This window comes from Mixophyes fleayi, chromosome 12, assembly GCF_038048845.1.
Source record: "Mixophyes fleayi isolate aMixFle1 chromosome 12, aMixFle1.hap1, whole genome shotgun sequence".
Classification (NCBI taxonomy): domain Eukaryota; kingdom Metazoa; phylum Chordata; class Amphibia; order Anura; family Limnodynastidae; genus Mixophyes; species Mixophyes fleayi.
The window spans coordinates 22,111,740-22,255,918 of record NC_134413.1 but is presented as its reverse complement, the minus strand read 5'-3'; the positions used below and the strand labels follow the sequence as shown (position 1 = coordinate 22,255,918).

The following is a 144,179-nucleotide window of genomic DNA, read 5'->3' as shown; positions in this document are numbered from 1 at the left end:
CTGGAAGCTATAGGGAATATGGTGCTGTATAAATCACACATTTATCAGCACTATTATGAGTTTTTACCCTGCATCCTGAGCTTTGTTATTTTTGTTTTTGTTGCATCAGCGTACTAACTGGTTTTCCGTGTTTTTCATGCATAGTCATTAAATTGACATTGGGACTTGTGATGTGTCATTATGGTAGACTGGTGATTGAGTGCCCCCTGCAGGGCTTCTGGTCACATCATGACCTCTGCATTTGCCAATGCTAGTTAGGCAATCAATCACATCATTTACAGGCAGACACGGAGCGTCTAATGACTCTTGTCACTGCGCGTCATTTTCTGACAATTACCTGTATAGTGAACTTTTTTCCATATATATAACTAGACTTTTAAAACTGCTTACGTTTTAGTTTTGTGTTGTGATATTGCAGCAAGCCTGGCTATTCCATTCTTCTCTTTAATTTGTGAATCTTCAAATTAAATCTAAAAAAATAGAAACATTCTCCATTGATATTTTAACTGGGTGAGATCATCACCTTGTCAGGGTTAAGAGGGTTCATCACACAAATGGGGTCTAAATGTTTCAAATGGTATAAGCATTTATTTTACTAGTTATTGATAGTACGTATGTGCTGCCACTCTTTGGGGGGGATTCAATGGACCCTCGCGTGATGACTCTCCGCGGGAGGTTAGGGTACTAAAACATTGCGAGTCCTAATAATACAAGTAAAAATCAACGGCTTATTTACTTACTGCAGCTACATCACACAAGGCTCCAACGGGACTTTGCACCCGTAGTATCAAATCAAAGATTTGCTTTAAGTCAGTCACCACTTATACCAGTGTTGGCTAACCTGTGACACTCCAGGTGTTGTGAAACTACAAGTCCCAGCATACCCTTCCAGCAATAAGCTGCTATCTATTGGTAAATCATGCTGGGACTTGTAGTTTCACAACACCTGGAGTGTCACAGGTTAGCCAACACTGACTTATACCTATTGTGTGAATGGAAGCTATAGGACATAGCAGATTTGTGACATTTTTACCATTGTTAAATAATGACTTTTTTTTTTTTTTTTTAACTGTAGCAACCTTATACTAGTAGGAAAACAATACTATATAGTACAATTAGAGATCAACAACAAAATCCAGATGGATTACCTCCTTTGGATTTTTAAGAAGAGATGCAAGTGGTCTAGCTCACTCTCACTGCTTTCAGGTGCAGCATTTTCTTGCGTCCTTAGGCTGCAGCCCACAGTCACCCACGGAAACTATGCGACATACCATACATGTCCCACGTTTGTTTTAGAGGGTGAATTGGACCCGATCCCATCCCCTGCATTATGAAGCAAAGTCATTGAAAACAATAGGTGAGTCTCAAAATGCCTTACTGTCAAGAAAAGATTTGAACTAGGTGGTCCGTCATGCTGGTTAGGGCTCCTTAAACTGAATGATGGGCAGCACGGTGGCTTAGTGGGCAGCACGGTTGCTTAGTGGTTAGCACTTCTGCCTCACATCACTGGGGTCATAAGTTCAATTCCCGACCATGGCCTTATCTGTGTAGAGTTTGTATGTTCGCCGTGTTTGCGTGGGTTTCCTCCCATACTCCAAAAACATACTTGTAGGTTAATTGGCTTCTATTAAAAATTGACGTGTGTGTTAGGGAATTTAGACTGTAAGCTCCAATGGGGCAGGGAATGATGTGAGTGAGTTCTCTGTACAGCGCTGCGGAATTAGTGGCGCTATATAAATTGATGATGATGATGGGGGTACAGTTGCTGTGACTCTAATATGTTGCACCAGAAGGCCATTACTATGGTAAATACCTTCATACATTGGCACCCTGGATGTCCATCTTGTACATGATGTTCAGGAGACTCGACATGTGTACTAAAATTGATTGTTCTGTCTGCTGCTGGGTGACCCATAGCTCAGCAGTGGCTGAAACCTGGCCAATCGTTCACTATGGTCAACTTCATGACTTGTGAGAGGCTGGTTTCTATAGTAGAAGTCTTCCTTCCGTTGTGTTGAGGACACCTGAATTGCAATGTAATCAGACTATAGTGATAGAGAAGAGGTCTGTGGAATTTACTGTTTTAGTTCATGTGGCTGGGTGACCTGCTGCTCTTTGTATTTATTTGTATTATTTATTTGAGTAATTCTCTGTATTGTGAACAACACAACTGTTTTGCACTACTGGGAAATATTTTCTCGCCTTTCTCCTGTATTGTAAGTAAAACTACTACAAGTGGATGCTGTCCGAAAAAGCTTTGAAAATGAGTCCTGTGACAGCGGGCGGAACCTGTCTATTAAATACATATGTCTTAGGACACACGTAATACTAATCGTGCAAATGCAATAGACGGTCGCTGCCTCTGACAAAGCTCACCCAAAACAGCCAAAGTAATTTCTATATTTTTAGCTTAGGTGCTGTTTTAGGTGTTTTATGGAATGGTCAGTTTATATTTTGCTCGCAGTCCTGACCATATTATAAATATCATACAGCAGAGGTCATAGAGGTTCCCAGTGAGACTTATGGATATTTTAAAAGCCTGTTGCTATTACTTGTCAGAGAAGTTAATTTCCTGCAAACACATTTCAGTTGTTCTCAAACTCTTAAGCGAGTCTCAGTTATATATTCATATAAAGGAAGGGAAATAATGGATATAAAGTATGGTAAGTATATACTTTTTGGTGTGTCTATCAACATTCAGAAAAAAGGTGGTACCCCCACCTCTGAGTTACTGCAATAATATTTTTCTATACATAAGTGAGCCGCGGTTCTCGGTATAATTAGTACGAGTGCACCTACTGTTTCTCCAAGCGCACATCAAAGCGCACACCCACGCGTGTGCCCACGTGTGCGGGTTTGTGTATACTCTGCAATATGTTTATGGTGGAAATGGTAAAACGCCTCTACAAAGTGCAACGTATTTCCCCTTTAGGACCTCCAACCTTCATTAATTCAGTTTTATATTAATATATTGCTTGGTTTAACCTTATTTATGTCTTTAAAGGAATTGTGAGAGTGAGGGGATGTCAGGACTGTGTTTGTTTATTATGTGACCCTCTTAGTGTGTTTGATTGTATTAATTACCATGTTGGAAGTGGATTTCCACAGTAGTACAACTGGAAGGCGCATCCCAGTAAAAGTAAAAGGCCACGATTGTGTCTCCCGGGAGGAAACCTCTGTGTGTCCACCTGTTAAATAGGGGACACCTTCCTGCTTCGCACTTGTTCGTTCATTTAAATAGCTTGGATCTGAAAAGCTCCTCCCATTAGAGGGTGCAGACCTTGACAACTGGGCCTGCAAACCCGTGCTCTGACCCCTTTAAAACCAGTGCATTTGTGCAATAGTAGGTGCATGATATCCTGTTAGTGAGGATGCAGAAATGATTTCTGCAAATAACTATAAATACAATGATGTAATGTTATGCTTTATAGAGCAGAATTTCATAACACTAATATAGAAACTATTCTTGAAACGTTTTATTTGTTGATTTTATATATGGGTGGTTTGGTGGTGTGACTTTTACAATTCAGGGCTGATTGAAGGAAATCTGTTGCTTAAGTAAATCTATTATTAATAAATAATTGTGACCTTCATTTTGTGGTGGTTATGCCAAACTCCATCAGGCAGCTGTAGAACAGCTCTGTAACGGAAGATGCGGGATATATTTGTAGTCATAGATGACCCATGTTTGTGTGGCTGTGTGTACAATTTACACTAGTATCCTATTACTATATTATTCAAAGTTCTTTTGCATAATATGATTGTAGGGGGTAATGTCCCAACATTCCATTAATCCAGAATCACGAAGAATAGGCCAGTGATGTCTAACCTGTGACACTCCAGGTGTTGTGAAACTACAAATCCCAGCATGCTCTGCCAGCTATCAGTTAGTTATCTTCTGGCAAAGCATGCTGGGGCTTGTAGTTTCACAACACCTGGAGTGTCACAGGTTAGCCATCACTGGAATAGGCCATACCACCCCCCCCCTCTCCTCTCTAGTCATACCAGATAACAACTAGCCATTTCCCCATGGTCATACCGTAAATCTAGTAGCCGATGTTCTATTGGCCCACCTGCAATCAAGACTGTCCAGCATAGCGAATGTCTGTGGGCTGTATGGTGTAATTTGCAGCCCTGTTGATGGAACATTGATCAGTTTATCTCTTTAGAAAATACAATTTTGCCCACCTCTAGTATAGATGGCTGACTCTACCCCTCCTTGCTTATCTGCCATGCCCTGACACGCTGATAAAGGAATGTTTAGCTTTCTATATTTCTGTTGTAAAATCACCTCACGTTTTTTTCCCGTCTACAAATGTAATGACTTTACACAGTAGTGCTTTCAGGAACTCATTGATTGCAGTCATTAACAGGCAAGCTCAGAGGCTTTTTGTCTAATATTACTATTGAGAAATTAAATCCCATCCTAATTACCTCACATTTTCCAAACAGCTTTGCAAACAAATTTTATGCGAGTGGCTTATAGTCTTCCCATAGTTACGTAAAACTTAATTTCAGCAGTGTACACAAAGGACAAGTTTATACGTGGGGGGAGGGGGGTTCCTAACAAATAATTTTACGTATTATATAATATGTACTTTTCTTTTTGCAGGGTCAGCATATCTCCTCTGTGCCGATTGCAAAACTGGAAGAAGCTTTGTATCAATATCAACCTATTCACATAGAAACATTCGGTCCCACAGTTCCTCCAATAGAAACGCTGAGTAGACTGGGGTAAGTGTATTTATCTGTTTATTTGGGTTTCCACAGAATGGATTCATTCACGGACACAGGTTGACTTTAGGAAAGTGATTGTCCAATGTACACACAGCTAATTAGGGAACATCTGGTTTAGTAAACAGCGTGCAAATCTCGCAGAGAATTTTTGTGGAGACTTGCACAAATCCGTGACTGGAACTGATTTCATACACTCTTGTTGCTCCATCGATAATATTTTATACTAGTGTTAGCATTTTCCAATATTACACAAGATATTCATCCTAGTTGCCTAATCTCCCGGAATGTCCGAAAGACTCCAGGGAGAGCAGGGCAACCTCCCGCATCCTGCCCACTTCGTGGTTGGGGGCGCGAGGTTAAGCGTGTCATCTAGGCCCCACCCTCTGCTGTAATAGGCCAAAATTGGTATAGGGGCAGGGCCTAATGACTGGATGCATTAGCAAGATCTCCCCTCCCGGAGAAGAGTTCTCCAAACGCAATCCGTAACTGTCATTTTAGCGAGCGTGGCGTTATAAAAATGGGTTTGATATAATGGAGAAGTTTAGGGCTATGTACACGCCAATAGAGAGGTGGTTGTATAGCAGGCAGTGATCTGATAGGATAAGGGGTTATAATTGAAGCACTGATCACGCTTAGTCCTCAAAATAACAGAGTAAACACTATATTCTTATTTCATAATACACTGTTTTCCAGACATGTATTTTTTATTTATTTTTCCCTGTTTACCTTTATTTATTTTAGTCTTTCAGAGCAAACTACTTGGATAAATGATGATAATATTTGGAATATTGTAATTGTTTTTTCCCATTGATAGAAAAATAAAATAATAAAATGTTTTATAATATAGGAAAGCAGACCGGAATAATACACTTATGCAGTCACCAACATATGTATTTTCTTAATCCTGTTAAAATTGAGTCCAACTATAACAGTCAAGTGATTGACCTGTTGGCTAATCATAGCCAGGTGGGGGAGTCTATCTGTTTTATGGCCGTTGACCTTTTGATACCTACTCAATCCCAGGATGGATCTCTAGCTCACAGTCGCTGTGTTCCGTGTTGGAATCGCTAAGCTGCTCTGCTCCAGATGTTTATAGGTTTATGTATCCGTTTTAAATGTTTAAATGTGGATTCTGGTTAAGACATATGGACAGGGTAATTCAATTATTTGGCCTTACTAACCAGTAGAGGAAATATCTTTGGAAAAGTTGAAAATCACATGTTGGGAAGCATGCGCCAAGTTCTTGTATAGAGTCTCAGGGCTGGATAATGATAAATTCACCTGACCTGGGTCCTTACAGCCCTATTAGTCTTTCCTCAAGTTAAACCACAGAGGGACCCTGCAACTGAAACCAGAGATGCAGAATGGCAACTTCACATTTGTGTATACAAATCTTCAGTCCCAAACATGAAACAGACAATGGTATTGTGGGCTGTTTGTTGCTAAAATGACAAAAGGATTTAACTGAAACATATATAACACACGCCTTACACATTGGTGGTTATTGAATCGGGTTTACCAGCTACGATAAAGCGGACTTTAATAAAAATAAATGTGTCTCTTTATGAAAAGGTTAACACAAGCTAATGGACATCATGATCAAAGCTCAAATTAACTTGCTCCTTTCCCCTGTCTGCGATTCCTATTGTAAAATAGCTTTTGTATTTTTGTTTTTGTATTTTTCTATGTATCTCAATGTTAAAATAAATAAATATATATATATATATATATATATATATATATATATATATATATATATATATATATATATATATATATATATATATATATATATACCTCCTGACATGTTATATATGGCTTAGAGGCACTTCCCATAGATACTGGTTAATAGCACGGTCATGTGTAATGTAATAATTAAAATAAATAAAGTATTTAAAAATAAAATAAAATGTTTATAGCTGATATACTACTGCTTGGAATGGTGGAAATGGATAGTCTGGGAAATTTATCCTCCTTCTAACAACAGACACCAAAATTATATTTCACTTATGTAATATTCTAGAGCCAAGTCATATAGTTTGTGTTTTTTCCACATTTAGGAGCTCATTACAATTGACGCACTTAGTTTCCAGTTACCCAGAAACCCCCATTTGTCTAATCATGGAATCTCCCAGTTAGTAGGTGTATTAAATGTAATATAACACATTGTATGCAGCCTAGCAAACCTGTCCATGAGTATCTGCATATGTTTTCATGGACATTGACCTCAACAAAATGTCCACCATCACTTTTATCTCTAGTGTATTATTTTTACAGTTTTGTATCTAGTGCTTTAGTGATTGTCTGAAATAGAAAATACAGAAAGTAAATGACCTGTTATCCCCTGAAGTGTAATGTGCAGCGCTGGGTAAGTAACTGTAACACTAATTTTAATCGTTTTTATTTTAGTTAGGTGTGAGAGAAAACTAATATTTTATAAGGGGGAATTCAATTTGCCCACGTTAATGTAGGAATAACGTGGCGCTAATTGTATTACCGTAATTACCGTAGCTGCTCCTGCACCACTTGTTGTTAGATTACGTCTTACACTCTGTCACAGAACCAAACTTCTTATTTAAAGTCAAACTATTTTACTACGAAAAAGTGTCTATTGCTGGTTTATTGCAGCAAGTTTGTTATAGTTTTCTTTTTGATTCCAAAATCAAACATTTGGTAACCCCACCTCTAGAAATCGTGCTTTTGCCCCTGATGTTGAGTCGAACGCAGATTGCACGTTTGATGTATAATACACATTTTTACTTCTGCGCATAAAGCTCTGTTCCTGAAGCTAGTGGTTTGTGTGCATGCTCTGATATAAAAAAGCATATTAAGTTGCAAAAATGCTATTTGCGTTAAACTCAACATGAGCCACTAAATCTGCAAGACTGAGACCATTACACACTTACATTGTGGACAGTAGTTGTACATGGTTTCCGTGTGGCAGTGATCATGGATTTTAAAGGCATAGATACTGTCTGTCTGTGGTCCTCTGATGCTGAAGACAATAGATGCAACACGAATGGTACTAGAAGTAGTTTTCATTGCTCCCTATTGAGAATGGGCAGGGGCTATTAATATTAATACCCTGTATAAAACTTTTATGAATATATGCATCCAGCCATCAGATAGCCACTATTGGCCTGTGTACGCGGACCACACCAATAGACCCCCATATATGTGTGTCACCTGGATATTGATCCTGATGCTTGGTGTTCAGTCTGTGACCAGCTTCAACTTTTCTGTTTCTATGGTTGGAATATTAATATTGTAACTTTCTCCCTTCCCTTCAGTGGTTTGTCACACTAGACTGCAAACTGTACATTGCTGCATAATCACTAATCAGTGTCTATAGTCTGGATAGTACGAACCAGGGCAAATTGTGTGAATAGAGCAAGGAGTATTTTAAAGTGAGACCTGGGGGGAAATGTATTATGCAGCGCTTTCTGCAAGTCGCCAATATTCGGGGACTTTGCAGGGCAAATTTAAAACAGCAATATCTTTAAGGGCAAGTTTTGCTCTTAAAGACATTGCCATTTTAAATGTAGCTGTCGCTGAAAATCAGCGACTTGCAGAAAGCGCTGCATAATACATTTACCCCCATGATGTTTTTGCAGTGATCTTGAAGAGTCAGTGGACCTGCGCACATCAATTACAAATCAATAAAACTCTAAGAGGGAGATACAACCTGCAGTCTGGCTGCGCAAATTGCCACCTATTACGGTAAAGAATCTCTGCTCGTTTTTCTGCGCCCCTTAATGTGCGTGAGTAAAAATGAGCGAGGATTACTTGCTGAACAATATCACAATGTGTCTCCACGGACTGTTCTGGAGGCACATTGTGTTGAATTGAATCTCGCCCTGAGTGGTAGATTTACCAAACCTTCATTAGAAAGGAAAAGTGTAGGTGTTGCCCTTAGCAACCAATCAGACTCTAGCTCTCATTTTATAGAATGTGCAAGATAGCCGTGGGGCTAGAATGTGCAAGATAGCCGTGGGGCTAGAATGTGCAAGATAGCCGTGGGGCTAGAATGTGCAAGATAGCCGTGGGGCTAGAATGTGCAAGATAGCCGTGGGGCTAGAATGTGCAAGATAGCCGTGGGGCTAGAATGTGCAAGATAGCCGTGGGGCTAGAATGTGCAAGATAGCCGTGGGGCTAGAATGTGCAAGATAGCCGTGGGGCTTGAATGTGCTAGATAGCCGTGGGGCTTGAATGTGCTAGATAGCCGTGGGGCTAGAATCTAATTGGTTGCAAGGGGCAACACCTCCATTTTTTTCCTTTTTGAGCAGGACTCCTCCATGAGACCCTATTGTTACCTCCAAGGCAATCATTGGATGTGCGATTGTAGTACGGCACTGCTGAACTCCATTAATGAAGACTTGTTGTGTCCTCTTTTTAAATTGACCTATTATCCACTTATGATATTATAAACAAAGCATCACACATCAATTACAACTTGTTGTATTAAACACACTGCACTTTTGCATTTTTAAAAGCATGACACGCTGACAGGTATATTTTAAATATGTCTGGAAGAGACATGCTGTAACTGCTCATCCTGCCTCTGTTTATGGTTTTTCAAATACATATGTTAATTTGAGTACTACAATCAAATATTCTCTGTGGGAGTTTTGAATACCAAATGATCTTCAATCTGAAAAAGAATTCTTGAAATTGTCTACTGTCGGTCTGTGAAAGTATTTGACTAGAATATTTCTGGCCTTGGAATGCTAATTTGGTTTTAGGCCTTTGTTCCCAATCTCTTTGAAAGTTTTAAGTCTTTAAGAGCTGTACCTCCAATGATTTTAGCAGACGACTCAAGTCTACGCAGACGGTTATATGATACTGCGTAGGATGTATTGTTGAGATCCTGTTGCAGTTAAATTTAAAATATATATTGTAAATGAGGAACAGAATTTCTGAGATGGTCTCTTCTATTTCTTTTGTCGTCTGAACTGTTGAAAGTTAGACAATACATAGCTATATTTAAATAGTTGGCACTAGCACCCTGTTGGTGAGTTTATAGCAATGGTATTTTAGTGAGCATTGTGGGAAGGAATGGGGTAGAATGCTGGCAAGCCAGGGAAACAAACAAGGTGGTTGATGGTTTGGTAGCATGCTCTAATGACGGGTATTGGCTTGAAAATGACTATTAGTCTGGTGGTTTGTGTAGAGGCAGAGCTGCTTACCACGTCAGTGGCTTGGGGGCCCATATTTCATGAGATATGGTTTAGACCAAGCACCCAGATCGATGTCCAATTTGTCGTAATGTGCTGCTATATTGGAAAGGTTTGACCATTGGGCTCTTGGTCCAAACCTTTGGATCCTATGTGAAGACTTGGGGGTATATTTACTAAGCTGCGGGTTTGAAAAAGTGGAGATGTTGCCTATAGAAACCAATTAGATTCTAGCTGTCATTTTGTAGAATCTGCTAAATAAATGACAGCTAGAATGTGATTGGTTGCTATAGGCAACATCTCCACTTTTTCAAACCCGCAGTTTAGTAAATATACCCCATGGTCAGATAGCATTTATGATGTATTATCTACTTATCCTGATCAACATGTCGTCGTTACCAGCTTTTGATTAGGACCACTGGTTGTTTTGAGCCCAACAAAAAAATTATTTGCGGTTATATTGAATGCCGCGAGTACCAGCGGAAGGTTCACGCGGCATTGAAGGGGTATTTTTAGGGTAGTGGAAAGGGTCTTTGCATGCCCCCAGAGGACTTGACATGCCCCAGTGTAATGTGACCACACCTTCTTGTACACACGCATAGAAAACAAATATACTTGGTATTTTTATAATTGAGAGATTTGTACGGATCAAAGGCGTTTAAGAGACTTTCATCAGGTGTTCTTAACCTATTGCTTTTGTCTCAAAAATGGGTCGCCATGCCGTTTATAGTTGATCGCCAGGTTCCTCTTATTGAAAAACATTTACATAATAGTAAATAATTATTATAACAATTTATATTGTTAGTACAAGTATACAGAAACATTTGGAAGCTTTGTTTTCTGCCTAAGAAGGTGTTACTATGTACTGACTGACAGGGTGCCCAAACTACTTCACATCCCACAGCCACTGTTTTATTTTGCTAATCGATAAAATTTAGCAAGTAAGTAGTAATTGCGCATTCAAGTTTGTAGCCTTAAGTGGTTGTGTTTAACGTCTTTTCACCTAGAGAGTCGGTAAAACATGTAGTATAGAGGTGCCCAGGTATTGGCATATAGTAAACATTTTTGGTTCTCAATTATGTTTTATTGACAATGAATCCATAGGTAGAATTAAACCATGAGTTGCCAAACTGGCTCCCAGACTTAAGCCGGGTCTGTGTGTAGGTGAGGAACGGCTGCTAAATAAAGTAATGACAGGAGGCTATTGCTGTTGAATAATGGAAACTGGTCTTGTGGCTCATAATTCTAAAGCCATCAAAAAGGGTTTTAAACATGCACCTCCTCATCCCGTGGTACTGCGGGAACCATGGGATGCATGACCTCATCAGAAGGCAGTCAGAACCCAGACACACTCGGGCAGCTTAGAAGAGATTTTACACCACGTCTTAAAGGAGGGCATACAGTGTCCATGGAAGCCTGCTACATATACAGTCCTATATCGGACCTGAGCAAACATGTGTTGTGGAACTAAAAGTCCCAGCATGCCCACCAACCTATGCTTGCGGTATGTTGTCTAAAAAAAATGTATAAATGTAATGGACAACATCTTAAAGGTGATCATTCCCCTTCTGATTTTGTGATTAGGTGCGACGGTTATTTTAAATAAATTAATTGATTGAGCAGACTTTTTAACAAATTGTGTCTAGTAAACATTACTGCATGTAGAAACAAGCACATGTCTTTTACCCTGTTACTCGGATCCATCTGCCCTGTCAATACAGCCGCTTATTAACACATGCCAGCACTGTGCTGATTGCAGGACTGGGCTGCATATTTTCCTTCTGCGTTAAATTTGAAAGACAGTTTGTAAAACTCAATTATAACAGTTTTGTTCACAACTCCCCAAAAAAATCTAGGACAGTGATGAAGAACAGCCAGCAACGAATTCTCAAAGCTGTTTAAAAAAACAAAATAGAAAAAAAAAAAAATCAACCCCCCCTCCCCATATTCTTTAGTGACAAATCAAATACTGTAGTGCTTGAAGCCGCCTTCTGTAGTGCACAGGGTTTAAATAGACGTTTTCTGTCAATACCATTAGACAGTGCACAAATTAAAGGTCGAGGAAGCCGATAGATTTTCTTCCTCTCCGCCCACCTGGGGGTATAGAGTGGGCTCTGTAACGGCAAGGGGTCCCAGGAGTGCGATAAATGCACAGAATATGGAAAATGTTGAAAGAACCGTCGAGGAAGTCTGCTTGCGTGGTGTAGTTAGTTATATTAAAACTTGGCTGCTGTTGGAGCACACCACTAAATTAACCTCAAAAGCTGGCCATGACGGCAAAATATCCATAGTAATTGTTTTTGTTGGCTTTTAACTCGACTATTAACTCATCGATCTCACATGAGCCTCTGTGCTTGGAATGCTTGTCTGGCCATATCATTTTTTTTTTTTTTTGTTTTTTAAATCTTTTTTTTTTTTTTCCTCTCCCCCAAACTTTTTTTTTTTTTTTTTTTGCTTTTTTTTGTAATCATGGAAAAATATGTTTCTGCTCGAAGCAGTTGTCAAACAAGTTTCTTTCATCGACAATCAGACGCAGGGCAGCTGAATGGGGCTGTTTAGTCTGGAAAGCATACCCAGGAGATTACAGTCACTGTAGGAAATGTAATTATACAGAATACTCTTTTTGTAGGGTGGGATTTAAAATTGTAAATCCCAATGTTTATCCTTGTGCAAGAAAAAAAAAGAAAAAAAATATCGCATACAAGACTTTAAGCTAAAAAACAACCGGGCAGTAGGAGAGCTTCATTTAATCCTCTCCTTTTTTTTTTAATGTAGTTATATGGCTAACCACTTGAGCAAAGGTATGGTCCTCATTAAAGTAGTTTTCTATGACTTAAGAAAAAAAAGAAAAAAGCTAGTGAGATGTCTTTGGAAATATTTACCCTTAGTAAGTCGTGTATTGTAGATTCTTTCCCGTATTCATAAAGGTTCTTTGAATTCACTTAATTGCATCTCAAGGGATGGCTGCAGTTTTGTGCTTAGGATAAAAAAAAAAAATTTTTTGCAACTCTCAATATTTCTGACCCCGACCCCCCCCCCCCCCCCCCCTTCACCTCCTATTGGGCTAATTTTAGCCTGGAATGAATAATGTCTGTGCTCACCAGATTTTGTTTTTCGTCACTTGGAAGCAGATATTTGTTATGGAATCTTTTAATGCTTTTCGTTATCAGATCTGAGTAGTGCAATCAGTAGGACAGATGATTACAATGGTATTACCTGAAATTAAATATATACTTGCAATAGTTCCTCTCTTTATTTTAGCCCATATGAGTGAATTACCCATTGGCCATTAGCCAAGTAGAGGATAATTCTCTGTATAAACAACACCTACTGGATACCCATAGTCATGAAAGCAAAATCCCCCCTCCCATCACTATGAACCTTTTAATATTTTAATAATGCCACTTTCAGGTACATAAATTCACTTTGATCGTTATATTTTGCTTTTCTTCTGTTGCATTAAAGAGGAAGTATGTCTACAATTTGGTATCTAATCCAATGGGTTATTCATCTGTGATCCAGTGCAGCTATTTTATATTTTAATCTGCAAGGAGGAGGGGACCTTGACAAGTCAGGTATTGGTACATGACACTTTAATACATCTGTACAGACAACTATCAGTCACATTCCTTTGTAGAAATCTGCATAGGGGGTGGAGCTTCCTTATGCTCCATCATTCTGGAAAGGGGAAGAAGAGAAGGTAGGGCACAGTGTCTATAGCTTCATGTATATGAGGGAATGGCTTGCACTTTCCTAAGAAATGTAAAAGCTCTGTAAACACAAGGACACATGACCAATGCTATCGCTGTACATTTGAAGGGAAATAGAGTAGATCCTGGAGGACGTTCCCCTGATGATTGCCCAGTGACAGTGAGGAGAGATAAACAATCTGCCATTCTTGCAGCAGCTTTATCCCAGCGGAGATAGAGATCAGAGTTAAAGGGGAAGTGCTGCTTTGGTTTACTACTTCTTCATAGAGCCAGTTTATCACTTAGTATGTGCGATCTGTAAAATGCAGAGAAGCAACGAGGAGGAGTCGTACACTAGCCCCATAACTGCAGCCGCTCAATAGAGTGAGTGCAGACAGAGCTTTAAGTGCTAGTTGTGTTATCTTCATTTAATATGCAGCACAAGCATTTAATTGGACAGTGTTGAAAACACTTATCTCTGCCTGCAGCAGTAGGCGGAGGCATAACTTAGCAATAAATACTGTAGCTTCTAGAATTTTGTTTATTCAACTACCAGAACGTTATAACCGTTAAAGACACTGTTTTATTTTCTTCCCAAACAATCCACATAACGCACACCCAGTAATAAATAAGTAGAGCTTCTTAGGTAGTTTTTTTCCCCTTACTGTACACATAAGGTAGCCCCCCCACCCATATTACACTAGTAACTTATCTGTGGAGTCTTGTCAGAAAGGAGGAAGTTTCCAGTCTATAGCTTCCTATTGGCTATTGGCGTATCATTCACTAAACTACTTCTATCACTCAACAGGTTCAGATCTCTCAACAAATGCTGAGCTGAGATGGAATGTGAGACATTTATTAGGAAGGCTAACACTCCCCAACGCAATAGTGATACCAGCATTCACAGTGGAGGGGTGGTGTAAATATCCTTTAAACGTGGACTGCCGGTGGATTGTTTAAACTATTTGGTCTACGTAAAGTTAATGTTGACATACATCCTTCGCCCGTGGCGGTTTATTACATTATGTGCCTCATATTCAAACTCATAATAGATTTGTTTTAGGTCATATTTTTATAGCCACCAGTGCTGCAAACCTTTTATCGGTGATTATCGATAAAATCCAGAAAAGTTTTGATATGGAAACTATTTAGTTCCCATATTCGACATGTCTTATCACTGCCCTAATTAAATGGCACAATTGGAGAGTTTATTATTTGAAAACTCTGGCCTCTCCAGCTTCCTCCTCCACATTAGTTGGTTCCGCTAACATTGATTTATACTCTGTGTCATTGTTTTGCGCTACTCTGCAGTACCTCAATATTGGGGTGGTATCTGTTTCTCATCCCTGACTTCTTCCTCCCTCCTCTCATCCCACCCTTTATTTGTTGGACTTATGTTTTTGCATTTTTTTTGTAAAATTCGTAAAAAAAAACCAAACAATACAAATCTTTTATTGTTGAAAATCAGTTAACTCCTAGTTGCTGAGCTTTAATAAAAAGTCAAAATGAGGCTGTATAGGTCTTTAAAATTGGCAAAATTAAAGGACCAGATAGTGTCTATCTATATTCAGTTTCTAATCGTGCATTTTAAATATTTTTATTTTATTACTAAACCCCGTCCTCGCCTCTAAAGATGTTGTATTAAAAACATCACTAATAGGCAGTGAAACCCCCCCCCCACCCATTTGCCACATACATTTTTTGATTTTTGAAAATACAACGTTCATTAAAGGTCTGCTGAAATATTATTGAGAAGCTCAAAATCATAGCATAGCAAATTAGGAATGTATGACATTGTATGGAACATTTTATCTAAAATATAAGTTTATACAGTATGAAATTAAAATAATTTGTCATTCACAAGTCTGTTAATATAGGTGTTTTCATACCATGAAATATAAACCAGTGGAGTTTAAAAAAAACAACAAAAAACCCTAAAATATATCAAATCATATAGCAAGACATATAAATCGGTTTGGGTACGTTAGTGCGATGATCTAAACGCCGACAACACTTACCCTGCCTATCTGAGGGCAACGCTGTCATTTCCGACACACTTATAATCCCTACTGTTTGTCAAACTATTGCGAGCAATCAACATCCCGACACGAGTAAATGACGTCGCTGGTAGTGGAAGGAGGCGGCGGCTGTACAGTGTAGAAGCCTTTGTAAAACAAATATTGTACAACCACCACCTCCTTCCTTTACCCCCTTAATGGCAGCAATAATAGTCGCGCTTCATAGTGACGTCATTTACTCGTGTCCGGATGTTGATTGGTCGCTATAGTTGGACGTTTGTTTTACAAACAGTAAGGATTGTAAGGGGGGAATTCAATTGGCCGCATTACCGACAAAAGTAACGCGGCCTGCGCATTATTACCGTTATTACGGTAATAATGCTCTTAATTATCGGTATTACTGTAGTTTCAACGCTGGCTTAAGCTGTGAGCAAAATGCCGGTGTTTAAACGACCATAATAACGGTAATAAATTTAACGCCGCGTTAATTCGAGGGGAAATTGAATTCCTCCCTAAGTGTGTCGGAAATGACGGCGTCGTCCTCAAGTAGTCGAGGTAAGTGTTGTCGTTGTCATCGATAAATTGACTACCACCGTATAACTCAATATACAAGAATGAGCAGGAGCGAGCAAATAAACATAATGTAGAAGTATCAATAAATATGCATATAGTGCACAATTTGTATCAGGGTATTATTAGTACTATCCTGTTTACACCCATAATGAAAATATATGGTCATACCTTGACAAAATCAAAATGTTTGACATTTTTGTGCGCCTTGTATTTTGGCTATTATATTTTGTATAATTGTATTTTCAGCTTTCTTTTGATATTTATTTGGCGAAGTAAATAAATAATTATCATGGGAATGAAAGTACAAGACTTGTATTATGTGCTCTTGCAATTTGAGTAATTGCCTATGAAGTACATTTCATATGAGTGAAATTAAAAATGTACAATGTGTGGCCTGGCTTAGCATATCACCAAAACATGTTAAAGGCTTTTCTGCATCAAACAAGTAAGACATTAATGAAACTAGGTTTAGTAGATGACAAACCTGTTTAATTCACCTCATAAGAATTTGCAATATTCATTTTTATCCACATGAAATAAAGTCTGTGAAATATTGCTTGGAAAGAATTCCAATATGAAAGCATTCTTCATTTTAATCTTGCAATGAAACTGCGGTCTTTAGTCAAACTAGAATTTAAACCTTATTATTCTTCGTGTATGACTAGATTTAAATGCAACCACATATATTGCAATCTCTTTATTGGAAATTGGAAGAGAGAGAGGTATGGTTTTCATTTTCTTGTGGTTTGTGCTCCTAAACAAGCTTAATTTTTTCACCATCGAAAAAATAGGCACAAAATAAGTGTGCAATACATTTTATAGTCGCCGAGGACCTGGTCGTAACTCAAAGCATTGAAGTCGGTGTCCTACTTCATCAATTTCCATATTGAACCGTCCACAGAAATGAAGGAGACGTGTGAATAAAAATCCTGCTTCCTAAACGGAACATGCAAAGTGCTCAGAATTTGCAGGATTAAATGGTTATAAAAAGAAACTGCCATGATTCACATTTCATTACACAACTTCCATTATTAAACACATTTTATTTTTTCTCAACTGGCATGAAATGAGAATTTCAGTTAATTTTATAACTAAAAGAAAACTCTCCTCCCCAAACTTGAACTCTGCAAGTTCTGTGCTTGGGACTCCCATGGTTTCAGTAGCTGGTTTCCTCTGTTGTACCTGATGTTTTTCCCAGACTAAGCTTGGAACGGTCAGAAAGTAGTCTACTTGCGCTTTGAGGTTCTCAAGTAAGCTGGTTAGAAAAGCTATGGTAGATATCCATTCTACACAGCTAACACAAGACAATAACCCTCTGACCAACATTGCAACACATACAGCCCACTCAATACTTTTACCTTTGCATTCTAGCTGGTCCTGTGTGCAGTATGATGTAGCACGTGTCCTTGTGTTTCAAACTCCCATTGTCCCATAGATTGTAAGCTTGCGAGCAGGGCCCTCTTACCTCTCCATCTGTGTTTATTACCCAGTATTGTTTTATTAATGTTTGTTCCCAATTGTAAAGCGCTACGGAATTTGCTGGTGCTATATAAATGTTGATGATGATGATATCCATTCAGCTTCATCGACATCCTTGCAGTGGGCACAGTTTGTTAGCCTAGGAGAAGCATTATGTTCAGCTTTGGGGTATTTTTGTGAACCACAGTTGACCTGGGCATGGAAACACCATGGTTCTACTGGTTTGGGGATAATTGGAGAAAAATCTAGCTGACGTTCTCTTTACGGGGAATATCAGAGGCTGCCTGTGAAATATAAAATAAGATGGTAATCTGTGAACTGTGTGATAATTCCCACTTGACAAGATCTTATCTAGGCTTTGCTGGCCACTGTGAACCTTTGAAATACCTTAATATTGAAGAATAAAAGTGTAAAGCTTACCCAAAGAAGTAGAAATATATTTTGGAAAGTAACATACCTCCCAATTGTCCCGTGGGCCGGATAGTTGGACAGCGTTTTCCTTTGCAGCAGTGAATGCAGCAATGAATGGGGGTTCGGAGGTTGGGGGTAAGGGACAGCCTAATGCTTGCCCCCACCATGACATGGTCATGTCCCCTGTCCCGATTCATTTTTCCGCAAAGTTGGGAGGTTGGCAGCATGGCAATATACGTAATACACAACAGGAAAGGGCAAACTTCGATCATTGCAATCGGCTAAGAATTGCTTCCTGACGCTGCATACAGTTGTTCAAGGCACACAGGAATCGTATGAGAAGTACAGTTACTGTTGGGGAGAATAATCTCCTGTTACTAATTGTGTACAATGTACTTTAGTACTGTAAGTAACAGGGTAAAAGGCATGACGCTTTTATTTATTTTCACTTGTAATATATTTTAGGCACATTTATATCAATTTTCAATGTGTTGAAATGTCTGGTCAGTCAAGTTATTTATATAAAATAACCATCATACCCAATCACAGCAGAATCAGAAGGGGAGTGATCACCCTTAAAAAATATATATATATAAATGTAATAAATCACATTTTAGGCCACATAGGCTGGTGGGCATGCTGGAACTTTAAGTTCCACAACACAGGTTGCTCAGGTCCGATATTGTGATTACTCTATACGTATGAGACTTCCATTGCTTATTTACACCTTATCTGGGCAGCACGGGGGCTTAGTGGTTAGCACTTCTGCCTTACAGCGCTGGGGTCATGAGTTCAATTCCCGACCATGGCCTTATCTGTGAGGAGTTTTTGTTCTCCCCGTGTTTGCGTGGGTTTCCTCCGGGTGCTCCGGTTTCCTCCCACACTCCAAACACATACTGGTAGGTTAATTGGCTGCTAACAAATTGACCCTAGTCTGTGTGTGAGTGTATTATGGAATTTAGACTGTAAGCCCCTAACCAGTTTTGATTATTCAACTCCAAATTAACAGCAATACCCTCTTATTGCTTCATTTAGCATACGTTCCTCACCTTTTTAAACACTGCTTAAATCTGGAAGCCAAACTGGCAACTCATGGTTCAGTTGTGCCTATGGATTATGTGCCAATAAAACATAATTGGAGCCCAGAAATGTTTACAGTAATATGCAAATGTTTGGGCGCCCCTGGACACATTATGTGTTTTCTCAGTTTTGTTTGATTGTGTTATATCCCTTTACTATTGACTTAATTGGAATGTTTTGTTTAGTAGGGTTTTAAATATACAGGAAGCTAGTTTGCTTCATGAGCTCATATGGACCCAGCACTGTTATTTAATTTTCAATCTGTGGCTGTAATTTATACAACGTTTGCCTAGAATTGTTTTAGGTTTGGGATGGAAAGAAGTACAATTACTGTTTCCCTGCTTTCTTCAATAAAGCTGTATTACTTTTACTACAACAAGAGGCCAGCAGGGTAGAAATTATTCCTGAATCAATTACGTTTTTTATTCCTAATTTCCTCTTCTCAGTGGTCTGCTTGATTATCTTTATTTAAACCCCAAAACAAGCAATATCATCTTAGTCCTATTTCACTTTTTAATGTTTCACAACACAATTTCAATAACAAAATAACTAGGCAAGGCTTGGCATTAGTTTCGAACATTACTGTTTTATTAGGATAGCAATGACTTTAGTCATAAATGTCGCAAAGAAATTAGCAAAAAATATATATATATTGGGATAGACGTTTGTTTGCAGGTTTCAGTTCTCAAAAATGTTGTAACTCCTGGCAATGTGTCAAATTGTAATAGGCAGTGATTCATGTTGTAATAACCAGCACTTATGGCAGTGTTATGGGACCGGTCTCTTGTATATGATTATAAGACCGTAGATACAGGAACTTGTCACACACAACGTGGGACATAATTTTGACACAGACAAAATAATATGGAAACTAGTATTTTGGAATTACAATTTTACAGAGCATGGTCCTACCTTTTTCCATCTCAGCTTGAAAATGCCTACTAAGCTGAAATTAAAAGAAAAATCCTATTGTGTTAATAATATAACTTGCACTGTGATATTTACAGTGACTTTTTTTAAAAAATTTATTTTTTAAAGCAAAATTATTATAAAGTGGCTATGTTGCTTGGGTTTAAATACTGACATAACAGCATTCACACAAACCAACATCCGGACACTGAGATTCATGTCACTTGTAAGGGCTGAGGCTATTAAGGGGGCAATGTGAGGACCCGGCGGCTGTATAATGTTTTTTAGGAACGGCTCTACATTATACAGCCGCCGGGTCATTGCATTGCCCCTTTAATAGCCTCAGCCCTTAAAAGTGATGTCAATCTCACTGTTGGAATGTCTGTTTGTCTGCATTCTGGTAGGTCACTATTTACAGACTTCTAATTTTAGTCATTTCGGATATATCTGTCGCTTTTAAAATATTGTTAAAACGGTCGGGATTTAGGTCTTCGGTATCGCGTACCAAACCTCCTCTATTTTATATGTTAGGTAGTACCTTCTGTCTATGATGTGTTACAATACTCATCCGCCGGTGCTCCTCTATTTTATATGTTCGGTAGTACCTTCTGTCTATGATGTGTTACAATACTCATCCCCCGGTGCTCCTCTATTTTATATGTTCGGTAGTACCTTCTGTCTATGATGTGTTACAATACTCATCCCCCGGTGCTCCTCTATTTTATATGTTCGGTAGTACCTTCTGTCTATGATGTGTTACAATACTCATCCGCCGGTGCTCCTCTATTTTATATTTTAGGTAGTACCTTCTGTCTATGATGTGTTACAATACTCATCCGCCGGTGCTCCTCTATTTTATATCTTAGGTAATACCTTCTGTCTATGATGTGTTACAATACTCATCCCCTGTGTGCTCCTCTATTTTATATGTTGGGTAGTACCTTCTGTCTATGATGTGTTACAATACTCATCCGCCGGTGCTCCTCTATTTTATATGTTTGGTAGTAACTTCTGTCTATGATGTGTTACAATACTCATCCGCCGATGCTCCTCTATTTTATATGTTAGGTAGTACCTTCTGTTTATGATGTGTTACAATACTCATCCGCCGGTACTCCTCTATTTTATATGTTAGGTAGTACCTTCTGTCTATGATGTGTTACAATACTCATCCGTTGATGCACTCTTTCCCCACTGTATGCTGCTGCAGAATCTTGTGGCCTCATTTGATATAAAAAATAATAATCTGTTAATCAGTTCAGCCCACAAAATGAATATCTCCATCGTGTGTAGTTGTTGGGTCCACTTTCAGCCTTGTCATTTTACTGTTAGCGTTTTTAGTTTTTATTTATTTTTGTTGCCTTTTGGCTGCAACCTCATTTCAGTGGAAAACTACATTTTACTAACCACTTCCTCTTCCCCGGCCCGTAGCCCTCGTGACTGCTCCATGCATCCGATTTGCCCTGAATTAATACAGTATCATCAAATCAATTATATTCACCTATATATTTAGGTTATCTGAAAGTTGACATCAACTTTTAAAGTATAAAGACACTTATATTGAAACTTATTTGGGACATCTGTTCATATTGTTACTACTAAGACTTAGAAGAGTTATAGAATATAATATCCTGATACTGCCAACGCTCTCGGTAGCATTTCAAGATAAAGTGAATGGAATGATGGCAAACGGTCTGAGCACCGCCGCAGTAGGTGGTACATTAACTTTCTTAATGCCTCATACACTCGCGATATCAAGGTATAGTAGGGAGAACTTGTTTAGTCTATGACTAAACTTATTCACAGAGAGATTAATTCATAGTGATGCTTGGAGGCTAGACTTGACCAGAGAATTATCTTGATTTGTTTTTTCTAGTGAAATAAATTGTAATATTTCTTTACAATGTATAATAAAAATACATTTCTCAGATGATCCCTGCCTAATCTGATTTTTTTTTTTTTTTTTTTTACATTTAGAAATAAGTATATGATAATATGAAATATAATTTATTTTTTAGAACTAAATAAATTTATTGACGAAGGTTATCCCTGGTATGGCTGCATGCGTGTGTGAGTGCATTGACTGGTCTGTGTTTTTGTGCACTGCAGTAAACAAAGTCACAAGTGTTCACCACTCACAACAGTAAAACTGAAGCCAAACACTATAAATATCTACCCTTGCCCTGCTTGTCTCAACAGTTCTGTTTCCTTAGGAAATCATTTATTAATTCCCCCTTTGATATCTCTGAAAAGATCTGCCTTTTAATCCTGTCATTTATTTGGAAAGGGTAAACAAATGGATCTGTGTACATCTTGCAGCCCAACCCCCAAATAAAAGTATATATAATATATGCACATATGTATATAATATAAAACTAAGTTTTGGAATATTAATATAGATGGCAAATATATGGATTGGATTACAAACACAGAAGAATTTCCCATTGGATTGCAAAGGCAGAATTTCCCATTGGATTACAGAAACAGTTGACTTCCAATTGGATTTGAAATATCAATCACAAAGAAAGTAGATTTTATTTTTTTAAGTGGTTTACGAGGGGTTTTTTCACTTGAACTTTATTTTAAAATAGGTGTTTCATTTACTTATTTATACTTTTTTGGTATAATGGGCAAAGGTCTCTGGGACTCTCTATGGGTCACAATAATTTTCATTATTGTTTAAAAGTGGAGATTAGTCATCCCCTCCCTTTCTACAGTGCTAGGCCATCCCCTTCCCCTTCCCTAAAATATATCTATGAAATACCATAATTATCAGTCGGTTTTATGTCTCCCCTTATAATCTATCTATAGGTTTGTCTCAGATTTGTCTATCTCGTATAGATCTATCACTGTATTTTTAAATAACTTTATAGGTCACTTGCAGACGTTCATAAATAGAACAGTACGTGGTCAGCATGTCCTTGCCCTTTACATCTTCAGTTGCTGGCACAGGAATTATGTGTATGAGTAATGATTTATTATACTATTCAAAACTGCATTCTTGCATACCTATATTTTCATATTCGCATGCTTGCGTGTGTCCTCAAACAGCTGGAGGTGACTAGACACGTGGCTGCAAACACTTGTATGATGGAGGGGCAGATGTCTGAAAAGCAAGATGTGTTTATCATTCTGCTGATTTACCTAATATCAGTACTAAACCTCTTTTCTTACTTTCCTTTAGAGATCATCATCACCATTTATTTATATAGCGCCACTAATTCCGCAGCGCTGCACAGAGAACTCGCTCACATCAGTCCCTACCCCATTGGGGCTTACAGTCTAAATTCCCTAAGACACACACAGACACACAGACACACACTAGGGTCTATTTGATAGCAACCAATTAACCTACCAGTATGTTTTTGGAGTGTGGGTGGAAACCGGAGCACCCGGAGGAAACCCACGCAAACACGGGGAGAACATACAAACTCCACACAGATAAGGCCATGTTCACTGACTCCGTGTTCTGGTTTTGGTTTTGAATCTGGATTAACTTCGTGTTTTGGTTTTGGCAAAACCGTCCTCGCGTGTTTTGGTTTTGGATCTTTATTTTTTAGAAAAATAGCTAAAATATGCTAAAAGCACAAAATTTTGCTCTTTTTTTGTGCTTACATTATTATTAACCTCAATGACACTAATTTCAAGTCATTCGCAGTCAATTTTGACCACCTCACAGCTCACAATATTATTTTCATACACTTTCAAACAAAGGAGGCAGCAGTTCTTGTCCGTGATAAGAAGGCCATTGTCATGCCTGGGCATAAGACCAAAAATCCACCTCTTATGTGTGGAATTATTTTTACCCAAATCCTGACAACAGTTGTCTAGCCATTTGTAGCATTGTAAAGCCACAGTCAGTAGAGGTTGGGACCTAAACCATCTATGATCCTCATCCATGTTACGCCATTTGAAGCGAGTTCATGGAAAGCACTTGGGAAAATCAGAAACTTATTATAAAAAATAACAACAAGCAGTCCAGCATCAGCTACCTCCCTTCTCTCGTCTAGATCCCGGCACCTGCAATCTACACCCCCAACACCTTCATCATCATTATCCTCACAAGTGATCGGTATTAGTCCTGTATTATTATTGTAGATTTGTAAGGCTCCACAGTGCCGCACAGTAGGGAAGACAAGGACATGCATAAAACAAGACATATGTAAAACAAGAACAGACAAGGCAGACAAAATGAATGGAGACATGAAAACAAAGGGTATGGAGGACCCTGCTAAGAGGAGCAAGTGTGGCTCAGAGTGGAGATTGGGATATCTGTGAGAGTGCATTAGTGTGAATAGTGTTATCGAGGATAAGGTCACCTCTAAAAAGGAGATGGGTTTTCAAAGAGCATCTATAGATTTGAAGGCTGTGGGAAAGCCTGATTGAGCGTGGTAGGGAATTCAATAAGTGTGGAGCAGCAAGGAAGAAGTCTTGAAGGGGGGAGTGAGAGGTGGTTATCAGAGACGAGACAAGGCGCAGGTCAGAGGAAAAACTAAGGGATGTCATTGCAACATGGCTAATCCTGCTTGGACTCTCCTGAGGATATGTGATTTCTGATAATGCCACCAATATTGTTAGAGCATTACAGCAGGGGGAATTCCATTACATTTCCTGTTTTGCTCACACAATCAACTTAGTGTAATTTTTTAAAAAGTTCTGTACCACCGACATGCAGGCGACGCTGTCTGTGTCCCGAAATATTTAGTGTCATTTTCGGGATTCTGCAATAGCATGTAGGAGAATGCAGCAGCTGCAAGAAGAATAGAATTTAGGGAATGTACTTTAGTCCAGTGCAGTGGAGAATTCTTTTCGTGTTGTGCAAGGTGCTGAAACCCCTCAAAGTAGTCACCCGTGAAGAGAGTGCAGACACTGTTAGCTTGAGTCAAGTGATTTCCCTAATTAGACTTTTTGAAAAGCAGCAAGAGAAATCGAAGGAGGAAATGAAACAAAGCAATTCCGCTAATTATGTTGGACTTGTAGATTAAGTTCTTTATTCGCTTCGCCAGGGTCCAAGAGTTATCAACATCATTACATCATTACATTTTGGCAACTGTGCTTGATTCTAGGTTTAAGAGCTATGTCTTTTCTTTCTTTCCAACTGACCCACATTTCAAGAGATGCAATGAGCTCCTGGTCAGCGTGCTCAAGCTCAAGTGGTACATGACATAATGACGTCTCCTCCTTCAGTTTCTCTAGAAATTGCTGCTAGGAAAAACTTAGCTTTCCCAAGACACCCAGTGGTGATGCAGATGAGTCTGCACAACATTTTGACATTTGGTCTGGTCTAAAAGAGTTGCCCAAAAATCGTGACAGCTCCTCCGTAAAATGAACTACAAATTCCATGAGGAAGGCCATTACCGGCGATTACATCAAAGTACACAGACTTCTATGATTTTGGATTCCAGCGGGGATGAATTAGTATTGTTTGAGAATGATGTACACACTGATGATGGTGAATATGAGGACTGTGTAGATTGCAAGTGCTGAGATCTAGCTCAGAGAAGGGACCTAGCTGATGCTGGTATGCTTGGTAATATTTTGGGTAGAATGGTATGTTGACAATTTTATATTTTTCTACAGTAAACTTTCACCTTTATTAGAGAGGTGTTTTTTTTTTCTTTAAAAATGTACAAGCTTTTTATTTACATTTTTGTTTACCAGATTTAAAACCACTATGCACTTGAACATAGGCTTTAGCACATGAGGTAGAGGGATTAGTATCATCATGACTGAGACTGGAGAGTGACAAAAACAATGCCACCCCTCCTGTTTCTGTATGAGCTATGGCACAGTAGAATGTCACTGGAGACCTTTAAGCACACTGACAGCCCTATTATTAAAATATCAGTTTCAGCACTGAACCCTGCCACCTCTCCTGTTTCTGAGTGAGCTATGACACAGTAAAATGTAACTGCAGATTTAGACCAAGCCTGACAGCCCTAGTTTTTGGATTTCAGCAATGACAATGAGCAATGGAGCTCTCCTCTTTGTGTGTTACCTATATAACACTGTACATTATGGGAATGCATATTTAGAAGACCAAGCCTGCCAGACCTATTAACTCTTCCTATTTCAGCAATGACAATTCGCAATGGAGCTCTCCTGAATTTCACTGTAGACTTTGAAGAACACTGCCACCCCTCCTCTTTCTATTTTACCTATGACACTGGCCAACTGCTCTACAGACTGCCAAGAACTGTGCTACCCCTTCTGTGTCCCTCTCTGAAATGGCGCTGGATCGCCGTGGAGGGTGATACTTATAGAATCCAAAACTCTTGAGATCTTAGATCCGACGACATAACTATGACATTTTGCCTCGTTTTTAATTCCGAGGCCGCGTGAAAGTGCCGAGTCGGCTCGGTACTCGGATATGCTAAGTTCGGGTGTGTTGGGTTCTGTGGGAACCGAGCCTGAGCATCTCTACTTTACTTTCCTTGTGAGTTATAAATTAATAAATAGGCACATTTTGGTGTAGATGGTCCATTATCATAGTACAAATACAGGTGGGGGAAGAGCTGTGCAGCTATTGGGTAAGCCACACTGGTATCTGTTAACACAGAGGTGTAAAACCCTTCAAAGTTACCTGAAACATTTGTTAATATTCCAATTATAGAATAGTATAATGTGTTGGGTAGACACTACAGAAAATTTCTCACAATGAGATATCTAGAGCGATTTTACCAACAACTGAAAGTCCCGATGAGTGTGCCGATTTATGTGTACCCAGTATAAACGTTTTACAAGATTTACCTTCAGATCTGTCATAGCTATCGGCTGAAAAGATCGTGACTCTGTAAACGTTATGGCGATCTGCCGACACTGCTGGTTGTGAGTGCATGCACACTGCAGAATTTGCACAACATTGTTCCATCATTGACTGAGATTTTTAGTCTGTTTATAAAATTAATCAAACAATACTATGTGCTTTGGTACGATAATATATGATCGTAGGCGCGCACACACTAATGTGATATCGGACCAAAGGTTCATTTATTGTTTGATTGGCATGATAATTGGGTGAAAAACCTGTAGTGTGTACCTAGCTTTAGACTATATTTCTGTTCTTTCACTCAATACCTTTTGAATATCATGTAAATAAATGTTTACATTTATGAAACCGGTTGAAGAATAAAGAGTGATGTAACCCATAGCAACCGTAGTTTAGGTGGTTGCTTTCATCATCTAAACTGCAGTAAATTCCATCAACCAGAAACCATAAGAACTGGTCTCTGACGTATGAAGCTCACACACACAGCACTTTTCTAAGACTCTGCTGTTACTGTGCCCAGTGTTACACTTAAACATTCACCATAAACTCCCACAACCTCATAGCCTTAGTCTCTTTATTGGCGTGTCGTCCTGGCTACCGTAATAGTACAGGATTCTAAACCGGTGTATGTGTAAGCTCTACATGTCTGGGACCAGTTCTGATGATGTGTGGGAGATGCAATAGAGGCTCAAGCTGGTGTATATTGTGTAAAAGCGGCACAAATCGGTGTTGTGTAAGGAGTACAGTATATGATGTGGCGCACACAGCGGTTATAATATATGGGCCTTCGGATATTATATATAACCTAATTTACATATTCTAAGTATAATATAATTGCTTAGATTTAAATGCTGTTATTGTTAAGAATGATTGGTGTATTTTGCTAGTTTGCATAACTCCAGCATTAAATACTTTTTGGCTCAGAAATTTTGTGTTAAGAAATTGCTGGCTCCGAACATTCAGCCCAATCTCCTAACTTGGGGGGGAGTTTGGGTAGATCGGGGTGTGTGGTTTATTTTGCCACAATTTTGCAAGTCTAGACGTTGGGAGGTATGCAAATATGTATTTTTATATAATATGATCTTCAACTAAAGTCATGTGTACTCCAATTGTCAGTCCTATTTACAGAATAACCTCTAGTTGGTGCCTCCAATGTGTACCACGCTTGTCTACCCCACTTAAATTTCGGCAGAACAGGCCACCCTCCTGGATCCCGCGCCACTTTGTTCTGAAGTGGATGGGGCCGTCATGTCGTAATTTGAAGCGGATCACTCCATGGCCCAGCACCTGTTGTACAATGCCGGGAATCGCTTCCTCACTTGGAGGTCCATAAAAATGGGCAAGTAATTAGTACATTTATATAGTCTTTTTTTTGTACCTACAGTACCATGTTTAGCTCCTCGTTCAAGTTTAAATAAAGGTCTTAATTACCTAGCTGTGAACGTTGGGTTTGACTTGCTGACATTGTAAACAGTTTCAGCGTCGTTCTGATTTACAGCTTGTTAAAAGCTCTCTCTTTAGACAGAGCGAAAGTGGCCCCCCAGTGACCTATCCCAGGGTCAAGTGCACGTGATTCCCTGACTTAGTCATACATCTATTTGTAGATACTGCTCTGCAGTCTCTCTACAGTGTAATCCATACTAGTCCTGCAGAGAAAGAGCCTTTACAGGAATCCAGCAAGCTGTAGTGTCCTTGCTGTAACGTATAGTATACTTCTACAGATTCTGCACAGGATGATTAATGCACGGCATGTAAAGGTGCAAACCAGGCAGGGAGAGTGAATGAGGCCCACCAGAAGGTGCTCACTGTCTTGCCAGGCATGTTGTTGAGAGCAGCAACAGCTGCTTAGTGGAAGGTTGGGTGGGATATGACAAATGTGGAGCCAGATGTCCTGATTGTTGGGGAATGCATTTAAATGCTCCATTTCCATAAGACTTACCAACGGAAGCTTTTCACTGCTAAAGGAATGTTTCCTGTCAATGATATCACGGTTACCAGAAATAATCATTAACCTTTCATTACTAAAATGGAAAGATAATGAATTCCGGAATCGTTTAGGGAGAAAACCCTTGACAAGAATGTATATCAGGGAGGCTGGCTGCGTTACAGTCTAGCTCTTATCAAGGATAACTCGATTAGGACAAGATGTAATTTTTAGTGTGTTCTCTTAGGGTCAGAAGATTAACTTACTGAACCGTCCCTGATACGTAAATTTCAGCTGCTTCACACTGCGGAAACACCATATCTCCACTTTACAATGCATTTTTTTTTATTTTTTTTTTAACTTTTTATTAGAAACATCTTTTCCCATAGAAAATGCATTTACAATGCATTTTATTGAAAGCTACATTTACTAGAATAATGCTTTCCAAATTATTCACGGGAAGGGTCTTTTTATTTGTTTTAAATGTATTTGCTTGCTGGATACAATTTATAGAACAAAATCTGTGTATGCTTTAATGGAAATTGTGGGCCTCAAAAAATAAAAAGAATTGGCCACATTTGTCCTTCAAGCCCCGAGTCTGAATAATATTGGCCAGGGAATCTGTTTCCATTTTTTGCGATCACCTTAATTAGACTTGGATGGATAAATTTAATGTATATTCACAGGGCCTGAGTTATTAAGGAAAGTAAAGCATAAAAAAGGAGTAACTTTGCACCTGAGCAAAACCATGTTGCATTGGAGGGGGAGGTAAATTTAAAATGTGGGGAGAGATTTATAGTTGGAATAGGGTATGTCCTAGATCAGTGTTGGCTAACCTGTGACACTCCAGGTGTTGTGAAGCTACAAGTCCCAGCATGCTTTGCCAATATATAGCAGCTTATTGCTGGAAGGGTATGCTGGGACTTGTAGTTTCACAACACCTGGAGTGTCACAGGTTAGCCAACATTGTCCTAGATCAACTTTAAATTTCAGTGTAAAAATAAAGCTATCAAGTATTTCTGTTGTAGATGAAAAAACAGCCAGTATTTAACTTTATGTGCAAAATAATAAACTAATTTGCACCCCTGGCATTGTAACATGGTTTGTCTCAGAGAACATTTACTCCTTTGTTTGTCTTACTTTCGTTAATGACTCAGGCTGACAAAGTGTAACATTATCCTGAAACTGTGAGGGTGTTAGAGCAGGTGCTTGGTGCAGTGAGCATCTTAACTCACATTGCAATATCTAAAACTAACAGTCCTTTAAAATTTATCTGGCATACCTGGCATAAATGTGTGTGTGTGAGCTTGGGGGTTGGCATTCAGAGTCAGTGGACTTAGCCAGGTTCAGTGTCTCAGTAACAGGTTAGTGAGTGCAGAACGAAAATTATTATATTCTGAGCTCTGTGAGATAGTCTGTAAGAATTGAGAGTCCAGAAGGAAGCGTCAAGAGAGAGTAACATGTGCGTTTGAGAACAGACACAGACAGATAATTGGAGTGGCAGAGCATGTGGACTGAAATAAGGATAGCGCAGAGCACTGCTAAACTAATTGTCTGCGTCAGTTTCTGAGAGCGTGGGTGAGCGCTAGGAGATGATCCTTTTGTCCTTATTTGTCCTGTAGTTGCATTTGAGCTCTATCATGAGAGTTGGAATCCAGGCGCGTGGGTGCATTTTAAACGGAAGATTGTGTTCACCAGGAGGGAAGAAAACCAGATTTCTTTCTTCATCAAAATCAATCTAATTTTAGTTCAGAGAACTTGCAGAGATGAGTTTTGCAAGTGGAGTTCAATAACTAGTTACATATACAGTGCAGGAGGAGAGAAGTTAATTAAAAAGTGACAGTTCCACCGTGAGTGAGTGTGTTGGCTTTTGTGCCAAGTGGATTTGTTATCACCTGATAAACTTGATGAAGTGTTGGATGAAATAGAATGCTTATACTGCAAAATACAGATATGAACAAGTGATTTATGCTGCAATGGGTCATGAGAAGTGATGTAAGAGGATGCACAAATAGACTGTAAATATATGGAATTTATTCATCCAAAGAAGATGACCTGGCACCCATTATTTTTAGCAATAGTTACTGTGTGTATTGTAATTTTGAGTCAAATATTATATTGTGGTTTTATTCAAACCTCTAAAAAAAATTTTGGGGAGATTGCTAATCTTGCAGAAACATAATGGCATTGATTGTTCTGAGCTGAGATACCTCTTATATGCCTAGCTTCAAGCTGGGTACACACCTGTGCAATTATCGTGCAGATCACACAATACATCATCAGCAGCATTTATTTATATAGCGCCACTAATTCCGCAGCGCTGTACAGAGAACTCATTCACATCAGTCCCTGCCCCATTGGAGCTTAGTCTAAATTCCCTAACACACACACACACACACACACACACACTAGGGTCAATTTGTTAGCAGACAATTAACCTACTAGTATGTTTTTGGAATGTGGGAGGAAACCGGAGCACCCAGAGGAAACGCACGCGAACACGGGGAGAACATACAAACTCCTCACAGATAAGGCCATGGTCGGGAATTGAACTAATTACCCCAGCGCTGTGAGGCAGAAGTCACCGTGCTGCCAATAGCAGACCATTTGGTCTGATATTGCAAAAGTGTATATGCTCCCATGATCATGTGTTATCGTACCAAAGCACATCGCATCTGTTGATTTAGTTTTCTAAACTTCTTAAAAAAATCACAATCAACGATGGAATGATTTTGGGCAAATGTGGAAATTGTCCTGCACAGACTCCCGGACCTCAATCCTATTGAACGCATCAGTGCTCAACCTCACTAATGGTCCTGTGGCTGAATAGATCCAAATCTCTGCACCCCTGTTCCACAGTCTAGTGGAAGGCCGTCCCACAAGACTGGAAGCTGTTATAGCTGCAAATGGGGGACCAAAGCTTTATCAATGTCCATGGTTTCAGAATGAGATGTTCAACAAGCACATAAGGATGTAATGTTTGGCCATGTAGTGTACATTTATGTAGAAGGGTTTCTTCAGGGCGCTTTTTTAGTGAAGTTTAATTTGGTACTTAGGAAGGCTGCTGCAGAGTGGGTGTATTGAATGTTTGCGATCACTTATACAGATTTTGCCCTCCTCCACTTTATTTAGGACTGAACTTAGACTTTTCTCCATCCCATGTCAACAGCATATATTTTACTTAGGGGTGAATAAATGGAACTCGGATATCTTTGTAACCTGACAGAAGTTACATTAATTGTCATGTGATGTGTGTGAGAACAATGGACGTCAATCAGTTGGGTCTGACAGCTGTAATGCCAGGTGTGTAGAGTCTTCGTTGGTGGCAGAGGCATTTTGGTGGGAGGCAGTGCAGGGTATACATAAAGACACTTGTTCTTCTTGGTTAAAAACCAATAGAGAAATATTATAAGACAGTGTACAGTGCAATCCTTGTATATGCAAATGTGTATTTTGTTCTGTGTTGGTAAATTGCAAATAGTGTGAAAATATCTTAATTAAAAATAGACTTTTAGACTACAGTGATGAGCAACTTTTTGCAAAATAGTTGCAGATGTTGCAAATAGCTATACAGTTGCCATTATGTCCCATTGAAAAATAAGCACTGAAGATGTCATAGCGAAAGCACCAAGGTATAGCAGATAAAAGTGTAGTAGCTGGTAAGAGCAAAGTTGCACGTTTGCAATTTTCAATTTTAAATAAGCCTGAAAAAGTTATAATTTCCTTTTCCGTCCTTTTTCAAAAGCTATAATTTTTCAACTAACTGAATGTCTTTTGAACATGGCTCTACTGTTGCCTTTGCATAGAATGCTACTGATATTGGGTAAGAACAGCATACATGATGATTTAAGACACAAATATACACTCAGTGGCCACTTTCTTAGGTACATCTGCTTATCAGTGAAAATATCTAATCAGCTAATCATGTGGTAGAAGACCATAAAAGCATGCAGACATGAGGCTCAGACCAAACACCAGAATAGGGAAGAAATGTGATGTAAGAGACTTTGGTGCCAAACAAGGTGGTTTGAGTAACTCAGAAACTGTTGATCTCCTGATGTTCTTATGCACAGCAGTCTCCAGGGTTTACAGAGAATGCTGCGTGAAACAAAAAAACATTCATTGGCAGCAGTTCTGTAGCCGAAAATGTCTTGTTAATGAGAGAGGTCAGAGGAGAATGGCTAGACTGGTTCAAGCTGACAGGAAGGCAACATTAACTCCAATAACCATGCATTACAATAGTGATATGCGGAAGAGCATCTCTGAACACGCAGCATGTTGATCATTGAAGTGGATGGGCTACAGCAGCAGACGACCACACAGAGTTCCACTCCTGTCGGCTAAAAACAGGAGTCTGATAGGGCCTGGTTCGTTGGGGATCTTGACTTGAGAGGCTTCTTGTTTCGGTCTCCTGGACGGGGCCATGTTGCAGTGCAGGGGGTGCAGATTGGTTTTCTGGTTTGCACATGGGTTGAGTGCTGGCTGTTTTTTCATGTGTCACACAAATACTTGATAGCTTATTTGTACACTGAAATTTAAATTTGTGTGCTCCACGAGGGGGCAGTCGGTGTTTGGCTTGTGTGCGGAGCAGAGTGCTGGTTTGCACCCCTTGCGTTGTGGCATGGTTTTGTTCGGGAGACTGGGGTGGGGGGTTTCTCAGGTTGAGATCCTCGGTGAATCAGGCCCCTAGTTTGTAAACACTGTATCAAGTTGATAAGTTGCAGAGTATAGGTTGTTTTGTAGAGGGTTAAACATGTATATTATAAGATGAGATATCCTTATCACTAATCAATCAATTGCTCTGAATGCAAAATAAGTTACTCAGAGAAATCATAGCATGGACTAGATCTGTCAGATCACTGTAAATGGTTTTGTTACCCACTTATCTGTTCTTGTGAATCTCTGCTGAAACTGCCTTAAAAACTTCAATAAAGATAAATTACATAAAAAAAAACAGGAGTCTGAGGCCACAGTAGGCACAGACTCGCCAAAACTGGAGATTTGAAGATTGGAAAAACGTCACCTAGTCTGACGACTTTCTATTTCTGCTGCAACCTGCAGATGGTATGGTGAGAATTTTGTCCGTAAACAACATGACTGTTTGGAACCATCCTGACACATGATAATGGTGCAGGCTGATGCAGGGCCACCTTAACTACTTTATGGGCCCCCGGGCAATGCAGTGTACCGGGCCCCTAAAAAAAATATATATATATATATATATATATATAATAGTGTGTGTGTGTAAAAAAAATATATATATGTATGTAAAAAAAAACGTGAGTCTCTTCTGCCCTCTTCCGTGCTGTGAATGCTGGGTGTGACATCACGCCCAGCATTCCCTGCGAGCACAGCACGGAAGAGGGGACCAGGGAGGGAGCCGGATCACCGCTGATGTGACCGCAAGGTAAGTATTTAAAAAAATTCGGACTGGCCCCCCTTGCCTGCAGGGCCCCCGGGCACCTGCCCATCGTGCCCAATGGAAGAGTCTGCCCTGGGCTGATGATGATGATGTAATATTGTGGGGAATGTTTTCATGGCACAAGTTAGGTCCCTTAATACAAATTGAACATCATTTAAATGCCACAGCCTACCTGAGAACTGTTGCTGACCGTGTGCTTTCCTTTATGGCCACAGTCCACCAGTCTCATAATGACTATTCCCAGCAGGATAACGCACCATCTCAACAAAGATTCATGGTGTAAGGTGCTTTAAATTACTAGTGTCAGTAGTTTTGTTTATATTCATTCAGTTTTTCCCTCGCATTCTTGGCTGTCATCTTGTTAATTGAAAACTTTAATGAATTGAAAATATAAAGTGTCCATTCTGCTTTTTAAGTTACATTCCATTTGGAATTTGCTTCTGGTAATTGTACTAGTAATAAACAAACATAGTTACTGATTTGTTCACTAATTTCTTCTAATTGCAATTATTAACTACCTTGGTGTTTTGCACCATGTTCCCATAAGTCTTTATTTGGCTTTTCCGGGGTATTTCCGATCACTGGCCTACAGAATCTGGTGGACCCCTGGGCTGTGGCATTTTCGTGGAAGGAAAGAAATGTTTACACAATGTCAACATTTGTTGAAAACACAAACCGTTTATACTTTTCTGTTGTCTCATTTTGGAAAAACTTCTTTTGAACATGTTTCAGACACCAAAATACGGTTAACCAATAGCCTTGGGTGGTGAGTGCAAACCTTTGGTCAGTTAAATGAATTCAGTCTGTCCAAATGAGCAGCTGAGCTGCAGGGCATGATTCAGAGATATGCACCATAAGCCCACGGTGATGCATTGATTAGGAGCAGTTGTTGCCTATCTGGAAGCAGGAATCAAAGACAAACTGGCTGTTATTAATGCTCACCGTTGATATGAAAAGATTCCTGCTTGATAAAGTAATGATGAATGGATCACTATGACAAAAGCTGCTGAAGATTATAGACAGACCAAAGAGTAGTAAGTTGAGTCGTCCATCTGGTGTTTGTACTGGTGTGAATACAGTTTTTGTGTTTGGTATGCTGATCAATAGATCACGACTTTACAAGCACTGGAGCTGCCGCATAAATTGTGCCTGTAAAAAGAAAAAAAAAATACCATGTAGATACTTTGTGTAAGATTGTCGGGACGAAAAAAAAAAAAAATCAAAATAAAATGATTTTCATGTGATGGCAACTCTGATTACCAGGTTCACGGTATAATAATATTGTGTACACTTACTTTTAAGACTTTGCCACTCATTGCACCTCCAAATTTAACACCATACCCTCTTTCTGTAGCCAACCCACTGTGTTCTCTCCCCCATCATGTTTTTTCCCTTCATCATCATCACCATTTATTTATATAGCACCACTAATTCCACAGCGCTGTACAAAGAATTCACTCACATCAGTCTCTGCCCCAATGGGGCTTACTGTCTAAATTCCCTAACACACACACACACACACACACACACACACACACACACACACACACACACACGTCAATTTGTAGGGCAGCCAATTAACCTACCAGTAAGTTTTTGGAGTGTGGGAGAAAACCGGAGCACCCGGAGGAAACCCACGCAAACACGGGGAGAACATACAAACTCCACACAGATAAGGCCATGGTCGGGAATCGAACTCATGACTCAGTGCTGTGAGGCAGAAGTGCTAACCACTTAGTCACCGTGCTCCCTTCTACCTTCCTCCTTGACCCCTCTCACCTTCTTTGCTACCTCACTCCTAATTCCCACCCCCTCATTCTCTCCCACGCCACAAGCATCTTCTCCTCTTCCTCTCTTGACCCTACCCTCCCTCCTACATTTCTAATCTAATATTCCTATTGCCCTCTCCGCTCTGCCAATGACTGCCTTCTCATGTGTCCCTACTGATAACCTTGACATACTGACGCCTCCCATACAGCTCCACACATATGAAACCCTCTCCCATGTCCAGCCAAACTACCCACCAGCTTCCAATACTTCACACTTCTAAAAAAAGTCACCTGTTCATGAACGCCTACTAGTCCTCTTCCTAACTCCTCCACTGTTGCTCAACTTTTCTACACCTACATCCTTAATCCTCCTACCACTTATCTCCTTGCCTGCTTCCATCTCATCTACTTTTGCGTCCTTGTCCTGAACATTTCCTCCTGCTTGTTCTCGGTCACCTACTATCTTATGCACTGTACTCTGCTTTTATGCTCCATCTTCTACTCTGCCTTATGCTGTTTTACTTCCAGTATGTCTTTCTTTTCGGCCTGTTCCTTAATACGTAATTTGTATATGTATGCTCCACACCTCCATTGTACAGCGTTTAGGGATCTGTGTGGCGTCTTATAAGTAAACAATAATCATACTATAGTCCAAAAATGTATAGCAATTAACAACATTCAGTCATCAACCTGCAACCAGACCTAGTTTTTAGGGCCTTAAAAACGAAGGCACGGCATGTTAAGCTAGTTTAATTGGCTAATTCCGTGTTAATTAGCGGAGGCTTGTAAAATTGTATATGGATTACTCTTGAAGACTAAACCTGTAGAGATCCATAAATGACAACAGCCTTAACCCTGTTGTACACCAGTGTAATTGTATATGCCAGCTTGGGATAGCAAGTTCCACAGGATGGGTCTGGAATGTAACATACCTTCTCCAACTTAAAACTAATTATCTACTTGTTAAAATGACTTAGGTTCTGTAAGGTATTATAGTACAGGACCTTTTACCCTCCTCTCGTTTTACCGTCATGACGGCTGTTTCCACGGGCGATGTTCCTTTCCTGAACCTAGAATTTAAGGGAAATCTGTTTTTCTGTAATTCCATATTTTCTCTGTTTGGTGGGAGGAATGGAATGTAACCAGCAGTAGGACCATTGTATAGACTACTTAATGGTGCATATGATCCTAATCTGATCCTAATTTATCCCAGTATGATTGCAGGAGTAACAAGGAAGGAAGCTTCCTGACGAAGCACATGGTTCCCATCATCCATTAAAATAATACACACAAACACAGACCGGCGTTTAATATGTGCATCTAGATGTGTATGTTTGTTAGCTTCCTAAATATCTTTTTTGTAGCACATAAAGTAAAAATATGTTTTTTTTCTTTTTATTATAATTCTTTATTTTGAATGGTCAAGCAATACAAGGCATACAAGATACAAAATCAGAAGACATTTACATTGTAATGAAATCCAGGGAGGACATCCACAAAAAACTTAAGATGTAAACTGACCAGTTTTTTTTATGTTATTTCTTGCTGTACCTTTCATAGATCAGACAACATCAAAATAGAACTGGGGGTGTAAAAAGGGGGGGTAAGAGGGGGAAGGGAAGAAGGAAGACCACAGAAGATGGACAAGGATGCGGTCAGAGAGAAGGCAATGAAAGTGTGTTAGAAGGTCCAGGGTTGGTAGAGCAGGAGCAGGGTCCTACTCGCCACACATGGGCCTCCACGAGGAAATTAAGTGTCAGAGGGAAACGCGCCTTCCGTCATTTGCCATGGAGCCCAAACTTGGCTGAAAGCGTAACCTCTGTCATGTAAGTGGTGCCACATTCCAAATTTGTTTTTTAAGAGACGAAAAAGATGGAGAAGAACTGCGCTTCCAGTTGAGGGCAATGAGAGATTTGGCGGCTGTGAGGATGTGCGCTGTCAATTTTTTGGAGAATTTATCTAGGTCCGGGGGAGGGTAACAAAGGAGAGAGATCCAAGGGTCCTTCGCAACGGGAGTCTCAAATAAGTTATTAATAAAGCCATGGATCGCATCCCAGAAGGGAGCGATGATTGGACAAGTCCACCAGATATGTATCATAGAGCCCCTGTGGACACAACCCGGCCAAAAGTCAGGCGACAAGGAAGGGAACATTGCTTGAAGTCGAGTGGGGGTGTAATACCAGCGATAGTAAATTTTATAGGATGTTTCTTTTAGTCTAGTCGATATAGAGCTTTTGGCTATCCCCAGTCTCATGTCCTCCCAGGCCTCCTCATCTGGCGGAGGGCCGAGATCTCTCTCCCATTCAAGCTCATGATATATGTTGTTTTAATACGATAACTTGTGTGTTTGTGTCTGATTTATTTTCCATTGCAGCAGGAACATTTATGGTTTGATCAACCTGTAATTTTAATGGGTTGTGTGTGGTTCAACAGCAACGTTTACTAGACAGCGGCAACACTCAGGGTGTTTGAGATTGTATTCTTGTTATCCTAGTAGTGTGAAGGTTTATTGTCCAAACTGCAGCGTGCATCAATAGAATAAAGTTGTAACAGCCGCCAGAAGTTGCACTGAATTGTCTGTGTTTGTTATAGTTTGTGTCTTAGGCTAGGTTCACACTGGAGGTTTTTCAGCCAATCACCCGATAAACGACCACTCGGCCACATATCGCGTTAGTGTGTATAATCACACAATGAACGACAATCGTTCCAAAGTTGACTTGTGACGTTTCATTTGGTTGGTCGTACTGTTTAATAATCTCGTTCCAATCCGCTTCCGATCATGTAGTGTGCACGCACTCACGGTCACAATCTCCATAGAGTTTAGTCATGATCTTTTCAGCCGATGCCGGCAATGAACATGTCCCGGTGACTAAATGTAGAGCGTGTTGTAGATGGAATAGTTTGTTTGTTTGTTTGTTCTGAGACTGACATTTAATTTCAGAGTCATAGAAGCTAACAATTCGTTATGACATGTGGATAGCTATTACAAGGTGGTTTTAATCAGTGTGACAGGAATGAATGAATGAGTAATTATTGTGCTGTCATTCTCTAAATGACTATAGGACCAGATGAAGAGCACAGATCTAAGGTAAATCGTGTGTAGTGTGTATCCATTAATCACCGGAGCCATCGGACCTTCGGTCGTAGGTACAATTGTTGTAGATAACAGATTGGACGGAAAATTCTTAAGTGTGTACCTAGCATTACACTTATCTTACATTGGAAATCCCTGCTGGTTTATTATTTCAAACAAGTGTCTCTGCTTTTGATTAAATGTAGATTTAACATAATACTTAGACTAAGGGCTAGATTTACTAAGCTGCGGGTTTGAAAAAGTGGGGATGTTGCCTATAGCAACCAATCAGATTCTAACTGTCATTTTATAGAAGGTACTAAATAAATGAAAGCTAGAATCTGATTGGTTGCTATAGGCAACATCCCCAGTTTTTCAAACCCGCAGCTTAGTAAATCTAGCCCCAAGGGTGATGTGGGACCCTTTCGAAGATTAGAGGGAATTGCATGCGTCCCTTCAAGTGTATAAGGTTGTCCATCACTGCCCTAGCGACTGTGCACATGATTGTGATTTTCGGTTTAGATTGTAAGCTCCACTGGGTCAGTAATGAATGGTCCCATTCTCTTGATTGTATGTCACCACTATAGAAATAAAGATTATTAATAATGTAATTCTCAGGCAGTGAACATCATGAGCTGCATCATATCATACCTCCCAACTGACTCAGATTTTGACAGGACAACCGGATTTGCGGCCCACAGTAGGGACGGGGCTTAACAAAAAAAGAGTGAAGTTTAAACTAAAAGTTGCATATTTGTGGGTGGAGTTTGTGTGGAACTGGGATGTGGCTTATTTTTCCTCAATTCCGTGATTCTAAATGTTGGGAAGGATGTGGTAAGTTCTGAGAGAGGTTTATATTTTACCTATAATCCCAGTCCCCCTGGCAGTAACATCTCTATAAAACACTAACCAACACTTCCCTTCATTATATCTATTGCACTGGTCTGATGCCAGGATCCTCACTATACGATTGGTTGATGGAATTCCCATGTTCCAGCTTAACAGCACTGTTACCAGCTATAACGGCTTATAATGTACAGCTACAGTACATGATTATTACATATACACGTTATATAATCAAGGTAGAACTCTTTTAAACCTGGATATTAAAAGTGTTTGTACCTTGTCCTACCACCAGCGTCTTGGGCATTAGAAATGAAAGTGGGTGGCAGGACACAACTTATGTGGTCGGTCGCTAAAAGCATTTTATGTCCGTATAGAATTTACAGAAACAATCGCTATTAAGTTGAGGTTTAGAAAAAAATAACAGACATTATGTGGTCTCCTCTAGTTAGAAAAAAAAATTATTGGGTTTCGACTTTTTCACAGAGGAAATTCTTTCGCTATTGCGCTGGGGCCCTAGTAAGAGGCCGTTGGCAAGTGTTCATAAGGAATTAATGCTGGTTCTGTGATGTTTAATAGTTAAACTTATTAGCTTGTACCGTTGCAGGGTATTTTTTTACTGCCAGGTTAAACATACAGTCATGGCCAAAAGTTTTGAGAATGACACAAGTATCGGTTTTCACAAAGTTTGCTGCTTCAGTGTTTTTAGACCTTTTTGTCAGATGTTGGTATGTTATACTGAAGTAAAATTACAAGCATTTAATAAGTGTCAAAGGCTTTTATTGACAATTACATTAAGTTTATGCAAAGAGTCAATATTTGCAGTGTTGACCCTTCTTTTTGAAGACCTCTACAATTCGCCCTGACATGCTGTCAATCAACTTCTGGGCCACATACTGACTGATGGCTGCCCATTCTTGCCAAGAACAGTTTGGTGATGAACAATGCCTTTTCCAGCATGATGGAGCACCTTGCCATAAGGCAAAAGTGATAACTAAGTGGCTCAAGGATTAAAACATCGAAATTTTGGGTCCGTGTCCAGACCTTAATCCCATTGAAAACTTGTGGTCAATCCTCAAGAGGCGGGTGGACAAACAAAAACCCACAAATTCTGACAAACGCCAAGCATTGATTAGGCAAGAATGGGCGGCTATCAGTCAGTATGTATTTGCATTTAATGCAAATATCTTTACACTGCATACTACATCATCATCATCATCTTCGTAACGCTAAAGAACCCAAAATATAAACATGCTGTGGCTAGTTTATATAGTCACGTAATATAATGCCTGGCTCTGCAGTCTTATTGTTTATATTGATGAACAAAATATAAACTAAATGCACTATATTGACCTTTCCAAATCCACCGTGACCAAGGTATATCAGTGGTATTTGTATGTAACCGTGCCCGTAAACAAGCAGATCCAGCTGCTAGACTGCCAAGCAGCCAGTAAAGTCTAAGGGGTATATTTACTAAACTGCGGGTTTGAAAAAGTGGAGATGTTGCCTACAGCAACCAATCAGATTCTAGCTGTCATTTTGTAGAATGTACTAAATAAATGATGACTAGAATCTGATTGGTTGCTATAGGCAACATCTCCACTTATTCAAACCTGCAGCTTAGTAAATATTACCCCTAAATGGCCCTTGTTAGCCTTTGAAATCAATGTGCACTGGCTCCATAAAATCCACTACACACATGTAGATGTGTTGTTTACTCTGCGAATTATGATAATTGGAGATGGATTGTGTATAGATTGCTAACATTTGTGCAAGCTCCCAACTCGGGCATTTTTAGCTTGCGTAAATTTGATACAGTGCATAATTTAGGGCAGTATTCAATTGACCGCAATGAAAAAGTAATGCGGCTTGCGCACTTTTACAGTTATTACGGCAATAGTGCGCGTAAATACCATTATTACAGTAGGTTTAACGCCGGCTTTCTGCAAGCAGAAAGCCGCATTAAGCTTACCGTAATAACGGTAATAGCTTTAACAGTGCGGTAGTTCAGGGCTAATTGAATACCCCTCTTAGAGTATGATTGACAGACTTGCAGCCTCCTTGTTAACAGAAATGATCTGTACAAATTGCTGATTCCACAAGCACACACAACTGTTACTGCATGGTGGAAGAGGAATAATAAAGCAGTAGGATGCGTATTTTGCCATTTGTAATAAATAGAGATGAAATACTCAATCACACATCCTTGAACAAAGCTCTAGTGATCAGTCAGGTTTAGATTGAGTTGTTCGTTTTGCCTTCATGTGTCGTATTTGATGTAAATATTTGTGTTTTTGTAAACCTTTAAATGTCGGTACTCACAGGTTAGATCAGCAGAAATTCACTTTCCAGGATCTCTAAGGTGGCCAAATGAAACACAGGTGAAGCAATAGGAGACTTAACACATCATAATTTAAATTCCTATTTGGGATGTCCCTTTCCAAGCATGATGGCATCCACACAGTATTAAACCATCCGAGGTGTTTTACTGGTGGTCCTGTATTTTTTATTTTTTTATTCCCTGTCTCCTGCCAGAAGTGCATCTGTTTTAAGTTTCTTGGTGCTACCCCAGAAAGAATCGTACACATTGAAGGTCTGTTTGTTCTGTGAAGCAATGTTAATGACTCAACATTACCCCAAGCTCTGCTACGCCAAGATGTGAAGAATTAAAGCATAACAGTAGTCTAATAGGCTTTTAATCCGTTGTATGAATCCGTTGCTTCCCAAGAAGCTGATTGTGACTTTTTTCTTTTCTTTTGTCTCAAAGTTACAACATATTTATGTATCTATTCAATGCTAAGTAATAATGAGCGACGCTGGGGAATCCGAATCGTACACATCTGGATATCCCCAGTGAAATGAATTAGCATTTTATTTATAGATTGTGCATGTAAAACAATGTTCTCCTTTGTTCCAGGTATCTAAACCATGTACGAGCCACTTCCCCACAGGATCTAGCCGGAGGCTATACTTCCTCCCTGGCATGCCACAGGGCACTGCAGGATGCTTTCAGCGGCCTGTTCTGGCTGCCACATTAGCTCGCATACCCCAGTCTGGATGGAACGCACGCTGGCACCGGACCAGCATCTAACACAAGCGAATCTGGTAAAATTACTGCCATCTGCACCGTACCCAGGCTGCTGTGTGCTTTAATAAAGACAGCTGTGTTTGGGGGGGAATGTTTTTTGAGCAAGAGAACAGCCTTTAAAACCAATACATTTTTTTCTGCTCCTATAGCTCTGCCGAGAGCAACTGAAACAACAAGTCACGTCTGATGGAAGCAATGAATAATTCCATTTATATCACTGGGATTTCTCGAAGAAGTTGTACATTTTCTGTTTATTTTTAAATAAAGCCAAGTTTTATTAGTTTGTGGATTTCCCGTTTTTTACAAGGCTTTGTTGAATAAATATTTGTAGAGCATTACTCACAGAATGTGTAGCATTGCTTGAACATGAAGCATTTTCTGTCAACTAATCCAGAGTGTTCTATTTGATCTCCACCATTGATAATACACCACAAACACACAGGTGACTTGTCAGAGAGCATGTAATTGCTCTTATGGTCATTTATTACCAGATACTGTACGACAGAGGTAGGCAAAGTGTGGTTATCCTGCGGAGGTGGAACTACAAATCTCAGCATGACCTGACAGCATAGCTTATGTACATTCTGGTGTTGGCAATATGTTTCTTACTGCATGTTAAAACACAAATCAAACGGCATCTAAACACATTGCATTACTCATGTGTTTAACATGCATTTTACAAATGTCGTCAATCTGCATTTTTTTTTTTATTATGTCTGTGATGGAAAAGAAAATTGTCATTTGTTGAAGCTGAACACACGGAAAGGCTTCTTAATTGTAGTCCAGTGCATTTACAATGTGCTCCTAAGTTTTCAACTGCTTTGATGCGCATGTGATGCAGTGAAGTAGAACAAGTATGTAGTTTAACTTGGTGCGATGATTTTTATTTTCATATCCATTTACAAAGCCAGAGTCTGCGTAGCCTAATGTTGGAACACAAGGGCTGGAGAACATATAGAATTGAGACTAACCCACAACATTCTAACCCTTTATTTTTCAATGTTGCTCTCAAGCAACATCAATTTTTGTTTTACTTTTATGTATGAACATTTCCATTTTTATCCTTTCCTTGACAGAGGTGCTCTCAAGCAACATCTAAATGTGTATTTACAGTAGTCGGTTGTTTCAGAAGTTCCAGTATTGATCACTAGGTGGTATATGAATACAAATTTTCTTCCTTTTTAAATTTTCAAGGCTTGTAGAATAAAGGGTTAATTTCAGCTGCTTCTTCATATCATGACCTTGCAGCAGTGATTCTTATGGTCATCTTCCCTTAAAGCTCGTTCAACTTTTGGCTATGGTATGTACAATTATTATTTGTATCCTATAGCAACTAATCAGATTTTGGTTTTCACTTTGTAACTTATGATGGAAATGTTACCGCTATATTCTGTCCATATTAAACTTAATAAATACGTGTATTGGTGAGGAAAGTGTAGTCAGAACATTGGGTCATCCATATGCATGGGCCCTTTCAATGAGAACATAACAAAAATGTATTTGTAACAATTATAAGAAATATATGTGGATCAGAATGTGCATTGACATAAAGAATCACAGTACTGACCCCAGCAATTACTTTCATTCAGGGCATTCTGCAAATTTCAAGTTGTTTTTTGTTTCAAAGAAACAAAACTTGAGTTTATTTCATCTGTATAAATGTATCTCTAGTAATACATTCTATATATGTATTTGTGTTTTTCCAAATAGCTGGTATACTCACAAGTTCCTCACTTGCCAGTCGTTACTAACATTTGTGTATTAATTTGATGTCAACATAAAAAGAAGTTAAAATAAGGGGTGATTGTTTAATGTGTTCCCCCCACTATGTGCCCCCTCAACCCTTCCCCTTTTAATTTTGTGTCCTTTCCTTACCCCCCATCCCTTTTCTTCTTTCTGTACCCCATAATTTTTGAAAAATTAATAATAAAAATACTATTGAAGTTAAAATAAGGTGTGTATAGGACACACCGTTATTGAAACTAAAAAACAAATGTTCTTTGACGATTACCGGTCCTCCAAACTGTCCTCGGCCTTCACCGACCGTTTTGTGGATTAATCACTGGTTCATTAAATTTTATGTGAAATTAGTAGCTGCAGAGACTGGATGGTGGATTCAAACTTCATAAGACAGAAGGGGCTGGAGTCAGCAGAGAGCAAAGGAGAACAAAGTAAAAAAATAAATAAATAAAAAGGGGTAACTTTGCACCTTGGCATAACCATGTTGCAATGGAGAGGGAGGTAAATTTAAAATGTGAGGACAGATTTATAGTTGGGGTAGAGCATGTCCTAGATCAACTTTAAATTTCAGTGTAAAAATAAAGCTATCAAGTATTTGTGTGCTACACGGAAAAGGCAGCCAGTATTTAACTTACATGCAAAATAATAAATTAATTTGCACCCCTTCCATTGTAACATGGTTTGTCCAGGATCAAATTTACTCCCCTTTTTGCTTTGCTGTTCTTAATGACTCAGGTACAAGGTGTTTATTCTATGCTGAATGCTGATTGGACAGGTGATTTGACCATCTAATGAGGGTATTCTTTTCAATGCACATCTTCCATCTTGGCAATGTGTACACCTAGGAGAAATTGCATTCCACAAGCACACTACAGAATTCACAATATTCAAGGACTTCTTAAATAAAGTAGAACCCCCCCCCCCCAATGTATGTTGGTACTTGGGGTCAGTTCAGTCTTCCAGAAGCCTAGAGGACTGCAGTATGGTGGGCAACGGCACTAACACACGGAAAGAGAATTAAACTATATGTTTCTGGTATTAAATGACATACACCGAATGCTTCTTTACGGGTGGTAGCACATCCCCAGTATGGAAGTAAGATTACTTTGATGGACCCGTTACGCATTTAACAGGTGTGTGAAAAGGCTACATAAACACAGCAGCTTTGGATGAGACCCAGCAAGGAAGGTAAGAGGAGGTGGTGGGAATGACTTCCATAAATGTCTGTGCAAGTCTGTCACTGTGTGTTTAAGGACCAAATTTTTTTAAACAATATATCCTACTTCTGTTACTGTTATGCTGTTCAGGAAAAGTCTATAGATACGGAGCACTGGTTATGGGTAATGGAGAACAAGCGAGAAATTACTACAAAACTCACAAGTTAGATGAAATCTTGTTTCCCATTAAACATGACGAAGACCTTCCATATGCACTGCTGGAGGACTCTGCTCCTTCCATTATCTAGCATTTTATCTGTCCTCCCACCTCCATTCCCCTCCTCTCATGACACTACTTCAATCCTCACTTGCATAATTTCACTGGTTACGAGACTCTTGCGGGACGGCTTGTCCACTAGTGTAGTTATGTTGCGTTAAAACGCTAGTAAAAACACATGTAAATGGGTTATCTTCTATTTGCATTTTTGATAATGTTGAAGGGTGTTGTGTTCTATTTAATGCATTCGAGGGAACCTACAGTGACCTCAAAACACTAGTTAAAAAAACACATCAAACATGTTTGACATGTACTTTTAGTTGTGTTTAACACCATAAACATCAGTTGGTAGGAGGCCTTCTCTGCTGAAATACTGTAGCGAGGTTGGGCTACAGGTTGTTCTTTCTCTGCACAACTAAATGGAGAACAGACCAGATGAGCAGGTTTTGAAGAATGCATAGAATAAGGTGCCCAGATCCTACCAAACACATCTTAAGTTGTGAAACCAAATCTCAAGCTCCACTGCAAATGGTTTTAGAACATTATAGATTGGGACAGCTGTGAGGTTGCATTACTTTGAATAGTATATTTGGGGGTAGTGTAAGCACTAAAACAAAAAAAAAAAAAAGATGGGTTTTCAGAGAGTAGCTAAAGATTTGAAGGCTGTGGGAAAGCCTGATTGGGAGTGGTAGGGAATTCCGTAAGTGGAGAGTAGCACGGGAGAAGTCTTGTAGATGGGAATGAGAGGTGGTTACCACAGATGAAGCAGAGGTCAGAGGTAGATCTAAGAGGACGGGAGGGAGAGTATTTTGATATGAGATTTATTATTTACCCAGGGGTCATGTTATATGTCTTTGGACTGTGGGAATAAGCGACACCAGAAGTAAACCAGCACAAACATATGGAGAACATTAACACCCACAGAGCTCTAGCTCTTTGGTTGGAATCAGATTGAAGGCCACAGTGCTGTAAAGTAACAATGCTTTATTGGGGAAGATAGGAACAGGGCTACCCAGTTAGCTGGGATTGATTTGTGCTATTGTGGCTGCCAGAATATGGAGCTCCTAATTGTCAATAAATGGGCAGAGGTTATATCACGATATGTCTTGTTCAATGTACTATAAAATAAACTCACTTGTTGCAATAGATGTACTTGTTTTCTCTTACAAGGGTGTAATCGCATACTTTTGGACAAATACAAGTTTGTATATTTAGGACTGAAGGATTCTCAGGTCAGAATGGAAACAAAGTGTATAATGTGCAGCAAAAGTAAGGTTACACAAGAAGCTAGTATGGAATAACACTTATGAAATCACAAGCTTTTTCTTTATACCAGCGTTGTGGCCTAGAACTCCTATACAGATTGTCACCTGCATACTTGATCATTCACAAGACCACAATAACACATCACGTCATTCCTCCCTTTGGCAAAACAGTGTAACTTGTGTGGTGCAAAACTTCCAGATACAGAGACCTATATTAAGTAGTTTAATGGTTCTATATTCAACCCCCAAAAAATATGGAATTTACAGTAAAACTAGTGTGTGTGTGTGTGTGTGTGTGTGTGTGTGTGTGTGTGTGTGTATATGTATATATATATATATATATATATATATAATATATATATATAAACAAATACACACACACACACTATGGACCATAGTATTTGGACACTTGACCATTACACCAACAGGGACTGTAAAGACATTATATTCAAATACATATATTTTTGTCACTACACGTTTCCACTGCTCCACAGTCCAGTGTCGTCATGCTTTACACCGCTCCATCCGACGCTTGGCATTGGTCTTGGTGATGAGAGACTTGCATACAGATGCTTGGCCCGGAAACCCACTCCATTAAGCTCCCGCTGCAGTTTTTTTTGTGCTTACATTAATGCCAGTGGAATTTTGGAACTCTGCAGTTATGGAAGCAGCAGTGCATTGGTGACTTTTACGCACCATGCGCCTTAGTTGTTGACCCCCGCTCTGTGATTTTACATGGTCTTCCACTTTCTAATAATATCTATTACAATTGCCAGTCAAATATCCAGCAGGGATGAAAGTTCCTGAACTGTCTTATCGCAAAGGTGTCATCCTATCCCAGTACCACGTTAGAAGTCACTGAGCTCTTCAGAACGACCCATGAATGATACAGGGACATATAATTTGACAGCATTAAGTTAATAATTTTTTTCAACTTGTGGTTTTACATTCTAGAGAATCCCCCCCAGAGGCTGGAAAGTGTTTTTGTAGAGTGTTAAAGTTCTATCTAGGATACACTGCATACCAGTTGTTCTGCATTATCACTATAAATAAATCCAATATAGCATTAAACAGTTTGCACTGGCAGATAATAAATATGATGGGTAAATACAGCTCAAGAGACTCAGACTTGTTCATTTTTTATTAAAAGACAATATTGGAAAGTAAGCAACATTTGCTAGTAATTCAATGCAAATAAAAACAAAAAAGAAGAAATAAGTTTCTTTTGGACATGTACTATAGATTATACTTTGGTTTCATGTTCTGTGCCGTCTTCTTCATCTGGCCGAAAACGCTTTGGTTCTGGTTCACCTAGAAACATATATAGAAAGTGTTGTTAGAACATTGAGGCAAACCCATTTATGAAGGTCCGGTCCAAATAGGTCACATCAACCAAATTATAAAGTTAGAAGACTTATGAGCTAAGCTACGTCTGTGAGGCCTGCAGGTAAGCATTTTATTTTTAACAGGCAATCTTCACTGTGCGGTTACTATATCCAGAGATCCAACGTTGGTAGAAACTGGACAGCAGGAAGTCTGACATCAGAAAGCTGCTTACTGCTTGTCATCTATATCACAATCTTATTCTGCAAATCCTCTAGATGCTCCTGCTACTACCACATGGCTCCTAAAAAATGACTTTACAATTTGCAGAAAATTCTTGGTTGACGTGACATATTTGGAGCGCATCTTCTCCCCTGCACCGTTTGAGCTCGCAGCACTGAGGGGTAGAAAACACTGCTGGGCACAAAACCGACATGTGGTCTTCAATTCAAAATTAGTCTAATGTGGTCTTTTCATCAGATTATATATATTTTCTATTTCAATAGATTGTGATGATTAACCATCTTTCCACGCCTTACAAGAAGTCAATGTGGATCCATCCACCCCACACAGCAGATGCACCCATGTTTTGGGGTGAATGTATATTCGTGACACTGCATGCTATCGGTTCAGTAAGAACTGGCAAGATCATTTAATTCAGGTCCCAAAATGCTTCCAGTGTTCTCCCCAGCACCTATTTCCCAGGCCCAACAGTCTTATTATAATAGAATAAACCATTATTTCTCCTAGTACAACCAGGCACTAGAGCATGACAGCCAGTGTGTGTTAGACCACAGGTCTGACCGGTCCCGACAGGTGTGGGCAATAACCTCAAACATTTCCTATTATTATTGCAAAGTATTACAAGTTCCCCCACCTAGCTGGCAAAGTTTTCTAGGGAGAACCCTGCGCTTCCACTGTCTGTAGATGGCACTTATATTTTAGAATGCACGAATACCGCTCAACTGACTGCACTCTGCAGGTTTCATAGATATTTTAATAAAAGTACCAAGTATTCATTCGCAAAACTGTTTAATAATAGAGGACACATTTGTTATATAAAGTATATAGAAATCCTATATGCCTACAATGGTTTCTACTTCACTATTTTTCTGTAATCTGTGAACAATCATACAGGCTATTATGATGCAAGAACAGGTCATCTGCAACTGAATTTTTCACACTTTTATTTATTTTATTACCCTTTGTATTTTTGCACTTGTGTACTACTTCATAAAATAAGATACACACAAAAATTTGAATATTTAAAACACTTAAATGTAGCAATGGTCTAAACCACCCATTGTACTTACCGGTGTTATTGGAATGGTTTGCAAAAAGCACCTCCGCAGGCATCTCAAAACTTATACACATCATGTCCTTGTTAGGGGCGACCTTCCTTACTAGGTGAATGGAGCAACCTTCCAACATGGTTCCTAAAGCTGCCTCTGCCCTATCTTTCATTTCTTTCTCCGGGTTCTCGTCCTTGGAGAAGCCGTAGCAGTGTAGAGTCGGCAGGACAACCGCACCGCAAGGTTTCTCATCGAGAAGATCTTTGAAGGCATCAAGGAATTCCAGAGCCAACGCCGGCAGGTTCATTACAATGTGAAAGTGATTTTTCATGTTTGTAGATGTCATATATTGGGACAGCTCTTTCTTCACAATTGTCCTGATAAATTCTCGTCCGTCCAAGTTAAATCCCTGGACTCTCCTGTCGATTTTGTTCAGTTTGCAGTTATGTAGAAGCCATCTGTAGGATTCTGGATTTAAATCATTGGCAAAAACAATACAGTTTTTTTTAGCAGCGGGAATGACAAAGGGCCCAACTCCTGCAAATACATCGAAGACCACATCTCCGCTCCTTAGGAACCCAGCAATGCGATCATGTTCTGTGCCGAGACGTGAATTCCAGTAGACTTTGGCAAAATCAAATTCATAAGTGATGCCGTTTTCTTTCACCTGAAAGAAAAGACATTTTAGCTACCTGGACAGGAAGGTTTCTAGTGAAAGTAAAGACACTATTTGACGTTCATGTATATCAAAGGCTATGGAGTACTGAGCTCAATAATATAACTGGACTCATAACTAAATAAGTCCCACCATACTCTCTCTTCCTCATCTACAGCAGGATGTCATGTTAGGGGGGAGGTGCTTTATGAACAGAGCAGACACAAAGTGACTGACAGCTTGGCCGACTTGCTTTGCAGAAGTGGATTCAGACACCAGGTCAGTGATGTCACATTAACTTTAATGACTGCATTCTCAGCTTTTTGATCTGATCAGATCCTGCGATTGTGGGGGTAACACTTTAAAAAAGAGAAAGCTGCAGTGGAATGTCAGGCTGTTTTATTTCTCGAAAATTACCATTTAAAACAAATAAAATGATCACTTTTTCTATACAACGACCCATTGAAGGGTTACAAAAACCTTAAAATTAAAATGTTCAGATGTGACCCATGGAGACACAATACAACATTGTTCAGATCTGATCCCCTACTGAATTAGACAACTGAAGCTCACCCTACCTCTAGTGTACTGATTAGATCCAATACAGTTCAAAGAGTTTCATGAGATTTGCTGACAAATTACTGGCCCTGACCATGTGTATGAATTCACCAGCCCACGCTGCATCTATACCAGTCGGTCACTTTCCCTCGCACCTAATATGGCAACCATCGGCAAAGGAAAGAGCACAGTGGCCATATTTAGTGTAGTATAACTTCAGCTAATGCAGGTTTATCATTCAGCTCAGTAATACACAGTCTTGGAAATATGACCGTATCCCCTTTGACATCAATTTATACTAAACGATGGAAATGTTGGCAGGCTAAATGTTGACACTTCGATCCTGGTGACAGCTACAAAATATGGACATTGTGAATGTCGACAGACACACTGCCGACATTAAATGAACAATGCCGGTAGTCCGCCGGCACAAAGCATTTATACTTTTTATTTTATTTTTTTTAATATATAATTACAGCCCCCCTTCCCAAAACACATCCAAACCTGTGCTGATTGCAGGTCCAGTCGCTGTCGACAATCACACTGTCCACGTTTTGAAGCCGTCATCAGAATGAAAGTGTCAACATGATAACTGCCGACATTTCCATTGTCTACATTTCATGCCCAACCCTGTCAATGAGCGGCTTTACTGCCTCTGTAAAATACAATGACCGTATAGTCCAAGTTCAACTATTCTGAAATGTGATAAATTCCACACACCTTCGTCATCATGTTTTCTTCCCCAGCCAATACTTCCATCTGAAAGTTTCTATACGTTGAGTCAATTATGTTCGTTTTATTAACGACAGAAGTAAGGCCGGGATTTTTATCCAACAGAACTTGACCTGTCAAAACGAAAATAGTGATTTTAACAACCGGATAGAAATTCACCAATTTGCTCTCTTATTTACTATATATTTCCAGTTTGTTTTTTCGGCCTATCAGTCTTCAGGGCTTAGGCACCTAAAGATGGACATTTGAAAGTGTGCAAGTTACTATGAATAATTTTGTGATTATATATATATATATATATATATATATTTCATGAGACAAGGTTGTTGGGAAAAAGGAGTCTAGTATATTTTATCCAAATACTGAAACATTGAGCTGTCATGTGAGCTTTTATGTCCAATTATGAAATCTCCCTCATTTCTTACGTAGTACCAATATAACAGTAACTTACTTACACATTATTTGCAGACATAGATATAAAAGACTGGAGTTAGGAGTTCTGAATATATAAAATGTGTGTGTGCAGAATATTGGAGTATATATATGTTTGATATAAGGGTAAACTGCAACTTAACGTGTGGTTAAATATGTATACAGGAAGTGGTTGACTAAGACCAGGCGGGTGGGCAGAAGTAGAGGAAGAGACACAGATGGGGATGATGTAGTCACAGAAAGCCCTACACAACTAGTCCTAAATTAGCATGGTTGGATCACTAACACTGATGACCTTCCCTCCAAACAGGACACCACATGATTAGATGTGACCATCACAGGTCACCTCACATCTAACCACAATGCCCACTTCAGCCAAAAACATCTGTAGCTTCAGTCTCTCACCTCCGGTGGCGTTGGAAGAAGCGTCCGAGTGGAGGTAGGCTAACTGTTTTAATAATGACCGTAAGAAAGTAATTTAAAGAATACTGGAACGTGAGACTGTAAACACATGGACATAAGGTATAGTGTACAGGTAATCCTAAAGGTCAGAACTTCAATACATGTCAGTGGTCCTGGATTCATTACTTCTATAGCAGGATATCATTTTTTAATACGATTTAACCTACAGTATGCAAGTCTATCCTATGACTTATCTAATAACACATTGTTTTCACATCACGGGAGCGCTCATGTCAGTTTACATATATATCAGATATATAAATTCTAATAATAAACAACTGTCAAATAAACAGCTGTCAATCAGAACATATATTACAGGTTCTTCATAGAAACTATGTTTCTAATGTTTGTTATGTGTAATAATGTGGCTGTAGTGGAGAGTTTTATATCATGGTCAAAAAGACGTGTAATTGTACATTATCATGAAGCAGTACATACCAATCAGATTCTTGTAAGGAAGTTGGTGATCCCGGAGATTCATGTGAGCGATATGCCCGACACGGCTGAAACTAGAGGTGACATCTTGACCTTTAGGTAAAACCGCTTCCAAGATCTCATCAGTCTTAAAATGTTCATAAGTCAGATCCAAATCAATCTGCACAACCTGAGGGTTGATCCCAAACTGTTTGAAAACTTCATGTTCGCGTTCATCAAACGGGTCCTCCGACGTCACTAAAGAAGGGTCCAGAATAACACTTTTATCATTGTCATCCTTTGGGTCATCAATTATTCTCTTTAGGTGCGGCCTGCGGATAAGTTTGTGTTTAAGAGTTTTCATGACTTTATTAATAATTTCTTTTTTTACTTGAAGGACAGGAACTTGGATAGTTTTCGAGAAGGCTTCACGATCCAGAGTAGTCATCCCGCGCACTTTGGGATTAGGAGAGAACAGTCTTTCATCTTCATTTTCCTGCATTTCTGTTACTGCTAAAGGGCTGCGTTGCCTCTGGCATACACTGAATGGAAATTTATCAAAAAAACTATGTTTAGGGATTAATTTGTTTAAGGCGACCACACCATAAGAGTTCAGAAGAGTTGCTGAGCAGTAAAATCGTTTAACAATCCTGCATAAAAAACAAAAATTGTAAACAAAGTTATAACATGCACAAATGAAACCATTGTCCTAAAATACGGACATCAGCGAATTCACAAACAAAGTAATGCCCTGATCCATTGGTAAAGAATACACATTGTTCCCACTGACCTGGGGGTAGACTTATTATATTTTCTAAAAAGGAAAAGTAGAGATGTTGGCCATAGCATCCACTCAGATTCAAACTATCATTTATCTAGTATAATCCAGAAAATGATAGCTCGAATATGATTTGTTGCTATTGGCAACACCTCCACTTCTCCTTTTTAGAATTTTACTATTCTCGTCAATATCAATTTATTACCCATGTCATCGCAGATGTTCTTAAGCAGCATATCTAATGTTCTTAAGTGACATCTCTATACAACCTTTCATCTTATGCCACGACCAATCATAAACAGAGGAATCCCAGCTTAGGGGTTACAACCAGAATTCCATAAGCTACTTATAAGACTTCCCTTTTGACCGGCACCTCGCCCTAATATCACACATGCGTGACAATTCCGTCAAGGTAACTCACTTCCACGGGTGACAACACTTATTCCAACACCAGTCTGATCAATAACTTAACCATTTAGACAAAATACATAGTACCAAATTCTTTTACTTCACAGATGACTTTGAGATGATATAAACAGTACATATAAATCCTTGTATACAATACATAAAATGATGTAATCCAACAAATAAAAGGATCATACAATACTATTAAGTCATTATCAGAAAAAGTTTCCAGTTTATCTCCAGTAATGTGTTATCCCATTCTGTTACTAAGTTAACGTAGTATATTATTGATCTTTTCGTAAGTTCCAGGGTTTCTTTACTATATGTATGATTAGGAGAGTGTGGCCAAGTGAAATAAAATAGGAAAGAGACAACATAACAAGATGGAGGACAGGACAGAGACAACGATGGTAGGAAAGACAGGAAAGCATTGGCTAGGTTATAGGGTTTAGTTCAGAGTATATTGCAGGCATAGTATATTGTACATTATAGTGAGGTTAATGCACAATATAATATAAATTATTGCAGTCTTAAGAAGTATAGATGAGTACAGTAATTATTACAGGAGTTTAGTTATTACATGATTATAGCTTCTTTTTTTTAAATAGGGAGTTTAGTACAGTGTAACCAGTACATATAATATAGCGTAATATACCATAGGTAAAGTTAGTTCAGTACAATGTAAGAAATAGAGCAGAATGGAATAAGGAGGAAGAAGGCAAAGCATAGTATATTGCAGGAGTACAGTGATATAGATAGGCACATACTATATTGCAGGAGTGCAGTGTGAGACAGTATTATAATAGAGAATGGAAAGTTCAGTTATTACAGAAACAGAACAGTATAATGGAGAGTCCCAATACCTTTAGAAGATGCAGAGAGCACAGGGAAGCATGACCAGGAGCCAAGTAAGTTTTTCTGTAGTGCAGTGTGGGGGGTCCAGAAAGGTGTGTGATATTGCACGGGCTGAAGGCTTTTAAAGTCGGCCCCCTTGAGAGCTGCGATGAGAGCCGGTACATGCCTTGCCCATAGCCGCAGGCCATTGCAGCGCAGTCTGCATTTACAGACACTGCAGCCTTCGGGATTCCCATGACCAATTAAAAAACAACAATTACTTTCAGCAGCAGCAGATAGAAAGCAGCCTGTCAGTCACACACAGTATATACTGCTGATCAGTAGCAGCAGACGGAGAGCAGCCTGTCAGACACACACAGTATATACTACTGATCAGTAGCAGCAGCAAGAGAGCAGCCTGTCAGTCACACACAGTATATACTGCTGATCAGTAGCAGCAGATAGAGATCAATCTGTCAAGTCACACACAGTATATACTACTGATTAGTAGCAGCAGATAGAGAGCAGCCTGTCAGTCACACACAGTATATACTACTGATTAGTAGCAGCAGATAGAGAGCAGCCTGTCAGTCACACACAGTATATACTACTGATCAGTAGCAGCAGACGGAGAGCAGCTTGTCAGACACACACAGTATATACTACTGATCAGTAGCAGCAGATAGAGATCAATCTGTCAAGTCACACACAGTATATACTACTGATTAGTAGCAGCAGATAGAGAGCAGCCTGTCAGTCACACACAGTATATACTACTGATTAGTAGCAGCAGATAGAGAGCAGCCTGTCAGTCACACACAGTATATACTACTGATTAGTAGCAGCAGATAGAGAGCAGCCTGTCAGTCACACACAGTATATACTACTGATTAGTAGCAGCAGATAGAGAGCAGCCTGTCAGTCACACACAGTATATACTACTGATTAGTAGCAGCAGATAGAGAGCAACCTGTCAGTCACACACAGTATATACTACTGATCAGTAGCAGCAGACGGAGAGCAGCTTGTCAGACACACACAGTATATACTACTGATCAGTAGCAGCAGACGGAGAGCAGCTTGTCAGACACACACAGTATATACTACTGATCAGTAGCAGCAGACGGAGAGCAGCTTGTCAGACACCAGGGCCGCCATCAGGGGGGTACGCAGGGGTGGAGGAATCATTCCCCCTGCGAGCATGTGCTCTGCTTGTGACAGCCAGGTCCCATGATCACAGGGTAATGATTCCTCCACCCCTGCGATCGCATTCTGGTGCCTGGCTGTCACGGTGACAGCCAGGCTGCAGACAGAGTAGCGGAGACCAGCGGACTGCAAGACTGCGGGCCCCCAGGTAAGTATGTGTTGCGCTGTTGCTCATGGGGGGGCGGCCCAGTCAGACACACACAGTATATACTACCGATTAGTAGCAGAAGATGGAAGGAGCCAGCCGCTGTAATTTAATAGCTGATGTCCCCGTCTTTTGTGAGGGGAGCAGTAAACTGCTTCTGTCATTTAGGGGCGAAAAATTCCGGCTCTGGGGAATACCAAGTTGTGGGGGGAGCCTCTCTGCTCTCACTCCCCGCACTGTTTGCTCTCTCACTTTTCTGGCCAGTGAGATCAAAGTTCCCCCCTTCGCCTCAGCAGGGGACTTGGTGTCTCCATGTAATGGGCGCTCACCAATCAGGGCACAACGCTCTGTGCCTGAGGCAGCGCGGACCTGTCAGGAGAAATCAGTGACAGCCTCTAGCTCACTGTTTCCCAACTCCAGTCCTCAGGGACCTCTAACAGTGCAGGTTTTCCAGGTCTCAAGTGAAATAATTAGTACCAACTGTGGATCTTTCAAAATGTGTCAGTCAGTAATGAATACACCTGTGCTCCAGCAAAGAGATATGGAAAACATGCACTGTTAGGGGTCCATAAGGACTGGAATTGGGAATGACTGTCAAACTGAATAAATCTTCCAGCATAACTGAAATGAAAGGAGCTGTGCTCTGTTTAGTGCTATGGGTGTAAGTGCTGCTTACAGTACTTACCCCGTTCTAAGCAAAAATAAACAATAATAAAGAATATATAAAAGAAAATCTAATAGCAAGTACTGCAGAGCGGTACTGCAAGCCTAACTCCTTGGGCACTTAAATAACACTGAGAAGCTTCTGTCATACAATAATAGTTTAAGTAACTATATAAGTGGCAACTCCATGCACCCTAATACAACTCCATGGTAGCAGTGTCCAGCAGATTAGATGAAAGAAAGAAATACATAAAATTCACTTGTGCCTACCATTAATAAAAAAAAAACATTTGACACTGAACATCACCAATAAGTGGAAACTGCTCTGGTCATCAAGGGATAAAAAACACCCAACCAGCTACCTACACCTGACTCTAAAGTACAATTATATTTCTGCTCCCTTTGACTTTATCACATTATACATCATGTACAGTATATGAAGTAAACCAATTATTTTCCTAGAGCACTGAATAAAAGCTTGTGTTTAGATAATGCCGACATCTTTACAATTTGGAACATAAATGTATACAAAGGCAAAATGTGGCTCTCTAGCTGTTGTAGAACTACAAACCTCAGCAAACCCTGCCAGCCCACACACAGCGTGGAGTACACATGAAATACATAGTCTATACTCAGACACAGACAACATGTGTCTCCTCAGCTATCCAAGTAATCCCTGCTGCTCTAAATTAGGCAACTTGTGCTCTCCATCTGTTAATCCCCAACATGTATTGGCTGGAGGAGGCAATCCTGGGACTTGTGGTGCCCCAGCAGGTCAGCTACATCTGGCCCACCTCTGCTACAGAGCCGTGCAGTGTGCACATTTCAGCCATTCTCACCTCATGCTGCTGGGCCGCCATGCTGAGTGACGTCATCACACCGCGACTGTGGGCAAGAGAGCGAGCTCACGTGATCAGATAGTAACCAGGAAGCGGCCGGCTGGGGCTGCTCAGCTGTGGTCAGTGACTGAGGCTGGGGATGGCCAGATACGTCCGAGCCGGTTAATTGCGCTAGAGCTGCTGCTGGTATCCGGGATTAATGCAGCCATGCCTCATGCAGAAAGCAGTATTAATTCAGATTATGGACACCATGTGTCTGCCCAGGATGAAACTGTTCCTCTGCTGGGAGATGTAAGTTTTCTTTATTTATATATCTGTTGCTGGTCAGTTTGCTTTATTGTCAGTCTAGTACAGTGTTGGCTAACCTGTGACACTCCAGGTGTTGTGAAACTACAAGGCCCAGCATGCTTTGCCAATATATATCAGCTTATTGCTGGAAGGGTATGCTGGGACTTGTAGTTTCACAACACCTGGAGTACCACAGGTTAGCCAAAACTGTTCTAGTACTACCTCAAGTCTACTCACATACTTAAACATGTAAGTCTCCTGAGTACTATATTACTTTTATTAAGATTCTGGTTAATTATGTATTGTAAATCTACATATGTACTTGTTAACTTATAGTTTTCTTCTATTACGCCAATATCCATACACTGACTCACTGTTTATTATAAATGTTACAGATAAACTTATTCCAGGACAGGTGGCATTAATATAATACCGTCTTCCACCTCACCCTCCCCAACAGTCCCTCTCTTTGACCCAAAAGCCCTATGTCCTTATATACAACCAAGTTGCCTATTTGATGGGACTCCTGCATAGATCTGTCATTTATGTCAAAAGTCCCTGGCTCTTCGTTGTGCTTGTAGGCAGAAATCTAGCATGGTTTGTGTATGTATCTTAGAAGGCAAGAATTTGGTTTCATTTCTAATAAATTGTGTTCATTTACAATATTGGGAGGTAATGATTATACAACCTCATGATGGGTGCTTGGTCTGTATTCTTATCTGTGTAAACCATGACGTTTTTAGGGTATAAACAATGTGCAGACTTTGCAGTTTTTGCTGAATAGAAAATTGTCATAGGGGTTAGTTGCTGTCTGCATTCTAAAATATCTTCAGTTACTTTTTCAAATTAAAATGACAATATATCCAATATAGCTTTGTCTGTGTGCTGAATAGTAAATCTGAAATCTCAACTTCCCATTTCTGGAGGCTGTACTTCTGCGCCTGCTTCCTCAAAAATGTTTCACCTAACTTGCTTTGTTACTAACTTACAGTTGTAATATAAGTGTTGAGTAAATGTAGCTTGTCTTCTGTATAAAGTAGCTGTCCAATTTTGGTCAACCCCACCTTAATATATTGTATCCATGTAGCAAAGAGGAGGTTTCCCCCACCTCAGCCTGTTTATTTTTACTACAGAGGCAGTGCAGCTCACAACACGTTTTGATATCCTCTTAGTACATAGATCCAAAGTTACAAACTGACCCTATACATTCTTCCCTCTGTTCACTGTAGTGGAACAATTTTTAACAACTCTGTATATTTGACCCTTTGTGAGTTCCCTCTTGAAAGCTCACTGCTGCACCTCATTTATACAGCCCTGCAGTATTGGATTGCTAATTCATCCACACCTCTTGGCATGTACATGGTTAAGGCTATGGGCACTCCCCTGCAAGCATCTTGCATTTATCACTTTATGGAATGTCTCAGGAGCATTAGCTGGGAAAATGCCTACCTTCCACCTTCGACTTACTTATGTGGGAACCCCCCTTATTGACTGCAATTTTAGGAAACGCTTGTTCCGGCACAGAGAGATGATCACTTTGCCTGCCCTCCCTCCCAGTTAGCCCCTTCTCTGATATTGTTACACTGCGAGAGGGCTTCTCTATGTTGATCTTTGTTTTTGCTAATTCTTGCAATTTCTCTCTCCCCGTATTGTGCAACAAGTAAATCCTTTGGTAATTGTATGCAGCAGTGGTCATCTCTTCACACGCCTTGTGCCACAAAATAAATAGAGAAAGACAACAAGAAAGAAGGGGGGGGGGGGAGGGGACTGCTTGCACTGTATGTCTGTAAAACATTGTAAGCATTGAGTTCTGTTTTTGGTGGACTATTTTGTATTCCTCTCATAAGAATCACACAGATTATGCCCTTAAGTTCTTAAATAAAAAAAATTCCCACAAGTTGTCACCAATTTGTCAAAACCAGCATTAACTTGAGCCTTCATGACATGTATGTGACAAGGTATGAATCTCTCTAAGACTGCTTGGTCTGTATAAAAATGTATTTAAAACTGCTCAAAATCATACTTCTCACTCTCTATTGATCCAAAACTGCCACCACCAAAATTTGCTTTTGAAGATTTGAGAGGCAGTCTTAGGTTCCTACTCAACTCAAAATACCATCACAATAATACACTGACAAGCCACAACATTGACAAGTGAAGTGAATAACATTGATCTTCTCGTTGCAATGGCACCTGTTAAGTGGAGGGATATATTAGGCAACAATTGAACAGTCAGTTCTTGAAGTTGATGTGTTGGAAGCAGGAAAAATGGGCAAACATAAGGATCGGAGCTACTTTGACACAGGCCAAATTGTGATAGCTAGAAGACTGGGTCAGAGCACACTACACCAGACCTGCCAAAAAGTTGGACTAGTCTGATGAATTACATTTAATTCATTAACATCACGTGGACGGCCGGTGCGTGTGCATTGTTTACCTGAGAAAGGGAAGCCCCAGGATGCACTATGGGAAGAAGACAAGCCGGCAGAGGCAGTGTGATGCTCTGGGCAATCTTCTGCCGTGAAACCTTGGATCCTGGCGTTCATGTTAGTTTGACACATACCACCTACCTAAACATAGCTGCAGACCAAGTACACTTCTTCATGGCAACAATATTTCCTAATGGTAGTAGCCTCTTTCAGCAGGATAATGTACCCTACCACACTGCAAAAATTGTTCAGGAATGGTTTGAGTAACATATGGAAGAGTTCAAGGTATTGACTTGGCCTCCAAATTCTCCATGTCTCAATCCGATCAAGCATCTGTGGGATGGGCTGGAAAAACAAGTCCGAGCCATGAAGGCCCCACCTCACAACTTGCAGTATTTAAAGAATCTGCTACTAACGTCTTGGTGCCAGATGCCACAGGACACCTTTAGAGGTCTTGTGGAGTTCATGTCTCGATAGGTCAGAGCTGTTTTGGCGGCATAATATTAGGCAGGTGGTTTTAATGTTGTGGTTGATCGGTGTAAATGGTAATCACATAAGATGACAAATGGTCACAATACTTAAGATATAAAAAGTAAGATAACAAAATGACAGTATAATGTGCAAGCAAATTTCTTACAAAATAAAAAGCAGAAATAAAAAACAATTTATGCAATTTCATGTGTTGGAGGAGGACGCAGATACCTAGTCCAGTTCCCCAATACAGATAGACCTCTAGGAATATAATAATCTTACAGTTTTTCAGGAAAATGTAAACACATTTTTTTCCACTCGCAGTCCTTTCTCTCCTGCGTGTATGTGTAGGCATGAAACATCACTATAAAATATTGATTATTTGGGACTGTACTCTGTTCTATCGTATCCCTAAGAGGTAGACATTTCTTTTCAATGTATTTAGTGTAGGTAATTTTCCTGATTATTTACAGGGGCTTTCTGAAGTAAGAATGATAAAAGAAATTGATGTGGATATTCCTTCTTTGAAAATACCACCATGTGCTCTGAATTTGTTATGGACTTTTATAAATTTGTATCTGACATTTGATCCAATAACTATGCTGAGGGGATACTAGTGTTATGGACTGGAATAATATCAGGCCTAGTGGGCGGTTCCCACAAAGGCCTGTGCACGTGACTTATTTGAGTCAGGATCATACACCTCTTAGAGAATAAGAAGACAAGACAATGGGTCTGCTTAATAAGTACTTTAATGAATATGAACATAAGTACATATCAACACATGATAAACAATGAAGCATGATTGTAATGAGATGTAAGAGATAAGCAGGTTGGCATATATAATGGTGGTGTTCATTTTAATGACTTACACCACACCCTGACACTACTTACCCCGACCTAATTATTCCGAAACTGCCATCCGCGACAGGTTGATGTTCTCGACTGTTCAAAAAGCTGTCTAACAATTTCTACACATTCACTGTCCGGCACACAGAATGACGTCATTTGTGAAGGCGACACTATTACTACTGGTCTTAAGGGGGCGCTGTAAGTAGAAGTCTGTTGGAGAATGCAGTTTACTAATCCTTGCCCATTCTCCACCAGGCTCCTAGGTGGAGGATTTAGGTAGCGTTGGGCATCTATGTGGAAAGAACAGAGAGAATGTTACGTGATGTAGTACAGAAGCTGAGAGGTCAGGGGAGGAGAGGTAGATTTGATTGCCGTCCACAGATGTGAAACTGGAATATGCCAATTGATTCGATATTGCAGTTTGTGGCACAGAAATGATGCCTGGTAATTATCTAGTTGAAATCCATCAGATATGTATCATGCATGTTAGTGAGTGCAGCTGGAAGATGACTGCTATTTATACCCCATTCATACTGCACCAAAATCCCGGGTTTTTGCCAGGGCGAGCTCAAACGACCCGGGTCTTGGTGCAGTATGAATGGTACAAGTCTAAAATTTATCGAGGGGTAATTCCTGGGTGGGACCCGGGTTGCCTGCACTATGAATGGTGCAACCCGGGTTTTTCAACCCAGGTTGCACAGAAAACAAGCTGATTGGCTGTCTGCCTGTCTCTGGAGGATAATGTCATCGGTGGGAGCCCGTGGAAGATTCGAGAAGGAGTTTAGGAGAAATGGTGGATGGTGGAGTGCAGATCAAGCTGAAGCACAATCGGAGTTTGTTGGAGAAAATTGCTTTTATTTCACTGAACCAGTCACCTTTCAATGACATCACCATTTTTCAGCCAATAAAAACTGCTCTGGTGATGACTCCCACAAATTGCCAGGGCACAGACTTGGGCAGTATGAATAGGGTCAACCCGGGAAATTCCCGGGTCCGAGGTGCAGTATGAATGGTGTTTCTGAGCTGGGACGCTCCGAGCCCCGGCAAAAACCCGGGATATTGCCGGGGCGGCAGTATGAAAGCGGTATTACCTGTGTGTGCAGATACAATAACAGGCCTCAGTGATCCGACCGGTTCCGTTCCAAATTGCAGACTCTGCACAGACTGAACAGCAGGATCAGACTGTGTAGCCAGCCTAAGATTAATATAAACTGCAGATTCCCATCCTCGTGTAATTTAATAATGCAGTAACTATTTATAAATTGTAACAATTTCATCTATAGCTATAGTACATGCAATTGCCGCACTGTTTCTTTAGCTTGCTTTTAAATAATAGTTTATCATACAGTTATTATATGGAATTTACAGTACATATTGTGTTGAATTTAAAAACCAATATTTAGGAAACATGCTTTAAACTTTTACACTTTGATTTTTATTGTAAACACTGATCTTGTGTATATACATAGTATTGTCATGTAATTGTTTTTGTAAAAATGTTTTTTTTCTGATTTGCACATTTATGGATTAACTGTGTTCTGGACCAGTTTTTACAACAAAATACATTAGTTTGTCACTGGTGAGATCTATTGCTTCAGTCCCTTAATTTGTCTGATATAGAATGTTGGATCTATTTCAATGATTAGCAATAATACAGATGCACATTAAATGTGACCTGCAATTACGACAGAGGGTGAAAAGCAGCAGAGATAGTAACTACAGCACTGCCATGTAAGAAATGATTCCAAGAATAAAAAGAAAGTTGGGGGTGAGCCTACTGAGCTTCGGAGTGAGCGCCTTGTAAGCAGGCTTCACAACAACCCCTACCAAACCATCTCGTAACCTTCAATGCACTCTGCCATCCTGGAATCAGCACCCCCCCATTACTGGCCTCCAGGATGGGAATGAACATTTTTCTACCCTCAGTGGCTTTATACCCCTCTTGACCAAGATAGCACCTAGCTGCTCACACAAGCCCAAGATGACCGAACTACAGGGACTCGTAACCAGAACTTCAGAGGAAGATCTTCCATAACTGTCAGCTCTCCTGCACTTCTAGAAACACATTATGAAGGACCTACAGATACCTGTGAGAGAAATCAAAGCAGACAGTACATAGTTGGCTTGAATGGACCAATCCTATAAATTGAAATGTGAAGACTTTTTCCGCTCCCATAACACACTAATTGCGGAGCACAAAGCAGACTAATTAGATAGACCCTGTTGCAGTATAAGTTTGAGAGGAATCGCAGTGCTAGTCCAAACAGAAGATGTTCTGGTGTTGTTCAAGTATCTCCCTACCATAGGCCTCAGTCCTTCTGCTTGTTTGAATCCACAGGCTGCTTAAGCCTCAACACTTTCCTGACAGCCCAATGTGGGATGTCCTCATGAGGCTCTACTTGTATCATATCAAGGAGCAGATCATCAGAAAGGTTAAACATCTCCAAGACTCGGTGACCCTTGATGCACCCTGAAGTTGCTTCTGTTTCCAGCCAGCTTAACCAGACGCGCTCCCTACTGGTTGCTGCGGTCCTGAGTATATCTGGCATATTATAACGTTCTTCACAGTCTCTAACTGCAAATCTCCTCACCTGCATCATCCAAGATCCTGTGCACATGGAACATCCCACTGGGCCTGAATAGGACCGTACGTCTACCCAAACCTTTGCAACAAAATGGCATTCCTCTTTGAAGTTACCTACATGAGCAATATGAAACGGCAGTGACAAGAGGAACTTTGATTAATAAGAGAATAGAAGAGATCAATCATTATGCACATACTGAATTAAAATCCTAATCAAAATTTTTACCTCCAATGTTAAAAGATCATCATCAAACCAGCAGACACAGGAGGGATTGTAATCATGGACAGATACTCTTACGTAGAAGAATCATCATGTCTACTATCAGATGCTACATACATAGAACTCAGAACTGATCCAACATTCAACATTGAACTGAACACTTTTCTTAGAACAAGATAAGTAGTTGCTCCTACTCAATGACTTGTTCCTGCAGAATAAACAACCACAATACCCACATTCCACTGTCTTCCCAAGATTTTGAAATTACAGGAAAACTCGCCAGGAAGATTTATAATATCTGTAAATAACGTTAAGCCAAACAATTGTAATAAAACTTTTCTACAATCCATGTCACAAAGTTTGCATTATCTTTCAGAGACTCGACCCACATAGTGAACACTCTAGAAGTCTACAAATGAAAGGAAGGATACATCTGATGCACAATAGACATATGCTAGCTTTACACTAACATAATTTACAAGAAACCAATATAAGCAATTGGAAAAATACTGGAGGAGAACCCTGAGATGGATAGGAATCAGATAAACTTCACAAACAACACCATTAAGTATGTCCTTCAAATCCAAGGAACTGTCATGAGAATGCAATTTACTCTAAGTATGAAAAATCTACATGAGCATATGGAGAGAAGACTTTATATACCAGGACAAACCCATACACAGAAAACATACAGCTTTGGAAACTTTACATCAGTGACATCATCATCATCATCATCTGAAATGGCACTAAAGTACTCCTGCAGTGCTTTATAGAACACTTCAACACCACCTGACTAAATGTGAGATTCTAAGAGGAAAACAGCCCAAGAGAAAAAGGTTCTTTGGATCTCACCCTGGTGTGATGAGAGTGGGTTACTGTGCACTGGTAATAAAGGTTAAGCCCACCCTTTCGTCAGGATTGATGCCACTGATACTTCCCTGGTACATTGGAATGATTGGTAGTGCCCTATAATTCTTTTCACTGGTTGTTGGTTCCCCAGCTTTTCACCCAGCCAATCATTTAGTATATACAGCCATGAATGCATTGAATAAATGGGAGGCTTCCAATGGCTCGCACCAGATATTTAAAGAACACCTCTGCTTCACTCAGTCCTCAATTTATACGAATGTAATATTATTTTATTTGGGTATTCTAAGATTTCTTGGCTTTTACTGCTTGATTCACAGATTGCCTACCAATACTTTGATCGAGGGCTCTCTAATATGTGATACTATACTGTCTTTCTACAAATGAGGATGAAAAAAATATATAAATAAATGTTAATATGAATACATCTGTTTTGTTATTACTGCTTTTACAGAGGCCACAGAGGAGGTCATCCCCTGGAGCATCTTTCGGGTTCTCCGTGTTCAATTTAATGAACGCTATCATGGGAAGTGGTATCCTCGGCCTATCATACGCCATGGCCAACACCGGAATAATTGGCTTCAGGTATATTGTCTTTAATTCATTCTTTTTAAGATATTGTTTTTGTTAGTTGTAGATGTCATATGGTTCCATATTTATGTGGAAAGAAAATCTTCTACAATTTTCTTCCTCTGGTTAAGCTCAGGAAGTGACCCATCTGCTGTATTTATTTCTGTAATAATAAGCGTACTGTGGATTTTTCTTTTTTAAATTGATGAGATGGCAGATTGGTAGCATTGATAGTGAGAGGTACAGTGTCTCTCCAGTTACACCCTTGTATACCTGTGCAGATCCTATGAGGTAGAACCCAGGTATTAAATCCCATACTACCTGTCCTGACCTGAACAACAGGTTTCTTACCATTAACTGTTTTTGCATTGGCCTACATGTGTTTACTGACCAGATTTGTTACAGATTTTTGTTGTCTGCCTGTGACCCTGACTTGAGTGTGGCTTATGAACCTGTGCTGCCTGCCTCTGACCTTGGAGAGTTACTGACTAGGACGTTGTGCTGCCTGCCTGTGACCTTGGAGAGTTACTGACTGGGACGTTGTGCTGCCTGCCTGTGACCTTGGAGAGTTACTGACCGGGACGTTGTGCCGCCTGCCTCTGACCTTGGAGAGTTACTGACCGGGACGTTGTGCTGCCTGCCTCTGACCTTGGAGAGTTACTGACTGGGACGTTGTGCTGCCTGCCTGTGACCTTGGAGAGTTACTGACCGGGACGTTGTTCTGCCTGCCTCTGACCTTGGAGAGTTACTCACTGGGACGTTGTGCCGCCTGCCTCTGACCATGGAGAGCTACTGACTGGGACGTTGTGCCGCCTGCCTCTGACCTTGGAGAGTTACTGACTGTGATGATGTGTTGCCTGCCTGTGACCTTGGAGATTTACTGACTGGGACGTTGTGCTGCCTGCCCGTTGTTAGCAGATCAGGCTTCTTTACTTTCTCTGTCAATAGGCACACACTGGGAAGGTGTTTGTAGTATACCTATTTATAATAAACTGTTCAGTTATCAGCATACAGACATGACAGGGCTTACATGAACAACAACATTACTAGAACATTCCTGTACAACAGAGTATATTTCTGTAATATAGAGTGATAATACATTAACACATTTAGTAACAGGGCCACCTGCTGTCCTTCCAGTGTAATCACTTAAATAACATTAAGTCTCAGTCTGTTGTAATATCTCAACATCCTTGACCTTGGGGAGTTAATGACTGTAACTTAGACAGCCCTGACCTTGGCCTGTTTCTGACCTTCGTCTAGTCAGTCACCAGCTGCCATTGAGAATAGACTGGGACCTTGACCTATGGATTCCCTGCTGCAAAGTCCATTAGTGCCTTTATGAGTTTCCATTAGAACCGATGCCCCAAGTTAGCCAGAACAAACAGGTAGCAGGTCCACAACTTCACAGACATAACACATAGTAGCTGGTGCTGGAGACAAAGGTAGATATATTGGTGATTTTGCCCCTAAAACAAATGTCATGTCCAATAATGATCAGAATAACTCATTGGTGTCGTTTTGTGCTTTGTGCTAGCATTGTTAAAGCTATTACAATGTATGTAATGGAAGCCATTGTTTCCAATGCACCCTACAGGCAGATGTGTTCTCTGATCCTGACCAAAGTAGGTTTCCTTCTCTTGCCTGTACTTTGTCTATCAAATTACTTTATGATTTTTGTACTGTATTCTCTGTTATCGCCCAACTATACCATGAATTCCCGTTAGGATATCTCCCATGTCAGGGGAGTTTCCGACAACAGTCTGGGACACTAGTTGCCTGCGTTATCATTTAGTGTGTAGACCAATGAAGGTGAAAGAATAGAGAACAAGAAGCATTTGGTGCGAATGCAGGACACCGCAACAAACTGGAAAACATGGCTGTAACCATTAAGGCAGCTAGAAGTACAACAACATCATCATCATCACTATTTATTTATATAGCGCCACTGATTCCGCAGCGCTGTACAGAGAACTCGCTCACATCAGTCCCTGCCCCATTGGAGCTTACAGTCTAAATTCCCTAACACACACACAGACAGAGAGAGAGAGACTGGGGTCAATTTTGATAGCCAATTAACCTACCAGTATGTTTTTGGAGTGTGGGAGGAAACCGGAGCACCTGGAGGAAACCCACGCAAACACTGGGAGAACATACAAACTCCTCAGATAAGGCCATGGTCGGGAATTGAACTCATGACCCCAGCGCTGTGAGGCAGAAATGCTAACCACTTAGCCACCGTGCTGCCTCAACATGGGACAAATATTATTTTACCATAAAATGAAGAAGTCTGTCTGTCATTCTAATATATTCTACAGCAAAGGAGTGGAGAAATCAATGTAGAATTCAGGAACAATCACTCTGATCTTGGAGCCAGGGAAGGATGTATCCATTGACCTGTAAAGAAATGACTACTCTGCTCCTGGGATTTATTCAATCCTACTTTTAATTTTGAAACGTAACATTAATGTATTATTTCAGGCTTACAGGCAGTGTCTGGGCATTAAGGAGTGTGAAAGTATCTGCAGACATCAGTTTTCATGTACCCACTCCAGTCAGCTCCTGTATGCAAGAGAAAACGTCAGCGTGAATGTATCATTAGGCTAGTATGTACCCACTGACGTTTCAATTCTGCGTTTTAAGATATGTTTCTAATGCAACTTAAGCCCATGTAAAAGATTTGTGAAAATAATAATCACTGTACAAATTGAGATAAAACAAATTTACATTTTTTCACACATTTAACGCTGCTGCAGAAGTTTTTTTTTTTTTTCAATGCTTCTAATTCCATATCAGTGTGTCTGAGGAGCGACAATAAGTTGAAAACCTAGTTTCATCTCAATGGAAGTACTTTAGGACTGTAATGTGATGCAGTTAAGAAACGTTTATTCGTACATTTACACATACGTTTGGATTGAACAAGGTGACCACTTTGTGTTTTGTCAGACGCATGTTTACAAATGCACGCAATCTGCGGCCTTTTAAACACTTAATAAACTTATGCATAAACACAATGTTTAGAGGCAGTTTAACATGCACTTAAAAACTCACTCGTTATAATGGTTTTATTTTCAATATTGATACTATATAAATATTATGCAATAGAAAGCGATCTCACAGCAGCATAATGTGTTGCCTCATTATTAGAGATGAGCGGGCTCGGATTCCGCTAATCCGAGCCCACCCGAACAGTGCGGATCCGAACGGGACCCGAGCACTGTTCGGATATTTCCGGCGGCCAAAAAAATGAAAACGAGGCTCTGTCCTCCAAGTCTCGCGTCGAATCTTGCGAGGGGTGGGAGGGAGGGCCCAGAACAATTCCATCTTGTACCTCTTTTTTTGGCATTATGTGCTCAAGCTACCTCGGTGCAACCTTTTGGCCTAAAAACAATATTGTGAGGTGTTCAGAATAGACTGGAAATTAGTGAAAATGATTGTTATTGAGGTTAATAAGTAGGAGTGAAAAAAAAAAAAACCCACAAAACTGGTTTTTAGCACTTTTTATGCTTTTTGCAAAATAAATCCGAATCCAAAACCTTTCGTCAGGTGTTTTGCGAAAACAAATCCGAACCCAAAACCTCAAGCAAATCCGAATCCAAAACACGAGACACCAAAAGTGGCCGGTGCACATCCCTACTCATTATAAGTCTGTATTGGCAACATGATGATGATATGTTCAGTGTTACACTGACTAAGAACTATCAACTCTAATATACTGGCTAAGGCTAGGTACACACTGAAAGTTTTTCAGCCAATTATCAGGCCAATCACCCGATAAACTACCGCTCGGCCACATATCGCGTTAGCGTGTATACTTACACGATGAACGACAGTCGTTCCAAAGTGCCAACTGTCATTTCATTTGGTTGGTACTGTTTATTAATCTCATTCCAATCGCCTTCCGATCATGTTGTGTGTACGCACTCACGATCACAATCTCTATGGAGTTTACAGAGTCATGGGGATAGATTTACTAAGCTGCAGGTTTGAAAAGTGGGGATGTTGCCTATAGCAACCAATCAGATTCTAGCTTTCATTTTTTTTTAGTACCTTCTACAAAATGATAGCTAGAATCTGATTGGTCTTTTCTTTTCAGCCGATGCCGGCAATGAACATGTCCCGGTGACTAAATGTAGAGAGTGCTGCAGATGGAATAATTTGTTTGTTCTGAAACTGAATATTCCACTTCAGTGTCGCAGAAGCTAATGAAATATGTTATGACATGTAGATGGCTATAACAAGGCGGTTGATCGGTGTGACAGGAATGAATGAATGAATGAATGAATATTGTGCTGTCATTCTCTAAACGACTATAAGACCAGACCAAAAGCATAGATCTGAAGGTAAATCGTGTGTACGCATAAAACGCCCGAGCGGTCGGACCTTCAGTCGTAGGTGCAATCATTGTAAATAACAGATTGGTCTGAAAATTCTCCAGTGTGTACCTAGTCTAAGTACCATTCGCTCTAATATACTGGCTTAGACTTTGTGCTTCAGTGAAGCCCTGCAAGGAGTATGCAGCTTTGGAGGACTTTGAAAGAGGAAGTTTGTCAGCAGTTTGTGTTTGTTTGTGACTTTATGTGAGTTGCTCATTCATGAATCCTACTTCCAGTCTACCTCTGACACCAACTGTTCTTTGATTTTGTTTCAGTGTATTAGATGAGTGGGTGTAATGCTTTAAGCACAAAACGACTGTTTTCCTCAGGATGCCACATTTTATCACTTAAGCAATAAGATTGTATTAAAAAAAAATATTTGCTGTTTATTTTTTTTCATCTTTTAGTATCCTGCTGTTAATAGTCGCAATCCTGGCTGCTTACTCTATTCATCTCTTGCTTCGTTTATGCATTCAAACCGGTAAGTTGTTCAGATTCTCCCATAGTGTATATCCATACAACACCATGATATGTGATGATAAAATGTAGCTTAGGATAAATACGATCTTAGCTATCTGTCCAGGAAAGCTAGTCGTCTTTTGTGTCTGGGTACAGCACCTTTGTGCATGAAATAAGCTTTAAAGCATTTAACACTTTATTGCTGTGGTGATTGCACTCTGTCATTAAAGCAGACCTGTCCCGATTCATCGCAAACAAAATCACAGCTCAATCTCCCTCCTAATCTATGCAGATAAGGAAATCATTCACAATCTCCACTATAATGGTTTACTGTTAAAGACAAATATTCTTATTAGGACTAGAATCTATTCCTACAGGAGAGGAAGTAGTTCATGTCAGCCTGGCAAATGGCCTAGAAAGCAAGGGAAGATGGATACCAGTACACCAGAGATCCCTGATCCCTACGAAAAGAAAAAGCACCGTATGTGCCCGTGTGTGCCTGTATGTATCTCCGGTTTGTGCACATTTATGTCTGTGCGTAACTCTGGTTGTTGCCCATGTGTGTCTGTGCGTAATCTCCGGTTTGTGCTCGTGTGTGTCTGTGCGTAACGCCAGATGAACATAGACTCCGAACCCCCCCCCCCTTCCACACACACACAACTCCCCCCCCCCACCCCTCCATGCTCTCCGCAGAGTTATATGAAAATAATCTCTATGGTCTCCCATATACCAGCCATAAAGGGGTATACAGCATGGGTAGATATCTGTATTGTGTTGTCCACTCTCCTACAATATTTTATATACTCCTTTTCTGGGTACAGACAGACGAAGTCGTATCCTCCCCTCTGCACCTTCAATCATTATTTGACTAGGTGTGACATCACCGATTTCTAGAATCTATTGAACCTTGAAGTTGCACATTCCAGGCAGATGACATTTAGCAGGGATGTGTTACAAGGACTGAGACATTAAACTGGCCAAAGGTCATCCAGAAAGCCCCTCCCCTTTTACATTTGCACGGTAATTGCCTATGTTTCCTGTTTCACAATGAAACACACTGATCTTGTTTTTCCTCTTTCCATGCGCCTAATGGAAACCTTAAGATATGAATGTATAATCTTATTTATGTCCCAGGAATTTTCCTCTATAACAGTGTTTCCATTCTGTGCTTTAGCACAGAGCCATTGTCTGCATCCCATAATATTAACTCCTCCCAAAACATTGTTGTCAATCTAAGGCTCGGTACACACTGAAGTATTGTCTGATATGTTATCTACAACGATTTTACGAACGACTCAAGGTCTGGATCGTTTAGGCAATTCATCAGTACACACTGATCTGTGCTCTTCGTCTTGTCCTCTAGTTGTTTAGAGAATGACAGCACAATAGTCATTCATTTCTGTTGCATCAATTAAAACGCCTTGTTATAACTATCCAGATGTCCTTTACGAATTTCGTTAGCTTCTGTGACTCTGAAACAAAATGTTCAGTCTCTGAACGAACTAACAAATTATTCCTTCTACAGCCCTCTCTACATTTAGTCACCAGGACATGTTCATTGCCGGCATCGGCTGAAAAGACCATGACTGTAAACTCTATGGAGATCGTGATCATGAGTGCGTACACACTACATGATCGGAAGATGATAAATCGTATAACAACCAAATGAAACGACAATCGGCACTTTGTAACGATTGTCGTTCATCGTATGATTATACACACTATTGCAATATGTGGCCGAGCGTTCGTTTATCGGGTGATTGGCCCGATAATCAGCTGGGAAACCTCCAATGTGTACCTAGCCTTATTCATATATGATAATCCTTTAAAAGTGAAGATATAGTGATAGGGGATCCGTCGGACGTTATTGGTGTGTGTTGCATGATAACGTGTGTATAGGCCACTCTGGAAAAACATCATCATCATCACCATTTATTTATATAGCGCCACTGATTCAGCAGCCCTGTACAGAGAACTCGCTCACATCAGTCCCTGCCCCATTGCAGCTTACAGTCTAAATTCCCTAACATACATACACAGACAGAGAGAGTGACTAGGGTCAATTTTGATAGCAGCCAATCAACCAACTAGTTTGTTTTTGGAGTGTGGGAGGAAACCGGAGCACCCGGAGGAAACCCACGCAAACACGGGGAGAACATACAAACTCCACACAGATAAGGCCATGTCAAAGATGGAGGGAATACAACACCGTTATGTCCAGAATATGTATTGCTCTGTATTTTGGGTTCAGTACCTTTTAAGTGCCAATACCTGACATGACCTCCAAGCTTCTGAATTTTAGTTAGGAAGCAGGAAACCCATAATGGTTTTATTTGTTTTTATGTTGAGATTGTGCATTGTTATGAATGTAACTATATGTATCTTGTTTGTGTCCCGTTGCTTAATATGCATCCTTCTGTCCACAGCGGTGATGTCGTACGAGGACCTTGGCCTGGTCGCGTTCGGTTCGATTGGGAAGGTATTGTATGTTTTTCTCACTTAGGTTCATGATCAAATGTTAAATGCGGTTTTATTCCTTTGTACAAAAGCAGACATGAAATCTAGATGGACTATTTTCAAGCCCCTTATTTTCAAAGACCATTTTACATTACAAAAACAAATCTACATTTGTTCTCTAGCAAATATTTGGAATCATCAATATAATTGGAGTAGAAAATTATATTACATTGTTATTTCCAGCTTTTCCAGTTAGAACCACAGTAACCACATGTAATTTGTGCGCAGAGAATGCAGAATCATTTGGGTTACATTGTAGTGGAAATAACCACAGTCATTTATTTGCAGTTATTGCCATCAGTCTCTCATTCTAGCCAGACATAATTACTTATTGCTTATAATTTGTTATTTTCTGTACAGATTCTTGTGGCAAGCACAATCCTTATTCAGAACATTGGAGGTAAGAGCTTCAATTATAATAAAAATGGTAAAATAATATACATCTTCTCAGATCTATAAATTAAACGACAAGTCCACTTTTTTTTTTATAAAAATAGATTTAAGCCTCTTTTAGTAGCCTCTTGCTGGTCGTCCATTCCCGGAGAGCCCCCAGTCCCCTGCTTTGTGGCACCCCTGATAAATCCCTGCCTCTACAATTGAGGTCCAGTCTGCAGAGGAGTCCGCACAACGTTTAGTCCTTTCTCCTGCCGTGCGATAATGCTTCAAACGCCCCGACACAATCATCATGATCATCATTTATTTATATAGTGCCAACATATTCCGTAGCGCTTTACAATTGGGGACAGACATAATAAACTAATTAACAAACTAGGTAAAACAGACAGAGGTGAGAAGGCCCTGCTCGCAAACTTACAATCTATTGGACAATGGGAGTTCGACACATGAGGTTACGTCTTCATTTGCAGTCAGCCCAGCCAGACTGCAAAGTTAAAAGTCACTCATAAGCTAAATGATCCTGTCGCACAACAATGTTGGTCAAGGGGTAGTTGTATAACAGGTGGTAATAGGGTAATGTAGTGAGGTTAAAAGCGTGGTTGAGGAATATTATAAGCTTGTCTGAAGAGATGGGTGCACAGCCTAATAATGAGGCAGAAAGCTGAAGTAATACGCTGCTGTCTTGTCTGCAGATTGATATAAAAGCAAAACCTTTCAACGCAGGGTATATATTTAGTGAATCGAGGCTGCCAGTCATTGGGGGTCTGTACCCCCCTTATCAGAAATTGGAAAATGTGTATATATAGTTTGCAACAGTGCACAAGAACCACTAGATAGTAAAGAAAATAGTTCTATAGAACTATACAAATGTAACGCTCAGAAGATCCATGGATAAAAGATCAAATTTCTATATTTATTCACAAAATTACATGTAATATACATGCAACAAGAGCTATTGTAAAAAAAAACCCTTTAGTAAAATACCATTACAAGCAATATGGCCAATTGCTAAATTAGTGAGACATACACGTGATTGAAACACAAAGGGGCGTATTCAATTGTTAGCGTTAATGCTAACAAACGAGCGCTCGAAAAATCTTAGCGTTAATACGGTAATTACTCGCGGAATTTCAGCTCGCTGCTCCCTGAGCTGCGAGCTGAAATTCCGCGAGTTAACTACCGTATTAACGCTTTTCACGCGCGATATTAACGGTAATATTTTTCCAGCGCTCGCTTTTCAGCGTTAGCGCTCACAATTGAATACGCCCAAAAGATTGTTATCAGATGTTTTCTGGCAATTATCTTCGGACACATTTATAAATTAAATTGCTTTTTAGCAGTGTAGGTCTCACTAATTTAGAAATTGGCCATATTGCTTCAAATGGTATTTTAGTAAAAGTTTTATACCAGAGCTCTTGTAACATGTATATTATATGTCATTTTGTAGTATAGTAATTTAATCTTTTATCCACGGATCTTTTGAGTGTTACAGTTGTATAGTTCTATAGAACTGTTTTCATCACTATCTAGTGGTGCTTGTGCGCAGTTGAAAACTTTGCCTGCAGATTAAACTTACACAGCAGAGGGGTCTGGAGCCACTAAATGGGTCCCATGACAGAGGAAGTGTGAAACAGGGAAGAGACCCGAACTGCTCATACGTTATGACCATTGTTGTATAACACAAATATGGGGTTTTGTGTGTTTATTGCGCTGGACCGGATCAACCACATGACATAAATATTATTTCCATTCCAATGTTCTGTTAATTTTATTTCTCAATATTTCTGCAGTTCCGCACATTATATTGTGCAGATATTATTTAACATTGAGTTTTGATCGAATATATGAATTTTCTACATGTTCAATCCACCATTTTGCTTGGAGGACGACAGGTCTCATCTACTAACGTTACATTAGGAACAACATTTCCACGTAACTATTGCAACCAATCAGCAAATGGCATTTATTCTAGGACAAGTAACGGACTGGTTGCAATGGTTCATTTAAGTTAAATGTAAGATTGTGACTTTTGCCTACACGTAATTATACGCCCATACACTTGTATTTCTTCGGCTGTATACTCTAGATATGTGCTTCTTTATATCTAGTGTAAAGATATGCCTGGTGCAGAAATGCAATCAACTGGAAACTTGCACCAGGCCTGTGGAATGCGCAAATATACATGTTTTAAAAGCTGCTACTTGCAAGTTAAAATCGGACGCATCTCTGAGTGGCATGGATGACTTGCGTCTCAATGCCGTTACTGTACAAAACTGTACATGAAAGCCCCTTTCCTGTCTCTCCAAGAGCAAGTATAAGATACGCTAAGCTCATAATAGGAGCACAATAAGTTGACGCATGCACAGTGCAACGTTTTACGTGGAGCAAATGGACTTGCGCCGAACTCTGAATCGGACCCTTTTGCAATTATCATATATGAGTCCTACAGACTTTCCTTTTTGTGTATGGGCTATTAATAAAGGTAATGACTTTATTTTGTTCCTCTAAAACTCTTTTTTTTTTTTTTTTTCTCCACAAGCCTATATTTGCTCAATTAAACGTCTCCTTTTAGCTTAATTTGTAAAACTGCAAGGCTTTAAGTGCAAATTCTGTAATTCTTTTTATGAACATTTGAAAACCAGCACCTTTATGGCTGGCAAGCCCAAGCTTTAGTCACTGGCTCCTTTTGGATGGAGACAGAAAAAAAGCAAAACTCCCAGAGTGAACCCTTCCATTAGTTACACTTTATAAACACATGTTCTGAAACTCATTGTTTACAGCGGTTTCTCAACACTATCCTCAGGAAACCTGATTTAGATCGTGTTTTGGGTATAACCACCCAATATTCCATTCATACGTAAGCTGCTTTAAGTGGAATCATGTGTGTCTGTGAGCCGCATATCCCAGCAATCTGGGGTGGTAGAGGTCTGACGAGGATAGTTGCTGTTGTACATTTGGGTGATGACGTTAGTTGACTTTTTCTTCCAAATAATGTGCTTAATAGTGTACTACTCCTCTCCATACAGCAGAGGCAGCCATTTTGTGTGCTGTATTAATATGCACGAGAATGACGCTGATCAGTTCACTAGGAACCAGTGACACAAGCGAGGCAGCCATTTTGTGATTGATCCAATATTCAGGAGAATGCAGTTTTCAGCTGACAAAATGGATGCCTCCACTCTGTGTAGGCAACTAGTGTAATTATGGTTATAATGGGTTGATATTCTATCCAAACCTGGTACCCAGTTGTGAATGTTTATTTAAATTATGAGTTCGTCGATGGCAAATACCATTTAAATCAGAGAACAAATAGAGCGGATATTCCGGATGGTTAGCCCCATGTTAACATATGAAGGCATTCGTCTGCACCACCTTCAGTTTCCAGTCAGACTTAGGGGACCGGCATGGGCAGCTACCAGTATTGTTGAATAACTCCCTTAATTAATGTAAATAAGTGGAGAAATAGGATTTTATGTAGATGATCATGGATGTAAAGGCAGAAAAAGTTTTTTAAAAAAACCCTACAGATAAAAATGTTTTTCATTACGTGTCACATGGGTAGATGTTGGTTCATTGACTGAAGTATCTGTCACGGAACCAATCTGGTATCTGCTTTGGCTCTTAATCAAGAGTGGCTGCCACTAGCTCTTTAATGGCAAACAAAATCAAATCTGTAGATCTCATGTAGGAAGCATTCTGGATGGTTTAGTTTTGCACTGATTCGCCGAGATAGTCCCCACATCGCTGTTCACGGTACACGCCTAATTTCCACTCGAGACGTCGCTGCAAACATAAGTGCTCTGGAGTTTGTGGGGAGGTGGGATTATCTCAACAGGTGCAGTGTGTAAACGTTGCAATACATTCTTACCTCTTACCAATTTACAACCACCCACCCCTGAAATTCTGCTTGCCTACACCTCATTTATGGCTTAGATTAGTCATCCGAGTGATGGGGTCTATATTACATGTGGCCTTTTTACAATGCAGCAAAGTGCACCTAAAATTCGCTTCTTGAGCTAAAGTGCAGCTGGAATGGGCAAATTGCATCACAGAGGTGGTGTGGAAATGGCTGTGCAAAACATCTTCTCCGCAGACACCCTTGTCTTGCTCTGAAAACACATTGGTACAACACGCTAAGATGAAAAAATTGTTTTATTATACTAATATTTTGTGCAGTTGAGGGCTTATAGTAAACTTTAATCCCACCAAAATGGATGATCTATCAAAGGACTCTGCGAACCTTACCCAACAGAAACCATAATTCTAATTATACTACAGAGTTTGGGAGTGGGATTGAAGCAGCTTGTTATGTTTTCTGTCTTGTCTCTATAAAATTGTATAGATAACTAGACTACATAGAGCTAAAACAATGTCAAGGGGAAAAAAAGAGGTAATTTGTCTCTACCCACAATTCCTTGGTGCATTTGTTTTATATTCTCTGGTTCTGTGTGGAAAAAATTGTGAAAATCTTTTGCTCTTATAACTACAATTATTAGGTTATTGTTCTTCTCCTTGTGGAAATCACAGGAATCGCAATCACTGGACAGACTTTCTAATTCCCAAACAGACACCTAATTCATTGGCAGTAACTTGCTTGAACCAGACTTAAAGCCGCCAAACTTCAGAATGCTTTTTAGAATGCTGTCTTCTGACAAGAAATCTGCAGCATTCTAAATCAGTGATGTGCTCAGTCAGCACATTGTGACAATTGTAAACGCTGTTCCTTGTAACGCCATGGAAAATTGCGCTGTCAAAACGCCACATGCATGGTTAGGAAATCATGGTGTTTTTAAAATGTGCATCTTGTGTTACACAACATGTATATTTATGTTATAATAGAATTGGACTTTCTAAACCCGCTAGCAAATTGAATTAACACTCCCACCCCAATACAAAATATGAAGTGTGTGGTAAAATAGAGATTGAAGCAGACAAGATGACAAGGATTATATGTTCCTGCTCGTTTGTTTTGATGACTACTTCTTAATGACTGATATATGTTCTGCATGCTGCTTACTCCCTGACCCTAGGTTTTAAAATAGCCTTTTTTTTTTGTCTGAGCACAAGTTCTTTTCCTGTGCAAACTGCTAAGTTAGCTCAATTTGTCTGCCTCCCGTTAGACAGTTACACTGTTGTCTAGTTTAACCCTCTGGAAGGAAAGGTGATATACCAAAGATTTCACAAAATAATAAAATTTAACAAGTTTTTGTTGTTGTGTTTTTCATTTTTGTAAAATCGGTTATCCCGTTGTTCTTCTGTCAGACACATCTGTTGTTAAATGAACAGGGTTAATCATCTCTCCTCGCAAAATCTCTGGCACCTAATTAACACCTTACTTGCTAAATTTGTTTAAAATCTTGCAGACCTTTCCTCTCCCCCCACAGGCTCTTTGTATGAGAAACCTGATACTCTTGGCTTTCCCCGTCTTTCTGTGTTGACCACTGAAACTGTATTATGTTTTTGGGTGCGTCTGTTTTTTTTATTTTAACAACTTTTATTTGGCTTGGGCTACGTATATTTTTGTTTCCGTTGTTATGTGTGTTTTGCCAAAAGTACAATACTTGTATTGCTCATGCCTGTTATATTTGGTTGTCCTAATGTAATTATTATTACACTACATTTACATAGTACCAGTATAGTATACAGTGCTGTACAAGTGGAGAATTCTATGTAAGCATGTCCAGGGTCTGGCTGGGGAGCAGGAAGTCATCTGCCCGTGGTCAAAACCAGTAAATTTTATCTCCTAGTATGTCTTTAGACCATGGTAAAAACAAATGCTGCATCTTATGTAATCAGTAAAATAAATATACACTGTATGTATTATGTAGGTATGTCGAGGGTGGACAGGACTTAATAATTCTATTTGTGTCCTAACTCCCTACAAGAGCGCGCTGAAGCAAATCATGTCAATACACTGTGGTACAGCGTGATGATATGTCACATTTTTGTTCATCATTTAGAACAGGCCTGTCCAACCTGTGGCCCTCCAGGTGTTGTGAAACTACAAGCCCCAGCATGCTTTGCTGGTAGACAACCAGTTGATAGCTGGAAGGGAATGCTGGGACTTGTAGTTTCACAACATCTGGAGGGCTGCAGGTTGGACTTACCTGATTTAGAACTAGCCACATTGGCAGTGTTGTACAAACCCATAGCAACTAATTAGAAGTTGGCTTTTGTTGGTGTAGGGCTAATGTGTGATTGGTTGCTATTGGTATGCTACACTTGCGTTCGTGAATCACCCACATTGTCACAGTTTCGTATATCCAGGCTCAAGCCAAAGAAATGCGATACTTTACTTTGGAAATACACTAGAGCCTCCGTTGACGGACTAGCGAGGATACACTACTGTCGGCAGACTGATGCTGTCTGTGCCAGTAGATGTGAAGTCACAGCGCCATCTGCTGGCCAGTTGGCTACAGCTCTGTATGATGGTAATTTGTCTTAGTAGAGATTTGCTGGTGCTATATAAATAAATGTTAATGATGATCGTCAATTTGTTCTGCTGTGTGTTGTAGTTTAGGGTAGTATTGGGAACAGCACTTGAGGTCAAATTCGAACAGCAAAATTTGAGTCAGTTGTGCCTTTGTTGTCAGACTGAAGGAGAGTACACTATAGACATGTAGGATGCACAATTACAATGTACTTATCCCAGGTGGTCTAGTCCTACAAGCAGATAAATCCTGATAAAGCACTATGTACTCACAGGGCTAGGTTTACGTTTTTACTCCCTTAGAAATAGACAGCCATAGTATCTGGCCTCCTGTGGCCTGTTTACTCCAATGCTCTAATACTGCTGTAATAACTATCCACATTGAGACCGGCCAGTACAGTCACCAGAGAGCCTATTACCGGTCCTCAAATCACACATGCAGCACCTCTGACCTCTCCAATACATAAAAATATAACCATTTTGGATTAGTGTTTAATTTTTTTTCTTGATTTAAAAATAGGTTTTCTAATCCGCTATTAAGATATATGGTTCCAATAGAAGTTATTTATTCACCTACGGATATATTGGCAGTATAATTGCTTTCTCTGCAGCCCTTCCAATGAACGTATTCTTTCTCTGCAATATTATTAAATGAGACATTTTGTTTTCCACATTCTTGCTTATTTAATTAAATATCATCATCATCCGTTATTTATATAGCGCCACTAATTCTGCAGCACTGTACAGAGAACTCGCTCGCATCAGTCCCTGCCCCATTGGAGCTTACAGTCTAAATTCCCTTACATACACACAGACAGAGACTAAGGTGAATTTTGATAGCAGCCAATTAAGCTACTAGTATGTTTTGGGAGTGTGGGAGGAAACCGGAGCACCCGAAGGAAACCCACGCAAACACAGGGAGAACACACAAACTCCACACAGATAAGGCCATGGTCGGGAATTGAACTCATGACCCCAGTGCTGTGAGGCAGAAGTGCTAACCACTGAACCACTGTGTTGCCGTCTTTTTATAGTATATCAGACACACACTGGTGACAGCCATTTTGTCGGCTGAACCAACAATTCTCTAGGAGCTGGTGGCAATACTCTGTATGTCTCAGTGAAATCACTATAATATATATATATATATATATATATGAGGCAATGGCTCAGGCAACAATATGGCCACCTCCACTGGAATCTGATACTAATACAGAAATCGTAATAACTTGTCTGTGGAATCAGTGGCGCTATATAACTAAATGATGATGATTTGGTTATAGCTTTTACTGCAAAAACTCTTCCCGCATATAATATACTGGTCCTAGGAAATCCATTATTTTGCAGACAAGGAGAGAATTTGACACATTCTGTCATCAGCAGTCATGCCCTCCAAACATTTATTATAGAAATGAAAGAATCTCAGAGCTGCAGGATAAACAGGCAACTTCCTCCCATAGTGCATCTGTATGTTTAGTGATGCCTAATTAATCCTTTAAGTACTTGACAGCCTTCCCCCAAGTGCTGAAAGTCTGATTGTCTTTTTCATTCAGTGTAAACACTTTCATGTTCTTTCTTGAGCAGAACTGTGCCTGTTCACTACAGAGTATTGACTATTATACAGTAGATTGTAGCACATAGGGTAGATTATGACAAAAAAAATGTAGATCATTAGCAGATTAGGCAAACAGGATTTGCAGGGTTTAGAAAAGACTAAACTACCCAGAAACGCGAGGACTAAAGCTGGGTACACGCTACAGGATTTTTTTCCCCGATTAAAATATCATCAGTTATTTATATAGCGCCACTAATGCCGCAGCGCTGTACAGAGAACTCACATCAGTCCTTGCCCCATTGGAGCTTACAGTCTAAATCCCCTAACATAGACAGACTAAGGTCAATTTTGATAGCAGCCAATTAACCTACCTCTATGTTTTTGGAGTGTGGGAGGAAACCGGAGCACCCGGAGGAAACCCACGCAACCACGGGGAGAACATACAAATTCCACACAGATAAGGCCATGGTCAGGAATCAAACTCATGACCCCAGTGCTGTGAGGCAGAAGTGTTAACCACTCAGCCACCGTGCTGCCCATATAAATGATTTCATTAATGATTTTACCAACGACTGAAAGTCCCGATCAGCATGCCGATTCATGCGTTCACACTTACACTATTTACCTTTAGATCTGTTCTCTTAAGATCTGTCATAACCATCTGCTGTAAAGATCGTGACTCTGTACACTCTATAGAGATCTGCCTACACTGCTGCTCGTGAGAGTATGCACACTGCAGAATTTGCCCAACATCGTTCCATTGTTTTATAGAGATTTTTTTTGTCCAGTTATAAAATCAAATCAAATGATATGATGTGTACACACACACACACACACACACACACACACACACACACACACACACACACACACACACACACACATTACCAATGTAAAGAAAGTTTAAATCTGATTAAAAACAATCAAGAACAATCACCATGGTAAACCAACTGACTAAAATAAATGGTTATACAGTAAAGGAATCCTAACTAAATATTCCACCAAATGATCAACTACAGAAAAATAGGTGTTGGAGTGATCAGAGAAGCAAGTTGTGAGCTGTAACAATATGTAAACTGCTTACAGTGAAACAATCGGAGACCTAAGGGCATTTTAGTGCAAAATATGTGAAAGTGAGATTAATCTGATTCCTACATGATGTAAAGATAAAGGATCAATATGAGCAGCTGCAATGTAAAATGTAGCCACAGCTAGCAATTCTGCCACGTTGGCAGTGAATCCCAGGTGGCAGAGGCATGATGTATTAATTACAGACCCATAATCCCAGATCTGATAAGACATGGCTTAAATTAGACTATGGGTTCCATAAAACAGATCCTTCTCTTTTTTTTTTTATAACAAAGTCATTGATCACTCAGCAGTCCCCAACTTTCACAGCAGTTGAAGGATTTTATAGAGGTGCCTATATACCAGGCTGCAAACAGAGCAGCTATCAATTTGTGATTGAGTCTGTAGTCATTGGGCAAGGGTATTGTCAAGTTCTCAACCAAATCTGAGATCAAAGCAAGTTATAGAGGAATTACTATTTATTACGCTGTAATGGTGTCGGAGTCACACAGCCTTTTCGTATATCACATAAGTTGCTGGTAAACCAAAATAAATGCAATTTAAAAAAGCCCGAAACATTGTGCTAAAGGCTCAGGGACTAGTTCCCTTGTTCCCAGGCCTCGCATTGGCTTACTATTATTGAACGTAGGCCACTAGTTCTCAACCCTCGCCCTGTGGGTACACTGAGCGACACTTCTGTGTTCTATCACTCTATGGGGCACATTTATCAAACACCTCAAAAAATGAAAAATAGTTTTCAATCCTTATCGCATGGATAAGGATTGAGCTATTTCTCATATTTATCAAAAAAATCTACACAGAAACAGCCGTTTCCCTTCTAGTCGACTATAGGGAGCCCCATAAAGTTGCTGTACCTGGGCCCAAACTTTCTCTTGGCGGCCCTGGCTATGGAACCTCAATTTTAATTGAATCGGCCCCTTTAGAGTCAATGCCATCTTTACAATAGAATCTTCGCTTTTTACTTAGGGCAAGAATAGAAAATTGGACCGAAAAATAAAAAGGTTACATTGACGTGGTTAAGCATGTGCATAATCTGGTGTATCCTGATAGTTTCTTAGACCTGCTGTTCCCCCCCATATCAGGGAAGGTAAGGACATTGGTAGCTGCCTTGCTGAGCTGCAGCCAGCCAGCTGTGTTACTGCGGCCACAAATGGCTGCAGGATATATATATTTTTTCTAGCGTAAGATTTTTATTTTTTTTCTTACACAGCAACAGCTTTGATTTAACCTTCCACATTTCCTATGGAATAACATTCTTGGGTTTCATCCTTTTTATTTCAATGAATTTTTTTATTTTTATCTAATGAATATTGGTTTTGTGAAAACATAATTAATATGCTCGCACATAGCGGTACAGCATAAAGGGATCCTTTTGTCTTACCCTGGGTAACTCTGAAAGAGGATGAAAATGCGGAATTTCAGGAGAAAGGTTAAGTAATGTAAATAAAACAGGAGCCGTTAAGGATAATGACACACATTTAAAGTGGTTCTGTCAGCACAATCATAGTACGATTTAATGGCACATAAAACACTTGCATATTATTGTTCCAGAAATGCCAACATTTTACCTATATACTCTTTATATAGATCGCCTCTCGCTCCTTCTCTAACAGCCATTACTTTGTGCCAGTGGCATTCAATGCATATGAGTGTGGAATGAATTAATAGGGTTTCCTATTGTCTATGAAAGAAAGTCTGTCACATTTTATATAGGTAGGTTTTAGAGATTAAATAAAGAGGGCACATCCTAATGAAATGTGTTGCCTTCCACTTTGTCGTAATGCCCAGCATATAGATATCTATAATCACCATACATATTCCTAATGGCCAGCATATAAATATCTATAATCACCATAGATCATTTTCCTAATGCCCAGCTTATACTTGTCTATAATCACCATACATATTCCTAATGGCCAGTGGATACATTCTATAATCACCATACTTCTTCCAAATGTCCAGCGTATACATGTGTATGATCACCATACATATTCCTAATGCCCAGCGTATGCATGTGTATGATCACCATACTTATTCCTAATGTCCAGCATAGCCATATCTATAATCACCATACTTATTCCTAATGCCCAGCATATCCATATCTATAATCACCATACATATTCCTAATGCCCAGCATATCCATATCTATAATCACCATACTTATTCCTAATGTCCAGCATAGCCATATCTATAATCACCATACATATTCCTAATGCCCAGCATATCCATATCTATAATCACCATACTTATTCCTAATGTCCAGCATAGCCATATCTATAATCACCATACTTATTCCTAATGTCCAGCATAGCCATATCTATAATTACCATACTTATTCCTAATGTCCAGCATAGCCATATCTATAATCACCATACTTATTCCTAATGTCCAGCATAGCCATATCTATAATTACCATGCATATTACTAATGCCCAGCATATCCATATCTATAATCACCATACTTATTCCTAATGTCCAGCATAGCCATATCTATAATCACCATACTTATTCCTAATGTCCAGCATAGCCATATCTATAATTACCATGCATATTACTAATGCCCAGCGTATACATATCTATAATCCCCATGCATATTCCTAATGCCCAGCGTATGCATGTGTATGATCACCATACATATTCCTAATGCCCAGCATATCCATATCTATAATTACCATACATAAGTCCAACATATACATTTGTTAGATCCATGTAACATTACTTACACTAGTTGTGTGGAGTGGAGATGCAGTAGGATGTTTTCTGTATTATATATTGGTCTCTAGTTCTGAGAAAATTATTATATATAAAAGCATAATTTTTTTAGGATACTACCCTGCTCCACCAGGAACATGTGGAACAGTTGGGAGGTACTTGCCACTGTTCACTTTCTTTAAACGTTGGGTGAAGCAGTTAGTGGTGTGTGCATCATATGATGGAGATGATTGGAGGGAGGTGCTATCCATGTCCTCCATGTTGCAGGCCACACCCCCTCCGATGGCAGGCTGCTGCTCACAATAGGCCCTCCATCATTTTTAGATCCAGACCCATGTGGCCCTTAATCTGGCCCTGAGTGGCAGAAATACCACTAAACCAGTTAATGGGGCCGTTGATGAGGGGATCTGGCTCTACTGGTCCTTCCACCACGTGCCCCCGCCATGCTCTTGAGTGTGCAAGGTGCTGGAGCATGTGCAATGAAGCCCCAGCTTTTCTGGATTCTTCAGAGCAGATAGACTAACATCGCTGGGCCCTCCCAAATCTCCAGACTATCGCTTATAAAAAATGTCATAAGTGTTCCCCCCCCCCCCCCCCCCCACGACAGTTCACATCTTCCAAGCCTGTACCCAACGTGTTCTAAAACAACAAACCTAAATGCTTAGAGGTCTTTGAGAGCTTTTAATTAAAAATTGTAATTTAATTGAATGGTGGGGCGTTTCAGGAACACATCTGTGCTTTAAATACACTGAAACAAATTCTCTCTGGATGTACATGTTTTCCTCCTGAAAGATCAAGAATATTGTATCTACTGGTCTACATCGTACTAATACAGACAAGTGTTATAACTGACTTAAAAACATCACTGTTGTGTAAAAACAAGTCGAACGTATAAACCTTATTTCATGCAGTATAGCGTTTGGCACCACAATCTGCATGCATCAGGAGACTCCTGGCACAATCCTGCCCTTGTCAGGGACCCTGCTTCTTCCATCATCTAACTAAGTCTGTGTCTTCCTGCTTGTCTCCTTATCATGACACTGTCACATACAACCCTATTCACTACTATGCATTCACACGAGTGTACAGATCACTACTTACTGTGCTTATGTGAGCACTATCGTGATCGAAATAAGGTATAAGCCGCCAACAAAAAAAAAGGTGCTCAACCCTAGAACACAATTTTCCAAGACGTCATAATATTAAAAATGGTACACTTGAGTCTCATCCATTCCCCCCCCCCCCCCATCCCTGGACAGGTCTGCTCACTTTTCCTATGGAAACCTTACATAGTGCTTTCCATAATTTGCAGTGCAATTATTTGCCACTCATAAATTGTATATCGGGCTTTAATCGGTTTCCCTAGATCTTGCTATGTCCCCTTTCCATATACACTTGTTAGGTTTTTTTATTACTTAATTCTTTAATAATAAAAAAAACAGCAGTAAAGCAATACAACATAGTTGCATAAAACATTTTTTTGCTTTGTTTACATATGTGGCTGTGGTGTGGTGTTTTTGTGAAGCTATAGTTTGTGATGCATTTGAGCAGCAGGCATTTCTATTCTTTACTTGCAATTCTTTGACAGTCTGCACCAATGTGCTGGGTATTTCTAGAATATCTGAACAGAAAAATAAAAGTAAACTTTGACCTACCGTTCCCGTGTCTCTTCTATAGTTAACATGTATCAGAATTTGTTCTGTAAAAGACTAGAATCATTTTTTCATTGTCAGCCACATCTAACTTATGTTTATATTCCTTGCAGCAATGTCGTCCTATCTCTTTATTATCAAGTCTGAGTTACCGGCCACTGTAGCCGGGTTCTTGTCTGGAGACCACAGTGGGTAAGTGTCAGCCTTTCCCAGGCACTAATATCTACGTGGCATTGTGTTTTGTAGGCATTTGTTTCTTCCTTGTCCTGTATCCTTTGCCCAGTCCAGCAAATTATGCATCCCCCAAGCACCTCATTCATACCAGGGGGTAAATGTATTAAGTAGCAGATATTTGGCGACTTTGCAGAAGAAATTTAAAACGGCAATGGCTTTCAAGGTAAGTTTTGCCTTATAAACCCCTTTCTCGTTTTAAATTTTCTCTGCAAAGTCGCCGAATATAATACGCCATAATATAATACATTTCTTCCATTCTGCCCACTTCATTAGGAAGTGGGTAGAATGCGGGAGATTTACCTGCTCTCCCGGGAGTCCGAGAGACCTAACCAGAATTCGGATGTCTACTCTCCCTCAGAGTAGGCAAGTATGATTTATATTGTTGTTCTCCTTTGTTGTCATCTATCCTGCATATAAAGGGTTTTTGGATCATGGTGTAAAAACAACCTTTTTAATCCTCCCTCCCACTAGGTGCACGTTTAGAACACAGGACCAAAACTATTGTTATAGCAAGGGTGGCATTATAAAAAATATAAATGGGCCTGAGTCATTAAGGAGAGCAAAACATAAAAAAGAAGTAACTTTGAACCTGGGCAAAACCATGTTACATTGGAGGGGGGAGGTAAATTTAAAATGTGGGGACAGATTTATAGTTGGGGTAGGGCATGAACTAGATCAACTTTAAATTTCAGTGTAAAAATATACCTATCGAGTATTTGTGTGTTACATGAAAAAGCAGCCAGGATTTAACTTATATGCAAAATAATAAACTAATATGCACCCCTTGCATTGTAACATGGTTTTGTCCAGGAGGAGACATACTCCTTTTTTTTTTTGCTTTGCTTTCCTTAATGATTCAGGCCCAATGTCATTAGCACGTTTAGTGCACTTTTATTAAGAAGATATGTCTAGCAGTCAGTGAATGTCAAGGTGTAGAGGGAAGAGGTAGTAAGAGGGACAAGCATGAACAGCAATTTTGTGCAATAGTACAACATGTCCTACATTAGAGGTAGGCATTAGTATACATGTCTCTGCTCTTCCCTATAGATTGCAGTACCTAATTTTCTCCCTCTCGCATCCATTACTTGACAACCAACCACGGTGCTGCAACAGAAATAAAATTATATATTATATACACAGTGGTCGAAGTGGAAATTTAGAAGTGGTATTGAAAACGTAATGGGACTGTAAGTGAATGAAATTTGCTAGTTTTACAGTTACAGCAGTAGAAGTAGCAGTAGAAGTGGCAGTATGGCGTACAGCTGTTTACCAGGCCCAAGATCACTTGATGCAGAAGGCGGCTGCACCCATTCTGTCTCATTATCTGCTTATTAAGCAGAGAATAAGACCGGGAGAAGCCGGCTTGGGGGGTGGCGTGAGTGAAGGCTTGGCTGGTTGTCTGTTGTCCACCATCGGTCTCTAGCATAGCCACCCTGATATGCACCCAGGGCCGGATTAACCATAGGGCTAACTGGGCTACAGCCCAGGGGCCTATGGCATCCAGGGGGCCCTTGAAAGTGCTCAGCAGCAGTATTGATCGGTCGGGGGCGGGGGCGCCCCCGGCGCGTTCAGTGCTGCTGAGCACTTTCCCTGCAGTCCTTCTCCGGCGCGCTGTAGTCTTCTTACTGAGGAGATCTCTTGAGTCTCACTCTCACGAGATCTCCTCAGTAAAGAGAGCACAGAGCGCCAGAGAAGGAGGTAAGTGCCGGGGGAGGGCGCGGTTAGCTCCGATCACGGGGGGGGGGGCCCTCACGGGGGGAATGGAGGCCCCCTTAGCCCAGGGGCCTCCATTCCCTTAATCCGGCCCTGTATGCACCCAGTTTTGTCTACAGGGGACATATACAACAACTGTTGCAAAAGAAAATAGCGGTGATGCCCATAATCGGCAACAAATCAGATTTTATCATTTCACTGGTGCTCCAGTTTCCATAATCGTCCATATGTATTATATGAATACAATATTATTACGTTTCAGGTTTAATTTAAACCACTTTTGATGTTTAGTATTACTTTTTGCATTGTACCACAGTTAAGCAACATGTTAGTCTCCAGCTGGCGTGGAGCTACAAATCCCAGCAGGGCATTCTGTACTACCGCAAGTTGCACAAACCTGTACTGTACCTAATCGTGTAATTGTGTACTCCATATTTTTGTTAATAGTGTGTGCATCTGAAAGCCTCCAAATGAAATAATGAAAACCTATATGTATGTGCATTCTCAGGGCCTGGTATCTGGACGGCAGGTTGCTATTAATAATCACATCAGTGTGCATTGTGTTTCCACTGGCCATGCTTCCCAAAATAGGTAAGGAACAAAGAAAAAAAAAAAATAAAGAACGTTTTTAAACACCCTGTTAATGGGTTGGTAAGGGATGGCAGAGTAAAGGGGCCCCAGTAGAAGGTAGAGACCTTTTTTTTTTTTATTTATTTTTTTATTTGGGATATTTTTATTTGTTTCAGCCAGGGGGCCTGGCTTGTTAAGCCATTACTTGGGTTGCAGTAGTATGTTGTCTGTTATACAAAAATAAAACATTTACAGGAGAACATTAAAGGGCAGCTCTTACTTATGGTATTCCATTAGTGGTAAAAGTCGTCCTAATTCGGCCCTACAAAACGACATGAATGATCTGTGACAGGCACTGGAAAGGCTGTTATTCTGAGCTTTAAGCTCCAGGTACCAAGCACTGTAAAATAAAGCATACCAGAAATGTAAACCCTTAGCTCTGCATTAAGATCAGGTTCCATATAAATTGCTTTTTATTTTACTGTTGTTTTACAGGCTTTCTTGGCTACACAAGTAGTTTGTCATTTTTCTTTATGGTCTACTTTGCTATTGTGGTAAGTTCTTAAAATAACTATTTCTGGGGGCTTAAGTGGCCAAAATGACTTTACTCCTCTTTCACATTTTTTAATGAGTCCGTGCTGAACGGAACGTCCTGTGTTCTAAGTCACGGTGGTTACAGGAGAGAAATAATGTGCACAAATGAATTTTCATAATCCAGTTTTAGGAAGTCTTTAGAGTTTAATGTACCCGTGGAGAACAAATATTGTTTCATACCTTGTATAAATATAAAGAGAGAGTTCTAACTTGGGCTGCACCCAATTTTTTCACCTTTTAAAGTAAGCTGTGCTGACTACTAGACTTCTATGAACTGATGTGTTCAGAACTTCAAAGACTTAAATTGCATTTGTGTCCACAATGTTGTTAAGGTTGTGGCTATGGATGATTATTATTAATTGTGTAATACCAATGTATATACCTATAGTTTTGTACAAAGCTCTTGGCATAGTTCCCAGAACCAACTTTTTCTTGCTGGTAAAAAGGCTCCTACTTTCAATGCATTCTCAACCAGGTCCTCAGGACCTGACGGGGAGGTGGTGGCCCAGCTTCTTCTCTGCTTTCTTATTGAATGAAGGAACTTCCACAGCTAATGGTCTCCATACTAGGGAGTTGAGGATGGTGGAGAAAGTATTTGTATTCCTAATATTTGTATTCCTAATATACAGAGAGTCAGAGGAACTGAGTGGCTGTGGTCCTATGGGATCTCACATGCCTGTTCCCATCATGTGCCTTCGGAGGTACCTTCCACCCTTATTCCCATCATATACCTTCGGAGGTCCCTTCCACCCCTTGTTCCCATCATGTGCCTTCAGAGGTCCCTTCCACCCCTTGTTCCCATCATGTGCCTTCGGCGGTCCCTTCCACCCCTTGTTCCCATCATGTGCCTTCGGCGGTCCCTTCCACCCCTTGTTCCCATCATGTGCCTTCGGCGGTCCCTTCCACCCCTTGTTCCCATCATGTGCCTTCGGAGGTCCCTTCCACCCCTTGTTCCCATCATGTGCCTTCGGAGGTCCCTTCCACCCCTTGTTCCCATCATGTGCCTTCGGAGGTCCCTTCCACCCCTTGTTCCCAGCATGTGCCTTCGGAGGTCCCTTCCACCCCTTGTTCCCATCATGTGCCTTCGGAGGTCCCTTCCACCCCTTGTTCCCAGCATGTGCCTTCGGAGGTCCCTTCCACCCCTTGTTCCCATCATGTGCCTTCGGAGGTCCCTACCATCCCTTGTTCCCATCATGTCCCTTCCATCACTGGTACCTTTTAAGAGCCCTATACGCTTTTTTCATTTTTTCTGTTCTACTTTTCACATCATGCAGACATAATACAATAACAAAGGCATTAATATTCTTGGCTTTTTTTGGAAGTTGGTATGTTCAAGCTTTACATTGTGTCCTCCACCTAGTAATCCTAAAATAAAGCAATACATAGCCATTCATTGCCATGGAGCGCTCCACAGCGATGCTCGCTGGTGATGGTTGCCAGCACTAGCTAGCCACTTCTGATTGGCTGATTGCAGCTTCACGTCTTCATAATTTCTATATTATATGATTTTGTGGTTGTATTTTAGCTTGAAATTGTTGTTATTTTCATTCGTACACTAGAAGGAGGATTATAACTGCTGTATTATAGAGGTTTTTTTCTTTAATTTAAATCAAACCTAATAGTGAATGCGTCTTTCACGATCAAAACCAATGTTAAAAAACTTTTCTTTGTTTATGACCTGGTTGGGTGTAAGTATATTTAATCTGTGCCTGACATAAGCCTGGCACATACGGTATCCTACTGATACAGAGCTGGACATATCTTGGGATGCATACAAGTTAGTGTGTGTATAATATATATATTACACCATTTTTTGTGCATCCTTTTTCAGCGCTTTTGAGATTATTTTTCTTTTTTACACGCTTGTGTGTCCAACTCTGTATCGGTCTCAATGCAATTCTGTTCCATAAGTTCTTCAATGTTCTGTACATGCGTGGCACATGAATTATCTTAATCATACTTACTAACTTTATAGACGTGACCTCCAAGAGATGCAGAGCGGAGCTCTACAAGAGTCACCATTGAGGCATCATTGCGCATCGGTGGGCAGGCTTGATGACATGATACATATCACCATAGACCTCCATCACTGCCTTGTGATGCATTTTGCCACATAGGGCATCAAAGCAGGGGCAGGATATGATTACACGAGTTGTCATTGTGCCCTCATCCAAGCCCACTTCTCTCCCTGGGAGATTTATAGACTTTCTTGACTCCCAGAAATCAGCCCAACTCTCTGACACCCCGGGCGGGTCAGGAAGTATGATCTTAATGGAAAAGGTTGTTCAAAACTATGATTGTCCAGGTTTAAAAACTTTGTTTTTTTTAAAATTCCAGTAATTAGGTGATCTGTTTTCACTACAGGCTCAGTGTATCGTGTCTATCAGATTTAGATTATTGTGTGAATATATCAATCGTTCAACTAAACGTTTGTGTAAAGATCTTTCAGTTAAAATTCAAAGTATTGTTACATTGTGGGGACCTTAATGACATTAAATATTGATAGAAAAGCATAAAATACCATTTTATTAGTGTTCCTTTTTACTATTTATTTATTATAGGTTATCTTAGTACTTAATTCACTTTCAACTATGTCTGTAGAGATGTGATGCATTGTGAAACTGATGGAACAAATGACGTTTTATCCAAAGGAAAATCAGCTTTTTCTTGTCCACCAGTTTTTATAAATGTTTTTCAATTTATTTAAATATTTTCCTTTTGATCAGTACAAATATTCATTATACATAATTAACGATGGGCTGTGTTCAGCTGATTGTTTGAAATGTTAACCTTTATCTGATGAATTGGGGTCATGCTGCTGGTGCCCTTCCTCAGCTGCCGGGTACATGTCACTTTACATGGCCTTTTGCTGACACTGTGATTAGGTTTGGGAAGGAGTATTATATCTTGTACGCCTCAGTAATATTCAGTACTGCCTGGCTAGTCCTTCCCCCTGGTTATCAGTCTTTTAGACCAGGGCTATATAGATGTTGCTGTGTCTGATATCTCCACTGACATCAGTGCAACAAGTTGCTAATTTTTGTATCTGACGGACGTGAAATAACTTTGTCGCCACTAGAAAACCACAAGCGCGTCCCTGCTAGTGATGTATTTATCACACTTCACTGAATGTTATACACCAGGCTTGGGCAACCTATAGCTCATGAGTTGCTGTGGAACTACAAGTCCCAGCATACTCTGCCAGCCAAGGGGGCATGCTTGGACCACCATATTTTTAAGTTTTAAGTAATTATTGTGTGTCTGTACAAGGGTTGTGCTCTGCATTCAGTTCTAGGTGATATATCCTGGCTTGGGGTACTTAGGTTATAGAAAACAAAGAATTAGATTGTAAGCGTACGTGCAGGGCCTTCTCACCGCTTTGTCTGCTTTACCCACTTTGTTTATTGCTGTGTTTGTCCCCAAATGTAAAGCGCTACGGAATTTGCTGGCGCTATATAAATAAAGGTGGATGATGATGATAATATTAATAATCTAATTAGGGATAATGGTAATACCGGGATAAGCCACTGCGAAAATGGGGTCTACACTAGTTTCCCGCAGTCTATTTGGAGCCACTTAAATCATGTGATCAGCGAGGCCAACCTGCATGGAATGGTAGAAAGATCAATGGTTCTTATACTGAGCTATTTCCATGACCATTTTCTTGTGTAAAGAGATTTGTTTTTTTGTGGATATGCAATAATAGTCTAAATATTTTGTGAATATATAGTTTGTCAAAATTGGATTTGGGTGTATCCATATAGAACAGCCGTGAATATACAAGTCAGCAAGATCCTATCAACTATTAAATACCCTTTAGAAGGAAAATACAATGACAGTAATATATGTCTCATATCTGTCTATCTTATATCTGTCTATCATCTCTATAAGTTCATCCAATGTACAGAGGTATCGGTCTGTCAATGTTTGTTATATCTCTCCGTCATTGAGTGTCGGGGCCGGATTAAGGCAATGAAGGTCCCCGGGCTAGGGGTATTGTGAGTTCCCTGCACTTACCTCCTGGTCCTCTTCTCTCGCTTCAGCCTGCAGGCTTCTCTTCTTTCTTCTTGTCCTGGTGTCTGTCCAGGTGCGGTGGGCAGCACGCTGCTTAGTGAGGATATCTTGCGTGACTATGAGTAGAAGACCCACTGACAGCAGGGCAGCTAACAGCATCAGATTTGCCGTTAGCTGCGCCTGCCTAGAATAAATGGGAGACCGATTGCTGGCAGTATTACGTTAATCCAGCTCTGATGAGTGTTACTAGCTGTTTCATTTTAGAGGCCTGCATGGCATTTAGCATCTGTTTACTAATAACCAGCAGAGTTTTAGTCTGGATTACATGGGTCTGCTATACTTCTGCAGAGCTGTCCGATGTAACTTGGACTGGTTTTTGGACTAAAGTTCCCAATAATAACTAAGCCCTTATCTGTTCTATGTTTCCAGGTTGTGATTAAAAAATGGTACATTCCTTGCCCCCTTCCGCTGAATCACACCCTGACATACATGGAGGTAAGGACATGGAAACTGTTATATGACGAAAACTGATGCCTGCAGTATGTAATTAAATTGAAGGTTCCGAAGATCTATTTGTCTGTGTGTTTGGTAAAGTTGGTGCTTTTGCATCTGCCTTAGCAGACTCACACATACATCTACCCATCATGTACAGTCAGGTCAATAAATATTGGCACATCAACACAATTCTCATATTTTGGGCTCTATATATACACCACCACAATGGATTTTAAATGAAACTAACAAGATGTGCTTTAACTGCAGACTTCCAGCTTTAACTTGAGGGTATTTACATCCAAATCAGGTGAACGGTGTAGGAATTACAATGGTTTCTTTATGGGCCTCCCACTTTTTAAGGGACCAAAAGTAATGGGACAATCGACTCCAAAGCTATTTCATGGACATGTGTGGGCTATTCCCTCGTTATTTCATCATCAATTAATATTAATATTGTGTCGATGTCCCAATATTTATGGACCTGACTGTATCTACCTACAATAAATATCTTGCATAGATATCGTGTATATAAAAATCGTTGGTCTGTTTGTCTGGTCGATTATGCATTTGGACACCCTTGCACCGATTGGGATGAAACCAACGTGAGGTGGTCCTGTTGGATCCTGGTCGGGTTTTAGGGGGGTTAGGGTCCCGGTCGGACCTCCCGTTGGTATACACTGGGCAGAACTTTGACCCACGGACCCTGTTCTGAGCCTTCCACTGGATGGATTTGAACGAAACCTTCACAGACTGGTAACATTGGATCACAGAAGACATACTAATGGGTTGAGGTCCTGGGTGGACCTCCCGTTGGTGTGCGCTGGACAGAACTTTGATCCGGGGAGCCTATTCTGGGTCTTCTACTGATTGGATTTGGATAACATTTAATATAAAAACAAGAACGACACTGGGCAGCCATCTAATGGGTGTGTTGGAAAAGCTGCTTATTATTTTTAAAAGGTTGACCGTTATATCCAACTCATTGATAACTTAATAACTTGAAGATTTAAACCCAGGCAATGCTGGGTACTTCAGCTAGTATTACATATTTTAGACTATGTAACCTTATAGTTTATTCTATTAACTTTTGGAAAAACCAATGGCATTATATTGTACTGGAATTTATTTTGTACTGCCACAAATTAGACACCTTGGCAAAAATAAGTTAGAAATAAAGGGTCATAAAACCTTGTATGTTCTCCCTATCCCAAGTATGACGTGAGCAATGATGACCTCTATGAGCATTATGGTCATATGAATAAGTAGCTATAACACCACTGTGTGCTAAGTCATTTCTATCCAACACTCAGGTTCACATGTTACTGCTGTCCCTGCCATTGTGGATAGTTCTATCATAGTGAAGATTCACCGCCCCTCACGTAGACAAGCAGAATAATTATTTGACAGCACTATTGCTGTGTAACAAATAAAAGTTGACTTAGAAACCGCTGCAGCTTCACTATCCATTGGCTCTCCATCCCACGGCGTAATATAGTGATATCTACATGAGGCCATAATGTTGGTAGAGGCTCAATATGGTAGACGTGAGACAGGTGGGCATGTTCGGCTGACCACTGGCTGTATGGTGGTATTGATGGACTTGACACATGCTATAGAGCAGGGGTGGGCAAACCTGTCCTCAAGGGCCATATCCAGTTCATGTTTTTAGGATTTCTGTCTGTAGAAACAGGTGGGATAATTACTGACCCAGCCAAATAGATTAACTCAGCTGTACATGATTAAAGAAATCCTAAAAACATGAACTGGATATGGCCCTTGAGGACAGGTTTGCCCACCCCTGCTATAGAGGGTACAGGCTGTATCTGGACTGTCAGCATCGGTTTTCCACTAATATTACTACATATTTGCCATTCCTCACACGTTGTTTACTCTCAGGTTGTTGCAGCACGTTAATTACTTTTTTGACATACCTTGATAATACATTGGACCCATCACCTACACATAGTGGAGACATCCATTTTGTGGGTAGAACTATTATGCATGAGCAACCAACCAGTACCTCATGAATAGAAACCTAGGCCTCATGAATAGAAACCTGGGCCTCATGAATATAAATCTGGGCCTCATGAATAGAAACCTGGGCCTCATGAATATTAGATAGGCAATGCTTCAGTGATGTCACTGGTTACTAAGAAATTGATAGGCTGAATATAGGGTTCAACCCACAAAGTGGATGCCTTCACTGTGTGGCATGCTCCATACTATATATAATACAGTATACCAAATATCCACTGTATAATGCATGCCCCAAATTCTCCATCATATTACTTATCTCACACGAATGCTATGCAGTGAAGCCACACTCCCAGAATGCAGTGTACTGCACTATGCCTTCTGTATAATACAATGTGTGCAGGAACAGGAAGTAGATAACCTAGAAATAATTGCTGTGGGAATCTCACTGGTGCAAGGGGAGGGGGTGAAAAATCGTGGGGGGGGGGAAAGTAGTTAAAATAAAAATGGAAAAAAACAAACAAAAGCATTGTTCATATAGAAAATTTCCCCCTATTTGCCACCTTTGTCCCAAAGTAATCTACAAACTGGGGCTCTGTTGAAGTACCCAGACTCTTCTTTCAGGAGAGCTTAACGGGGCGAGTATTTGAGGAAAAGTTTTCTGTGTGTGAAGATCTCCTTTATTTCATGATCACTTAAAGTAACTGTGAACATTTTGTTTCCTCAGATGTCCAACAGCTCTGAATGTAAAGCAAAACTTTTTGAATTTTCAAAAGAGGTGAGTTAGGAAGAAATAACATTTCTCTTCAAAGAATTTGAAAATCTTATCTTCTACTCTTTTCCTTTACCCCTGATAGGCTTTTATTCTGTACAGTACGTATTTCATACTTGCCAACCGTGAGACCGACCCGAAATTTGGGTCGGTCTCACGGACTCCCAGGAGAGCAGGCAAGTCTCCTGCATCCCGAACCTGTCCCACCCCCCGCGACAAAACGGCATTTCCGTCTCAGGGGCGGGGCCAAAATGCCGTGTTTGGCCGCACCCCGCCCCTTTTGCCCTCTAGTCACGCCCCTCTCCCGGAATACATTTGCTGAAAGTTGACAAGTATGACGTATTTTCTCTTTCAGTGTGCAGTAACTTGCTCCCTCCTGTAGACTGAACATAAGGTGTTCTTACAGCTGGCATGTCTTTCTCTTGTATTATCTTTTATTGTTCTTCTACAGCGCACATGAGGGTGTAGAACAGGGGCAGAATGTGGATTGTGCCCTGAGAATAGGCCTCTGCTGATTGTAGAAGGATTGTTTATGTACATATTTTGCAAACATCCACTTTCATATAGCAGAAGCTTGTATTTGAGCAATAGAAATGCATCATGTTAGTTTTATCAAACTGCATATAGTAGGGTCGCCAAGAAATATGCTCCTTTGTTCCTGTTATGTTGTTTGTTTTACACTTTTCCATTGTTTTGCATTAGAGCAGTGACGAGTAACCTGATACCCTTCAGGGGCCACATGGTGGGCCCTCAAACCTACAAAACGGCCACACATTTACTCTTAACCTCAGTAATACATTAAAACAATACATTTAATCAAAGAAAGAGAGACCTATTTATAATGACATATCAGCAGGCATTTTAAACAAGTGTTACAAGCTATAACAAACACATGTGACATTAAAGTAAGAAAGGAGCAGGTAAAGGCTTGGAGGGCCACGTGCTGCCCATCACTGGCTACTTACACTTACATGCATTCAGTTAACCCATGCTTGCCCACTCTCCCAGATTCTGGGTAGATCTCCCAGGAGAGCAGGCCAGTCCCCCGACATCTGCCCACTTCCTAGTGAAGTGGGCAGAACGGGAGCCTCCACAACACGATTTTCAGTGAATTGCATCACTTTGGTCTCGTACCCCGTGGCACAATTATATTGCCACTTCCCGTCCAACTAGCCTCCGGGATCTCCCAGAGGGGAACATTAAAAGGTTGGCGAGTATGAGTTAGCCTGACTAGTAACACCAAACAGGAAGAATTGTTTTTAGTTACCCTAGAAACTGCTGCCTACTGTCTTTCTACCTATTATTGTGTAACCGGTATCATCACATCATTTTTTTTTATTATATCCTTCTTGGCAAAGGGTAGTTGTTTATCTCTCTCCAAATAGTGCAACAAAATGGAGTTAACCTCCCCGTCTGTAACATTGGGGTAGTAGATTGCAGAGTAATAGCTTTGGTGGATGTAGAAATACGATCAGTGTATCTCCCCCTAATAGATCACTTTAAGAGGTCCTTGGCATAACAATGTTGATGTACTGATACTGGATCGCATGGCTGAGAGACCCTCTGATCTTCTGAACTTCAAAAGCTGGCACCATCCAAGAGGATAATAGGCCCCAAGGGAGACTTGGGTTTCGCCGGGGTTTGACCGATGGATTGCCTTAAAATATTGGGGACATTTAAACATGTAATCCAAGGATGCTTGTTCTTGTCAAGCTTGATTTAACTATGGTCGTTTATAGCAGTATTAGATTACAAACACAACAGAGTGAAGTGCCTCTCCTCGGCTGTTCTGTGGAAGTGAGGTACCTGTGCGTGGTGAATGCAGACCTGGTAGCACATAAAGATAGCTTGAGTGTGAAATTGATTATTTTCTTTTCTTTTGTTGTTTTTGTTCACGCTATTGTGTGTTCTTAAAAGTTAGTGTCAGAGTTGCAGTTTGCTGTGGGTTAAGGAACTGTAATTACTTCTTCAATGGGTTTTTTGGGGGGATTTTGTCTCCGAATACAGTGTTAAAACTGATGGTACACCAATACTAATTGTATTTAGGCTGACCGATCCAGATTGTGAATTGTGCCCTGGAAATATACCTCTCCTATTTGTTTGTATTGTCTGTGTGTGTTTATCCATTGTGAGTTGAGAACCAAACCTAAATAAAACTTTAAAAAATTGTTTTTGCTATAACTGTCAATTATAAATACTTTAGGTCCGTGATGGGCAACTTGGTTTAGCTGGGGACGGAGGGAGAGCACACTGCACTCCTCCTTCCTCCTGTGGGTGTAGTGCATGGCCCCTGCATGGTGCAGAGGAGATCATGTGATGCAGAAGTCAGTGCCCCCCTTCTGTCTCTCTCTCTGCTTATTAAGCAGGAATAAGATCGGGAGCAGCCGGCTGGGGGGCTGCAGGTGAAAGTCCACCAATGATCTTTGGGAATTGCATCTCTTATTCTCCAGCTGTTGTGGAACTGCGTGTCCACTCCCCAAAATTTATATTATTAGTAATGATTTAAAAATCTCTTTAAAGCTCACTTAAACCTACAATATACGTGGCTCACATATCAAAGGGCATTTTTAACATTAAACTGTTTACCATTGAATTAAATGTCCTTTACCGTTACCACGTTGTGAGCTGAACCAGCATCTATTGATAGGTTGGTAGGAGTTGTACCGGGATAGTGCATTGTCAGGTCATCCCAGAACATGTCAGCTATCTCTGCATATGTCTTCATGTATTGTGAGTAACCTCACCGTGTTCCCTTCCTATTATAGAGTGCATTTGCCTTGCCCACTATGGCCTTCTCATTTCTCTGCCATACATCAGTCTTGCCCATTTACTGTGAGCTTAAAAGGTAAGTGAACAAACATACATATAGACAGACAGACAGACGTACTTGTTTTTATTACAGGTTAATCTCCTTTATATCATGCAGTGACATTTATCTAATGCTACTTAATTCATTTCCAATTTAAATAGCCAGTTACTTAAAACCTTTGATTTAAATCACATGTACTTTTATATTTAAATGTCCCGTACAAGCAGCAGTTTTCTGCAAAATAGAATGACCTTTATTGCTGGCCTGTTTATGCAGTCCCTGGCATAGGGCAGTCGGGGCAGCCATTTCCCTTAATGTTTGATGTTAGTCCTATATATTTTAATTATTCAGATGGTACTGTAATCTGCAGACAGTGGGTATCTTCCTGATTACATCACACATTCAAATGTACCTTAACTGAGTCCTGCAGGTGGATAATATGACAACCTGCCAATACATGTCGGAAGATTGACAATGGTGCGAGTTTGGGTCGCTCATAGACTGGTCAGATGCCCATTTTCTGCCAGTAACCAGTCTTGTCATTTAATGTTCTGTTTGTTTTGCAGCCCATCCAAGAGCCGGATGCAGAATGTGGCTAACATCGGAATATCTCTGAGTTTCCTCATCTATTTCATATCTGCATTGTTTGGATACCTCACTTTTTATGGTATTTATTTCCCTGTGACAAAACTGCATTAATCTGGTCACCATCTTTTAAGATGCATTTTTTTTTCAATAAACTGTGCTCTGAAATCCCTGTATTTTAAATATTACTTTATAACATTTAAATAAAAATGCTGTATTTATGAGAATACAGCCTAATGATTGGCAAGGAACCGTGGACATCACTGAGGTGAGAGGTCACTGGTTCCTGGTGAATGGATCACAGATTTCTTGTCTCCACTGCCTCAGCGACGTCACTCATTCTTAGGTCTGTACAGAGCAGGATTGAATGTGGGAATTGAAATCTTTGTACGATTATTGTACAGTTTTACCACAGTGATTGTATGTTGTTCTAGATAAAGTGGATTCTGAATTGCTTCAAGGTTACAGCAGATATCTGCCCAACGATGGTCTGATCATGACGGTCAGACTCTTCATTCTACTTGCTGTCCTTCTGACCGTTCCACTCATCCACTTTCCTGTAAGTATCGGTTACATTTTATTTCTCTTACATTGGGGAACAGGGAAGAGTAAGAGGGTGTATATAAAAGTAGAGGTTATTTTTCTAACTCTGATTTGTTTTTAATTATTTTAGGCAAGAAAGGCTTTCATCATGATGTTCTTCTCCAGCTATCCTTTCTCATACATCCAGCATATATTGGTGACGTTGATCCTCAATATAATCATCGTGGTTCTTGCCATATATGTTCCAGACATAAGGAATGTGTTTGGTGTGGTTGGTAAGTATTGGTCATGGACCTCATTTGCAAGCACAGCTGTCATTTACATTTTTGTCCACCAAATATATTGGTAGTTTTAGAGACAGTGCAGTATATAAAAGACATTTGTGTTGGGATGTGATTGTTTTTATATACCATTTATATAGTTTTGTATTATATTTTCTCTCCTAAGGATTTAGTCTATACATTGTCCTAATATGGCAATCCTATTTGCTATGATGAAATTTTTTTTTTTTTATTATAAAGACATTATATCCTAACTAGATTACGAAACTGTTTAATGCATCTTAAAAGTGTATTAAAAATGTATTTTGGGTTGACATACCCTGTAAGAATGGACACTAGAGATGCAGATAATCATTGACATTTTCTAGGAATGGTTATAGCAACCTCGAGGATTGGTTTCCCCTATGGTTTTAAAAAAATATAAAGAAATTGAGAGAGAGAGAGATGATACTAATTTATTACAAACGAATATTGATATATTGATCAAACCGAATACCCAGTGGTTGACGTTTCAATCCCAACAAAGGGGCTCCATCATATAAAGTGCCACATTCTAGGTGGCCATAGTGTATAGGTCTCTTTAAATGTGTTGAATAAGATTGTTACAGGGCTTTTCCATTCTATAAATATGTATTAAACCTTTATTCTATACCATTTGCTCTGTAAGCATGAGCGTAATAATGCATCCCCTTGTCCTCTGAGATGTTGCATTTCCCGCTAGTTGCCTGGGCAGGCTAGTAGCAGGGAGCGTGTGTAGCTGAGCGCTGGGTGATAATGCACAGTAGTGTTTCCTGGTGAAAGTGGGTTATGGGTGGGGAAATCACCAGTTAGATTGCTTATGGGTTTTATTTAAAAACTTACTCCAATGTTAATCTTATGAGAGCATTCAAATCTGGGACCACTTTAAGTAGACCAGTTGCATGAAGCAAAAAAACTAATTTCAAAACCTACTTTCCTTGTCTGTTTAGGGGCCACCACGTCAACGTGTCTCTTGTTTGTGTTTCCTGGAATGTTTTACTTGAAGCTCAGTTTTGAAGACTTTTTTTCCCGACAGAAACTTGGGGTATGTGGAATGTTATTTAGATGTAACTTGCTGTGGTCGTATTCCCAAATTGGACGTTTCTGTAGCACTCCGCGGAGTGACCCTAGTACAGGCCTGGCTGACCTCTGGCTCTCCAGTAGTTGTGAAACTACAAGTCCCAGCATGCCCTGCCAGCTTATCGGCTGGCTATCTACAGGCAAAGCATGCTGGGGCTTGTAGTTTCACAACAGCAGGAGAGACACAGGTTGGCAGACCTATCCTAGCCAGTATGAGCTACACTATAGTCTGTCTTCAGCGTTGTTGGAGAGTCCCTTATTGAGCCTTACCAAAGATGATCATCCCTATAGCAAAGCTTTGCCAGACCAACAAACAAAGCAAACATGGATTTAAATTTTCTAGTTTATTTTCTATGTGGAATTTGATCACAGTATATATAACTAGAATAAATATGTAATTATATATTCTTCTATACTTTATACAATTTAGCTTGTTTGAACTGTGTTGTTTACTTCACTGAAGTAAATATATAATTGTGATATTTAGTATTTAGTTCTCATTTTGAAGTTAGCCTATGTTACTCTAGAACAGTGTTGGCTAACCTGTGACACTCCAAGTGTTGTGAAACTACAAGTCCCAGCATACCCTTCCAGCAATAAGCTGCTATATATTGGCAAAGCATGCTGGGACTTGTAGTTTCACAACACCTGGAATGTCACAGGTTAGCCAACACTGCTCTAGAAGATGCTCCAACATCTAGTTTGGTTCCAACTTGTGTCTAGAGCCCATAGTGGTCATATTAATGTCGCCTCCTGTCCCTTCTACCCCCAATAAATTATATAATGATTAGGGGCACACTACTGTACAGAGGTAACAGCCTGGGTGATAGGAACTTGCAAGTTAATATTGATTCCTAAACTATGACCGAGCTCTGTATATCCACAACCACAGTGAGACCATTTTTCTGCATAGCTGCCAATAACCCGTCTTTACATATATAAAATGCAGGTAAGAACTGTAATCTATACTCCACAAAATATCAATATAACGTAAACTAAACCCAACTTATACATCAGTTATATATCAGTTATGCCTCCGTATGAAATCTTTTTAAGCTACAAAAAAACTGTTTGTACAGAAGTTTATAATGTGTAATTATGTATGTGCCAACCCACTTGGATTTGTTCCAAGGTACATAGTCATTCATAATAACAGGGGATGTGTTTTGTGATCATGCAAATGTTTGCTGCTTGTTTGGCAAACATTAAATAAGTAGAACTTGTATACTTTCTATTACTCTGCTGAAGCATTGCTTATATGACCCAGTGTTGTTCATCTAGAAACCGTTTTTGTGAACAAGTTCTCCCAAGAATCTGCGTGAACCTGTTTTACATTGATAACCTATATAAAGTTTAGTGAACAATTGCTTTTAATAGCCGACATCAACCTGTTTTGTTTTTTTCCCAAACCAACAATGGGGAAATGATTTGACCTGTTGCCTGAATGATTGGCTGTTCTCACACAGTGAAAATTGATTCCTTCCACAAGTACTAATTTCTGTTTGTTTTCTCTTGTGTTCCCAGGCCTGTGGGCTGCTTGTTCTCGGTATTTGTATTGGTGCCTGCAGTTTAACACTAATTACCGTGAACTGGGCATACAATGAATGAGAGAAACACTCTGGAGTTTACATTTGAACAGAATGTGCAACGATTTACAGCCGGGGGTATCCAGTTTCAGGGGAAATAGTTTGTGTTAAAAGCGCGTCACTCTTTCACCCGTTGGGTCTTCTGAAACATATAGAAACACTGGCTTAAATGAGGGGAGACAACAAACCTTTTATTAAAGGGGGTGTTATGGCAAAAAAAAGTCAAGTGCAATATGTTTTTACATGACCAAAATGTATAATAACCACACAGGTTGAGCGCTCAGCCCTTTAATTACTGACATGTAAATTATACAGGTTTGTGGACAAACCCGGGTAAGATGCAATCTAGTTCAAAAGAGGATTTACGTCCGTAATTAAATGGGTGAAACTTTTTCGTCATATGCATATCCTTTAAGATTCATATTCTTGACTCAGGATAGCAGAATAACTGCAAAAGTGCCTTAATGATGTCTTTCAAATTATATTAATGTCCGTTTGTTTTTATGCCTCGATTCAAGTTTACAGATTGGTTAAACTGAAAGGGACGAGGGGGGGGCTAGAGCAAAATAGCCCATCCCAGGAATGTTTTGATAATTGTGTTGCAGACTCATTGAGAACAAATGTTGTACTAATGACCTCTGTTTTATTACAGATATCTATGAGTTGTAGAGTGTTTGGTATTCCAAAGCAGGCTGGGTAACCAGAGTCTAGCAATGTATTCTGGGGTTTGTAGTATTACATAGCTTGCCTACCTCTGTTTTAGGCTGAGTACACACTACCATGTTTTCAGCCGATAATTGGGCCAATTAAACAATAAACAACCGCTTTGCCCGATAGCACATTACTGTGTACGCTGCAGCGATGAATGATTATCGTTCCAGAGTACATCGTATTGTTTCCTTTGATTTTTAAACCGGACTAACAATGTCTTTAAACAATGGAATGATGTTCCAATCTTGCAGTGTGTAAGTACTCACAACCAGCAATGTCTACAGATCTCTATGGAGCTATTTCAGCCGATGGTTATGACAGATGAAGAGCACAGTTCTGAAGGTAAATCGTGTAAAACGTATCGTTGGTAAAATCGTTAACGATATCACATCGGGAGAAATTTTGTGTAGTGTGTACCCAGCCTTACAGAGAAGAACACATAGAGAGTGTAAACCTAAGCCAGTCAGGGTGAATGTACAATCTTACGTTCTGTGGTTATAAATACCACTTTGTTTACACGTTATTTATTATCGGTATTACCTTTTTGTTTAGTTCTGTAGTAAAATCATGGACATATCTTGCATCCAGTAGAGCTTATTCTGTAGGATTACATTCACCTGATCACTGCTTAGTCTTCTACCTCTGAAATCTGGTTTATCAGTGTTTTATCGGTGTATTCAAGTTAAAAAGAGCTTAATGTGATATCTTACTTGGGTGCATCATCCTCACCTCATAATACTCACCTACAGAGATTGTATAATATGCACAGAGGGGTTTTCACTTTTATAGACATGTTCTATGTATAGCAGAGGATCTCGGGCAATATGGGGGAGTCCTTCACACCTCTGACGTGTCAGTCAAAATAATTTGTATTTCATTTACCCACATGCAAAGTAACAATAGGTTTTGGCTATATTTTAAGTTAAAAGATAAAGAAACAACTAACAGTGCTACATTCAAATTTGCATTGTGAGAGTATAGATAGCAGCAATAGTCATCCCAAATATTATCATGTTATCCTGAAACCTCTTAATCTAGTTTACACTTAGAACAGAGCTGATGGTTCCAGGGATAACTATTCTGGGTAGCATGATAAATTATTTCTCAATCTTTAGGCTAATTTCCTAGATATCCTGGGGGTAACTAATTCTGTAAATTAAATTACATTGTAGCCACCAGTTACCCAGTGTGTTAGCCAGGCAAGGTAATTGTAGCATTTACAAAACTCCTATTTACAACTAGACTGCAAATCAGAAGCTTTGCATAAATATCTTATTATCCATGAGACTAATTATGTGGCGCAAACAGCACATATGTGCTGTAACTTGTAGCAACCAATCAGATATCCCTTGTAATTAAAGCAATTGTCTGATTGCTTGCTTTGGGCTACATTGTGATTGTAATACCTCCATACCATGTCAAGACCATTGGAGGACTGTCTGTGACCTTGAGACAGAGAGGTTTCTTCCTGGTGCTATGTGTACCTCACATTATGCGGAAGTACCTTGTAGGTCACAGTGAACTGCCTATTATCCTGCTCGTAGTGTTTGTCTCCGATCATTACACAAAGCACAAATCATTTTGAAGTATGTCCGCCCATTTGTTAAGCTTGGAATTCAATAAGGTAAAGTCTGACATTTTTTTCCGTTCAGTGCTACTACTAGGTAACCTGATTCCTAAGCACTCTGTTGATTTTGTTATCTTCATTTTTAAGCCTATTTTTAAGCGCTTGATTGGTTTTATTCTGAGAATCGAACCATGCCACTAACAAACATTTAGTTGTTTTAATGTATAGTTAAAGTCGCTTGGAAATTCTCTGAGGCTTTGTGATGAGGAAGTGTTTGTAATTACTCTTTATTTCTGTCTGTTGTCATACAGATTTGAAGATTAGTTGTGCAGAATTCAATTGAAATGGACAAAGGGAAATTAGCACAAAATAAAGGGATTAGACTTTATGTAAACTTTACTAACTGCTAACATAACACGTACCTCTGTACTGAGATGAACCTGCTTATCTGAGCTGGATGGTAGTATACTCCTGGTAGTACAGAATCTATTCTCTACAGCTTCATTCTGAAAATGATGTTCTTAATCCATACCTCCTTAATAATACATCGTCCTGAAAATAGAGCCCAGTCACTTATATAGGTTTCAATATGTAGTTGATTGCTGAATGAGGATTGGTTTAATGCTGTAATCACAAATATTTAAAATCATATCTTAAGGCAGGACTTGACAAATCCTGGGAACCAGGGGCCTGATTCATTAAGGATCTTAACTTGAGAAACTTCTTATTTCAGTCTCCTGGACAAAACCATGTTACAATGCAAGAGGTGCAAATTAGTATTCTGTTTTGCACATAAGTTAAATACTGACTGTTTTTCATGTAGCACACAAATACTTGATAGCTTATTTGTACACTGAAATTTAAAGTTGATATTTATGTGCTACATGAAAAAACAGTCAGTATTTAACTTATGTGCACACCAGAATACTAATTTGCACCCCTTGCATTGTAACATGGTTTTGTCCAGGAGACTGAAATAAGAAGTTTCTCAAGTTAAGATGCTTAATGAATCAGGCCCCAGGTTATCAATCCGCCTACACAATTACTGCTGGCTCCTAACGTATGTGATGTCAATGGATTTTATATCTTCACTGGCTCTTTAAATTATCCTGCCGGTTCCTCGCTTACAATCAGTGGATCCCATTTTGCACATTATTTGCCCACACCTGTTTTAAGATCACTACAATGAAAACGAAAAAAGTGATATCAAAATTAAGCCATCTGGTTTATTGTAACTCGTCATTTTTAAGTATATTTTACCAAAGTAATTTTAAGTGCCTTATAATTTTTCTGTTCATCAAATTGTATTAGCCATAAGTAACATGGTTGTTCATTTATCGTGGGAAAAGCTCCTGTTTTGGCACAACCTGTTTATGAAGTAATAGCCAACTTTGGCAGGTCAAGTAGAATTTGTTGATGTACATAGAGCACTATCACCTGAAGATCTAAGGTGTTATGCTGTAATGGCTAATAATGTAGAGGGGGTTATTACATTACAGCAGTGGTTCCCAAACTGTGCGCCTAGGCTCACAGGAGTGCCTCGGCCAGGATCAGTGGTAAGCAAGGTGGAGTACTATTTGGTAATAATTTTGGCTTAGGGGTGCATTGAAAAAATTATGGCGACCCTAAGGCTGCCTTGAACTTAAAAGGTTTGGAATCCACTGCATTACAGGGTGGGTCACTTACTAACGCGGAATGTGGAGGAGGGGCAGCAGTAGTAGAGGGAGGTCCTTAAAGCCGCGTAGAAGAAAGAAAAGAGATTAGTTATGAGAAAGAAGCGTTAGAATATTTTAAAGAAACTATAGTTTCCCATCATTGTACCCATTACTGTATTATCTTGCCAGAAAGCAGTGGACACTTAGTAAAACTGATTTTGGATTCACATACTAGACACCATTATTCCCTGTTTTCACCAGGTTGCTGTGGCAAAATAATCATTAACTGCTTTTCAGATAAGCAGAAGTATATCTGCTCAATTGAATTCAGTTAGGATGGAACATGATACAACAGCTCAGTTGGTAATGATAAATAGTCCGGTATGGTGTAACAATAATTATAAGAGCAACAAGAAACTAAACAAATAATTGAACGTATACTGATAACGCCTGTTTCAGACACTAAAGACTTTATACCATAGCAGGATTTGTGCTGTGGTCTGACGTATAAGGAGTCTGGTGCTGAGGACTATTGTGTTTAGGGCTCCACTGTGTCCTTGTTTGTAAGACTGCAGACTGCTAGATACAGTAGGCCCCCAAATCAAACCTATGGGATCCCTAATCCTAAATACAACGGAGTACCCCTTGCCTCCTCATGAATCACTCCTTGGGATACAGGTTCCATAGGTTAATAAACCATGCAACTTACACACCAGTCTAACTCCTATGTAATATTGTGACTCATTGTGCATAAACATGCTGTAACCCATAGCAACCAATTACATTGTAGTTGTCATTGTTCTAGCACAGGTCACACAATGGAATCAAATGTTTGGTTGCTATGGGGTATAGCAGATCTGTAACCAAATGTGCAGTCTGGAACATTTTAGATGAATGGATTGGAGCTGATAACGTACACAGCTGCCTTCTGTACTTTATTCACTTTCTTAGCGACTTCTTATGCTTGTTTGTTATAGAATTCAAAGCCTTTTACAAAAATACTAATGGTAAATTAACAAAAGAAAAAATATTGCTGCTAAATAAAAATAATTGTTGTGTTTCAGTTTTGTTATATTTTTGTGTATGTAACATTGTCAATAAAATAATTTTTGGGGAAAAGTATGTGTCATTTAATACAAATATCTGCTGGGACTTGGTTCTGAATTTTGCAAGACTGACGATGCTTTAATCTTAGGGAAAAAATGTTTAACTGTGACAAAAGTTCGGCATCATTAATAAAGATACAGTTTAATACAAAGGCCGTCTACTACTGGATAAAAGCAATAAGGCTCAGAGGCCAACTAGTACCATTCATATTACTACTAACCACAACACAGCTAAGAACCAGAAGGGGTTTGTGGCCTGCGGGGGAATGCAGAGCTTGCAAAAACAACACAAAAGATGCAACAAGTTTAAATCACACAAAACAGGCAAAATAATTGAAATTCATAAAATATTCTGATGTTAATCCACAAATGTGCCTTGTAATAACATGCCCAGGCATCCTACAATGTAAAAGAATGCTAGAACACATGACAAATATGTAATAATAAACAAATGCAAAATCCAGATGAATTCTTAAAAACAATGCACAACAGTAAAATCAACAAGTTTAACGTCACAGTCATAGCTTCACTAACAGCCCCAAAGTACAAGGGCGACAAACAAAAAGAACTCTCGTGATTAGAAACAAAATGGATATATCAACTAGAAACGGTCACACCCAACAGCCTAAACACAGACATAGACACGCTTTCTGTTAATATATGTGCATAACCATCCCAGTAATCATTAAAAAAACAAAACAAAACCCTATTGAGTATATTTACTAAACTGCGGGTTTGAAAAAGTGGAGATGTTGCCTATAGCAACCAATCAGGTTGTAGTTATTTATTTAGTACATTCTACAAAATGACAGCTAGCATGTGATTGGTTGCTATAGGCAACATCTCCACTTTTTCAAACCCGCAGTTTAGTAAATATACACACACCTATGACTTATAAATCGAACTAAAATCACAACTAAAACCAGTAATCCATCATATACTCGTAAGCAATTGTCCATTGTGACCCTAGGCATACCTCATTTTCAATATACAAATTTGCCCCCAGTGGATTTTACAATATACACCCCACCCATTTATTATTGTTTGTCATTTGTTACTAACTTATCAGTCAATTATTACTAATTATTCAAAATATATATATTTTTCTTCATCATCTTTAATTTATTACGCATTTAAGCCCACTTAGCCACACCTTATAACTAAATTGATTATTATAATATATCTTATTCAGAACACCTGGGCCTGTTCCTGTACATTGACTACGTGTTTCCACCCAATGCAATCCCTGTTCCGCCCCTGAAATCATAAACTGTCGTATGTGTGCTTTGCACTCAAAGATGAATTGGAAGCTGCTACGTTCTGTAGTGTATGATTCTGTTCTGGGCATCCGCAGAGTAACCGTGCGCACTATATACAACGTATTGTCATTTACGCTACTTTAAGAATCAGGCCCTATAAGTCCGACCATACATAACACACACCCAATCTCCATATATGTTATATCAATTCAAGTCCCCCCCTACCCCCAATTATCTTATACAGAGTGTGTAATCCTTACCATCTGTTCATTACTTATACCCACTTAATGAATAGACAGTTGTCTGCGCTTGCCCTTACCACTGCAAATATGTATCTAGCAAAATGAAACATGGGATATTGGGTCATATTTTGATCAAGACATTTAAACCTGCACTCCACCATCAAGGGTACCTCATTTTTTACTGGTACTACACTAACTTATATGCCTCATACCAATCAATTGCAGTTCAATGAGGACTGGATTGTAAGTGACACACAAAATGGACTTGTATAGGCCTGAACAAAGTCAGCTAAGGCAACACAATGCAGCATTTTAAAACAAAAGCAGAAGAAATAAGCCTGTGCTTGGTTAATCCCATATTATACATGGTTCCATCTGCATGGCAATATAAATATCCTATCTACTGTCTATTGGTAACCCACCTGCTTTGGATTGGTGTCTGCTCATCGGAGGGGCTGTCATGTAGCCTCCCCTCTGATAATAGCATACCCCTGGGCAGTCTAGCTGAACAATGGGCACCCATTTATCCAGAGAAATGGAGCATAATCACGCTAGACCATGGGCATCTCTAGGCCGGCCCCAGTTTAACCTGTGTTGTCTTTTAAGGTGATTTTGTGTTTGAGACCGACTGGCCCTTCCGGCACAACATTGACAACAAGCTAACATAGGCAGTCCTGTAAATTCTCTTTCAATGGTTGGCATAACTACTTGGTGCCGCCGCTAGGCTGGGTGTCTTTATGACCTCCAATGATGAAAGCTGCATTAGGGGACATGCTAGAGAATCTAGCGGCACCTAGAGAACTCGCTTGGTGACATTTAAGAACTGTAAATCGCAACATTTGAAACATATAAAACAATTAGCCAATACATATCAATATTGCAAGTACTGGCGAGAGGAGATGCCAAGCGGGCTTAACCATTTTTTTTCAATGTGCCCATTACTCTGTTTTCGCCACGTCCAATGAACCACAATTTTTAAGTAAGCTTTATTCCAATAAAAGACTCCAGAATTCCTTAACGTTTTTATATTTAGCTGACATAGTCCACATAGGGAAAATAAACCTGAGAAATCTCTATTAGCTGGACCTCCGCACACTAATGTCAATTGGCGCAAACTAACATTAAAGCTGGTGAAGTGCCCCAGAAGATGACCGCATATATAGGCAGATGGTAGTCATTCTCTGACTGCGTTCACCAACATACCTGATAATGATCTAATAGGTTTAGACCAGACAAGTGTCAGGCACCAGAGTTGTTTTGGAGTCATGTACAGGATTATACCAGACCAGTTGGCTGATGTCATCACTGCAGCTTGTGTAGCCAGCATATGATTGTGGGCATTGGCCAACAGGGTTTTCTGCTTGTTGATATCTGATCGATCCCAAGGATGTGGTGATGGCAGATTCACTAAATGGAATTAAAAATTCACTCATATTGCTTGCATGGAATGGTATCTAGTGTGACCAAGGCAGTGGATTTCCACAGGCCTCTAAGAGAGGAACCAGCTATTCAGCTGACAGTGTGCAGGTAAAGGCTGCAGACCAGGTTGCACACAGGTACAACTGCACCTAGGTTCAGAGTTATACAGGTGTAAGACGTGTCACAAAGTAAAAGTATAAAATGGGATTTAACTTGCATGCTTTGAAAGTGTCTTTTTCACTGCCACAGCAGGCTAACAGGGTGTGTCTGTGGTGAAGAGAGGTTACAGAGCATCTGCAAGGGACTCCTTTGTAAAAGCAAAGGATCCTCTTGTCCATAAAGGCTGTGGGAGGATTTTCAACTATATAAACCTGAAATGTGCACTTGTGCATTGCGACCGATGACAAACAGTGACCGGGGTCTAGAGAGGAGGAGTATGTCTAGCCAGTCATAGGTTTCCAGGTGTCATCCTGACGGAACTGTGTGCTGTCTTATTGTGATGGAACAATAAAAGCACTGTTTTCAGCAAGAAGTTGTTTGTGTGTGCAGCCAGCACAGGGGTGCCCGTCTCACACTAGTTATGACTGATAAATATATTTTTTTTGCTGTCAGAAATCTGACCTTTATTTAAATCTTATATTTTCTTTGATATTTACTATCAAGTTTATAGAATTTGCAACTGTATTTAAAGATCCTAATTTGGGTGATTCATACAGGGAAGTAATGATTCCAATATTTAGGCCAGGAAAGAACTTCCTCCCCCTCGGAGGTTAAAAAGAATTGTGTACCCCCAGTTTGTATCTTATATTGGATCTGTCACCTGCAGTACACACAGTGGAGGCATCTGTTTTCTGACAAATCTGCTAGGAACCAGTAGCGCAACCATATCTTACGCCTCGTAACTATTAGGCAGTGTCTCGGTAAATTGGTAGGCTGTAAGCTAGCTCAGTCCACAAGAGTGAAGCCTCTGCTGTGTGGGTGACCTAGGTACTGTAAGATATGTCCCTTCCCCAATAGTGGAGATGTCTGTCCTCAAACAGTTGCTGTTACTACACCAAAATGGTCAGAGTGTAGACATAACAGCGGGGAATATATTGATGCAAGGTGTGACTTCTCAGGGTGTTGAAGGCATCCGGTGACCATTGTGGAAATGCACTGTACAATGGTTGAAGAAATAAAGCCTACTTCTATGTCTGAAAAGTTTTGTTAAAGTGGACCTTTCACCAAAAGCACCATGGAGGCTGCCATTTTGGCGGATCAACCAATGTCCATCAGACTGCAGCCTATCGATTCACTAGGAACCAGTGCCATCGTTGAGGCATGAGATCCATTGTGCCTACGGATGGTGATATCCTTTGCATGACCATGGAAGTAACACCTCAGTTCTAAGTGTGTTTGGTTTATCAATGTCGTGTAGCAATGGGGCGATCTAAGCAGAAAAACTTGCCTGTGTCTTTTAATTTTAAATGGGTTATAGTGACCTTTTCAAGTCTTCAAGTAATCCTCATAACTCCCATACATTACCCTTACACCACCAATGGATTTCGCTCTCTCAAAACTATTTCTTATTTTCTTGTGGGGAACCACATTTGCTCTATAAAAACCACAACAGAATTAAGCCTGGGCTTTGTTTATTTGCCTGTGGATGACTAATTGTGCTGTAGAGGGATGAGTGACCTTGTGGTTAGGACAGTGGCTGGTGAAGCAATTTTTCCAGGAGGAAAAAAGATTCTTCAACATTAACATTTGACATGACTTGTTTAGTTTATCTCACGTTTTCCGTTCACTCGGTTTGGTTATTAGACTTTTCACCTAAACAAGTTGATACGGGGAAACAAAAGAAGATAAATATTCTATGTTATCCAGTGGAATTAAAGTGCAACAGATGACTACGTCCAGTGGATGCAGCCATTTATTTTTGCCATAAGCGAATATTCACAGACAAAAGGCCCATCTTGCTGCACTCACTGTGACTGCGCTCACTGTGTATATGCAACAAGATACGCTATAATGGCGAGACTTTCTCAAAACCCATTCAATGTAATTTATAATACTGTAATGCAGAACATAAGTCTTCTCCGAAATGGTTTGTTTTTATGTTTGTTTTATTTTTTTATTGGTCATGTGTTTTTCGTATTTTAGTTTGATTGTACTGACTTTGTTGCTTCTTCAAGACTTAGTTTATATTCTGTCAGACTTTAGAGCACTCTCCGCACCTGGTTCTGCTTAAGAGTTGCTGACGTATGAAGCACTTTGCAGTATTTGTATAATTTTTTTCCTTACATTATCTCCTTATTCTCTCTATCTCAGAAACCATCTTTATTTGTAACTACAGCATAAACAATCTGTTACTACTTGATGAAGACAAATTATTTTTTTTCCTCCTTTAAAGATTCCCAGCATATTGCAAAGATTGCCTGATGACTGCTAGATTAATCCGGCTGCAAAATTAATTCTGGGCATGGAATATTTGTGTAATATTTTCCACAGTTTATTATATCCCACCCCACTAAGTAAGATTGTAAACCTATCTAGACAGTTATATAGGTAGATATATATATTTATATATTATTAGAACTACGCATATTAAAATGTAAAATTGAGGACCTGTGGTTCTAAAGTAAACAAATTGAAGCTGAAACTGAAGTGGGTTAGTAAAGTAAACATATCTTTTGATTTAAAAAGAATACTTTTAATATCTGACTTTATAGGAAATCATTGCAAATTTTAAAAACATTAGAGCTGGCCAAATATGTACAGATCACCCCCATTCGGACATTTTGAGTCGACTATTGCATTTAGGCCTCACCCTGGCTGATTACAATTCAATACATATAGGACTCTATGAATGGAAATTGATCTGTCCATTTGGGAAATCTAGTGCGTCTCCCGGGTTTGTGAAACTACAAGCCCCAGCATGCTTTGCCAGTAGATAACCAACTGATTGCTTGCAGGGAATGCTGGGACTTGTAGTTTCACAACACCTAGAGAGCACAGGTTAGTCAGGCCTGACCTACATCATCCACCAGCCTGGAAAAGGAGGACATTAAAGGAGAGGCCGGGTGGCACAGTGTTACCCATCAGTGTGGTGGTGGGCACCTGGATGCATGCAATTGTTAACCATCCATGTTTGTGGCCAAATTGCTTAGAGACCCAGCTTTTCAACGATTGGCCCATATGATTGGACTTCACTGTATGTGGCCAGTTGAAGTAACTGTAGTCTGGCAGATCTCACTCATAGCCTAGATCAGGCCTGTCCAACCTGCGGCCCTCCAGATGTTGTGAAACTACAAGCCCCAGCATGCTTTGCCGGCAGACAACCAGTTGATAGCTGGAAGGGCATGCTGGGACTTGTAGTTTCACAACACCTGGAGGGCCGCAGGTTGGAAAGGCCTGGCCTAGATGATATGTTCTGTATTTACTGAGAGTTCAGGGCACAGCCCTAATAGGGAAAACACAAGGTCACGTGTTTTTTTTAATTGCAAGACAACAGTATTTCAATCTCGCCTACCTTATGGTTAATACAGGAACGCATTACACTTGAGGCACCATTATTTAAATAAGGGAGTGGAGAGCAACATTTTTTTATTTTCCAAAATCCTAAACTCTTAATAAATGGCTGTAGTGAAGGAATACAGTAACTATTACCTATTACTATGACCTTCTTTCAGATTCTGCAGAACAGAAGAGCTGCCCATATATCTTTACCTGTCGTCTCCCCTTCTTTTGCTGGAGATCAGTGGTAGAAGTGGAAATTTAGAAGTGGCTGTATGGAAAAATGCAAGTGAATGGAATCTGACCGTTCTAAAATCAAAGCAGTAGGAGAAGTGGCGGTATGACATACCACTGTATACCTGCCCACTTCAACCCCTGCTGGAGATAACATCTAATCCCTGTAACATTATATGTAAACGAATAGGAGATGGTTAAACAGGCATTCTAAAGGAATATGGCCCCATTTCACTAGCTTGGACAAAAGTTCAGGTTTAATTACATTGAAGTGTTTTGACATGTTATGCTTTAGCTGTACATAAATATTACAGAATATTAAAGGGTCTGGTTGTTCTCTTCTCCCAACCCATGTGAGCTAAGCAGCCACTTCTCTATTTTAAGCCCTTTTGTTTGTGTTCTTCCTTGGGGCTCCCGCTGTTACCTGTGCTGGGCAAGTGGTTTTCCGAGAGCTAGTATGGAGCGGAGTTGGTTGTGTCCTGCTCTGTGAACACATGGCATGAACTCGGCATTAACACAACCCGCTTTGTGTAGACAAATAGAGCGCATGGACACCAGGTTTAATAAGTGGTAGAGCAAAGTAGCCATGTGCCACTGTCTTTAGTGTATGACGCAGCTGATTGGACTGGAGCCTCGGCCAATGGAGCTAGGTGCCACTAACCCAACCTAGCTGCTTGCAAAAACCACCCAAACCGAACCTATATGAACCTGGGGTGAACATTCAAACTCCACACCGCTAGCACCTTGTTCCCCTTCCCCCACGAAAGGTCTACATATAGGACATGTTATATTACTTCAATCCGGTGCCAACTTCCACATATCCTACTCTGTGAATGGAGAACCCCATACTACAGCAGTCTCCAGTGGCTTGATGATGATATTGGGAGATCTCCTGGGGTATGTTTAAATAAAATGTTGGACTTTTGCCTGCATGTGGACACCACCAAGCTATATATAGTAGGTGCAACACACCATTACTTCTTTAATATTCAATTGAAATGATGTATTTCTGTCTTAAATGTAACCATTGTAATTTACATGTTTTAAGTACATATCTGTTTCTATTGAGAGCAATTTCACCTGTGAACCAAGATTGCAATTTCCCTGTTCAGTAGACACATGATGAGGCTCTGCGGTAATGTATAAAACATTTATATGTTTTGGCAATTTAAGCACCCTTGACAAGTTCTTGGCTATAAACATCTTCAGATCCACTCCGCATTCAGATCACCCTCCCCCTTGTAGCCTTACCGTGAAATAATATATTCCAGACAAAGCTATGTTTTGGGACTTTCATCCAGACAAAAAATTAGTGGTTTGTACATTCTGAAAATATGAAGCAATACAAGTTTCCAAAAAGAATTAATGACAACATCCTCTCACCAAGAATCATTTTCGGAGTATATCATGGCTTCATTTTTAATCCAATACAAATATTATTCTTTTCTATCTGCAGATTCTGAGTCGCTTTTCTGAATAATGAAATTTATGAAGAATAAATAAAGAGGTTGCACAATCCATGTTATTCCACTGACAGTAAACTAGACTTCATACTAAGGAGGGAACCTATACACTAGATTTTGTTTTTAAAGGCATATTTCAGTAGGGTGTATCGTATTTTTGGGGGGCTGGAGAGGTTCGTATTTGTGTGAACCCAGAGCAGCAAAGGGTCTATAAATGTAGCAGCTATCTTTAAACTGTCAATTTTAATAAGAAATAATACTCGTCATCATATGTCTTTAACCACAATTGGGTTCCGAAAATGCCCAAAACAATCATTTCAGTTAGCCTTTCATAATAATGTTTGCAGTGAATGCTAAAAGAAATCCTGAAAATGATCCTGAATATAGAGTTTAAAGAGAATATTGACCATAATGAGTGTTTGATGACTAACATGGACAGTACAATACAATACAATACAACAACAAACAAATCATTTTCCCCCGACTGCAACACCAAACTCTTGTTCCCAGTCACTTGTAAATTTTGGGAGTGCATCAAACAGGTTCTCTATGAGCACTTTATAAGTCGGGGACAACAAGTGGGGTCGACAAGCGGAGGTCGGACACATAGATTCATGTATTGTGGATACCCTTCCAATGTCATTATGAACATTAGCTGAAGTCAAAAAATGTTTTATCTGGAGATAACACCAGATTTCTGAATTGGGCAGCTGCCCCCTTACTGGAAAACCGCAGAATGAGGAAACCCCTGAAGAGGACACCAGTTGGCCGGCACGGGTGGTATCAAGGCCTGTTTTAAAAAGGAACTCTAGCTGGAGAAAAATTGCTGTTTTCCCCCCTTTTCAAAATATACCCTTTAGACGTGGTAAACTTTGTGAAAATTGAGATGTAAATTGTACTAGTGTGTGTACCAGATAAATATTTACTTTGATCAATCTACAGCAAGTTGCTTTAATGAAACAAAAAAAGCCTTATTTATGCAACAAACTCTGCTATAGGACCTCATCTGACCAGTATACAATGTTGCATTCTTTAGATCAGTACGCAACCTCTTTGACTAATTTGCTCCGAACTCCCACTGATGATGCCAGCCCGATACATCGTTTTTTCCAAATGGGTATCAATAACCATTAATATCTTAGTATAGCCCTGTAGTAAGGCCATTCACCCCATGAGTAGAGGTGAGAATCACTGCTGAAGTGGCAACTCTTCCTCCCAGTGCGTTGCCTGATGCAGCCAATCATCTCTTTGCTAGGTGAAGGCTGCAGGAGGAAGCACTTTAACCCTCTTGCAATCATAAAGCATTGTATCTAGAAATGGACACGGGTAGTTCTTTGTGGGGGGTCTGTAAATTATTCCCGAGGCAGCTTAAGGGTATGCAACTCCCCTGTCTGCTAAGTGGGAAGAAGTAAGGCAGTGGCGGATCATCAGGGCCCATAGAGATAATGGGGTCCACTACATGGGGCCCACAGCTAGCTAGTTCCGCCTCTGAAGGTAGGTATATATATTCAGCAGGTTAAAATTCCAGATGTCCCTTCACTAACTTTAGAGACTTTCCTTTAAGGATAAAATTGGTAATTCCAACAGTTCTTTTCTCTTCTATAAGAAGTTGGTTCATTATTATGATTTTATTAATACATCAAACTGAAATATGAATCAAATGGGTCAACAGGTAACTAAAATGACCAATCGGAGGCTGATTAGTAAAAGTGCTTATAAAAGTGAATCAATATAGTATTTCTCAGTGATACAACACAGTTCTTTTATTCTAACCTAGAAATATGAGGTGCTGATTTGGAACCATCAATGCAGAGACCTTTCATCAAACATTTTCCTCTTTTTTTTCTTAAACACTCAGAAATTAATATTTCATTTCAAACTCTCTAAAGCACCTCGTTAGGTTGTACGTCCCCCTCCCTTCCCTAGCTCCTTGAAACACAACCTTGTATTTTCTCGTAGGTGTGAGCGCACATTTTCCAGCAAACAGCTATAGGGAAAATGTTTATTTTTTAACACTTTTTTGCCTCAGCTAAACTACAAAAGTATAGCAGGCTTTATAGACCCGAAGGGAATTGGACAGAGATCTTGTGTTCTAAATCTCCCAAGTTATAGCCTAAAATAGAGAGCTTTAAAAAGTTAATTGCACGTTCAACCTTACACATCGATGCATTTTGAGCCATCAGAGAGCAGACTATAAATCATTTTCAATTTTATATATCTCTTCTGTTTTTATCGGCGGGGGCGAAAGGATTTGGAGGGGGAGTAAAAAGAAAACCTCTCGTGAGCTCTATCAGGCAATTTTGAAAGCAGCCATATAAATGTCCATGAAACATTTGTCCCACCTGCAACTTGGAGTATGCTCTTAAATGGACTCTGGGGAGTTCTAAAAATCCCAAAGAACTTTCTCTTTGTAGTCAGATCATTCCATTCTTGAGTTACAAGTGGTGTTCTGTAGAATGTACGAATCGTATATAACAGTCTTTGCTTAGAAAGATTCTTCTGATTTTTTTTGATTTTTTTTTTTTCCATGAAAACAGTAGTCCGGATTGGAGCTGAGCATTATTCCTTAGAGTCCAAGCAGGTCTAGGTTCATTAAATGCCCTTTGAAGATGGCTTTTATGATGCTTTATATACAAGCCTGTATAAGGAATAATTCTTTTTCACGAGGACAACCTTTCAGTAAGGTCAAGACTCTCCATTGGCAGAGTCCAGTTAAATGAATGTTCCATGTCTATGGTTCCTTAGGGAGAGGAGAATTTGGAAGGTTACAGCACAAGTTTCTACTGAATTCACAGGAAAGACGTAGAATTATAGACTTAGAGAAGGGTTGACAGCTTAATGCAGTCATTGTGCTCTGCCAGGGTTAAGACAGAGGTTGATGAGTTTAACTTCAGAGGAAAACTTCTCATCCCATTTTTCCAGCCTAAAGAACATAGTAATCACTTGTCGTGCAGACATAATTGTATGTAAGGTATGAGGCATGTGTCTAAACTGTGCTTGTCGTCTCTTGTTATTTTTGGTCCTCCGAATTCTGAAGCCAGGGCACGGTGAGCTAAGAAGTCATTCATTCTGTATGTGAGGAGATTTGCCTGTTTGTGCTGAATTTGTTTTTATAATGTTATTGTATCTTAAAGAAACGTCCCCAGTTTGCATATAATTCTGTTTTGACTACATTTTTTTTTTTTTTTTTTAAATCAATCTGTTTTTGTGGTGATTTGTAACCTTCATTTGCCCACCACAATAAATCTGGCTTAAGTTTCCTGCTGTTGAAAAATAAAAGTAGCTGATGACATCACTAATGAACTCTCAGGTCCGAGAGACTCGAATGGAACAGCTGAACGCTCTTTGCATTAAAGTAAAACTGTCTTGTTGTGATTTTGTGATGGAGAGAAACATATACTTAAGACAAAAGAAAAATATTTTTATACACATTATTAAGGAGTATCTTCGTCATCGTATAGACCAAAACGCAATACACAGAGTGCTTTTATACAGGTTGTACCAATCCACGGGGGCTTTACAGTAGGTGTTACGCTTTTTACAAAATATGCATATGTTAGTTAGCATCAGTTGTCTTTTATAAACACACTATATGGAATATTTAAGATTAGATAAGCATCCCTTTCACCACAGTACATCTATGGCAGCACAGTGGCCTAGTGGTTAGCACTTCTGCCTGACAGCACTGGGGTCATGAGTTCGATTCCCAACCATGGCCTTATTTGCGTGTGTTTCCCCCAGGTGCTCCGGTTTCCTCCCACACTCCACATACATGCTAATAGGTTAATTGGCTACTCTCAAAATTGACCCTAGTCTCTCCCTCTCTGTCCGTCTGTGTGTGAGTGTGTGTCTATAGTAGGGAATTTAGACTGTAAGCTCCAATGGGACAGGGACTGATGTGAATGAGTTCTCTGTACAGCGCTGCGGAATTAGTGGCGCTATATAAATAATTGATTATGCTGATGGCCTGCACAAATGTTTGGGGCTAAGGGTGGACTAATTGAATGTTTTGTATTTGGTTTTGAAGTATATTTAGGGCACTTGGGAGGTCTGAACCATACATGTTCTGATAGATTTTACTTTTGTGGCTTTACACAATATAGAATATATAAATTCCCAAGCTTACCTGAGCTTAGAAGGCAAATCAACCCGGACAGGGGCAGAATGTTGCCTCACTGGGGCCTCATAGCAAAATTTGTGTAGGCTGCTCTCACCTTCTGCCCCTAAGCCCCATGCTCTCAATACCACACAAGAGGTGAGCCTCTTCTGAGCATGGTCCATTATAGATCAAAAGAAGCCATAGCTTTCCTCTATTGAGAGTGAAAACTTTGTGGAAGCACCTTTTTGGTTTTTATTATAGCTAAGTCTTTTTGAATAAGTCTCTATCAATTTTGCAAACACCTGGGTTTTACAATTTTATCCCATTCTTTCCTGCAAAAAAAAAAGTTCAAGGTCCATCCCTGTCTCCGCTCCCGATTGTATCTCCCGTGCACGACCCTCTTTGTCATTCCACAGGTTTTCAATGGGATTGAGATCTTGGCTCTGAGATATTCCAAGACTTTAACTTCCCTTTTCTGGAGCCATTCCTTGGTTGACTCAGATGTTTGCTTTTTCTCATTATCACGTTGCAAGGTGAAATTCCTCTTCATCTTCATCTTCATGACAGAGGCCAACAGGTTTTGTGCCACAATTCTTTATATTTGAAGCTATTCATTATACCATCTATCATGACTAGAGCTCCTGTCCCGGCTGAAAACATACAGTCCCAAAGTACAATACTGCCACCACCATTCTTCACAGTAGGTATAGTGTTCTTTGTGTGATGTGTTGTCTTTGTCCCAAACATATATTTTCTAATTAAGGTCAAGAAGTTATATATCCTTATTACGAGTGTAAACATGTCATCCTGAGACTTATCTAATTTCTGTGATGATCTAGAGAAATGCCACCAAAATGAACATGAAGTATATGCCAGCGGAACGGAACGTGAAGACTTAAGAGGGGACTGGCAGCGCATATCTCACCCAACTGTCCATTTTGTACTGTGGAGCAAAGTGGGGCATGACTTGGGAGTTTGGCTGGACTGATTATTACCCGAGGAAGTGTAATGTATGTAATAACAGAAAAGTAAATAGATGTGATACAGTAATGTCTGTGACACATAACTCAAACTGGAAAAGATTTTCTCTATAAAACATTGTAATTACTAGCTTTAGTGACTTTATTTTCTCCTGATACATGGGAGTCCATCAATTGCCGAGTGGTGGTTTCCTGTTCTAATTGCATAAGGCCCATGACATAAAATACTCAGTACAGTAGATAGTCTTAAACAATGTGACATGAGTCATATACCGTCAGGTTCCCAGGCTGGATATGTCACGAGAATTTTCGTGTAACAATGGAAAAACTATCCAAATAAGTGGAATACGTGCACCTAGGTACACCATACCACCACGGATCCTGCAGTCTTCATTGTAAAACTATCAAATTCCATTCATTTACATTCCCATTGCATTTTTATAATGCCACTTCTATATATATATATATATATATATATATATATATATATATATGAAAGAAAATGTTAAATCTCCATGTTTAATGTGTAAAGATGAATTTTCAAAACCGTTCCTTGAAATGTTCACCTCACTTTTGGCCACGAAACTTTTCACATTTTGCTGGTGGAACGTGGCCTTTAGTGTTCCAAGTTCTACCCCACCCCAATACACAAGAGAATGAATTGCCCCAGCTCTATTCAGTGACTACAAACTCTGCCAAATGTCAATTTACAAATACAGTGCGGAATGGATTTCCATATAATGGTCGAAGCGCAATCGAAACTTATAGTTTTATATCTCTAAAACTCCTGTTCTGCCGTGAAAATCAATTTGCGCAAAGTTTTGCAGAAGCTTTGCTCATATTTAGTAGTTAGCTTTAGTAAACCAACCATCAGTGTTTATGATACACATTTACAATAGCATTTAGCTGGATCAACTTTAGTATCTTTTTGTTGTGTATCCTGTAATATATTAATACATTTGCATCGTTATGATAAATAAAAAATATCCTTTGTTTTTTTTGTGTAAATGTTGTTGTGACTTTCTGATTGTCACGGCGCTTACCCGTGTCAGCGCCGCTCCCCCGTTCTGGACTGCCGCACTTCCGGGTAGGTCCCGGCGGCAGCTCAGCTGATCTGGGCGGGGAATTCAAATCCCTACTTCAGGACTGCTCTGACACACTGCAGGTGTCAGAGCAACGTGTTTTCCTGTATCTGGCTGCACTTCCTGTGCTTGGACCCTGGTGTTCTCCTCTGTGACTATTGATCTCTGTGTACCGAACCAGCGCTATTCTCCAGACCATTCTTCTGCCTAACCCCTGGTACTGCATAACGGACGGATCTCTGTGTACCGAACCAGCGCTATTCTCCAGACCATTCTCCTGCCTAACCCCTGGTACTGCATAACGGACGGATCTCTGTGTACCGAACCAGCTAGTCTCCAGACCATTCTTCTGCCTAACCCCTGGTACTGCATAACGGACGGATCTCTGTGTACCGAACCGGCTATTCTGGACTACGCTTCTGCTCCTGGGGCTGTACCGTGGATTGACTCCTGCATCCCGCTAGTCTCTACTCCAGACTACTACCTTCTGAGTATACGGTTAGTGACTTCATTTATCTATTCATCTGTGGGTCTGACCGTGCCGCTACATGTCCATCTCATAGAACTCTCTCCTTACGTCAGTAGGCTAACCTGGGGGCCGCGACCTGCGGTTCTCCGGCAGCAAAACCCACCCTGCCTTGCGGCGGTTCTTGGAGAAGACCGGGAGGGCCGTTAGACTCCGCGCCCTAGGAAGGCCGGCGTAAATACTGACTAAGGTAACCTTGAAACCTAACAGTTTGCTCTGACCATATATCTATTTGATGGACGGATCCGGGAACCCCTCAACCAGGGAGTTATTGGAACATTTAGCTACCCGGGTAGAGGAACAGGACAAGAACCAGGCACAGTTGCTTCAGTTTCTTCAGAGCATGTCTGCTCGCCTGGACACACTGCAGGGGGCGGTGTCAGCCCAGGCAGTTCAGGCAGCGGTACCTGATCCACTACCGATTCCCCCCCAACCTGCTTCTGCCCAGGGGGGTGGTGCCGCTCCTCTCCCGGTGAATTCTCAACTTCGCATCCCTAATCCTCCGAAATTCGATGGGGACCCCAAGGCCTGCCGTGGATTTTTAAATCAGTGTGATATCCAGTTCGAACTCCAGCCAGGGAACTTCCCTACTGAAAAAGCTAAAGTAGCGTATATTATCTCGTTACTTACCGGTCAAGCTCTTGCCTGGGCATCTCCCCTATGGGAACACAATGATCCTTCACTACATAACTGTTCCACCTTCCTGGAGGCTTTCAGACACGTCTTTGATGAACCAGGAAGAGTTTCCAGCGCTGCCTCTGGCATCCTTCGTCTGCGTCAAGGCTCCATGACCATAGGCCAGTATGCCCTTCAGTTTCGCACTATGGCGGCTGAGTTACGTTGGAATAATGAGGCCCTGGTAGCAACCTTCTGGCAGGGTTTGACCGACCGCATTAAAGACGAATTGGCAGGTCGTGAACTTCCAACTTCTCTGGATGCTTTGGTCTCTCTATGTAACCAGATCGACATTAGATTCCGTGAACGCTCTCAGGAGAAAGAGAGTTCTCGTCGTTCTCCTTTTCGTCTGGTCCCACGTTTTCAGAGCCCGGTGATGTCTGAGGAGGAGCCCATGCAGTTGGGAAGAGCTCGCCTTTCTCAAGAAGAGAGGGAAAGACGGTTCAAAAATCGTTTATGTCTCTACTGCGGAGAGCCTGGCCATTTGCTAAACAATTGTCTTAAGCGTCCGGGAAACGACCGAACCTAACTAACGATGGAGAGGCCAAGTTAGGTGTACGTATTTCCTCTCCCGTTGATTCTAGTTTTTCTATCCAGGTTCTGTTACAATCCTTTGACAAACAGCTTTCTCTTCCAGCACTCATTGACTCCGGAGCAGCAGGGAATTTCATAAGAGCTGACATAGTGGAGAAGTTGTCCTTACCTACCCTTCCCCTGGATCCCCCGATTGCCATCACAGCCATTGATGGAAAACGTATTAGTGGAGGATCACTCAAGAAACGTACCATCAAGCTCTCTCTTCGTATAGGAGCCCTGCATACTGAATCTATTTCCTTGTTGATCATTCCAGAGGCTATTAATCCCCTCATTCTTGGTCTTCCATGGCTCCAACTTCATTCCCCTACATTAGATTGGCATAAGCCAGAAGTTCTTGCCTGGGGCCCGGCCTGTCATTCTCGTTGCCTTCCCAGAATCAATAAATTCACTAAGAACGAAGCTGCATCATCATTTAAGTCCACTGGTATTCCTCTCCAATACCGTTCATTCTCTGATGTGTTTTGCGAAAAGGAGGCCTCCAAATTACCTCCCCATAGACCATGGGATTGTTCTATTGAGCTTTTACCCGACAAGATACCACCCAGAGGACGCGTTTTTTCGCTATCACTACCAGAGTCCAACTCCATGTCTAAATACATAGAAGAAAACCTAGAAAGAGGCTTTATTCGAAAATCATCCTCTCCTGCAGGAGCCGGTTTTTTTTTCGTTAAAAAGAAAGACGGGGGTCTACGTCCATGTATAGATTATCGTGGGCTGAATGCCATAACGGTGAAGAACAAATATCCGTTACCATTGATTTCAGAGCTATTTGATAGAATAAAAGGTGCAGTTATTTTTTCCAAATTAGACTTGAAGGGTGCCTACAATTTGATCCGTATTAAACAAGGGGATGAATGGAAGACTGCGTTCAATACCCATGATGGACACTTTGAATATTTAGTTATGCCCTTCGGGTTATGTAATGCCCCCGCAGTTTTTCAAAACTTCATCAACGAAATTTTTCAAGATTTTCTCTACCAGTTCGTAGTTATTTACCTGGATGATATCCTGATATTCTCTCCAGACATCGTGTTGCACCGCCATCATGTTTCCTTGGTACTTGAACGCCTTCGGGTACATCAACTGTTTTGTAATTTGGATAAATGCATCTTTGAAAAAAGTCATATTCCCTTTCTTGGACACGTGATCTCTGGATCTGGGCTATGCATGGATCCCGAGAAAATAAAGGCAGTTTCTGAATGGCCTCAGCCGATAGGCCTGAAAGCAATCCAACGTTTCATAGGCTTTGCCAATTACTATCGGCATTTCATTAAAGGCTTTTCCTCGGTGATCGCACCCATTACTGCATTAACCAAGAAAGCTATCAATACTAAACTTTGGCCCCCTGAGGCAGAAAAGGCCTTTTCTTCCCTAAAGAAAGCGTTCACGACAGCTCCCATCCTCCATCAACCAGATCCTACCTTTCCCTTCTTTCTGGAGGTCGATGCCTCCTCGGTGGGAGTGGGGGCCATTTTGTCACAGAAGGACTCTGGTGGAAGATTATCTCCTTGTGGTTTCTTTTCCCGTAAACTTTCTGTTGCCGAGAAGAATTATGGCATCGGAGATAGGGAACTCCTGGCCATCAAATTAGCCTTAGAAGCATGGAGACATCATTTGGAAGGAGCTAGGTTTCCTATCACGATTTTTACAGATCACAAGAACCTTCTATACTTACAAACAGCTTCTTGTTTAAACCCTCGGCAAGCCAGATGGTCCCTGTTTTTCTCCCGGTTTGATATGATCATCACCTTTAGACCAGGATCTAAGAACAAGAAAGCGGATGCTCTTTCTCGATCCTTTGATGCCACTGATACTATAGAGGATACTCCTAAACCCATCCTGGGTTCCAAATGTATACTGGCCACCACCCCTGCTCATCTAGCGATTCCTCCCGGGAAGACCTTTGTTTCTTCTCATCTTCGATCAAGACTCCTCAAGTGGGCTCACGCCTCTCGGTTCTCTGGTCATGCTGGGATCAGGAAGACTCTGGATTTTGTCTCCCGTAATTACTGGTGGCCATCGATTCACTCTGATGTTCGGGAGTTCGTTACGGCTTGTTCCGTCTGCGCTCAGAACAAAGTACCTCGACAAGCCTCCTATGGATTGTTACAGCCTTTACCCATTCCGGATCGTCCATGGAGTCATCTCTCCATGGACTTTATCACTGATTTACCCTCTTCAATAGGTTTTTCCGTGGTTTGGGTAGTCACAGACCGTTTCTCTCGGGCTGCTCATTTCGTACCTCTAAAAGGCCTCCCATCTGCTCCGGTGCTGGCACAACTTTTTATTAAGGAAATATTTCGTCTCCATGGTTGCCCAGAGATCATCGTTTCAGACCGTGGAACACAGTTTGTTGCAAGATTTTGGAGAGCCTTTTCTCGTGTTTGTGGAATCAAACTGAATTTTTCCTCTGCATACCACCCCCAAAGCAATGGTCTAACGGAGAGGACTAATCAAGAGCTCGAAAAATTCCTCAGATGCTTCATTTCAGCTAAACATGACGACTGGGTTGATTTGTTACCTTGGGCAGAATTTGCTCACAATAATAATTCTCATGACTCTACATTGGTTTCCCCTTTTTTTGCTCTCCAAGGCTTTCATCCTAGAGTTCCTCCTTTTAATGATTTGCCTACATCCGGAATTCCTGCTGTAGATTCCATGTGGTCAGACTTCTCGTCCAGGTGGGGTATAATCAAACGTAACCTACTTCACGCCACTGCCACCAGCAAAAAGGCGTTTGATAAGAAAAGAAGACCTTCCCCATTACTTTCTCCTGGCGATAAGGTATGGCTATCTACGCGGAACCTTCGCCTGTTGGTTCCTTCTAGGAAATTCGCTCCCCGTTTCATTGGACCCTTCAAGATCTTGGAGGTTATTAATCCAGTAGCTTTCAGATTAAAGTTGCCTCCTACTTTAAGGATTCCCAACGTGTTTCACATTTCCCTCCTCAAGCCACTGGTCATTAATAAATTTTCCTCTTCCAAGAGACCTCCTGCCGCTGTCTCTACGCAAGATCATGAATTCGAGGTCAAGGAAATTCTAAATTCTCGTATTTCCAGAGGTTCTCTACAATTCTTGGTTGATTGGAAAGGCTACGGACCAGAGGAGCGTTCATGGATTCCGGCACGTGATCTACATGCTCCAGTACTGTTAAGAAAATTCCATGCCAAATTCCCTCAGAAACCTTATAGGCTGTCCGGTGGCCATCCCTAATGGGGGGGGGTACTGTCACGGCGCTTACCCGTGTCAGCGCCGCTCCCCCGTTCTGGACTGCCGCACTTCCGGGTAGGTCCCGGCGGCAGCTCAGCTGATCTGGGCGGGGAATTCAAATCCCTACTTCAGGACTGCTCTGACACACTGCAGGTGTCAGAGCAACGTGTTTTCCTGTATCTGGCTGCACTTCCTGTGCTTGGACCCTGGTGTTCTCCTCTGTGACTATTGATCTCTGTGTACCGAACCAGCGCTATTCTCCAGACCATTCTTCTGCCTAACCCCTGGTACTGCATAACGGACGGATCTCTGTGTACCGAACCAGCGCTATTCTCCAGACCATTCTCCTGCCTAACCCCTGGTACTGCATAACGGACGGATCTCTGTGTACCGAACCAGCTAGTCTCCAGACCATTCTTCTGCCTAACCCCTGGTACTGCATAACGGACGGATCTCTGTGTACCGAACCGGCTATTCTGGACTACGCTTCTGCTCCTGGGGCTGTACCGTGGATTGACTCCTGCATCCCGCTAGTCTCTACTCCAGACTACTACCTTCTGAGTATACGGTTAGTGACTTCATTTATCTATTCATCTGTGGGTCTGACCGTGCCGCTACATGTCCATCTCATAGAACTCTCTCCTTACGTCAGTAGGCTAACCTGGGGGCCGCGACCTGCGGTTCTCCGGCAGCAAAACCCACCCTGCCTTGCGGCGGTTCTTGGAGAAGACCGGGAGGGCCGTTAGACTCCGCGCCCTAGGAAGGCCGGCGTAAATACTGACTAAGGTAACCTTGAAACCTAACACTGATGCTCAGAAGTTACTTGGTAGAACACTGGCGTCATTTTATACTTAGTGACTTTCAAAATGTCTGGAGGTAGCCAATGCAATGAATAAACCATTTGATTGACACAATCTTTGTTGCAACAGGAGGATTTGTAAAGTATGCAACTATATAAGAGGTGAGTCATTTCATTTTCATTAAGAGACACAGTAACAAACATACTCACAGCTAATTGGTTTTTTTTCATATTTTATTTTCAAACTGTACAAAATTAAAAAAAACTTTATCAACCAGTAAGACAATATAACAATATCTCCAAAAACATAGAACATAGAACACTAGTTACGTATATGAGATGATTCTCTTATCCATGTTTGCCTTAAACCATAGCTGTGTATTACACCATGGCAGGGGTTTGTCTGCTCGGCCTTAGGTGTCAACTGAAATGGCATCCATCCAGTGTTGGCTAGCAAGGTGTGCTGATACTTGTAGTTCATCAACAGCTGTACCCCAACATCATAGAACCGTTTCAATGTCAGTGATGTCAATGGAGTGGGCCGGTTTCCTAGGTATATATAGATAAGAAAATAGCTGCTCTTGATAGAAGTGGGTCCTGGGAGCAGATCAAATTTCTTGCCTTTGTCAAGGACGAGTAGCAACTGCTTTTCAAAAAGTAGATAACATCAGTGGTTCCCAAACTTTAGTAGTTCGCGGCACCCTTAGAGTCTCCATAATTTTTTCAAGGCACCCCTCCAAAATAATTACCGAGCAGTCCTGTTTTATAAGCAGTTGGGTCAAAAAAACGTAATAAGTATTTAGGTCAGGACAGAAATACTTATTTAGTTGTATGCAAAAATAATACACATAAATCCAAGGGAAAAGAATATTTTTATATATTTTTTTCAATTATATTTCTGTCAAAGAATAATTTACAGCTAACTCACTCTGTGCCCTCCTTCATCTCCACACACTCTGTGCCCTCCTTCATCTCCACACACTCTGTGCCCCCTCTGCATATCCCTTCACTCTGTGCCCCCTCTGCATCTCCCCTCACTCTGTGCCCACTCTGCATCTCCCCTCACTCTGTGCCCCCTCTGCATCTCCCCTCACTCTGTGCCCCCTCTGCATCTCCCCTCACTCTGTGCCCCCTCTGCATCTCCCGTCACTCTGTACCCCATCTGCATCTCCACACACTCTGTGCCCCCTCTGCATCTCTCCTCACTCTGTGCTCCCTCTGCATCTCCCCTCACTCTGTGACTCCTCTGCATCTCCACACACTCTGTGCCCCCTCTGCATCTCCCCTCACTCTGTGCCCCCTCTGCATCTCCCCTCACTCTGTGCCCCCTCTGCATCTCCCCTCACTCTGTGCCCCCTCTGCATATGCCCACACTCTGTGCCCCCTCTGCATCTCCCCTCAATCTGTGCCCCCTCTGCATCTCCCCTCACTCTGTGCCCCCTCTGCATCTCCCCTCACTCTGAGCCCCCTCTGCATATGCCCACACTCTGTGCCCCCTCTGCATCTCCCCTCACTCTGTGCCCCCTCTGCATATGCCCTCACTCTGTGCCCCCTCTGCATATGCCCACACTCTGTACCCCCTCTGCATCTCCCCTCACTCTGTGCCCCCTCTGCATATGCCCACACTCTGTGCCCCCTCTGCATCTCCCCACACTCTGTGCCCCCTCTGCATCTCCCCACACTCTGCGCCCCCTCTGCATCTCCCCTCACTCTGCGCCCCCTCTGCATCTCCCCACACTCTGCGCCCCCTCTGCATCTCCCCACGCTCTACGCCCCCTCTGCATCTCCCCTCACTCTGTGCCCCCCTCTGCATCTCCCCTCACTCTGTGCCCCCCTCTGCATCTCCCCTCACTCTGTGCCCCCCTCTGCAAATCCCCTCACTCTGCCCCCTGTGCATCCTGGGGGCCAGGAAGAAAAAAAAAAGAAGAAAAAATCCCCTTACCAATCCAGTGGCGCCCCGGGACCCAGCATCCTCCTCTCTCCTGCCGCTTGTCACTGAATGCCGGGCATGATGATGTCACGCCCGACAGCATTCAGTGAGAAGCGAGGAGCAGGGGCGGGCTGGGCCGGGGGGCAGGGGGTCATCGGCTCCCCGGGCCGCTCGGACTTTCTTACATGTTTATAATTTTGAGTGTAATAATCACAGCTCTAAAAGGGATCTTATCTAAGTTTACCATTAGGATTTGAGCTTGGAGTCAAATTATTTTTCTTGACAAAGAATATTTTAGAAGCCCCTTGGTCAAACAAGCTTAAAATATTAATCTTTTCAGATGCTGCTCTTTAAAACAAGGGAGTTAGTGTCTTCTTGGGTAACTAGGGGCAGAGATAGGAGTCTTTTAGAGCCTCTGATATAAAGACTCCGTTAGCGAATGGCATGGGGGCCCACCAAATCTGATGGACCCTTGTTAACCCTTTATTAAAATAGCCCTGTAACGGCAGCTGCATTAAACAAATGTTACAAATACTTCTTCCCTTTTGCAAAACAAATTTATAAAACAATAAAAGGCGATCAAATTAAACATAGAATATTCCATTACAAACATCCTTATAGTTATTCCGTTCAGTGCATTGCAGATATCGCAATTATTTTTCATTACGTGAACGCAAACATCTTGTAACCGTTCATGTGTGAATTTTGATTAATCTCCTGCACGCCGTAGACCTGCAGTCTTAAAGGGTGAACAGAATTCCTAAAAAAAAAAAACCTTGAAAACAACTGATCTTTAGTTACAAATAGTTAACGTCTCCAGTATACAGATGACATTCCACAAACTTCGAGCTTGCCTAATTGGTTTGTCACATCCACAGCTGCAAATTAGAGACAAACTCGCCATTACAACCAATTTCCTCGTAAAAAAACAAATGTACGTAGTATTACTAACATCAGCAGTGTCTGGTCCTACAACAGTCTCTTCACCTGGTAGAAATTGCTCTCTTTCCGAACTTCCCTTCCTACTGTATTAACTTGGGCTGAAATAAAATAATTAATATGTTAAATACTCCTGCTCATTAATGAATTAATTCAGGTTAGGTAACTTCAATACGAATATTAGTGGAACCCACGAACCAAGCGCTTTCTTAATAATGAGTGGAATGGGTCTTAGTAGAGGGTCTGATATCTCTCTATGGTCTTTCTAACCTTCTGCTGACAGATTTGGTTTGTAATTGGGACATCGAAGTTTCATCCATTCCATCTGGGAGAAAAATTAGGAATTTTAAGCAATACTCTTTTTTTTTTTTTTTTGGGAGACCATGTTCTTGTGACTTTGCCAAAACCTGTTTCTGATCTGATGAAAATGTATTAAATTCCACAGATGTTGAATGGTGGATTAGAGAAATGGGTGATTGATTTGCGCAGCTGAGGAGCAAGATTACAAACATGTTTTGCTAAAAGAGCCTGTCGCATGAGGGATGAGTTCATTAAAGCATCGTACTAAAGATAGACGCGTTGACAGGATGAATTAGTATTTTTGTTTTTGCAGTATTGTTGGCTGAATGCATCCACTATTGCTCAGCTCCTTTTATTTTTCATTTTGATTTAATAACAGTAGAAAAATGAATATATATGTACATTTTCTTTGCTCAGTGGGGGACATTTATGAGAACTGGTAACCATAAAAGCTAAAAATCAACCAGATACTTCTATAATTTATAAATGTCCTGGCAGCATCAGTGTTGGAATCTAATCGATGCACAGGAAACGTCCAAAACCCATAGCAACCAGACTTTATAAATGTCACTCAACATTTATTTTCTTCTTTACAATACTATCCTATTTCTCAACCTTTTAGATTTTTGTCACACCTTAATTTCTCATTTATTTTTCCCAAGTAGAAATAGTGTACAAACGGACCCCATTAAGACCCCACAAGGTCCTAGGCAACACACTGGTTTGGTTCCCCATTCCACCTCCATTTGTCAACACACAAACAAACATATAAGTGGGTGATCTGGGCCCCTCAGTGCCCACTGGGCCATTGGTTGGAGCCTAAGTTGCCTAGTGGATGATCTGGCCATTCAAAAGAGTAGGTCCTGCTGTGCAAATGTGAAAATTATGTAGTCTAAGAGGGTATAAAATGTAGTTCGATGGGCCAGAACATTCTTTGCACAGTGTGGCTTAGGCCCATAAGTGCACCTAGTTATGCTCCCAAGAGCAGAAAGGAGATTTCTGTTTGGGTAATGGGATTATTTAAATGAGATTCGAAGGTTGATGACTGCACATTTAGGATGGGCTTCCTGTTTTGGGTGGTGGTACGGAGCATTTTTCTCCCTGCAAAATGACTTGAAAGATAGCAGAGATTGGAGCCCATGGGATGCACTTTGCACCTTTCCAGATGCACGTTATAAAGGAACATACACTTTTAGGTGCACTTCAAAAAAAATAATAAAAACACTGAAGTGTATAATAATGACAGGTAGAATAAAGATAGTCCTGATTTCCCCTTACACTCATGATTAATCTAAAGGACCATTAAAAACCAAAACTGAACTTTACAGCTAGAAACCAGGAAGGTAAAATCTATTGTCCCGTGCTCTCCTGATATCTGACTGCAGTTCTGTTAAGAATCGCATGAAGCGGATGAATAGGGGCATTTGCACAGGTAAAAAAGTGGGGCCTGCTGCCTTTGGTTTGCTCTTTATAATTGACCATTAGGAGTAAATTTACTAAACTGCGGGTTTGAAAAAGTGGAAATGTTGCCTGTAGCAACCAATCAGATTCTAGCTGTCATTTTGTAGAATGTACTAAATAAATAAGTAGAATCTGATTGGTTGCTATAGGCAACATCTCCACTTTTTTTAAACCAGAAGCTTGATATATTTACCCCTTAGTGTAATGTATTTTAGCAAGTAGATATATTTTTTTTCCTACATAAACATTATTAACAAAATGAAATTAGTGACCTAGCTACAGTAATGTTGCCAAGGACATATTTAGTTTTTTCCCTCTGCAGAGAATGTGTTCTTGTGAGTAGATTGAGTTGCCCTTAAAACGATGCTTATTTACAGACCTTTCAACCCTGGCATTTTTATTGGTTTTTCTTAGAATTATGGATGTAGGCCTGATTTATATACGTGTGTACGTATATATGTGTTTAACAGCAAGTAGCCAAAATGTCAGATGCTTTGCATTTTCTTTTGGCAGCTCACATGTTATGCCTGCAACAACATCTCCTGCTGGGATAAGCATTCATGCTTAAGGTAGGCTTATTGGATGGAGGGAAAAGTATAATATGAGCACTTAATGGCAGCAGGATTCATTTGTACTCCATAATTTAAATGGTCTATTAATTTCTGCTTTCCACATATAAAAGACCTGTGTTGGAAAAAAGTATAGATGATTTTTGAAATTTTTAGTGACGTTATGCATAAAATCTCCATTAGAGTTCTCGAGGAGAGTGCAGAGGGTGAGTATCGAGAAGAGACTGGGAATTGTAGCACATTAACTTCTACTGAGAATGATATCATACATGTTGGCATGTTTAAATCATAGTTGCTTATAATAGTCATTCATAAATATTCTGGGAGATTCCCTAATGGGAGGTGGAGACCTTCCAGACTCCACAGAGGCGGCAAAAATCCCACCGGGGTGCTTGCCTATCTGTAAAAGGGACGAGAACATCCCATAATGATGCAAATTGAATCAACCAGCCACGCCCACCTCAGTGACCAGTTAGGAGCAAAGCAAAAATTTTTGCATAATCACGCCCCTCCTACATTTTGATTCGCTGGCCCCAGAAAACCCCGCCCTCCACCCATGATTGGCCCTGCCTTTCCACTCGTTTTGATTGGTGTCTTGGACCTAAATTTAAAGGACTTGTACTGCTGGGGGGGCGATTGCCTCGATTGCCCCCCCCTGGATCCGCCACTGTGTGGGGGTTTCATGTGAAATTATAAGTGGACACTGAAATGCTTCACTGATTTATTCTTATGTTCATTTTTTCACTGGTCATACGTGCCCAAAGTCCAAGCAGGCATTGTACACCCTGTAGGATTTTGTCAGCACTTTAATTACTTTCTAATTTGTACTCTAAGTGCATGCAAATGCTAATGAAATTATTTTCAACTATTTTTAATAAGACTGTACACACTACACACTTTGAAACTGAAAGTGTTTTGATTGTATTATTTTCTTCTCATGCGCAACAAATAGTAAAATAATGCAGCCAATACAGCATTTTTGATTAATGGAATTCTATGGAAATACATTTTAATTCAGTCAATGAAATGGACTCATGGGATTTTTTTTTAAACCCACTCGTATAAATATACATCTCACATGCATTTTCTAAAGCTATTAAATACATATGCACTTGTGTTGCATTTCTACACGTGTTTATAGTGAATGTATATATTGTCCTAAACTCACTTGCAAACAATGTCAGTTGTTTGTAAACACCATGACCTACAGGAATGTGTCACTATCAATTAAAAATATACATTTTAAATATGTGAACCAACGTTGGTACTCTAACTGGATAGAGTTAGGACCATCTGATCAGCAGAAGCACCTTGAAATTGGTGGTTGGCGGACACAGATCTAAGACTTCTGCTTATATTATTGCTTTAGAGTTTTGTTTTGTTTTTATTTTTTTAATTTTAATGAGCCCCTCCACTCTACACCTTTTGCCAGTTATAAAGTGATTAAGCAACTTGCCATTTTTTTCTTTTTAGTAGCAAAGTGTATTTGCATATATGTGTATTTAAGAGGTTGGTTTGAAATGGGAGGCAACTTAGACAGGGAGATCCTGTTTCTTGTTCTGTAACGAGCCCCCCTGTAGCTAGCCCTAGACTGTCCCTTGCCCCCCATGTACCCTCAGCATATACCACATTCTTGTCATTGCATAACAGCAAAGATGAGGAATTGTACTGGCTTCTGTACAGCCGGGGGCCATTGTCTTTACTCATGATATGGTTAAGGTAAGTGCCGGGGAGACCAGAGACGTGACAAATCAACAAAATAACTCTGTAGATGAATTAGGGATCGAATTTGAAAAAATACCTAAACTTCACTAATTTAATTGGTTTCATTAATCAAAGTACAAAAAGTTCTAGAATAACTCTGACAATTGAAAGGTTATAGGCTACACTGTGAACGCCTTTCCTAATGGAAACAGAGGTTTGGCTTATACTCACCCTAATAAGACATCGCTGTCTGATTGCCAAATCACATAGCTCTAAATTACAGCTGTCTTGTGCATGAGTAGAAGCATTGTCAATACACAAAGTGTGAGATTACACAAAGGTTCTCAGATAGAAGATTAATGTTAAGGGGGGGGGTGTTTTTCTGTAACTTTGACAATGAGCTCATCAAAATAATTTCATGCAGACATATATATGCATAACCATGGAACATATATTGGTGAGATGTGACATCATCAATTCAGTGCTTGTAAGGAAGACATAAGTATTGAAAGGTATAATGCACCTCTACTATAATGTATTCTGGATATCAAATGTCTCCATAGACTTCTGTGACCTGTAAAAACACTTGAGGGTACATGTATCAACCTGCGAGTTTCTTGTGGGTTTGAAAAGTGGAGATGTTGCCAATAGCAACCAATCTGATTCTAGTTATTTATTTATGGCATTCTACAAAATGACAGCTAGAATCTGATTGGTTGCTATAGGCAACATCTCCACTTTTCAAACCAGCTGGAAACTTGCAGCTTGATACATTTACCCCTTGGTCTGGTGTCTCTTGACTGTATATGGTCACAGGACTACTTGGTGACTTGGTGACACTGGAGGTCGCTAGAGCATTTTGTGGCCTGTCCCTGTGTCCAAAATTACTTTTGAATCCTTGTATCTGAACTTGCTGCATCCTAGTCTCTGCCCCAGTTCATGCCCTAGTCCAAGTTTTAGCCTCCGACCTTGTGCCTTCCATCTTAGCTTTAGCCTATCTTGTGTATCTTGCCTCCATGTCCCTTTGTTGATCCTGTGTTTAAACTTTTTTGATTTTATCAATACTTCCTATTGCATCATTGTCTTGGCCCAGTCGCCTCACTTTGATCCACTGTAGTTCCGATGTTCCTTTGTGCTATGTCAAGTCATCCGATTACCTGAGGGCTATTAAGAGGGTAAACAAGGCTGCTGTAGGTCTATAACAAGCTAAAACTGAGGACTCCATTCACCAGTAATGGTGACATGCTCCATCCTTGTGTTATTCCTGCCTCAGTCTTGTCTGATATTTCTTATTGTGTCTGTGTGCTTATTAGGTCTTCATTTGGCAACTGGACCAACCCCTGAACCTGTCCTTCCTGACAATGCTCTTTTGTGACTCCTGGTTGCTATATCGGTCTTGCTATATACATAATAGTACCTCTCTGCATAATCTCCCAACCAACCCAACCTCTTCATTTATGTTAGTTTGTGCTCTGGGATTCCATTCTCCTACAATTACTGATCAGCCATCCCCTCCTGATCTAAGCGAAGGGCTAGATTATTCCAAATAAATACTTTGTAACGTCCGGAGTTTTATATCATCATCATTTATTTATATAGCGCCACTGATTCCGCAGCGCTGTACAGAGAACTCACTCACATCAGTCCCTGCCCCATGGGAGCTTACAGTCTAAATTCCCTAACACACACACACACACACACACACACACACACACACACTAGGGTCAATTTTGATAGCAGCCAATTAACCTACCAGTATATTTTTGGAGGGAGGGAGGAAACCGGAGCACCCGGAGGAAACCCACGCAAACACGGGGAGAACATACAAACTCCACACAGATAAGGCCATGGTTGGGAATTGAACTCATGACCCCAGTGCTGTGAGGCAGAAGTGCTAACCACTAAGCCACCGTGCTGCCCATTTATATGTTCTTTTGTACAGGCCATACCATTATCTATCTAATAATGTGCAGATTATTACATACAAAACTGACCCTGTTTAAAATACCTCTTAGCAACTATACATTGAAATATTTTGCAGTGTATAAAAAAATGCATAATCCCCCCGGAATAGGCTTTTATTGTGACCTTACAATCTGTCAAGGAACTATTCATGCAGTTACCCTCTTATGGGAACTTATTCCTGCCAGTAATCCATTGCTTAAGTCACTGCCAAATATTATCGGTGAATTCTGAATAGCGTGGTTTATAGGCTACCGCTTGTTATGTGAACTGTTCACTCATGGAAAAGATCTTTACTCTGGTTGCCAGTAAACAGGGTGTGAGATGTATCTTGAGTTTCAGCATATTTCAAAACAATAGAAAACTGTGAATAAAAACTTGAAGCAGAAATGTTAAACTGTTGTAAATATTGCAGTATAGGAGTGGGTAGAAGATGAACATATGAAATAGAACAACCTTGCCAGGTATAGAGAAGACATAATACTTCTTAGTGGATCAGGAGAGATGTTTGAGATGCTTCAAACTTACAGCCTCAAACTCATTTGTGATATGGGCTTGTTTCATTTGTTGTTCAACTTAAATTCAAAACTAAAGATTAATGTGGTTATAAAGTGTAGGTAAAGTTGGGGATAAGTGCTAGCACACTTGGGGTTAAATTGGAGGCAACCCTTTACCCCTTAGCTTACCCTCCAGTTTATTCCTACTTCTACCTCCAGTTTACCACAATCTCTTGAATGTAGGGGGTTTACACTTTATGCATACTTACCTACTTTCTTCAGCTCCCTTCCGGGAGCCAGCCAGTGGAGGGGGGCGTGAAGGGGCGGGGTGGCCGAAATCGCGTCATTTCGGCCCCGCCCCCTGTGACGTCATGACGCAAATCGCGTCATTTGACAGCGGGGGCGGGGCCAAACGCCGCGATTCACCGGGAATCGCGGCGTTTGGGATCTAATTCTGCCCACTTCACTAGGAAGTGGGGCACTTCCTAGTGAAGTGGGCAGAATTCGGGAGATTGCCACACTCGCCCGGGAGTCCGGGAGACTCTCACAAAATGCGGGAGTCTCCCGGACATTCCGGGAGAGTTGGCAAGTATGACTTTATGGTACCATTCGCAGTGGTGCGGTAACAGCCCAATGAAAGAACAACAGCAGTGTGTAACATCTCAAGTAGAAAAGAAAGGAAAGTGACAGAAACAGAGAACTCACAGATGGAAATAATGTATGGCTGCCACACTTCTATGCTAAGAACTGGAAATGACAGCTATGGAGCCTGGAATATGGTGAAAGCATAAATATTTAATGAGAAGATGTGATCCAGAAGGTGTAGAAAATGGTACAAACCAAGTATTGCAGATACAGAACAATGGATCTCTGGGTGAGGCTGAAAACGGGAAACAGCAAGGGATATGGCTGATGCAGGTGAATTGGCTGAGTGTACAGAAACCGGTACAGAGATATTGGCAAGCAGCTTGTAGTAGTCCCACGGAACAGGAGGAGAACAGGAGAAACAAATGAGCACAACAATATCCAGAACAGCAACATAAATGACCAGCTAAGGTGACTGGGAGAGGCAGGTATAAATAATGAGAGAACAGGTGCCGATGATTAGCTAGTGCAGCAGGTTAGCCCCTGCTAATGAAAGAGACAAGGATTAGTAGCAGGCAGCACCTCTGGCGAAACAGATGCACTTTATACTATTGTATGTGCCTTGCAGTACAATATGATTCCAGAGGCAGAAGCTGCTGATGCAATGCTGAAGGCAGATCCTGACAATGGCGTGTGCCGCTACATTACACGGTAGTTAGGTTGGACAGTTGAAATCATGTTGCACCTATAGATAATAATATTGCACAAAGATAGCTGGGTGGTAACCTGAGCTTAATGACCACAGTTACCTCATCTATACCTAGTACTGTAAGGGGTACTGGAGGTTCAAGGCAATGCAAACTGCATCGGTGTGACTGAGCAAGTTTTTGTAAGTGACACACTTTGGCTATTGGAGAATGGCAACTTAGAGTCATGATTCGCAGTGCAGGATTGAATATGCCACTAGAATTTACCAGTGATAGGTAAAATATATGATTTGTGGTATTTAAGGAAAATAGAAACAACAGATATGGAATGAGGATAATATGTGAAAATTTAGTTCCTGATTTTGGTGGCACTGTCTTGGTTCCTGAATCCCCAAATGGTCATGGCCTATCACACAGTGGGCGTGGTCATGTTGGCATCTGGGTGTGGTTTTTCCAGATCTGGGTGGACTTTGGTGTATTTGCCTTATTTTCCCAAATTTGCTTTTTAAAATGCTGGGATCAATTATCAATTGATAAGACTTCTTGCCTGTTTCATTCAGACCTCTAAACCAGCTGTTACACAATGTGGATGATTTGGATATAAAAGAAGCTCATAGCAACCAGCAACCAATCAGACCTTTGCTTTCCTTAGTCTAACTGCTCCGATCAAGGCTTCTTGCTGATTGGCTGCTGTAAGTTACTGCACATTTGTCCTTTTATGCCATGTTATTAAGTCACCCACTATGCGTCACCATAATGTTTCAGTATATGACTGATGCTGGTCTCCGCTATTAGCAGAGACTTTATCCCACTGCAGACAGCAGTGTTCTGCCGACTGCTTAATATATTTTTGTAAGCATGGTTAGAATTTTATTTGGTGTCTGAGTTCCCTCAGGCACTTCACGCCTACTAATGTTTTTTTCTTGTCGTCAATTGGTTATTTACAGTTGTCTTAAATTGTATGTCGGGCTTTTCCCCTTCTGGGATGGAAAATGTGTACACCTGCTGATGTGTTTTCTTAAACAGGAAGTTTGCATACACTTGAAAATCCATATATGCAATATTTACCAGTGCTAGCAATGTTTGTATTAGTGCTGAAGATAAATTCATGATCCTGAATAAAATGTTTTTTTTTATTTTACATGGTATTCGTTTGTGAAAAGTGGTTATAGCAGGAGAATGAGGCATGAACAGTGACACACGTTTGTGTTTATAAAGCTGTGTTTTAACAACTGGACGGCAGCACGGTGGCTCAGTGGTTAGCACTTCTGCCTTACAGCACTGGGGACATGAGTTCAATTCCTGACCATGGTCTTATCTGTGTGGAGTTTGTATGTTCTCCCCGAGTTTGCGTGGGTTTCCTCCGGGTGCTCCGGTTCCCTCACACACTCCCAAAACATATTAGTAGGTTAATTGGCTGCTAACAAATTGACCCTAGACTGTGTGTCTGTGTGTGTGTGTGTGTGTGTGTGTGTGTGTGTGTGTGTTAGGGAATTTAGACTGTAAGCCCCAATGGGACAGGGACTGACGTGAGTGAGTTCTCTGTACAGCGCTGTGGAATTAGTGGTGGTGGTGATAATGATGATGATGATCTGTATTCAGATTTTTTTTTCTCAAGAGTCTGATGCTATTGCAACATTGATTTTCCCATTACATTACCTATATATTTATATAGTACCGTGAGTATCAGCTCTTTTTTCACATTTTGTGTGCATTGGGGCAACTTAACTATCAAAATTTGTAGTCCCGCTCTACCTCTAATCTAATAGTTGATATAACTTTGAATGACATTAGTGACTGAGGGTATTTTATAACTGCTTGACCAGACAAGCGTTATATAGGCAAAAAAAAAATCCTGATGACCTTTGCCCTTTCAAAGTGTATCCTGATCCAAATGTTGGTAGCTATACTGAAGCATTGTGGGTTCTCACTGAACCCTAAAAAACCCCATTAATACATATTTATGGATCCTGTCACAGCTGTGCAACTGTCAAACTTCAAAGTCCAGAAATTAATATTCTTATACTATCACAGTGTAATATTAGTTACAGCTAAATACGTTCTCCACTCTGGATTCAGTTCATGTGTGAGCATGGACAAGGTGTCTGGCAACCAAGTCAAAGATACTGAACGCAACCCTCTCCACACATAGTGTAATCTCATATATACTGCAGAGTACAGCAGTGCAGTTCATTGTGTATCCTTCTGTCTGTTCCATGAACAATGGAAACAGAGAATCTGCCTGATTGGTGGAGCTCAAGTGCACACTTGATTCAGGACACATAATTCTCCTATTGCTCATCTGAAGCAGTGTCCCACAGCCTTGTTGCAAATAAAAAAATATATATATATATATATTTAAGCTAATGATGATTGATAAAATGCTTTATTAAAGTAATAAAAAAAATTTTCATTCATATTTTGCTATTATGACCATCATGATTGACATATCATAATCATCATCATCATTACCCTTTATTTATATAGCACCACTGATTTCGCAGCGCTGTACAGAGAACTCATTCACATCAGTCCCTGCCCCATTGGAGTTACAGTCTAAATTCCCTAACATATACACACACACAGAGAGACAGACAGAGAGACAGACTAGGGTCAATTTTGATAGCAGCCAATTAACCTATTAGTATGTTTTTGGAGTGTGGGAGGAAACCGGAGCACCCAGAGGAAACCCATGCAAACACAGGGAGAACATACAAACTCCACACAGATAAGGCCATGGACCGTAATTGAACTCATGACCCCAGTGCTGTAAGGCAGAAGTGCTAACCACTGAGCCACTATGCTGCCCCATATGCCCCATATATTTGCGGTAACTTGTACTTCTATGATCCTTGTTAAATAGGCTTCTGCATGCAAATCTTTTCACTAGCAGGGGCTACCTCCAGTCTTAGTAATGTTAAACCCTTGATACCTGTTATCACTGGAGGTAGGGCTTTTCACCCTTTAATAAATAGAACTCTAAGTGGCACACAATCCTCACAGCCACTTTAGAAACTGCACACAACACAACGGAAAGTCCCAGCAGGACAGTGGACGTGGTATATAGTTATCATGACATAGCCTCAGCTATCTACAGCAACTAGCAGACATGACTGGATTGATTCACCTTCAAGTTACTATTACCACTCCTAATACTGGGTAATACGTTTTCACAGCCAAGCAAGGAAGTTGGTCTAGACTCTCTCACTATAATTACCCTTCTCTGTCAACCTTTATGGGAGTCAAAGGAACATGTAGGAAAAAGTAAAACTCATAACATTAGTGATAGAGGGAAGTTACGCAACTTGTGTGTGTTTTGTTTCCTTGTTCTATTTCCTCGTGGGTTGAAAAATCTGCACATTACATCAGTCACAACCTTACTATCAAAATTCGAAAAGTTGTGATTTCATCACAAAGACAAGATTTTTTTAATGTGTTGATGCAGTATTGCCCCCAAGAGGTAACACATGGAAACAACCTCATAAGACTAAATCATTATTAATCTCTTCAGCTGTGGAAGGGTCTTTTCCAATGTGA

General features: G+C 40.3%; 3 protein-coding genes across 6 annotated transcripts in view; 2 read left to right on the top strand and 1 right to left on the bottom strand.

Annotated features, from left to right (window-relative positions):
* Positions 1–43,241, top strand: part of MNAT1 (MNAT1 component of CDK activating kinase) — a 107,810-nt gene extending 64,569 nt beyond the window's left edge. Inside the window, exons 7-9 of one of the 2 annotated variants that reach the window (XR_012680355.1) lie at positions 4,613–4,734; positions 42,788–42,975; positions 43,108–43,241. Coding sequence is in view for 1 of the 2 variants with exons in the window: in XM_075193531.1 (XP_075049632.1) it covers positions 4,613–4,734; positions 42,788–42,908 (243 nt within the window). In the remaining variant the exon portion in view is untranslated. Of the gene's footprint in view, positions 1–4,612; positions 4,735–42,787 lie in introns of both variants that reach the window. The other variant, XM_075193531.1, reaches the window with a different exon arrangement.
* Positions 43,242–48,354: 5,113 nt separating this feature from the next.
* On the bottom strand, positions 48,355–58,214 carry TRMT5 (tRNA methyltransferase 5). Of its 3 annotated transcripts, none has more exons than XM_075192651.1 (5): positions 58,136–58,214; positions 53,290–53,915; positions 51,946–52,070; positions 50,034–50,679; positions 48,355–48,708 (listed from the first exon to the last, which is right to left on the bottom strand). In XM_075192651.1, exons 1-5 carry the CDS (start codon positions 58,138–58,140, stop codon positions 48,641–48,643), a joined length of 1,470 nt encoding a protein of 489 aa, XP_075048752.1. In that variant the 5' UTR covers positions 58,141–58,214; the 3' UTR covers positions 48,355–48,640. The 3 variants fall into 3 exon arrangements, with proteins under 3 accessions (XP_075048752.1, XP_075048753.1, XP_075048754.1); XM_075192652.1 differs by lacking the exon at positions 58,136–58,214 and adding an exon at positions 55,312–56,212 and having other exon boundaries at positions 48,356–48,708; XM_075192653.1 differs by lacking the exon at positions 58,136–58,214 and adding an exon at positions 55,312–56,212 and having other exon boundaries at positions 48,356–48,708; positions 53,290–53,807.
* Positions 58,204–106,095, top strand: SLC38A6 (solute carrier family 38 member 6). The gene is made up of 16 exons (XM_075192654.1): positions 58,204–58,426; positions 66,301–66,431; positions 71,200–71,273; positions 73,678–73,730; positions 74,129–74,168; positions 87,715–87,793; positions 90,057–90,139; positions 90,614–90,672; positions 95,156–95,221; positions 97,923–97,973; positions 100,733–100,812; positions 101,343–101,443; positions 101,796–101,920; positions 102,035–102,179; positions 103,154–103,248; positions 104,808–106,095. Exons 1-16 carry the CDS (start codon positions 58,343–58,345, stop codon positions 104,889–104,891), a joined length of 1,350 nt encoding a protein of 449 aa, XP_075048755.1. The 5' UTR covers positions 58,204–58,342; the 3' UTR covers positions 104,892–106,095.
* The last annotated feature ends 38,084 nt before the right edge of the window (positions 106,096–144,179 follow it).

What these genes read in the sequence shown, in the direction of transcription:
- TRMT5 (XM_075192651.1), bottom strand. An exon ending in TCCTTACAAGAATCTGATTG is followed by an intron (nt 52,071 to 53,289) that starts GTATGTACTGCT and finishes TCGTTTTGACAG; the next exon opens with GTCAAGTTCTGTTGGATAAA. An exon ending in AAACCATTCCAATAACACCG is followed by an intron (nt 48,709 to 50,033) that starts GTAAGTACAATG and finishes ATATGTTTCTAG; the next exon opens with GTGAACCAGAACCAAAGCGT.
- SLC38A6 (XM_075192654.1), top strand. Translation starts at nt 58,343, where the DNA reads ATGCCTCATGCAGAAAGCAGTATTAATTCAGATTATGGACACCATGTG. An exon ending in ACCGGAATAATTGGCTTCAG is followed by an intron (nt 66,432 to 71,199) that starts GTATATTGTCTT and finishes TTCATCTTTTAG; the next exon opens with TATCCTGCTGTTAATAGTCG. An exon ending in TTTTTGAATTTTCAAAAGAG is followed by an intron (nt 97,974 to 100,732) that starts GTGAGTTAGGAA and finishes TTCCTATTATAG; the next exon opens with AGTGCATTTGCCTTGCCCAC.